Source organism: Cinclus cinclus, chromosome 11 (assembly GCF_963662255.1).
Source record: "Cinclus cinclus chromosome 11, bCinCin1.1, whole genome shotgun sequence".
Lineage (NCBI taxonomy): Eukaryota > Metazoa > Chordata > Aves > Passeriformes > Cinclidae > Cinclus > Cinclus cinclus.
Genome location: NC_085056.1, coordinates 3,349,574 through 3,470,401, shown reverse-complemented (window position 1 = coordinate 3,470,401; position 120,828 = coordinate 3,349,574). Strand labels below are relative to the sequence as shown.

Here is a 120,828-nt window from a genome sequence, read left to right as displayed (position 1 = left end):
CAGCCTCATTGGTTGTCTGGCAACACAGGAACGGAGCTACAGCCTCATTCATAATTATCACCGAGGCTCGGGTGCCTGCAAATCCAAACGGGAGCACCTCGGGCTCTTCTCCGAGCAGGTCTGGCCACCCTTAAATTGTTATTTTCCGGTCCTTGTCGCTTCGCTTTCTTATTTCTATAAACCCGTAACCACGCGCTAACTCAATAAGCTGCTTAATAGTTATTAGAGACAGAGTGGTTAATTACCTGCCATCAACTGGATGCGAAGTTCCTAATTGCTTTAACTGGACTGCTCAGACTGTGATTCCTCTGCCTCTCGCTGCACGCCCGTGCTGCCTCTCGGGGGGGTTGCAAGGATTAGCTGGGAGAGCTTTACAAAACGCCTCGAGTGGGAAATTCTGTCTAAATGACGGCTACTCCGAGCAACCCGGCCCCGTGCCACTGCAAATCACCGAGAAGTTAGAGGGGAACCTTTGCCCAACGCGGGGGAAAAAAAACTTTGTTAAGGCAGAAAGTGTTTGCTCATCTCGGATGGGCAGCGACTGAAACGCTCCCCGCCTCCTTCCAAGGACGAACCCCTGGTTTTGCCCGGAGTCCCTAGGGATTAAAAAGCACTTTTTAAACCCGTGTCAGCGAGGTGCAAACACTGCAGGGAAAGTTTTCCCAAGTCACTTACCAGCGGAGCAGGGGCGGCTGCCGGGAGCGAGGCTGCCCCGCAGGTGATGCTCCCATTCCGCGCACGGAGCAGGGGCCGGCTGCAGCTCCTGGGGGTATGAACCGGGATCGATTACATGGAAAATCCCTGGAGCGCTCTGCAGCTGCCTGTCCTTTTCCTCTTCCTCCTCCTCGTCTTTCCTGGAAGGGGAAAGCAGCCGTGTGTGTTGATGTAACATAAGTTGTGTTTAGGGATCCTCAGCAAAGGTCCTGGGGTGCAGCTCCTCTCCTGGGGCTGACTGCTGGAAGGTGCTGAAGGAGAGCTGGTGGATCCTGCCCTCTCCCTTTGCCTCCCCTCGTTCCCCCGGGACTGTCAATGCTGTCCTGGAAGAGGAGGGGAGAGGGAAGGGGGAAGGGCTTAGCAATAATCTCTCCAGCATCCCTCCGTGTATCCAGCAGGCAGCAACTGGGTAAGAACATGGAGTACAAGTTCCCGGCTAATGAGGTTTAATAATCAGTAAATTCTGGCAAATCTACTTAATAAAACAATTTCAGTCCCAATTAACTCCTTCCATCATAGTCATGCTACAGTCGCTTGGTCTGGAGAAACCGCTTAAATTTCTAAGCAGCTGTTTCCATGACCTGCATCCCTCTTGAAACTGGGATTTGGTCTTTAATATCCCTGGATGGAAAGGGGAATTTGTAGTGTCCATGGATGCTGTGCCTCAGCATTCCTTGGGCTGTTAGGGAAGTGCTTTCCCTCTGTAAAACAAAGGACTTTTGCCTCTCTTTTTCAGATCTGCAGTGCTTTTCCAACAGCCAAGAACTTTTTCCTTTTCTCTTTGCAGATGATGGGAAATCAAACCTTATAATTTTCTCGCTTTGCTCATGCATGGCTGTAGGGGGCTGGGCTTGCTGAAATTGCTGTTGGGTTCTGCAGTTGGGATGGAACAGATTTCACACAAATTCTGCTTGGAGGGTCCAAGAACCCCCGGGTCAGGGTCTACGGATGAGTACCCTCTGTGGGGCTCCCCAGCCAGGGAGAAAAGCCTTGGCTTGTGCCTGTAGCCAGTGTGGCTGCAGGCTCGGAGGTGAACCCTGTTTCCAGAGAGATGTGATGTGAAACTGTGGGATTTCAACGTCAAACCGGGAGCGTGAAGGTCACGGGGAGAAGTGAGATGGGGACCAAGTGCAGTGATGAGTGAGGTGCAGCCCTGAGCTGCTGCTCCTCAGCTCTTTACCAGCGCTGAGCAAGGCTCTGCACAGCCTAGGGCAGGAAGCCTTTGCTAATGGGACTTGTGGGGCACATCTCTCTGGGCCCACGTGGTGCCCACAAGATTAACTTCTTATCAGGCTGCACCTCTGGGGTTTGCACTCATGCCCTAATTATGCCATCTGCAGAGAAAGACCAGAGAGATGCCTGAAGGCTGCAGAGTTCTGGGAGCACAGCTCAGAATCCTTTAAATCCTACCACCTTGTGCAGGACGCAGCTTGCTCTGCCCATCAGTCTTTCTTATGGATTATTTCTGTGAAGAAAAAGTAAACCTATTCTAATTAACTTTGGATGGATTGTTTCACAAAAGGATAAAACCAATTAGCATTTCCTTCCTACCTTGTGGAGCCCTTGCATGGTGTTGTTAAAGGTTATTTTTCTGAAGTCAGCAGACAAGAAGGTGAATAAATCCAAAGCAAGGAGTAAATGCTGCCTGCAATTGAATGATTTAAGTGGTACATTTATTTATCAAGAAATAAATGTACTTTAATTTAAAATTTTCTTTTCTAAGACTGGGTACTCTAATAGTTGCTTTATTGGGACCTGCAGCCATGTCTGTAGCTAGATAAGGACCTCATTGGTGACTAGGATCATACAAATATCTGTCAGAAGCAGAGAATGGATAGAAATATTTCTATCCAAATTTTATTAATGGGAGATGAATGCACACAAAAGAAAAATACCTAATTTGGTGTCTGAGGAAGCCAGGCCCTGAACCCACCTCTGAAGGACCTAAACATGTACCTCACCCCAGAGCTGTCCTTCTGTCCTGGCCAGGCTCTGTTTCTGCCCTCCTGGACCCCTCTGCCATATCTGTGGGAGATCCTCCTCAGAACTGACACCTCTCTGCAGGTGAGAAAGGCAAATTCTGGCTCAGTTCTAACACCTGACGAGTTTGTTTCACTTTTTAAAAAATTTTCATCACTACTGCTATAGTTGTCCTCTTAAATTCTCCGTGCCCTGTTCAATTTGAAATTCATAATCCTTAATTTCTTTCTCTGTTCCTTGTTTCTCTCACAATTTCTGGAATTGCTCTCTCCTTGCTCTTTAGCCATCTGGTTATATCAACTCCTTACACACCCTTTATGCCTTGAATGCAGTTTCCATATGCTTCACTGGTTTGTTGGCATGGGTGACGTTGCTCCCTCCTCCTTTGGTAGTTTTGCCATTCTCCTGTGATTTGGTTCAGTCCTTCCTGTCTCCCCCCTGCTGTACAACCAGGACAAGGTGCTGCTGCTGCTGGGGAAGGAGCAGAAGGAGGTTCTTGCCCTGCTGCTCAGAAGCCTGGTGGTGTGGGGGTGCAGCTCAAACCCTGTCCCTGTGACACACACAGCAGAACCTGCCAGGCTCATCCTTTGCAGTGGATGTTTTCCCTACAGATTTCAGCAATGAAAGCCTTCACAAGATTTTTATTGAGGGATTGATAAGGGTTGATGCTGCAGGAGGTGGGAAAGCTGGTGGTGTTCACTTGCTCACCTGTGATTTCATCTCTCCTGTTTTGTTCTCTGCAGCTATGGCAGCACCCTGTATAAAGAGCAGATACATACAGAAAACAGAGAGAATTTTCTTTTTTCCACAAAGCACATTAAAAAAATGTAGAATTTATGGGCACATGCTGTTGCAGTGGCCAAAAGTGTTAAGTATTTAGAAAAGAACTGAGAAATTTATGCGGTGAAAGTTCCCCAGGCAGATCCAAAGTCTGGCACAGAAAGCCAGCAACCTGCCTGTTCCTGAGCACCAGGGAGATGTTTTAGCACAACGTGGATGCTTTTTCTGTTCTTTTTTCCCCCAAAATTCTTGATAGATGATGTCCATGGGGGTTGCTGGTGTGGGGATGTGTTTGTGCTGAGACACCTGAGGGTGGTCTGGGCTCTCTTAGCTCAGTGTTGCACCTTTGGGTTGACCATGCAATATTTACCTGGCAATATTTCTCGGTCAGAAGAGCCAAAAAGATCTGAATTATCTAGTTATATCCATATGTGCATGTATAGATACCCCAGGCTAGTGATGTCTGTATATAATGGGCAATCTCACTCTGTGCTTCCAGCCTCTCCCTGTCATTCTGCAGGGAGCAGCTTGTAATTCAATAAAAGCACTGTTGTCTGTCCTCCTCCCTCCCCAAACAGGCTTTTTATGATGCTTAAATATAATACCAAGATAATTGCTTTGCCTGGCATCTCTAACACAAGATGCATTTCAGGCTTTTAAAGTCAGGGGGAAAACAAAAGTGTAAATCAAAATAATTATTTAAGGAAATATGAATGCACTGGAAAAGGGGAGGGGGAAAGAAAAGAGGAAAAAAAATTAATTTTCAAATCCTGCACTGTCCTCATTCATTGGCTTAGAAATCAGCCCAGTGCTGCACCTTCAGTGGGTGCAATTTCATCACAAAATTATTTGATGCTGTTTCTTTTACTGATTGGATACACAGGCTGATGTCTGTGAGCTTTGGTTCTCCTTCAGGCCTCAGCCAATGCATAGGCCTGGCCTTTCTCAAGTTCTTTATGTTTGTGCCATCTGAATGCTGATGATAAATAAAACATTTTTTTTGTTATTTTGGGGGAAAAAAAATAATCACGTGTGGTTGAAAAGAGCATTTAAACAGCCAAAAATTCATTTAGATGCTTCCATTGTGTTCACTGGTGGTTAGCACTTCTGGAATTAATTGGATTTAGATAGCCTTGTTACATGGAAATTCAGCCTCTTTTCAGATCCCTGTGTTACTCGCTGGCCATAAAGAATAGCTTGGCCTCCTTTTCTCCATTTAATTATGACATTACACATTGCAAGGTAAACTTTAAGGATTGATGCCAACATTTTATTCAGTCCAGCAATGTTTGCTTCATGTTCCTGTTTATTCCCCCATAATTTGTCTTTATGAAGCAATAGAAATCCCCTCTCTTGCCAAATGCCTCCTTTGTATGAATAATTAAATTGACAGTAAAGCACTCGATCTACCTCTTCATTATTCAAGCCTTACCAAGTTGCAGCATTATTGATTCCAGTAGAATGATGCTGCAATGGCTCAGGAATATGTGGTAAATCAGGCCGTGGGTAGCCAGGATTTGCTGAACATTTTATAAAATATTGCTGGTTCATCCCTGCCCTTGGAAACCCCAGCCATGATCCACAGTCCTGTTGTGCCACAAATTGTCTTGGAAGACTGAGTCACATATCACTGGTGGTGTTTTATTCCTTATTTCCTTCCTTGCCTTTGTAAAACTTTCTTTTTTCTCTGTCACGTCTGATGAAAGCTGAAAGGGGTCCCATCTGAATTACCACTGAAGCAAATGAACCATTTGGGGCCTTTCTTTGCTATGTAAATGTAAAACAATGCCACATAACACACATTTCTGTGTTGTTTCACTCCTCTCCACGCACAAAGACTGAACCTGAACCAACTTTGCCGAAGTTTCCTGAAGTTTTCTGTGCTCTTCTCCTCTGGGCTATCTAGAAAATTATGCCTGTTAATAAACACTATCTGGGGAGAGGAATGCCAAAGGGATACTCATTGCTACATGGACCCCAATGAATTTTGCAAAAGGGATGAATCACTTAGGTCTAGAAGGGATAATAATGCTGTATGACATGGGCAGAAGAGAGGCCGGATGCCATGGTTGGGGGCTGATGCTGTTTCCTCTGCACACAGTGGGAGATGGATCAGGAGGGAATGCCCAGGTGCTGTGGGAGTCAGGATTTAGACAGAGGCAGCCCCAGGTCTGTCGTGAGTGGAACAAACCTCTCCTGTTTCCAGCTCTGGTATCAGCCTCACACCAGCTGGGTGTTTGGGGAAGGTTTTCTGCCATCTCTGAGCATCAGGAGGTCCAAACCAAAGGGCACGTCTGTCTGAGCACATGCACATCAAGAAACAAATTTGGTCAGCATTTTTGACCTCACTGACAGCTTAGCAACGGAGAGGTTTAAAAAGAGAGGCCTGGTGATAATCAGCAGGGGGCTGTTGCTGATAAATGAAGTTTTCCCTCCATTTTCTCTCTGGCTCTGCAGGCACATTTGGACTGTGCGTTTCTGATGTTTCTCTCAGAGCAGAAAACATCTTGACAATATAAACTGTGAGATAAAAACTGGGACCTGCATAAATGCTTTTCTTACCAAGTGCTTTTTATTTCAGTTCCAGAGCATTTCTGAGTCACCCCATTTTCATGACTGGTATCAAGGGAGTCATTTCAGTGGCGCAGCTCAGGATCACTGAAATACCACAAATATCCAATACAGAGAACAGGATTCAGCCATAGAGATAATAACTTCTTCTCTTTCTGGTGACCCTCTAAAGCCTGATACTTGACTGCTTTGAGTGCCAAGATTAGGTTTTTTACCATTTTCTTGTATTTCTACAGCCAGGAACAGCAGGCATGACTAAGACAGAAAATGGTTTAATTCAAAGAGAAGCTGTCTGAAGAGTGTCTGCACAGGGCCAGGTGACAGAGATTGTCCCAGTGCCACCATGAGTTAGAGAAAATCCCACCCATTTCAGGATTTGAAGAGGAAAATGGACAGAAGGAGGTGTTAATTTTCTAGGAAGAAAATCTGAAGATTTTAAGCAGATGTTGCAAGTTCAGTGCACACTGAAGTACCTGTCATAGGCTGGTGCAGTATTAAAAGGGGAAAAGGTAATTTTGTGGTCACAATCCAGTTACCATTGTGAAATTGTCTCTTTGTCATCCCAGCCATATCACTTCATATCTCTGTGCCTCTCTTTGCCAGTCATAAATCAAATAAATAGAATTACTGTGGTCTTGTAAAAACTGTGTGTGCAATACTGAAATATGACAACAGGCTTCCATTCAGGGAGAAGGACAGGAGGCATTAAAAAGTTGATCTTCAACTAATTCTGCTTTTCCGCAGGTGGGTAAATTACTAGAATGACCAATTATTTAAAGTTATGTAGCTCAAGAATAAAACACAGAAGTGCTTTCAGTTTTCAAACAGAAGGAGAAATAGTGTTAAAATTCCATTAGCTACTGACAAGCTGCCAGATTAAAACATGAATTGCTAAGCAGGTGAGGTGGGTTTGAATACTGAATTCTGTTGACATTTTCCCCACTCCTGTTATAAATTATTTCTCAAATCATTTAAAACTAGTGAAGGAAGGTCTGAGAATGTTTTTTTTTTTTTTAGTTTTTACTGGTGAGATTGATTTCTTCCTTTTGTTTTCCTTAATACCATACTGTTCAAATTACCATACAAATCCAGTTCTCCATTTATGATGCATTAAATGTAAAAAAAAAGAGAAAAAATCATTCCAATTATGTTTCTTCCCAAGCCTTGAGACCTTGTGTTAAAAGCAATATGCATAAAACTCATTGTGGTGTATTTAGCACCACACAGTCATTAAAAAGTACCCTTGAGCTCTTCTTAATAACTTGCCTGCTTCCTCCTTGGGATCTGTATTTTAAGCCGTGAAATGTTAGCCTTGTTGAGGCTGAAATATAAAAGTATTATTGGAACTGTTATAAGGAGACCCTCTGCTTGCAGTGCAGTCCCTGCAGATCCTGAGAGGTGCCCTTGCCCCCTGAAGGGAGTTCACTGTTTCCCTTGGAGAGGGAAGGACAGAGCTTTTCCTGCCTGCGTGATCCCTGCATCTGCTTTGGGGATGAATTTATGAGGCTGACACGGAACATCTTTGAAAATCCCATCTCCAGGAGGGAAAACAAGCCCTTCCCTCATCCCCCTAGTCAGACCTTCAGCCCATCTGACAGCCCTGGTGATTTGCAGCTTTGTGTTTCAAGAGTGAATTCGGAGCCCTTGGTTTGTGGTTCCTCCCTCCAAAGTCTTTCCCTGTTTGTTTGGGAGTTCCCATTCCCCAGCCTGGGACAGTCCCTCCCAGCCCACAGGGCTGCCAAAACCCTTCATACTGCAAACCTCAAAGGGTTGCTCGAGTCCCACTGTCAGTAATTCCACTTTTCTCTGTCTCCTTCATCACCCCTTCATCAGAGGAGCTTTTGGACTGATTGAAGGCACTCTAGAGCTGGCTTGGCACAAGGGTTAGGAATTTTAGGAAGGTCTAAGTGCTCCTTGTGAGCTTCTCCGTCCAAAGCTGGCATGACCTCCTGTAAAGTGTTCATTCTGCTCTCTCCATCTGTACTCCCCACCTCTTCTTATCCTACAAAGTCATGAGGACTTATCAGCTGCAACTACTAAAAGGCCAGAGAGGAACAATAATCAGCAAATGTTTCATTCACTATAATCTAAAAATTGCAATCACACTGAGTCAGCAAAGGTGGGACTGGATCTGTGAGTCATGTTTATAACCCAGCTTTTGCTGTAAACACTACAAAGATGCATTAATTAACGATAAAATCAAGGGAAATGCCTGGCAGGATAGATAGAGAGACAGAGACAGAGCTAGAGAGATTAGAGAAAATGGAAGGCACTCATAAACTCGGGCTGAACCTGAGGAAATTACTGTGTGTCCACTATGGGGGATTAATCTAAAGCAAACCAGGCATAAAGTAGGAAGAGGGATGAATGCAATGAAAAGCAGGAGTCTGGAAAGCAGAAATGCTGGTTGGTTTTATAACATGTTAGGCTAGCATACAGCAAAATGTAAAATCACTCCATTTGTTCAGTTTATCCACCAAATAATCAAAAGATGCTTGCAGAGATTTTTGCAAAGAAGATGCAATGGCTCATGGATTAAATGGAAGTGCTGCTAAATTCTCACCTCCCGTGGCTTTGGATTTCATTGTTTGAAAGAGTTTTGCAGAATATGAAATGAATGGGGTTGACAAAATAATTTAAAGACATGAAAGTTTTGTCTCATGAGGGAAAGATAAAAGAACTTGTAAGATTATGAGTGACACCACCCATCCACATCTGTCAAGTGGGTGTTAGCATGAAGTGAGAGGAAATCCTTGTCTGAATGATTCAGCGAAGACCCAAAATTTCATGCTGAAAGCCTGGGCTAGACAACAGAAAATGTCTTAAATAAAATTACATTTCCTTCAAGCTTCTGAAGGAAAAGAGTTTTTCCAGTGAAGTTGCTCTTCTCCCCAAAAGTTTTGTCCTAATTCAGCGCTGGTTTGGATGAGCGTAAGCAGCAGAGGATGGGCTCTGAGAGGATGGTTTTTCCTTTTGGCTCGAGTGAGGACAAGACACACTGCTGCAAACTGTAGAAGCAACACCCCCTACTCTCTATTAAGCAGCACAAACAGCAGTCAGAACATTTTCACATTCACTTCTCCCATTTGGGCTTTAAAACCTCTTACCGGGAGTTTAAATGACAGATCCTCCTGTTTCTGCAGCGCTCTCCTCCTGGTACCTTTCAATAATTCATATTCATCTACACCTCATTCCCAGGCTCCTTTTCATTGCTCCTTTGATAAACAGCGAGACACAAAAGGTGCAGGAGATGCTGAGATATGACCGTGGCTCCAAACGCTCCTGACATTGGAGGGAAATAACTTCATTACCACTTGGTCTCTTATTGCTTGCCTGGGAAATATCCAGGCAGTGCCTTACTTAGGAATGTGTGACAGCAAGCAAAGGAAAAATTGTGTCTGCAATATTTCTTTGTGCATTCAAGCCAGAATTTTCGCAGTTCATTTTAACCATTTTGCACGGAAAAACACAATAAACGTGTCCAGGAACCCCTTTGTTTGAGGCAAGCAGAAATTATCACACTTTGTTTTTACCCTCAAAACTGCACAAATTCCAAGTCCCTGGGAATTTTACGTTAGTGCACACGATTTTTTTTGCAGTCTGTGCTCAGAACAAATTCTGCCTCCAAGATGTCACTGTTTAGAACTTTCCATTTTAGCAGTGATGTGGAAGGACTTCAGTAAATGGCAGCACTTGGCCCAGCTCCATCTCACTGAACAGAGACTAATTTGAATTTTATTCATTCCAGACTATTTATTTCGATAGCAGAGAAAAAGAAACTACTTAGAGGGTGATAGAGATCTCTCCTGTTGCTTGTCCTTCCCTTCTGGGTATTTAGCTGGCCAAAAGGGCTTGTCTTCCAACCCTAATGACCTCCAATAAATAACTAATGCACTCAATTGCCCAGCCCAGGCTTTGTGTGTGGGTGTCAATTTTCCTTCTAGTAATATTTAACCTTCTGAAGGGATTAGAATCACCCAAATTGCCCTAAGCTCCTAAAGCAATGCAGGCAGCAGAAGTTCCACTGAGCTTTCCCTGATGCCATTCTTGGTGGAGTCCTTCAAGACAACCCTGGTTTCAAATCATGTCCTGGATGAGTCTCCATAACCCTCCACACTCTGATTGCTGCTGGGGTTTGCTGGAGTGGTTTTGCACTATTTCTGCAGAAATCGTGCTTTTCAGAGGAACTTTCTCCAGCCTGTTCCCCCCCCCAGGACTCATCTCAGGACCATGGGGATGGAACCAAGCAGTAAAGTGCATCTTTTTCTTTGTTAGGTGACAGCACACGGTGCTATTGCTTGTCCTCTCCTCCTTTACTGCAAAACCTTGTAAAATCAATGCAGATGCTTCCTTCTCTCACCTGTGAATGCCTCAGCAGGTAAAAACAGGGAGAGTGCTTGATGTGATGTGATGTGATCTACACACAGGATTAGCAGACGGTGTCACTTGGGTCCTCAGCCCACTCTGAACAATGAATAAGGAAAATGCACTGTGCTGCTTCACTCAGCACCTCCCTGCTTGGACCCAGAGGCAGAACTGCTGCTGGTCCTGAGGCTGCTGCTCTCCTCCAGTTTTGGGGAAGCAGAAAAGGCAGATAAATCATCTATTTCTGCCTTGTCAACAGAATTGATCAAAAAGTTCAGGCAGAGTTCAGAGACCAGCAAGAGCTGAAGGACCCAAGGGCAAGGAGGGCATAGCTTGGACTGTGAGTTCTTCATTACTGATGACAGAAGAAGGAAAGAACTAAAGCTGATTGGAAAAATACAAAGTGCCATAATGTTTCCCTGGGTTTAAGATGAGATCTTAATTTTAAGAAAAAGCTTTGTGAAGCTTTGGGTCCCAACATATTTTTTGCTGGCTGAAGGACTTTGGAAGGTCTGGTGCATTCCAGATTCACATTCTGGTGGTGCTCCTAATTATCATCCTGTTACAGAAGTGTTATTGTTTTCATGTGAGGTGATATAGCTCATAACTTATATTACAGCTCAGAGGAAGAAGTGTTCCAGGACACTGGGACACAAACACCTCTGTAAGCACATCTACCTTGCTGGGGACTTTCTGAGGTGTTTTTGATTATGATTTCCAGCAAAACTCAATGTTTTCTTACTTTGATATTTCCCAGAGGTCGATGCTGGTTCTCTGGTGTCTGAGACAAGATTGTTTTCCCTTCAATTGGTCATTAGTGGTGCAGCAGAGCTTAAGAATCCAAGGAATAGACTGGAGCACCCTCTTGTTTGGTGCACACACAGGACAGACAGATGGCTGCTGTCTTGGAAAGTTCACCCTGGAGATGGATGCAGCAGACTAAGTCAGACTCTGTGAGTTTGTGCTGCATGGAAATATTTCCACTTTTCAAGGCAAAACTTAGTCTCTGGTTTCACGGAGAGGCTCTGGAGTGAGTCCCCATAATTGTCACTAATTGGCCATTTGCCTGATACAAATAATGAAAGGGCCAAATCCTGTTTTCCTCCATCCAGGAGGAATGAGCATCCTGTCCATTCCATGGATGGTGTCCTGCAAGTGTGAGCAGGAAATGTTGGCATGAGCAAGGCAATCAGAATCTGCCAGCACTAGCTGGAGGACAGGAAGGCCCCCGTGCTTTCGGGGCACCAAGGAGGGATGATCCAGGCTCCAGGGAAGCAGTGCTGAGCTGCAGGTCATGTGCAGAAAAGTCTGCAAGAGGAAGTGTCAGCATCAGTCATATCTTCAACTCTCAATTCACTCCAGGCACTGAAACTCTTTGGCTGATATTAACACATCTTAAGCTAATGAGTCCTTTGAGCTGTAATTCCTTCCAGAAGCTATTTGCAATGGACTTAGCTGGCTGATGGTTATATGTTTGAACTGCATCCTTTCATATTAAATGCCACTGCTAATTCCTTGCTTTTCCGAAGCTTTGTTCTGCCAGACTCACACCGTGTATCTCTCCTGGGATGCCTTCAGAATAAGAGCAGGCTGCTGATTTGCAGTCAGAAGCCACACAACTTTATAAAAGATTCAAAATACCTTGTTTTATAAAGATTTTAATTTCATTACATTTACAGCTCTAATAAGAAGCTGGGTGCAGCACTTACTGTTTGTTCAATAAGTGTTCTGATTTTCTGTGCCAGTCGATAGAACCTGGAGTGAATTTGTTATGAGGGGCAAGCTCTTCTAGGTGGAGGTGCAGTCTGGAGATACAAGCACTCCCATATCCTTTTTTTTTCCATTAAATTCAAGGGTTTTTAGTATCAACTTTTAATAGCTTATCCCAGGCATGCAGCATGTTGATTTCTTGCTGGTCCTTTTGTGGTGTTGGCACAAACAAAGTGACAAAGTGTTTGTGAGCAGCTCTGCCAGCCTCACCCATGTCCTGAGCTCCATGTCCTCTGTCACACCCTGCTTAGGATGAGGGGGATGTGTCACAACATCAGCAAATATTCTTTTCTCCAGATATATTCAGCTATGGTTTAGTTTGTTTAGGCTGACTAAAAGACAAAAATAGACTTTATCCACCCCTTTGGTTTTACTAAGGGTTATCTTCCAGTATGAGTGTTGATTCTTCAAACACCAGTTTCATGACTGGCCCTCTAAAGATGCTGAAATCATAAGGAAGCCCTAAAAAGTTCCAGTTGGTTTGTGATTACCATTTTTTAATTATTTTTTGATCATTTTTGTGCAGAAGCCATAGCTACCTCTGTTATCTGCCTCACAGTTCAATGCATAATTGACAGCAAAGTGATGTTATCATTATTCCTTGTAACATCTGTTTCAGATAAAGAGAAAAAAATCCAAATCAATTTGTGGATAGATTCGCTTAGAAAACACAGGAGACTATTCCCACAGTTCCATTTCCTTAAAGCAGTTCCATGCTGTGCTGTTTATTTTTCCTGTATTTCTGATACCCTGGCATTTAGAATTTAGTTTCTTAAGGGACAGAAGTGCTTTAGTACCTGCGTCAGTAAGGAAAAAGTCCAGTTGAGTGTTTGAAGTTGCAGAGTTTGGAATGTCTGGTCCATGCTGGAGGTAAAATGAAGACACATATGAAAGGATGCCGAGACTTCTATGAGTTTTTGTTTGGGTGTTTCTGCTCTTTAGATGTTCATTTCTTGGTCATATCTACCTGGGCTTATCTTCACATAGTGTTGTTTGATACTCGTTAACAACTGACCTCTGAATTCTGTCTGTTCATTTGTCTCTTTACCTAGACAAAAACATGATTCTTGGCAGTTTCTGACTCTGACACACTGCACAGGAGAGTAAGTTGTGACTTTTTGGAATCATTTCCATTTGTAACTTCATTTCTGCATCTGATTTTATCCCCTGAAGAACAAAGCTATTAGATTCATGGTACTACATCAACAAAAAGAGATTAGAAAAAAGTGAGTAGAAAATCAGGCCAGGGATTTGGAAACGTTTTTATTGCATTGACACATTTTGATTTACTGTTCTTTTCTTAAACCGTTCTCTTGTACAAAATATCATTATTGCAAAACAAATGGAATCATCACATTTATGAATGGAAGAAGACACTGCTGTCAATCTTAATATTCTTCATCTTTTTTCAGTCTTGTCCCACTGTTGCTAATTTTGTTCTTTTTAAGGAAAAGCTGTTTCTAATTTATCTGTTATTAAAGTTGATTCTGGGCAATTTTAACCCATGACAGATACCCCACTCTTTCAGAGGAAAGTTGGGCTCCTGAAATTACCTAATCCAGTGAGTTATGCCACAGGAATCAAGTGGGAATGTTTCCAAAGGGATAAGGAAGCAATCAGCGCTGAGCCACAGCAGTTATCCCCACTTGGGTCACCCATGGTTGGCATCTCCTCTGGCAGGAGACACCCCTCCTCTCTTTGGAAAACTGCAGCAACAAAAAAAAAAAAGGGGTCACAAATGTGAGGTCAACTCAAGTCCCTGCTAAAATCCTCCTATTTAGTGCATTTCCCATTTTTTTCTTTGCAGTCAGCAGAATTATCGTGGCAAGAATAGCTTTACTCATTGGCAAATCTTGGTTTTGCTCAGTTTTTGGAACATTTCTCCTTGGACATTTAATGAAGGAAAACACCTTTCATCCCAAAGACAGTTTAGCCTCCTTCTAACATACAGCCCTGCTGCTGTAAAATATATTATTAATGCTTTAATCAAGCAGCAGTGCTTTGATTAATGTCTTCTCCTGGGTCACGAGCAGCGAGAGAGCATCATTAAAACCAGAGTCTGAGTCATGGAAAGAGACATGGCAGGAGAGGAGCTTCAGAGTCTGTCATCAAGGAGCTCATCTGCTCCCTGGTGTCGTGTTTGGAGTCACCTGGCAGGTGTTGTTTGCCTCCAGGTGATCCCTCCCTCCCTCCCTCTCCCTGGCATCCCTCCTGCCCAGCTCTGTGCCCCTGGCAAAGCTGAAACCCGAGCCCAGGGGCTCCCTTCCCTTCCCTTCCCTTCCCTTCCCTTCCCCTTCCCCTTCCCCTTCCCCTTCCCCTTCCCCTTCCCCTTCCCCTTCCCCTTCCCAGCAGTACTGTGGCCTGAAAGCCAAAAAACAGAGCCCAAGAAAACACTCAAATAAACATCTTGTTAAGAATTGAAGTGGTTTTCCTGCGCTGGCAAAGATAATTTTTATACTGAGTGAGGAATTTAACAAATATTCGTATTTATGTCTTGTCAAAAGCCTTTTCTTTTCATGCAGTGTATATGCAGAGGATGATATATAAAGAATATTTCCTCACTGCCATTTCTGTATGGAACACTTTCATGCATGTTTAAGAAGAAGTTTTCTTTGCCTCTGCTACTTAACACCATATAACTTTGTTTTCTTAATTCTTATTGCTTGAACTGGACATCTTCACTGCGTAAAAAAATATATTTGTGCACACCTACTCTAGGATATAGGTGTGTCAAAAATGGTGAATGAGGAATGATTTTGAGAAATATGAGGGGGAAAAAAATCACTGCTCTGGTTCCTTTAAGAAATCTTTGGGCTCTCACTTGGCAGGAACAGGGAGTTTTCTCTTTAACATTGATTTGCAAACTGCAGAAATAATTTTCTGCATCACATTTCAGTGTTAGAATTTCCTTTAAAGGGATGCCGCATGCTCTGCATTATTGTCTGTTTCAACACAGTTATTTTGAGACAATTCCTGCTTTTTTATTAATTAGAGAAATCAGGGGGCAGCTATTGCACTGCTGCATTATTCAGAGCAGAGAACCCAAAGGGTTGTTCTGGATGTGGGCTCGGAGCTCACAAGCAGCAAACTTCAGGCTCAGTCCTAATTTTTGTCCTTCCTCCAAGGCAGAGTTCCAAGTTCCGTGCAGACTGATGTGTGAACTGGACTGGTTTCCAGGTGTCAACAAAAGCCCAGTGATGGTGGCCACCATTAGTGACTCCTGCAGTAATTATCTTATGGAGCAGGCAGATGCAGAGCTCTGTGTGTGGGTGACATTGGCAGATCGGGCTCATGTGAAGCATTTTGCCTGAGGAAACGTGAGCAGGGAGAGTTGTGTAACACAGCTCCTCACCCCTTTGGCTTTCCACAGATCACCTTCCTATGCAATCCTAAAAAAAAAAAAAAAAGGGAAATTATTTCCGGAATTTCACAGCTTGGGGTACCTTGCTCCTGGTGAGTTCAGATTCCAAGAGCTGCATTTTCCAGCCATTCTGGAGAATAATTTACTCTTGATTGATTCCTCCCTCTGAGCTCTGAATTCTTGCTGCTGATCACACAAATTTTGGGGATTGCAGTAAAGCGACCTGGTGCTGTGGTTGCAGCTGTATCAAGAGGAATAAAACCTCGAAGAGCTAAAAGGTTGAAGTCCCTCACACACCCAGGATTGTGGAAAAGAGAATGGGAGGAAGAAATAAGGAGCAAAACCTTGTATTTAAAGGCCTAACACTGGAGCAAGTCCCCCAAATGTGCCCCTTTTTATTAATTCAGCATCGCTCATGTGGCTGGAAATGAAAGAAATGCTCCATTTGTTCTGAATGCTTTGGCTTTACATTTAAAAGTAAAATTGCCAAGGCTCTACAGGTGTGTTATTTGTTGGGGTTTTTTCTGCCTTTCTGTTTGCAGAGTTGGATAAACGTTATCACTTTAGTTTAATAGCATATCTGGAAGATGTTTGCTCATGTGTTTTCTGTATTCAGTACATCAACTTTTTTTTCATGGGTTTTTCACGGTTTTGAGGATAATTCTGGCTCTGTCTGGAAAACATAAATGCAAACTGGTAAAAACCAAGTGTGAGAGGAGATCTGGATGGTCTCCTATGGGCAGGCATAATAAATATAAATAAATATCTATAGACAATAGGTGATTTTCAGCTCAATCTAGTGGCTCTTAAAACACATTTCATAAAATGCTTCCTGTTAAAAGGCCAGCCCAAAGATTTGAGAACTTTTTTTTTTAGAGAGAGGTGCAGGAAGTGCTTCCTTACCTGAGACCCTGTGAGTTACTTGAGATTTCTTGTTGTCATTCCTTTGCAATAAATTCCTCAGTTCCAGTGGTAATGCTTTGACTAAAGCTGTAATTTCCTAAACACTCACCTGCGCTTGCTGAACATACTTTTTTTTTCTATTTCACTGTTTCTGTTTTCAGTTTGTTAGAAATTTATTTTTTTTTCTTTTTTTGTGAATGTAGAAGTAACCAGGCCAGCAGGGTGGAAGAATTTAAATATTTAGTATCATGAATATTTTATTATCTTCAGGATTATATTTGTGCCTGAAAAGAGAGAAAAGGAATGTGTACTTCTGTCCATCTCTCAGACTGCCTGCAGCCTGGGCCCCAGCAGCCACAGACTTGCTGAGCAAAATAGTCACATTTTTGAGATTCTACTGTTGGGTGGTGTTTGTTTAAGGGGCAGGAGTTTGTAAGACAGTGTGACAAAGTTTGTGTCACATTTGTGAAGGTGTATTTGTATTTTTTTAAAGCGTACACCCAGTAAAACCAATGGGAAACTTTTATTGACTTGAGGCCCACTGAGAAACAGGAGGTGACTTTGTGGTGCTGCTGGGATGGATTTTCTTGGCCAGGGCTCAGCCTCACTCTGTACTTTTGATTTTGCTCAAAATGTTTGGAAAATCATCCCGTCCCAGCACAGCTGGCAGCAGCCACTTCACCAGGTTGAAGGAAGGTTTTTTGGTTTTGCTCCTCCTGCTCCATCCTTGTCAGGGACCTCTCTGCAGAACTCTGTGGTCACCAGAGGTGTGAGCCAGCACCTTGCATGATCCAGCACTGAACCAAACAAAACTTGGGTTGTTTTTTTTTTTTTTTTTTGAGGAATTTTAAAACATTCTCAGTGCTTTTCTATTATATAGCTTACGTAGCTGTCTCTCTTTAAGACTCGGAGCAAATTGTTCACAGGCTTTAAATTTATAACAAATCCAGCAACTTCATTATTTGATAAGAACGTTTTTAAAAGGTCACCTGTATATTATCACTGAAAAGCAAGAATAAAGTTGATTCCTGTGTAGTCCACTAAAAAACCTCTGCTCATCTGAAGGTTTTGCCCAACCCAAGCAGGACTGCAATAAATGAGACACAGATTGTTATTCCAAGCACAGATATTAGTCAAGATGTCGCCCTCTGAAGGGTCCAGAGAAGAAAAAAAATTCCTGGTCCACTTATTGTGATTTATAGAATAAATCCTTACAGAAAGCAGAGATTTCTAATGCTGCTGGCAGTCTCAGGAGCAGCAGAATTGTAGAATCATAGGATAGGTGAGGTTGGGAAAGAACTCCAAGTTCATCAAGCCCAGCTGTCCACCCTGCACCAGCACCGTGTTCAGCCCTGGACCTTGTCCTCAGGTGCCACATCCACACGTGTTTTGAACATTTTCATTTGATAACCCTCTCTAGCAAGAATTTTTTTTTCAAATATTTCAAATATTTTCAAATCTAAACCTTCTCTGGCTCTACCTGAGGCCGTTTCCTCCAGCCCTTGTGAGAACAGTGAGCAAGGCAGAAGTAAATTAATCAAAATAATCTCTTTGACAAGTTCAGCAAGCTGGTACCACTGTCATCTCCTTTTTACAAAATGTGTCATAATGAAACAGTTTCTGCTCTGAATTGAGAGCTCTGAACAGTATTGTAATACATTTCTATGGAAGCTATTACAACCAGCCTGTACAATACCTTTAAAACATATTTTATTTCTCAGTGCTAGCTTTTGTTTGAAACCAGGGGAAGGGCTTCTATTTGGAACCATTATTGTGCACTTAGAAAACACCTGTAAAGGAGAAAGGGAAAAGCAGATTACTTCAGCAATGGAAGCAGGGAACAAGAAATGCACTGCTGAGGACCAAAGCTGCAAGAAATGCACTGCTAAGGACCAAAACTGAAAGAAATTCATTGTTAAGGACTAAACCTGCAAGAAATGCACTGTTAAGATCTAAACCTGCTCATTTCCAGGTGTTTGCAGGTTACCTGTGGTTCCTGCTGCTCCAGCTGTGTGTGGGGCTGATCCCCAGCTGGGTTTCCTGCAATTTCCTCTCAAACACGTAGTGATCTTACAGCAAACTGCAGTTTAGGCACTTAAAAGTACAGGATCTAGGGGTGTGTCCCAGGTTTAGGAGTATTTTATCCATCCATGCTGCTCTGTCCTTAAAAACTCTCAATTCTGAAACACCAGCTGAGAAACTTCAGCTTGTTCTATTACCTTCTCTGGTCCTCAGTGTGAACATTAAATATAAATATAAATATAAATATAAATATAAATATAAATATAAATATAAATATAAATATAAATATAAATAGTATAAATATAAATAGCATAAATATAAATAATATAAATATATACCAGAATCTTTTATAAGCCAAGGGATCTACAGCACCTAATCTGATCTGTGTAAGGGGTTACAAACCTGATTTCAGCAGTCTTGCTTCCTGTGGTCACCCAAAGCATTCACTCCTCTCACTGTGAGCTTGCTCAGTGATGAATTTTCTCACTGTTTTAAAGCTCCCACTGGATTTTGTTATGTTTACCCACATCAAGTAATGGGATTGTAAAATAGAAAAACAACCAAAACGGCAGGTAGATCAGGAGTTCATTGTTTGTTTCAGTGGTATGGTCCAAATTTAAAAAATAAGAATTTCTTTTCCCCCCCTCCTTCTTTAGACATCCTTCTAAAATAAATGACATAATGGAGCAATATTAAAATACCTACAGTTTAACTTCAGGCTAATGTGAGCACCTCAGAGGGACAGAATGAGGGGAATGGGACGAATTTTGAAATGCCAGCAACCTGGCAAGTAACCACATCATAAGCTACACACTGAAAAAAGAAAAGCATGTGCTGGGAAACATGTGCATGTGTTGTGGTTGTTTTCATGAGGATGGAGCACAGCGTGACTGTGGGGGCTTGTAAACAGCAGTGGCACTGGAAATTATTTGTGGGTTGGAGTAAGCAGGAGAAAAGTCTAATTGTAAAACATTTTGGGTTTAGAATGTCCCACAGAGCTCTGGGTACCCGACAGTTTATCACCAATATTTTTATGAAACTGAGGGAGGAGGTAGCTAAAGCTTGACTTTACATTAATTACTTGCTTGAGGAACATGGGAATGGTTGACACAAGCCATCTATCCCCTGTGGTTGGGAGAGGTTCTGCTAGGGAGGAACCCTGCTGCCTTTGAGCAGGCACAGAACCTCTGTGCCTGGAGGGGCTGCACAAATCTTCCAGCTGCATCCAACACAGAGCACTAAAAAATAGGGATGGGAATAATTCCAGAGGCCACACACACACACACACACACACCCTTGCTCCCAAAGCAGGATTAAAACACTTTTATTCCATTTCTAACAGGCACTTGTTAAGTTACTCCCCTCGCTGCCCGCTCCCTCTCTCCTGCCACGGGGGATCACTGAGGACATTCCCACAAACAGATCCAATCCTGTGCTGCCAGTCAAGAACTCTCTTTAGCAGGAAGGTAATGAGAAGTTCTCAGGGTTTTTTTCAGTTTTCAAACTCCCTTCTACCATTCTTTACCCTTGTCCTGTGCCCATGGAGAGCAGCAAGGAGCAGAGCAGTTGGGAAAATCTCACTGGAGCTACAGCTCAATAACTGCTTTTAGTGTCCAGAATGCCTTCTGAGTGATGTTTTCCAGCTCTCCCACCACCTTTATTACTCTCTGCAGCTTTCAAAAGACTATAACATCCTTTACACCCTTGGGCTACCAAAGTAATTCAGGTGGCAAAGATGGGAACCCATGGGGTTGTGCAGACCCTTTGCAGATTGGGACCAAATAACCAGAGCTCTGTCAGGGTTAAAGGAAATTTTGGTGTCAGCTGAGGGAAGGAGCAGTCCCTCCAGGAGTTTGCAGCAGTTCAGGCACTGCAGAATTCTGCTGAGCCTGCAGAGCAGGGGCTGCCTGGCACAATGTGCTCCTGTGGTTGGCACTGGACATAATAATTCTAATAATTCCTGACCACAGAACACTGGCAGGGAAATGCCAGGACTGAAAATGATCTTTATCAAATTAACTGAGAATGTGCACTGTGGCTGTGTCTGGAAGCACTCTCAGGGGTGCTTTTAGCTCCCACTCTCCCAGCCTCAAAGGCATGGCCCTGCACATTGCTGCCAAAATTATGCATGGGAGACAACACCAAGCAACATTCATATGTCAGTGCCAGCTTAATGTGATCCCTGGAGCAAGATTTAGGGTCCTGCTGGCTGGAATTTCAGCACAGGAACTTAACTTCTAAAGATTTCCATTTAACGTGCCCAATTTTTGGAGTGAATGAGTTAAAAACAGGAGATTTCAGAAATCAGGAGCAGAGTTTGTGCAAATAACTGCTGTAGACATCACTCAACATCAAGGGGAATTAACACGTTTTAGCTCTGTCAGATTATTAAAGGAAATTGGGCTAACATGCCACAGAGGAATGTTTAGAATATGCAAATTATCCAAATGTGTGTGCTTCGAGTAAAAATGTCAGAGAATGGAGAACTCTGCTGGAAACAGAGACATTTTTACTTAATCATGGAATAAACCAGCGCAGCCACGATTTTAGGTTTCCTTTCTGCAGAGATGTTGAAAGGCTTTGTGAAAGGTACTAAATCACAAAGCTAAGTCAGGGCTGAATTCATTTTCCAGTTATTTTTACTTCAATGAAATAATGATTAATTTCAATACGAAAATTTGAAGAAAATGTGGCTGCATTTAATGAGAGGAACCAAGGCACTAAAACCTTGACAGCTGATTGCTTATCTAGATATTTTTTTAATGTGTAAATTTATCTGCAACTTTTCATCTACACATTTAGATGCAAGAAGTCCATAATATCTCTCTACATATTTATTATCATCAATTTCTACCAGTATAATCCCACTCATTTGTACAGAATTGCTGTAATAATTGGTTATTTTGTCACAGAGCAGAATGTGTTCACTGATAGCAGGTGCTGATAGAAGTGTCCCTCAATACTAAATTAAAAATATGTGATTCTATCATCATCTGTCTAGACCAGGGACTTTCATCCTCCTGCTCTCTGCTGCATCATGACACTTTCCACAAGTTCATCTCCAATTTAGGTATGAGCAGCAGCACACATGGCAACCAGAAATAGCCTGGCTTCCAGCAAGATGTCACTCACCCCATAAAGTTAATAAAAAGTCCAATACCTGATTTTTTCCTGCCCTGCAGTTTCCATCTCACACGTCAGGAGAATGTGCATCCAAGGCTGTGGGAATGGCCATCTGTTCTGCCTGCACAGTGCTGGTACTTGGGAGTACTGAATTACTCAGATCCTCTCATTTTTAGAGACATCTGGAACTGGTGGTCATCTATTAAAAAAAATATACAACAGCACAGAAAAAAATTTAATTGGGCTGAGTACCTTCTCCATGGGATCATGAGAAATTTCAGGACCAACATTTGTAGAACTGTGGGTTGATTTGGGTTGGAGAGGACTTTAAAGCCCATCCAGCCATGCCAGGGACACCTCCCACTCTCCCAGGCTGCTCCCAGCCCCAGTGTCCAACTTGGCCTCGGACATTCCAGGGATCCAGGGGCAGCCACAGCTGCTCTGGGCACCCTGTGCCTCCTCACCCTCACAGGGAGGATTATTTTCCTGATACCTCGTCTAAATCTACTCAGGAAAATGCAATAAAGTCAGAGGGGATGACATCGTTAGCAGGTTTTACTAGTTTGTTTTCTCAGTGACACCATAAAGCACATGGGGAAGTAGGAGAGGACAGTCAAGAGTGCAGAAAGGTGGGAAAATCAAACTGGATGCACTCAGTTATGTACAGACAAATGGGGCACATGGTCTAAGCCTTTAGAGTGGGAGTACTGTAATTATATTTTAGCATTGTAGCGTCGACTGGTACAGGGCAATCCCAGAGGTGCATGAGACAGTCCCCTGTTCCACGTGGGTTTATCAGTGCAGCAAAGAACATTTCCTGTGTTGTGTGATGGCACAATTCACCTGCCAGCCCTGGGATCAGCTGGAACAGACATGGGCGTTGGAAAACACAGAAATGCCCAGTGCCAGGGAAAAGGGGAAAGTGTTCCCTGGTGAGCAGAGCAGGAGCAGCAGCTGCTGAGGAAAAGGGGAAGGTGTTCCCTGGTGAGCAGAGCAGGAGCAGTGGCTGCTGAGGAAAAGGGGAAGGTGTTCCCTGGTGAGCAGAGCAGGAGCAGTGGCTGCTGAGGAAAAGGGGAAGGTGTTCCCTGGTGAGCAGAGCAGGAGCAGTGGCTGCTGAGGAAAAGGGGAAGGTGTTCCCTGGTGAGCAGAGCAGGAGCAGTGGCTGCTGAGGAAAAGGGGAAGGTGTTCCCTGGTGAGGAGAGCAGGAGCAGTGGCTGCTGAGGAAAAGGGGAAGGTGTTCCCTGGTGAGGAGAGCAGGAGCAGTGGCTGCTGAGGAAAAGGGGAAGGTGTTCCCTGGTGAGGAGAGCAGGAGCAGTGGCTGCTGAGGAAAAGGGGAAGGTGTTCCCTGGTGAGCAGAGCAGGAGCAGTGGCTGCTGAGGAAAAGGGGAAGGTGTTCCCTGGTGAGCAGAGCAGGAGCAGTGGCTGCTGAGGAAAAGGGGAAGGTGTTCCCTGGTGAGCAGAGCAGGAGCAGTGGCTGCTGAGGAAAAGGGGAAGGTGTTCCCTGGTGAAGAGAGCAGGAGCAGTGGCTGCTGAGGATCACTGTGGAGCACCTCGAGAGCCACGGAGCTGATGCTCCAGCTGGAGGCTCAGCAGGGACAGCGCCTTGGACAAGGTGCTTTTGGGGCAAGTGCAGAGCCAGAAGGAGGAGTGGGGAGAGCAGGGCATAATTAATAACTCTGCATTAATTGCAGCCTCAATGAACACAGCGAGGTGCCGCACAGGCAGGGAGGGATCAGCTCAGTCCCTGTCCCACCTGGGGATTGCAGCTTCTCCCTGCAGGGCTGTGCCACCTCACATTTGTGTTCTCCCACGGCACTTTTCCTAAAAAAAGAAAAAACAAAAAACAAACCAACAAAAAAAAAAAAACCCTCCAACCCTTTGTTTCAAAAGTAAAATTCTAACATTCTAACAATAGAAAAAATTTTTTTTCAGCGTTGAAACAATCCAAAGATTTTTGCAATTTAGTGCCTGAAACAATAAAAGTTCTTCTAGAATTCCTTTTCTTTCTGATAAAGCAAGAGCAGGGTCAGAGTGTCAGAGCAGGGAATTTTGATGGAGAAGTTTGGAGAACAATCAATTTAAAATTCAGCCTTGCTGTCAAGTTTCCTCCCAGCAGCTCTTGTTTAGTAACATGGTTTTTCATGTACTTACATTTAAATCAAACACACCGACAGGATTTCATATGGATGGAGCAGCTGCTTAACAACAGTACTGCCAACACCTGCAGCTAAATCACAAATTAAACTTTGCAAATTTTGTTTATAAAAAAATGAAGATGTTGTCCCACTTGTAGCTCCTACTTGGTTCTGAAAGGTATGTTTAGATTACATTTTTAATCTTTTTGTGGCAATGATGAAGTCTTAATATTGAATTTCTTTTTTTATTATTATTTTTTATTTCCTGGGGGCTAAAAGTCTTGGAGCCACCAACTTGCTGGACCTGCAATTTAAAGGAAGAGAAGAAAACATCAAAGAGTGGAGAATAAATTAAAAATAGTGGCTGCTTAGCTTAAATCGTGTATTGCTGCTGTGAAACCTAAAAGCAAACATTCTGTACAGGGAAAAGGCTGCTCACAGCCTGGGCAGGTGCTCTGCATCTGTGGACCTGGCAAGCTCTGCCTTTTTCCTTTATTTAGCAGCAAATGCTTTCAGGTGAAATATTTTCACACAAATCTACCTCTAGTGTAAAGATCTTGAACACCTGGACAGTGAGCTGTGAGACCTCAAAAAGTGGGATTTTACATGTCAGAACTGGTGTTTCTTCACCCACTTTGCTGTGCAGAGCAAACTTTTACTCTGGGGGTTTGTGAACCTCAGAGACACAAATTCACCTTTCAGGGGAAGCATTGCTTGTGGGGGCTGCTAAAACCATCATGTCAGAAATGTGTGCCCAATCTTTTCTCTGATTTACCATCATTTGATTGTTTCAGGACGAAATATTAAGTGTTGTGGAGTAATGCAGGCTGCCTGTATCTACTGCAGGACATTATTCCTAGGAGAGTAAACTGGAAGTGACTCAACACTTGCTTTACTCAATGATGTGTTTCTTCACATATATATTAAATGTTCCTATATATTTTAAATTTTGAAGTGTTTTTTCTGCCTTTATTGTAGCTAAGTAGTTAAATACAAGGCTTAGTGCTCATTTTGTGGGTGTTTTTTTTGTTTTTTTTTGAGGGGGGGAGCTTTGCTGCTGCTCCACAGGTTTGGAACCAGCCCCACATGCTTTGCTGCATCCAGGTTCCTTTGGAGACTGAATCCTCAGTGAGCAACACACAGATGGCAATTTGTGCCAGCATTCCTGGGTTTATTACTCCCCATTTCAGATGGCTATTTAATTTTTTATCACTTTTGGCTGGAAAACTGGCTCTTAATGTAATCAAACGCCTGCTTTCTGTCAGGCCCCAGGCATTTATTTTCATTACTGGGGTTGCCTCAAAAAAAAAAAAAAAAAAAAAAAAACAAACCAAAAAAACCAACCTGGAGGGTGGGTGTTGGAGTGAAGCACTCTGGAGAGCTGTGTGTCCGTCTGGTGTGTGAGTTTGGAATAAATAGAGAAGGCCTGGAGTATCTTCAGGAGGTGTGAGAACAGGATGCTTAATAACAGCCACAGGGAACGATGCCTGGCTGAGGATCATGAGATTTAACTCAATCTGAAAGACCTTAAGGGAGGGAAGAGTCCAGGAGGCAAGAAAATAAAATGGAAATTTTTACCCTCAGCCCCCTCAGTTGCTCTGGTTGTAATTTTTAGCAGTGTTTCTAATTCCATTCACAGTGTGTTTCTCCAGGATCCTCTCCACGGCACATTGTGCACCTCTAAATCCTTTTACAAGAAAGGCTTTGTAAAAATATGGTTTAGGCTCTGCTACTCTGGCTAAACCAGCAGCTGGCTTGTAAGTTCTTATGTGAAAGAGTCAAGGGAATAAAAGTCAGTTTGCATAACAATCTATTCTTGTGAGGAAAATAAGTTGCACCAGCAAAAACAATAAATCTATCCCTTGAGGATCAGTGAAGAAGAGATGTAAACTACCCAGGAATAGAAGGACAGCCACAAAGGCCATTTACCAACCAAAAAACTGAGTTTCAGTGGATTGTTAACCAACTGGATTCCACACGGTGCCTTCTGATATTTCCTATCAATATGAGCTATGTGAGTGAAGAACTGGGGCTTCTGCGTGAAGAAATGGAGTTTCCTGCCTGTTTCTACTGCAGAGCTTTCACTGGATTTAAGTTTTTGGCAGGGAGCAGAGTGCCATCTCCACGACTCCCTTGGTGGGGAGGAAGAGCTGGGTGTGAAGGCACTGCTGGAGCACAGAGCTGCTGGCCTGGCTGTGCCACAGCTCAGGGAGCTGAAACCAGGCTGATCTAAACAGAGCCACCCTCTGGAAAACCAGAAGGGAAAACTCTTCCTTCCACCACTGATCCCACTTTAGCTACCTCAGAAACACGCAGCAAGGGAGGAAACAAACACATCTGTGCTACCTCAAAAACCTTTCTGCAAGACTGGTGCCAGCTTTGCATTTCCTCACTCTCTGGCCACAAAGCTGGAAAACTGGAGCTGAGCTGGGCAAGCCAAGCCCTGTGCTGGCACAGGGATCAGGCCATTCTGGGCCATAGTTCACTGCATTGTGGCTGTTTGCTGACACTTTCTCTGTCATCTAAGGACTGTCTGCTTTCCCTGGCAGAAAAGTCAGAGGGGTGTCTGGGATTTTCTGCCCTGCACTTGAGTATTTCTTCTGTCTCCACAGTAAGAGCCCAATCTGTCATTGGATTCTGTACATTGACTTAGCAGAGAGATTTTAAGGCTGGAATGAGCATATGAGATCTGGATGCTGAAATCCTAAAGCCCTTGGGTCTGTGAGAGTGAAATATTGGGGGGTGGGGGACTGAATAATAATGATATTCTGCATGACCCAGCCAATATATGGGAGCCAAACAGCAAACAATTCCCTTCTATTTCCATCATGCAAATGTTTTATTTTTAATTCAGTATGTAAGAAACACAGGGGTTTTAAAAGGCCATTAGCCAAGGATTTCCTCTTGGTTGACTTTCTTTTCTTACAGCAGAATGACCCTGATTATATTCTGAGGTGTATTATTGACAAAAGTTGATGGTGAAAGATAATACCAGGATCCAGAATGAATGTTTGAAGCTGAACCCAAACACTGGGGGAAACCTTTGGTCAGTTAGGACAAAGGTCTTCCACAGCCCCCAAACTGGTCTGAGCTGTTCTTCACTGCTCTCACCCATGAGTTTTGGGGTTAGAGCTGACTGGGAAGGTCAGGAAATATTATGCATTCTCCAAAGCCATTATATTTATAACAGCATAGCCAGAAGCAACCAGGAAAAGCTGATAGACCTCTTTCAGTTTCTCTCTTGTGATTTAAAAATCAGCAAGTTGACACAAACACACCAATATCTCCAACAACTGGAGCCTCAAAAATCCTATTTCCTCATATGTGTTGCCAGTGAAAGCTCTGTGATCCCCGTTCAGCTCAGTGAGTGCATCAGCCCTCTCTCAACCTGACCCACATCACCACCACCCTTTGGAGGGGGAAATGGCACACATGTCTGTGGGCTGGCTCCACAGGCAGAGCCTCTCCAAGAACATTCATTTATTTAGGTGGGAGTGGGTGGGAGGCTGTGAGTGACTCCTGGGTGTCACCATGGGACAGCTTCCACCGAGCTCTGCTCCACCTCCCAGTCATTCCAGGGATTTTCTTGGGTTTTGGAGGTGGCTGGCAGGAGAACAGAAGATGGAAAGGGCAAGAGCTCAGCAGCAGATGGTGGCTCCTTCGTTGCAACACACCCAGGAGTTCAGCAAAGCCAAGCTGGGTGGTGATGGAGCAGATGTTTATGGCTATTTCTCATTTTAAATCACTGTACAGCAGTGTAGCAGCTCATCCATTAGGGGCTGTGCTGAAGCAGCACAGGATGCTGTGTGTGATGGCTGGTTCACACAGCTCCTCTCAGCTTCTCTGTGGTTCCAGCCCTTCCCAAGCAGGCACTGCCTGCATACCATCACCCCTTGCTGCATCTCCTAATTGTTTATTCCAGCCTTTAGTCACACAACATGGAATGCAAATCGTGGCAGAATGCTTTACTTGGCTTTTCAAAATTAATCAAATGGGTTTTCTTAAAAAAAAAAAAAAAAGAAAGAACAACCTTAAAAAGTCCAACTCTGTCAGGAGTTGATGATCAAGGACAAAGCCCAGAGAGCAGTTTAATTGGAAATTGGATTTAGCTTTGTGGTACCTGGTGCATCCAAGTCTGAAACCCCCTTCAGTCATTAAAACATGCTAATGGCAAAAGCTGAACCCTTAAACTGAACCACAGAATATATATATATATATATATATATATATACACATATATGTATATATATATAAAGCCATTTTTAAATTTATTATCTAAACAGATGAAATGTTGGTCTGGAAGGTCAAGACATCAAGGGTTCATCTCCAGAAACCTTTGCTGTATTTTTGCCCAAGTCCTATGAACTATCTCTGATGTAGTTTTATAAATGGGGATAAAAGGGGCTTTTTCTACTCAAAGAGTCAGTATTTTTTTTAAAGAAAATATTATTTATACCAAATTAAATCTAGGGAAAGTTGTTAAATCACTTAATTAAATATTTTCATCAAGAAATAGGATTTTTTTTTATTTTCTGGTTTCCTTGGAAACCCATTTTTTGCAGTCCCCATTATTCCCTGTGCTCCAGCTGCTGTGGGTTGAGCTCTGAAGATTTCACAGCAATTCTGGAGGGGCAGGGCAGGGTCAGGCTCTTCTCCGGAGCTGGCAGCAACAATGTGAGGATCACTGCAGGGACACTGGGCAGGAGAGAAAGGGCAGGAGTTTGTGATGGGCAGGACAGAAAGGGCAGGAATTTGTGATGGGCAGGAATTTGTGATGGGTAGGACAGAATGGACAGGAATTTGTGATGGGCAGGACAGAATGGACAGGAATGCATGATGGGAAGGAATTTGTGATGGGCAGGAATTCGTGATGGGCAGGAATGTGTGATGGGAAGGTGTAATTCAGGTGTAGCCAAGAAATCACAGAAACACTTTTGTTTCTCATTCCAGGAGTCAAAGACACTCATATTTCCTTAATGCTCTGGTTTGTAAAGCCCTGAGTTTGCACCTCTGACCATCCACTGAGTGGGTGCTTTAAGAATATGTTTTCTTCTAGGATGGTTGTACATAAAAGATCCCATTTTATTTGGATTGGGATTGTTAAGAGTACCAGGAAGAGCCAAAATCATTGCAGTCAAAATCAAAACAACTTTTGTCTCTGCAAACTTTCAAATTCCTTAAAATAAAATAATGTAGCAGCGTTTCCCTTGATTAAATCATGAGAAATACATAATATTTTTAAGATTTCTGGGCAGAAATATGTGTGTTTCTGTTAGCAGATATCAGCCAGCTGCCCTCCACTGCTCGCTGCCACACCTTGGTCTAGGAATTCTCTCTGGCTCCTGCTCAATGGTCCATTTTAATTTGGACACTTATCCAGGAAACTGAGTGCACAAACCTACTGATTCCTGGAGAAATGGTCACCCTGAGAAATTCTTACCTGAAATTAATCAGATTTTGCCTTTAATAAATGAGAATTTTTGAAAGGAATTTTAAAATTATATTTTAAGCATCTATCAGAATAAGAAAATTGGTGGGCTTTTAGAAAGTGATCATGTTTTCATTTCCATATTTCAGGTATCTCCATCTCAAAAATGAGATGTTTCACACAGGAACAAAATGTTTTCAAATTCAGGAATGGAACTTTTCAGCCTCACGGAACTGATGACAAGAAATCTGAATTTCTCTTCCTGGAGGAGTTTCAAAGTGTTGATGGATTGTCCTGATGCACAACGTGAAACACTTCCAAAAATCTTACAGCTCTTCAGGGAACAGGAAAAATCTTCCCACTCAGTTCTTGTGGCAAAGGAGGTATTTTATACTGAACTTTAAAAACATTGACAGATTCCTTCCTGCAGCCAAAGGAAGGCAGTGAGAGTTTATGTGTTTCAAAGAGAATTGAGATGCTGGCAGACAGCATCAATGTCTGTGTGTGTGTCTTTCAAAATGCAGTTGTCACCCAATGCAGTTGTAGCATGAATCATATCCTGAAGAGTTATATAAGGTTTGGGCTATGAGTAAAAGATGGGTTTTATTTTCCCTCAGGGAAAATTTGAATCTAGTGAAAAAAATATATTATTATTTGAGATTTAATTGTAACAATAACAGAAATGCTGGAAGCCCTAGAATTAGGAACCTATTTATCAGAGTTCAGTATATTGTATTTATAAAAGGATAAGTATCAGAGGGTCAGGTTGGAGAACAGCTTTTGTGGCCTGAATTTAGAAACCACTCCATTCTGTTGATAAATAAGAAAGGTCCCCTTGGTTATGTAAAAAGAAGAGGGAAGCATCTCAGTGAATAATCCCGGGGGATTAGAGAGTCCCAGTGCAAGTGCAGTATTAGCCAGCAGCCAATGGCTTCACATCTGGAACTGGGAGCCCAAAGTCAGCCGGGGGGTGGCACTCATCAAAAATAGATCTGCTGGAGAGCTAAGGTGATTACTGGTGCTGATTTGCAGGATTAGACACGGGCAGCAGTCTGTCAGGCTATCTCTTCACTTGAGCACACTAAAACCTCCTGCAGGGCTGGTGCAAACAGGGACTGATGGAGAGGGGGAATTTGGGAGGGGAGAGGGAAGACACCTTCCCTCTGCTCCACTGGCACGGCGCTGGTGGTGCTTGGAGCCAGAGCTGAGCTCGTGATCACACCTGCAGAGATTGGTGTGGCTTAAACACTGGAGATGCAAATGATTAATGTGATCTCCCTGCCTGATGCTGTGAAGTCTTTGCAGCTGGATTTATAACCAGTTTGTGGAAATTGCAAGGGGGCAGGGAGTTATAGGTTGGCTTCTTTGAAGGAAGTCTGGATAAGTGGGATGGACTGAGAGTGGTGGATGAAACTCATCATTTTATTTTAGAATTAACAAGTCAGAGGATTCCCCACAGAAATAACAGTGTGCAAAAATGTGACTGGGAAACCCTTGCTTTCCTTGTTACTAATTCCTCTTTATTCTTATTTTTCAGAATTGTCCTGTTTTGCAAGGAAACGCTTAGCAAATATTGCAGCAGATTTCTGTTCAGGGAGAGGAAAAATATGCACCTTTTGAGGTTAAACAAGCAGTTTGTATAACCAAAGGTATATGTTCCTGACAACCCATTCCCCTTCATTTGCTGAGACAATGACAGAGCAAACAATTTAAAATAATGAGCACATGCAGAAGAACTACAAGGTGTGCTGTCTGCCAAGGGGGGAAAGTCTCATCCATCAAAGAAGTGATTACAGGTAGCTAGCCCAGATCCTGCTAATTCCAACAGGTACCACAATTTCCTCCTAACTCCTGGTTTATGTATTTACTGATGGCGAATGGATATTCTGTTGGATCATCTGAGCACTGTGCTTTCAGCTGGCCATTAAGTTAACTGCTGAGAAATTTGAGCTGGACCTCAGAAATGCAGATTCATGATCATCTGGTAATTCCTTAATCAACTGCTCCTGCTGAATTGCCAGTGAATTTTATTTTACCTGAGGCTGTGTCATCCATAGTTACCATTCAGATTAACCTGTCAAGCCAAGTAAATGTACTTTCCTAATTAGGTTCTTAATGTTTCCATCTGTAGCAGGGACAAAATATTTCAAGATGCTTAACCATTTTTGCTGAGAAACTCTGCCCTGAGAGGGGATTGCTGCTGAAAAAAGCCAAGCCACCTCCAGCAGCCAATCCCCCCGTGCAGACGTGGGTGGATTCCATGGGGATTCGCATCCTGGAGCACAGATAATAAAAGAGAAGCCCATAAACCCAGTTATTGAAGCCCTGACAGGCAGCAGCACTTCCCCAGCCTAATGGCTGCACCCAGCTCGTGATTTGGAGACAATCTCACCCAGTGCTTCCCCTGTAAATAATCACAAGATACAATGGATCTGTGGGAATTAAGTTCTTAGGAGGTGGTGATGTCATGTCCACAGATTCAGGGCACTGTTCACTTGCTTTTGGGAAACATTTGATAGTTACATAATATTCCTCAATCCATGTTCTGGATCAGCTTTGTTCCATCAGGCTTTTCCCATTACTTTAATAACTTCTGGCCACAGCTTCACAAGTTTGGTTTGTTTGTTGTTTTGTTTTTTGGTTTTTGTTTCTTTTTTCAAAACACGCAACAATATTTAAAAATAAATTTTAAAAAAAATTTAAAAAACAAAGAAAAAAGCCAAAGAATCCAGCAATTTTTAATTCATGGTTGTTGCTTGCTCACATGGATATAAATAATAGGGGTTGTTTAACTGAGGGCAGCTTATTTCTTATCTGAGGAAATATTAATACCCTCCCTGTTATCTAATTCAGCATAATGTAAGGGGATTTAGTGGAGATTAAGTGAGAAAGTGGGAGAAGGATTTATATTCTTTAGGGCCATGCTGGTGCTCCCAGGAGTTTTGGCATCACTTCCATTAGAAGAGGTGATTGCTCTCCGAGGAGTTAAAATAATTGGAAGGAGAGTCATGCTCTTACACTGGAATGAAAAGTCCTGAAGAAAAAAAGAAGCAATTGTTCAAGTTTCAGACTCCCTGCCCTGCTGCTGGAGGGAAACATCTTTGTTCTCAGACCTGGAGCCTGAGGAAAGGCCAGCACCCCAGCAGCACTTAATTTTTTACAGCTCTGCTCCTCTGCAGAGATTCAGTCCCTCGGGGTGATCCAGCCTGGCCAGGCAGTGACAGAGCACAGCTCTATTTTCATAAAATGTTATCAGATCTCTCCGGTTCTGTGTGCAGCTCCTCGGGGGGAGCAGGGCTCTGGGAAAGGCTGCAACACCCCCAGGTGATGGATACAGCATTCCCCCAGTGAATGCTTTGATCTTTACCAATATGTTTTGGTTTTATCCAGGAATAAACTTTGTATATAGGTGGGAAGTTATTTCAGTGACTCCATGTGATTGAATTCCCAAATTTACCATTGCAGTTGAGAATTCAAGGAATTCTCTGTACTAGAGTGCCTCTTGCTAGTGACAACATGAAATACTTGAATAACATTTGCTCCTCAACCTTGGAGCCCAAAGCCTCACCTTGTTTCCTGAAGGTCACACATTTCCACAAGCGTTTTGGAGAAGTGAGATGAATCTATTCAGTGCAAACTTAGGTTCTTCCTAAGCAGGGCAAGGCTTATGCAAAGGCAACCACTGTTCTGAGGTCTTATGAGATTTCAGCTGATGCCAATAATGGATTCCAGTAAATTTTGTGGGAGCTTGGTTGTGTTAAACAGCCAACAGTGGTGAAAATTTTCTTCAGCCTCCCTGCTCCTGTGTAAAATGCAAGGTTGCCTTTTCCCCACGGAGGTGACATTGGTAGATGTGCACAATTAGACTGTGATGGGGATGAAAATGGGATCCCTCCAAGGCAGTATGAAGGCACCAGACTATTTATGACATTTGATCTTACAGTTCTGCTGAATGTAATAGCTCATTTTGGTGCTAACTGAGCAAAGGCAGGTCAGAAACTCAATACTTCCAGGCTGTGTAGCGAAACAAACACCACCTTTCCACACAAAGGAGGTTTGAAGGGCAGGAACTACATTAAAATATGGATTTGAACTAAGGAAGGTTACATCTGCAGTCATCCTTCTTCACTCTGTGAGTGTGGAAATCTGTGTCTGTCCTTCCTGGGACTGCAGCAAACTTCTGGCCATGGTCTGACCAGGATCATGGACATCTGCTGTTTGAAGCAGGTTGGAGCAATTCCATCCAGATCATTGGGTTTTACAGCCTGCTCATTTTTATTGCTTGTTATTCCAAGCAGAAGGAGTAATCCTCTGGGAAGGGAAAGAGAAAAAAAATCCTGGAGATAATAATATAGCTGTAACTATGCTGTCCAGTCATTTGCATGCACAAATGGAAACCCCTGTGCTTTGTGAAAGTGAAGGTTCTCTGGCCAGCTTAATCCAGACAGTGATCCCATAATCCATGTTGTATTTACTGCCTTCCCCTCCTTACCAGTTTGGAGTCAGCATGATTTCTTCCAAATGTTAATGAAAACCAGGGAGCACTTATTCAGGGAAGCAAAATGGAAATCAAATCCATATTTCCAGCCATTATTACAGCTCGGGTCTGACTTTGAGTTTATGGCAGAGCATTCTGTTGAGCTCAGCTTCCAGCCTTTGTTCTTTTCTGACCTGGAATATTGGAGGAGTTTGAGATGAACAAGAAGATTTTTGCTTAGGAAATCAAAGAAACAGCTTCCTATGGAATCTCAAATATGAATAAATTGGTTCTGTTTGTCTGTTTTTTTTTTTTTCCCAAGAAACAGGAAAATTACATGCCAGATCTCTGAACTCCTTTTCATCACCCCATGTGCACAAATTTTTTGTTGAGCTTCTCTCACGAGCAATTTTCATACCAGCCATACCTCCCCACTCTGCTCTTATTTATCCATCCCCCAGCCCTTGGACATTCCTAAATGGAGTCTCAGCAGAATCCTTTCCCTGGAACAACCACTGCTGTATCTCCCACAGAACAGCTCCTCTGGGTGTGTGTTTGCACATTTTCAGCACAGCTCAGGGACAGAAAACAAGGGTGATGCTGCTTTCTCCTCCGTTTCTAATGCCTGGAGGTGCTCACAGGAGAGCTCTGGCTGGCCCAGTGAACCCAGTGGGAACTCAGAGCTGTGATAAATGAATATACAGCTCAGATACACACATCAGGGCTCAGACAGCCCATGTCTTGGTGCAGGAAGTGCTGGGACACAGCACTGAGCACACTCCTGGAAAGGAGTCTGTGTCCATGAACCTGCTGGAAGAGCTGGTTCACTTTTTGCCTAATTTCCTCTTGGTTTGTTTTCCCTCTGATGTCATGTTCTGGGGTGATTTGTGGTTAATTTTCAACCTTCTCTGAAATACCGTATGTGAATTTTATTCAGGATTTCCTCGAATCTGAAATGGGACCCCTAAATCAGGCCCCCATGTCAGGAGCTTTCCTCACCATCACCTCACTTCAGTCATTCCTCACTCACTTATGTGTGGGGACGCTGAGTTTAATTGTGTTATTCCTGGCAAAGAAGGAGAAAAAAAGCAGAGGAAAACTAGTTCTAACAATCCTATTTGTGAATTATAGCTGTACACTCTAATCTAATCATGTTTCTCTTTCCCCAGATGTGGAGAATTTTAAGAGTGCCTCATTACCAACCACTAATTAAATCTACTGTGAAAGAAATGTTGGGTGAAATCCTGCCAGCTTGGAGCTGCTGGCAAAGCTCCCACTGACTCCAGTGGCACCCAAGCGTTGCTTTTTGGGTTTTGGTCTAATCAGAAGATGATCATTGTAATTATATATTTTCTGGTAACATCTGGGATCTCCAATTAAATCTCAGGCCTCATGGCACTGGGCAAGTAAAGAGGTTTATTTGGCTTTTAGGTCATTCATCATAGGTAAAATCCTGACAAGTGCCTGCCTATAACCAAACGATTTTTTTTTTTCCAGGGGGCCCAGAGCCCCCTTTGAAGCCAGAGTGTTTCAAGAGTGTGTGTTTGGGTCTAGAAGGATTATCAGTCCCAAACAAGAAGCACTCAGGGGTTGGTGCAGGAGCCAGACATCCCGGGGAAGGCTGGCTGGAGCTCCATGTGAGGGTTATCCACACACAGGGATGGGGCAGCACTGGGGGCTCATGCAGGAGGGATCCATAACAGCACCCACAGCACAGGGAAAGGAGGGAAGGCTCTGGGGTCTGCCCTGGGGGGCTGAGCTGCTCCAGTGGCTGTGACAGCTGCTGAGAGATGTGAAAATCCAGAGGATCGTGGGTCCCTGGTGTTTACAGCTGGCTTGATGGTGACTTTCCTTATTCCTTCCTAAAGCTCATTGAAATTCCTCGCTGGTTTGTTTTTCCCTTCCCCGTGGCAGCCCTTGATCTATGCAGTTCAATTAAAAGGCAGCATGAGGGCAGTGTCTACAAGAATTTGTTTATTTCTACTTTGAGTCCAGCAGAAGTTCTCTAAATGCTTTGCTTCTACAGCAACGTGTTTTCCACTTCTTTTTAATGCCCTCTCCTCTGAGCTGCCAAAACTTTGTTTTAAAACTGCAGTGTGTGTTAACAATTGTGTGCCCAAACCTCTGCCTGTTGCTATAAGCTGAATTTCCCATTCCCTGATGTGCCAGGTGAACAGGGCAGACAGAGAAGCTCAAATTTGGTTTCCTGATTTCCCTCTTTGCTCACAGGGGCATTGCAATAAAAGGAGACTTTTCTGGCTGTGTTTTACCCTTGTCTTCCAGTAGCACTTTTGTGCTAGATGCCTTTCTGTTTAATCTGTAAGGTTAATTGTGTATGAAAAAGGACATTATTAGGTCTCTGTCATGGCATCACAATGTGTTTGCCTCCTTGGGGATGCTGCAAATCAGACACCTCCCACCAGCAGGTATCTGAGAATTCGTAAATAAATACTTTATTTTATGTAAGCTCTTTCTGAAGAGCTTTTCCCATGTTTAGTGCACACCATGATTTTTATTTTTTTTTCTGAAAATGCTTTAAATATCACAAAGTGCTTGTTTACATCAACATCTGGAGGGGTGTGTGTTCCCTTAACCTGTAGTGCCTCGTTTGGATAATTACAAACATATTCAGGAATTCCTTTTACATTTGTACTGACTTTGTATCTCTGAAGAAAGCTTTTAAGGTGAAGGGGCTTGAAGCACTCAGCTGTGGAACATCAGTGCACACAAAGCACCACAGTCCTTTCATTTCAGCTGGGACTGCTCTGTGGGAAAGGGCTGCTCTGGAAATTTATCCTAAGTAGTTTTTAATGATGTTGTGTTAATACAATAGCTGTACTTCAGGTTTCCATTGAATGATGTTTCTTTTGACACAGGGGAGATTTCTGGGAGAAAGTCCTTTGTCCTAAGCTGTTGACACATCCAGCTGAAGTTAACAGGACTCTGTGCAGTGTCTTCTGTTCCCAGGTGGATCCTCAGTGGTAAAAATGGCCATACAACAATATCGGGGTATACATTTAGAGAGAAGCAGCACGCCATAAAAAAATATAAAAATAGCCCTTTGCCTTTCATCTGTGCCATTCTCTGCTGTGGAAGATGCAGTTTCTGTCTGCAGGGACAAATCTCAATCAGGGGTTGTCAGTGGAATGGGAGAGGCAGGGCAAAGCCCTGAGCTGGCATTGATCAGTGCTGTGAAAGGCAGGGAAAGAGAGGCTGCACCAACAAGAATTGCAGGAAAACAATCTGGAGAGCTGAGTTGTGGCTGTGCACCCAGGTGCTGCTCCGGGCCCTGTCTCCACTTTATTGCCAATTAACTTTTCAAAGCAGAGGCTCTCCCTGATCTCAGTTTGTTCATCCAGATATTTCACAACTCATGTCATGGACAAGTGTATTCAGCCAACAAAGACTCTCCATCCTCTTCCTCCTATTAAAAAATCATCATATGCATGAGCATTGGGGTTTCTTAGCTTAAAAAGCTCTTTACTTCAATGGGGACAGCTGAACTCTTTAAAAATGTCAAAAACCCTTCAGTGTCTCAGCAAAGGCATCTCGCAGTGTAATTCTGGAGTGGATCTGCCCCCCACCCCAGTTCCAGTTTGCCGTGCCATGCTGTGCTTTCAGATCCTTCAGCTCTGGATGTTTCTGTTGTGACAATTTCTGTGCCATAAAAACACTCACACTTTCGAGTTAAATCAACAGCTGTGGCAGAATGGGTACCAGAATTGCAGTCAGATCCTCAATTGCCTTTAAAAGAAAGGAAAATGCTGTGTGACATTTGAGGATGACACTAACAGCATCACTAAAATAAATTAAATGGATGTTATCTCTTTTTCTGAGTGGCTTTTAGAGACTTTATAATGCTTTTTGGATTGTTGCTGCTGAGTAGCATTAACAAAGTACCAAACATCTATTTCCATGTAATTCATCTTTTGCAATATTTGGTAGTCCTGGAGTAATGGAAGAGCCATTCATAACTGGAAATGGAAGAAATGGAGCGTCAGAAGAGATAGGATGCTATCAAAGAAGAAAACAAACAAGTCTCTGAAATTAGAAAATGGAGTTTTCAGCTTTCAGTACCTTCTCAAACAGAACTGATAATGCCACGTGGGGTTACAGGAGGTTTACCCACGGTTGTGGAGCTGCAAAGAGCTTGTGTAAATAGATTTAATTTCCAAACAAAATCAGACCTCACTTGAAATGAGCACTTCTCTCTATATTCACCTTCAAATGGCAAATTGCTTAAGAAAGTTTGAACCCTGACTTCTAATACTACACAACTTTGAGATTTACACTTGCAGGAAGCAAGCCTGGCTTTGAGTTTACAGTGAGAGTCTCAGAGCAGCTGGGATTCAGGGAGTCTGAGGGTTTATTCTGAACTTTGTCTGACTACCTTGGGCACTCTGAAAAAAAGAGAAAACTCTGTGTTTTGACTTACGAGGATGATTAAAAGCTCGAGGTGACATAAATCACAGGTAAGTGTTTTGAGGAGGAGCTTGGCTCTCCGGATGTGCTGTTCTCAGTTTGCAGGGGCAGAGTTAAAGAATTTCAGTGACCACCTTTGACTAAAAGGTTCACAAGCCCTTTCCCTTGGCCGTTTGTCAGACCAAGACATCATGAAGGTATGGTTTAAAACCAGGGATGGTTTAAAACCAGGGATGGTTTAAGCCATGTTTGTGCCTGGCTGGATGTGCCTTTCACATGCTCAACAACAACAACAACAACCAGGAGCTCAAGGCCAGGGTGCCAAGACCCTGTCTCAGCTCGTTAATCCAAACTGCAGTGGTTTCTCTCACCCATTTCCTATATTACCTTACAAAACAACAGCTTTCAGCTTTTGATGAGGTCTCAGAAGGCCCTGAATGAAGCCCCAGTGAAGGACCAATTCCCCCCAAAGCAAAGGAGTCCCCCAGAGGAGCCTGTTTGTGGAATCACTGCATTACAATTAGCTCTGCACATTTCCTTCTGTGAGGAATTATAGCACCTTACTTGCAGCATCTGTCAAAATAATTGCACCTCTCAGTGATTTTTATCCCTCCATTCCTTGTTTTAAATACATTCATTAAGTGGCTCAGCTCCTTTCAAAGTGGCCCTGAACTGAAATGAGCAGGACATCTTCCTCGTTATCCTCAGAGCAGATTGCTGGGAGCTCCAGCAAACTGAAACCCTTTTGTCAGCTCACACTCTCAGAGCCCTGTCTGTTCCTTGTTCTGATTATGGAGACAATGCTGTAAAGGGAAAGGATGTTATTTTCGAGCTGTAGCTGAGAGGTGACTGAAATTGCACAGGTATGTCCAGAAATAAGTGTGGTTTTCCTTCTGGAGACAGGAATGGTACAGGCTGAGTCAGGGGGTGTAGGTGTGCTGGCTTGGGTTGGGACAGAGTTCATCTTCATGGACAGTGGTTTGGATTTGTGCTGGAAGCTGTTCGGGGATATTTTGATTAAGCGGAGCAGAGCTTGCTTAGAGCCAAGGCCAATTCTGCTCCTCTGGCAGTGAGGAGGGTGGTGGAGCACAGGGACACAGCCAGGACAGCTGCCCAAGGGATTATTTATTCCCTTGTTGCAGGAGGAGGGTGATGATGGGAGGATGCAGAGCTCCTGCTCCAGATGGGAGCACACATGGCAGGACAGGGGACCTGCAAACATCACTTCTCTGTGGTGTTCATCCTGGGCTGCTCCTCGGGCATCTCTGCTGAACTCACTCCCAGGGAAATGCAGTTGAGCCAAACTGGAATCATCTGCAAAGGAGCAGTAGCTGAGGGGTATTTTAATGCAGTAATTCTAATGGCTTCCCATTTCCTGCTAGGGAAATGTGTAACTAGTTAAGTCTATGACATTCTTTTAACTCAAACAATAAAACGTGCTTGTGTCATCAAAGGTGTTTACTAAACACATTTTCCTGGAGGGACAAGGGGAACATTTTGTAAACAAAATGTTAAAATAATTTTGTTAAAATACGTGTTTATCATCTTTCTGAATTCCAGGTGAAGCTGTTGTCAACACAATGAGGACCTGGGGCATTAATTAATATTTTTTATTCTTCATCATTATTGAAAATTATTAATTAATATAGTAAATAATACTATTTTAAAAAAAGGTTAAAACTAAAGTTTAAAGCTAGTCAGAGGAGTAAGTCCTGTACTTCCAGTAGCAGATGTTGTGTAAATGTTTGCTTGCTTGTCCTGTGTCTCTCCTTTCCAACAAGAAGAGCTCTCAGTGTGCTGCAGGGAGGAGAGCTGGGACTGCCCAGTGCTCTGAGGAAGTAACCTGGTACTTTTTCCTGCCACAACATTTCATGTGAGAGCTGAATGCAAAATTACAGGGAAAAAAAAAAAAAAAAAAAAAAACCTCTAACATAAAATTCTGAAATCCCAGAATAAACAGCCTTAACTGGTCATCTCCAAGCATTGCAAGGCAAGAGTACCAAGGATTGGACTCCTTGTTCACTCCAAGTGGACTCCTCCACTTGTTTGCTGGCCCACATCCCAAATCTCTGTCCCAGCAAAGCCCTGTCTGTCCCTGCACAGTACCAGGGGACCCTGAGAATGAGTTTTGCTCAATCTGCCCACTCAGCCTCTGTGCTGGGCACTGCCTGATTTCTGTCTGCCCTCCCAGCAGAATCTGTTGTGTCTAATTGGAAATTATCCCGAGTATCACAACAGAGCCCAAATCTGACAGTTCAGCTGAGCACTGGAGTAATGAGTTAAATAATGCACCTTGGAAAAGTTAATCCTTAAAAATTCATTAGACATATCTCGTTTTCCAGGTCAAAGCAGAGCTATATTTAACCTTTCAGAGGAATTCAGGAATTTGGGAATGGGGGACAAAGAGAGGACTAAGCAGTTATTCTGTGGGCTGCACAATCTCATCTCGTGGTGCAAAACAAACCTGCTCATTCTGTGGAAGTGCAACAAAAATTGGATTTTTCTCCACTTCTCCCAGATCTTGTCCCAACAGATGACAGCCAGGCACAGAAATAAAATAAAGCCCCATATCAAAGAGATATTAAATCCTGCTGCCAACAATTGGCTTCATTTTTCTAGTTATTGATTGCTGTCATGGTCCTGTCTGGGGAAGGCTGCAGTGGTTTATGACAGCTCACAGAAACAAGGCATCTTCAAATCCTTGCTCTGGGAACATTTCTGTTTTGCCACTTAAATTCTCCCACAGACTCTGTTGTTTTACTCCTTAGACCAAGTGGCCCAGAAAGGCACAAAGTTGTGCCTGTCCCCTCTGGGACAAGGAGGGAGGCTGGTGGAAGCTCAGGGGTACACTGAGAGCTCTGGCTGTGACCCCTCTGTGCCAGGAGCAATGCAGCACAGCAGGGACACTCCCAACACATCACAACCCTCAAAAACAGCTTCATTTTTCCTTTGTCATTTCAACAGCAACCACACAACTTAAACCCCAAGCCCTCTGAATTGTTCTGTACTGTAAATGCCCTATCAGTGCTGTGAGTATAAAAGTCATCCCATCCTTTCCAGTCTGGAATAATTTCTGGCTAACCATTTCCCCCAGAAAGCTAAAAGAATGAATTTTCTCCAAGGAGGTGAAAGAAGTTGGCAGCAAACCACTCAGACCAGTCGCTGGAGCGGTTTTGGGGGTTTGTCTGAAGCAGTCACAGGACAGCAACAAAATTCCTGCATTCCCCTCTCTTTTCTCCCAGCCAACAGGCAGGATCTCTACCAAATGTAGGGGATCTATCACATATTGAAGCCCCATTCACAGTTTCTTTACTTTTGCTCGTTTTTCTCCATCTATTTCACACGTGGGGACTCAGGCCAGCCCAGCATGCAGCTCTGTCTTTGATCTGTGCACCAGAAAATCTGTATCAAGTCAGCTGCACATTTCTAAGCAGATTAAATTTGCCCTTGTGGTTCATCTGAAGCCTGACAGATCTCCTTTGTGTGCTTTGAGGTCCAAGATCCCAAACCAGCAAAACCCTACAGCCCATCTGGAAGTTTAAACATATGAGGTCTCCTTCAATGGGACTTTAAAATTTGAAGTTTTTAAAGCCTCGTGCAGCCAAAATCCTCTACTTTTACACCCTTACCAGTGACCTTCACCTGAAGATTACTGAAGTGTTCTGGGCTTGTAATTTGGGGGTTTTTGAAAGATGGCTTTGGAAAAATGAAAAAAGCCCACAGTCTTCAGGTGGAGAGGTGGAGGCACTTTGGTGTTTGGGGTGTGATGGAGATGTAAGGGCCCAAAATAAGATATTAGTTTAAAAGACAAACCCATAGTTTTTTGAGGAAATTGTAAGAAATTGTGTGGCTAAGTATCCCCTCTTTGGCTCCATGAGGTTACAGGCTCATTTGCTCTTTCTCAGCCCACGTTCAAAGGAAAGTGTGCTCCCAAGGACTTGAGGTGTGGCAAAGTGCCAGGACCTGGGGGGAAAGGTTACCATGGGTTGAAATTACATGGGACTTGTGCTTGCAAAGAAAACAGCCTGCTTTTCCCAAGAGTAACTGGAGAAAGTCCATTTTGGGGATCTGACATCTACCCCGGGTTCCAGGAAGGAGTTTTACCAGAAAGAAAGTTATGAGAGAGGTAAAACCCCTGAACCAACTCCAACTCAGCTCCCTACTCTAAGTAAAAACAGAAATGCAGTGTTCTCACTTCTTCTCAATTGCCAAAAGAAGCTGAAAGGTTGTCACGCCTGTGGAAATTAATATATTGGTACTTTTTAATACTAATGTCTTTTTTTGGGTGGCTATATTTAGCCCAATGTGTCCTGGGAGCTACATTAGAGTGCCATGCACAGTGGAAAATAGCCCTCTGAGGTCAGGAGCCAAGCACAGAAGGAACAAGCCTCCCAAGCATTCTTCTGGATGGTGCACATCCTCCCTCATCAATGGAAATATTCCCATTTTGGTGCAAATCATTTATCTGGTAAATTACAAATGTCGAGGTAAAATGTAATGAAAGGAGTGGGAACAAGAGGAAACTGTGCCCAGTTTTCCTCTCCTCTTGAGCCTTTTTGAAAAGCGAAAGTATTTTTCAAAATATGCTCCTTGGGAATAAACTGCATGTTATTTATGGTTTCTGACAAGATTCTAAACTACTGAGATTCTTGATTTGTGTGTTTAATTTGGGTTTTTTACAAGAAAAACAGAGAGCAGTTGCTTGTGTGAGCCTGAAATTTATTGCAAACATCCCAATTCTTGACCAGGGAAGTTCAGGGAAATACTTTTCTGAAAAATGAATTGCTCCTTTTAATCTTTTCAATCTGCCAAGTTAAAAAAAAATCAAATTAAAAAAAAAAGCAATATTAAACAAAAAGACAAGAAACCACTTTGTGATTCAAATAAGACTGAAAGAATCAAAATTGATTGGGGAAAAATCCTGGCTGGTGTTTTTTTGTGGGATCTTGCAGCTTAGAAAGGCTGAGGGCGAGAATGTCAAGGGGACATCTCTGGTTTAGGTCCTGGGGCTGAGGGGATAAAGGGATCTCCCTGCTCACATAAAGGTAGGAATGAGCAGGGATTTTGTATCATGTTGTTGATCCTGACAAAGCCACTTTGAGGGCCTCTGGAAGTGACTTGAATTGCTAGGGTGGGTCAGCCCCGTGGGTAACACTGACACAGAGCCTTCAACACTGATCCCAGCCTGATGCTCCCAACCCAGCATGTTCAAACCTCCTCCTCCTCCTCCTCCTCCTCATCTCCACTGCCACATTTATCCCCTGCACAGGACTCAGTGGCACCTGAAGCTCAGAGGAATCAGATTTGTGTTTTCTGCCATCGAGACCACGCTTGGTATTCCATCTTCAGCCCATAAAAGTTGCAGCCTGTGCTTCTAAAATATTCTTACAACGGATGGAGCCATGGCTGCAGCACATGGCTGGGAAGGAAGGGAGGCAGCTTGCCATGTTTTTTCCATCCTTGCTCATAAATAGCCTTTGCTTTGATGTTTCAGATGACCTTAGCATCCATCAACAGTTGCAGCCCTCAATAGCTCATTCAGTGAGCTGATGTTTGTAAATAAAATGGAGATTTTAATCCATGGTAGCAAAAGGTCATTTGGAAAGAGGGAATGATTTACCCGTGGGTCTGTCTTCTCCGGCACAGAACTGGGCTGTAAAAGTCACAGACTGTTTTTGTGCAAATCAGGAAAAAAAAAAAAATCCTGATTTAATTAGATAGTGAAATATCAAGGTAGCAATGGCTGGGTGGGGGGGTAATTTCTGTCAATCTGAGTTCTCTTTTTAGTAAAGCATCTTTAGTAAACCACTCCCATGGCCTCTATTCACAAACTTCTAACTCTCTGGGAGCACTGCTCACTCCCAAGCAGCTCTGCCATCTCTGCTCTCACTGACCTCCATGTGGGAGCTCTGACATCCCATTCTTCCTCACTGATTCCCTGCCAGAGGTGGAGGTCACGGCAGGGGCCCTTGGGGGAGAGGTGCTCCCAGCAGCTGCCTTTCCTTGCCCTGAGCCACAAACTCTTTGCTGACAGCTTTCTAGCTTTTGTGATCACTGGAATTCATCATTTTCAGCACCAAAAAAAAAAAAAATAAAAAAAAATTTTAAAAAATCCCCAACATCTGTGCAAGGAAATGTCCTTGGTAGCTCAGCATCCAAGGGCTGTGTGCACATAACCACAGCAAGCAACACAGAACTTTCCTCCAGCTCCAGCTCTGGTGACAGGAAAAGGAAATCTCCCATAAATTACAGTTGTGCTTTTAAAAGTTTATAGGCAAACAGCCATGAATATCTTTTGTTCTTCACAGGGGCCTGTTTGTGCAAGATGGAGGCAACGCAGGGTGCCCCTTCCCAGGTCTCCCATGAATGCCACAGCAGTGGGGCAAGCTGGCATCTCCCTGAAAACAGATACTGTGAGGAAATGGAAGAGGCAAACTTCCCTAAAGCAGATTGCCTAAGAAAGAAGCCGTGAGTTTGCAAGGGGCTGGGTTGTGAGGGGAGCAGTGAGCCTGGCGCTTTGCTGGCAGATTCAGAAAGTTTGGATTGCTCACGAAGCTGGTGAAGAGCGCTGGGATGGTTCCCTGTGAGCTACCACATCTGAGCTCAGTGCCAAAGGTTTTATACCAGTGATGTCTCCTCTAACTCTGAAAAGACACAGTGTCCCCAAACCCAGTGCAGCTGCTGATGCAAGAGGAACCCAGCACTGCCCTGTTGTTTCTTCCTTCTTGCCTCTCAGAAACCATTTCACAGCTGGTTGGGAATGGCGAGGAGCAGCACGGAGCTCTCTCTGTCCCACAGACTCCTGCCAGTGTGGTTCAGGCAGCTGGGAAGCAGGGGACTGGAGGGACAGATCCGCAGCACCTGCCTGCACGGATGTGGCTGCACACCCCTGGAGTTCCCTTTGCTGTCCGAGCACAAAATGCTCCAGCGCTGGCTGCAAAGCCCATTGCAAAAATACCATTATTTTAAGCAGTGGTTATTTCATTAGTGTGTAAAAGAGATTGCGGCCATTGAAAGGAGCAGGATAAAGTCTGCAATATAATTAGATGCTCCTGAAAAAGCAAGAGTGGAATTCAGCCACTGAGCAATCCACATGCACTTCCTGAAGGTAATCAATGCCGGTGTCAAAGGAAGCCCATTGTTCTGAGCCCCCAGGGTCTCCTGCTCCCACAATGTACAAAGGGCTTTCTTGTCAAGACCAACAAATCTACTTCCCCAGCTTGGTCAGAGATAAGAAAACAATGTCTGGACTATCCAGACAATTTGTCTATCTTTAGGCACTTTGCTTTTCTCTCTCTAAGTTTCACTGTTTTCCTCTTTGGGCCATTGCTGATAATGCTTTCCCTGGGGTAAGGCTCTGCCTGTCTTTACACAGTGTACAACTGAAAATCACTGGAGGTCATTTTGCATTTGGAACAAGATATTGAAAGCAGTGTTCACATCCCAAACTGGCTCACACACAATAGGTAAAAAGTTATTCAAAATATAAACCAGCTTCCAAGCCCCTCCTTTGGTGGCCCTAAATTAGAATTAGACTTTTTATTGTCCCTTGCCACCTGTGTACTGTGAGATTTGATTTGTAAACACTGGCCCAGAAACTCGGCATTCATTCATTAATTCTACCAAGAATGTTGTGTTTTGTAACCGGAAAATTGAATTACTTACTACTTAATTTTAGTACTTTCCACCTTTTGTCTAGGAAATTGAATTAGTCTGGTTAGTTTTCTTTGTCTAGTGTATAAAAACTCACACATATACACCACCCTTCTGTGTTAAAACTCATACAGTGTCCTTCCAGCAGGTAAAATTCCATCTGAAGCATCCCTGTCTGAGCTTGTTGAGCTTAATAGGAGGTACAGGGGTGAAACCAGAACGGAGTCAGTGTCTCTCTTCTGTGGGAGCCCTCGGAGGCTCAAAGTGGGGGACGTGAAAATGAAGTATCTGCCTCCATGAAGCTGCCATTAGCTAATGGTTCTCGATTGCAACCGATGCAGTTCTCTAAAGAGAAAAATCTTCCCTCAGAGTCACATCCCCGGCAGCAGCAGGAGCCCGGCGGGGTCCCCGCAGGCAGGGGAGATTAAGGGCATTTCCCCAAGGCTTCCCAGTGGAATCAATGCTTGCTAATCTTCAGAAAATTACGCTAACAAGCTCCAGGCACGAACTGCAGGAGCCCTGCACACCAGCCCTGAAATCACGCACAGCCCATTAATGTATCAGGGCTTTAATGAACTGGAAAATCTCTCCTCAGCAGAGGCCAGAGGATGCTGTAAGGCTCCCACCTCTCCTAAGCTGCTCTGATGGCAGACAGTCCACCCTGACAGCAAAAATGCTGATTTTGGGGCTGATCCAGGCTGGGGAGCAGCCCCAGGTCCTCACAGCTATGTGGGCTTTGAGACCCTTGCAAGTGATGATCAACAGCTCCTGAAAATTCCTGAGCTCAGAAACCCCCGAAGTGCAATTCTAAGAAAGCTGCTGGTATTGGGCTATAGGTGTGTTCAGTGTATTTTCAGGAAATACCCTCTTTTCTTCTCTTTCAAACCATCAGGCAGATCTAGGAGGTGCAGCTGGCCAAAATACAATTGCTAGAGAGGCAAATTACTTCAAAATGAATGAAATCTTGCTACAACTTGCATTAAAAAAAAAGGAAAAAAAATAAAGCTATTTTTTTCATATCAGTCATAAAACCTGGTTATTTCCTGAGCAATGTTGAAATTTTCCTGATGCTTATGAGATATATTGCCTGCTTTCTCCTCTGTTTCCTATTGGGCAGTCTGCAAGGTTGCCTAATCTCTAAAAGAAATAAACATCTGTTTCCTTCATGGCATATGCCTGATTTAAGGCAATTATACTCCTATTATACTCCTACACAAAAGATCCTGGGGAAAATAAGGACAACTGATATATTTTTTTCCTCAAGAGGTATTTTAACTTGTAATCCAAGAGGAATGAACATTGGATCACTCTTTAAAAGAAGTAACCTTGGAAGTTTTGTGTCTATCTGGGTAAGTTTGGTGCATTTCCAGCTGCTCCATGTCACTGATGTGCCCTTGCAGAATCTGCACCCAAGGAGCTACTCCCTCCAAAGATCTCCCAGCTGGCACATCCTGATACATCAGCAAACCTGAGCATCCCAGGAACCATGGAAATAAAAATAAGAAAGTTGTTCTTTTTGCCAAGAGAGAGGAGAACGGTGACCAAAATGCAGAAGGAACAAGCAAGTTTTTGGTAAAAGGACAAAGTGCAGGAGGCAAAGCCTTGGAGTTGATCTCATCACCCTGTGGAGGCAGGGAAGATATTTTCTCTCACTCCTCATATTTTGAAGCAGCTCCCTGGAAATGTTGGCCCTGACAGGAATGGCCCATCAGGGATTTGTGCAAAGGTCAAGAGAGTGACTCCCATGTCACCTCACCAAAAAAGCCACGTGAATCTGCATCTTTATATCTGTTTATTTAGATTTTCAGTAAACAAACAAACAAACAAACAAACAAAACCCCACCAAAACATCTTTATGCTTGTTCTTAGGAGTCAAGCATTTCACTTTTGAATCCCCAGGGGTCATCTCCTCCAAAACAAAAAGCCCTTGGTGTCTCCACTGCCCTGAGATGGAGTTTCAGTTCCACTCTCATCCTCAGAGGTTGGGCTTTGCTTCATCTCAGTCAGCAGACAGCAGACACCTAAAAGGCTCAAGAAAAGCAACTTTGCCATTCAGACAAAAACCCACCAGACATGCTCCTGAAGGATTTCTGTTTTCCAGAGCTCCTTGACTCCCTGACTTCTCTTCCCAGGCTTTAATAAAAAAATCTTTTGACAACTATTTTTCATATTTCTGATTCTGACATGGGGAAAGGGTAACCCTTACTTTAAATTTGGCTCCAAACTGAAGGCCTTTCAGAATCAGCATTAATTTAAAATGCAGCCTTTAAACAACCAGAATGTTTCCTTCCGTAAAATCCTCAATGAAAACAGTGTCTTGAAGCCAATATTTGCCCCCCTGCAGAGTGTGAAACCCACAGATTTCAGCACAGATGCTGCAATCCCTGGGCTATGGGAATGAAGAGCAGTTTCACTTGAAGTGGGAGCAGGATTTCATCCCAAAATACAATGGTCCCAGAGCAGCTTATCCCTGCTGAGGGGATAAGCTGCCATTAAGTGGCAAAATTCAAAGCAGGAGGGATATACCTTGAAAAAATAATAATTAGAAACAGTTTCAGGTTCTTCTCTGCCTGTTGTCAGTTTTGTGACTTCACTGCTTTATAGGTTTTTGCTTTGCTCTGTTGTTTCCTGCAACATACACCCAACCAAGCAGGGGCAGCGGGTCAAAAGTGGGAATCAATCCCAAAATATTCCCTGTGTGCAGAGGGGGAGGCCAAGCACGCACAGATTGATGCAGAGCCCTCAGATGAAGGCTGTTTTTTTCCAAACCCAGAGTTTCACTCATGCTTTGCACACCTTTATTCCCTGTTTGTGGTGGGATGGAGTGGGACTGTGTCACATTTCAGAGCCAGAGGAGCTCCCAGAGGCTGGAAACACAGCCCTGCTCATCCCTGCCTTTGGAAACACTCAGCTGCTGTCAGCACTGCTCTGCTCCCAGCCATCACCACTTCCCCAGCCTTTCCCTGCACCCTTTCTGCCAGACCATGACCCCACCAAGGGTCAGGGCTTGCAGCCTGGGGAAGGATAATTGCAGTTCCAAGGGTTGGCTCTGCTTTGGCGTGGGGACCGTGCTCGTGTTCATTTTTTACAGCAGCTGGAGCAACAAAGCCTGGCTCTGCAGTGAGCCCTCCCTAGAGTTACACTGATCCTCGTGATGCCAGCAGGCAAAACCCCTTCCCAGGCACACATTTTGGGGTGCACCTTGTCAGTGCCACCCATGAAACCTCAAGGCTGGCTGAAACACCAGACCCTGCTGGGATTTGAATCGCTCACGCTGTTTCCTCTTGCCTCATCCATAAAACCTTCTCTCCTTTTTGCTCCTTCCCTTAAATAGGAGTTCCATGCCCTCTGAGGAATAGCTGTGGGTTCCAGGGTTTGCCCTCGAGTCCCTGCCTTGGGCTCCCAGTGCCTGTGGTGTGGCCAGAGGGAGCAGGACAAGGACCGGCAGCGGGGCTGCTCCAGCCCCTCTCTGCTCCATGGACAGGCTCCAGCTGGCTCCAGTGGCAGCTGGATCCATCCCACGGTGGAAGGGGTAAGGATCCAGCCAGTTAGCCTGGCATTTGTTAGACCAGAGCAGCAGCAGTTCTGGAGACATTACTCACAGCCCGAGATATGCAGGGCTAAGGCCAAGATTCCTGTGGAGCTCCTGAGGCTCCTGGGGCCCTTCCTAGGTCTCCGTGGCTCTGCCAGTAACCCCTGAGCTTCTGGGCTCCCACCTCACGTCAGCAAGTGCCTCTTTTCATGGTGGCCCCAAAGGTCTGATCTGGAAGGAGCCCGTTGGCAAAGTCCTCTATCAGAGATACGTGCTCATGTGTCAGAGAAACCAGGAATTACTCCCTGCATCCATTCTGCACTGAGTGTGGGAATACAAACCACTTCAGAATGAGAGGAAGGAGGGATAGAAGGAGGAGGAATGTGTAGAATAAGAGGAAGGAGGGATAGGATGAGGAGCTATGTGTAGAATGAGAGGAAGGAGGGACAGAATGAGGAGGACGGTGTAGAATGAGAGGAAGGTGAAACAGGCTGAATTCCCCTGGGTGACTGGTAGGCACAACTTCAGCCTTTCAATTCAGAATTCCCATTCCAGGCAAGCTTGCAGAACTTTTATTTTCTTTCTCCAAAAATCTGGAAACTGATGAAATATATTGTCACTTGAGTTTGTGGCATACCTGTCAGAAATATATTTATGAAGAACTGGTATCTCCACCTAAAGTATCTATTTTTAAGTGGTCACTTTATGAATAGTGCCAGTTTACAGCAAATATTTCCCTTTTGGGGGGAACAGCCATGAGTTCTTCCTGAGCTGAACATGTTTTTCCATGTTTCCAGGCGCTGCTCTGTTGAATGAATCGCTGCTCCAGTAGATGCATTGTGTCTAATGCGTTTGCTTATGCATTCCTGAGACTTTGCATTGGTCCCAGCAGCAGCCTGGAAGTTTCTGGCTGTGACTCTCACTAACAGGCTGATGGTGCAATTATTCACGTGAAGGGAGTTGCTTTATTCTCAGCTATTATCTCTTCTGATCTCTTAGCAAACAATTACTTACAAAGAAATCAGGATCAGGCCGTGTTACACACAATTATAAATCTGAATTGGTGTGGAGGGGGGAGAGCAGCACGTTTTCTTCCTCGGAGAGAGGAAAACTGTAGGAGCTGGGCTGCTGTGCCAGGTCATGTGTGACCTCTGTGTAAGTTGTGGAATTTCTGACCTAAATTCCAGTGTTTTCTCCTGGATATAATGCTGCCTTCCTATAGCATAGACTGCTGGTTTATTAGTCTTCATTCTCCCTTAATTTAAGATCCCTTCTATTCATTCAAATAATGTTTAAATCTATTTTCCTTGCTACTCCGAGTGAGGTGTTGCTTTGTAGCAATTCAGTTACTGCATACGAGCTGATTGTTGAGATGTCTAAATCTGCCAGTTTAGGTGTGAAAAACTTCCTCTGTGGGAATTCCAGACTGAAGCTTCAAAGAAAATCTCTCTTCGAGGCAGCCCAGCTAAAAATCCTAAGAAATTATCTGGGAAGAATCTACTCCAGCCCAGCTTTACAGCTTGACTTTTCAACCTTGACACAGAGCTGAGTACAGAGATTGAAGGATCCTCTGCTCAAGGAAATGTTTGAAAGAGAGAGGCAGTTTATTTGAAATTTCTAGAAGCAGGACTACCCAGTCATGTAACTGCCCAATCAATAGCTCTGCAGAGGGTGCTAATTGTTACTCACCCTTATGTCCAAATTAAATATTGCTTCGATTTGCAAAGGCTGCCTCGGATCTATGGCTGGCAGCAAGCTCCCAAAGGAAAGAGCCTGAGGAATGGGAAGCTAGATGGAACTAGATAGGATTTCTCCAAAGGGGAAGTGGGATTTCATCCCTTGAGACAAAGACAGGGCTCCCATCTGAGGGACACAGATCCAGGGATGAAGAGACACAACTCACATTTCCGCAGCTCCGCTTCAGGGGGGAGTCTGGAAAAACTTAGCTGTAAATGCCATAACTTTTCAGTCACAGTCTGGAACAGCTGCTTGAGCCTGCACAGAAAAGTAAATCTGCAAACAGCATGTCCAGGGCTTCTCTGGTAGAAGTGTTGAGTTAATTGAGACAGAAAGTTGGTAATAACTGCCAGCTCTGCAGACACGGAGCCCCAGATGAAAGAGGTCCTACCCCATTTGTCTCCATTACCTTGCCATGAGAAGGATTTTCCCTGCACACAGGCTCAGCAAAATAAGGATGCGGGGCTCAGTGCCCCAAAAACCCTCCAGCAGACTCACTGCTCCAATGCTGGGTTTTGACATTTTGGGATATTTCTAACAAGGACCCTTCCCTTGCCTACAGCTGCTCATGGGAGCTGTGGGGAGGGTCACTCAGCCATCAGCTAAATCAGCCTTGTCGCTTTGTCCCTGAAGGACTTGATGGAATAAGAAAGGCTTTGAATCCTCTGCTCCAGCTACTGAATCCCCAGCACATGGACTTTAGTCTGCATCACTCCTTTGAATAAAGTCTGAAGGGAAAAAATACCCAGAGGAGGAGCCTTTCACCCTGGTGGAGGTGATGAAGTTCAGAGCACGGAAAGGTGTGGGTAGACAGTAAAGGAGCTGGTATTTAACCACACAAGAAGCTGTGATTAAATTAATCCACCATTCTCTTTTTTTGTAGCTCTTTGGGGGAATTAGATCAAGAAAGTAAAAAAGGAATGCCACAGTCTGCCAATAATGTAATTAAAGTACCAAGCCTTTTCTGAGCTTTCTCTTGCCAAAGAGCTTGATGGATGTAAGTTGGGAAAAAACCCCAAATCCAGGGCTTTAAAGAGAAGACAGAGAGATATTGTGGAAAACTATTTGATTACCCAGCTATTCGCTTCCTCCCATTAGAACTCTCAGAATGCAGAAAACATGGGTGATGAAATAATGCACCTACTTCAGGAAGACAAGGCAGGAAAAAAGTGATTTCTTAGGGCTGGTTGCACTCAAGAACAGGTTGGTGACTTTAAAAGACAGGTGGAGTTGAAGGGGACCTGCAACTCGTGCCAAATCCACTGCAAATGTTTATCCCATGCTATGGAGACATGCTAAAAACAGCCCATGGGACCAGTGCACTCAGATACTTTTAGGTTGTTCTCCTACTCTTAATAATTAAATATAAGTCACAGAGGCCTAAGGTTGCCAGGATTCAGGCTGGACAAAATATACAACTGCTGGTTCTGTAGAAATAATTTACATTGGAACATGTCCAGCATTGCTGGGCACTGCAAAACTCCGATAAAGGAACCCTGAAGAAGCAAAAAAAAAAAACAGTTTCCAAGTGGTGCAAAACATGAATGTAAACCTGAGCTCAAACTCTGGCAAGCCCTGGAGCTGCTCTGCAGGTATTAAGTAGAGCTATAACATACCAAGCAGAGGGATTTGATAATTAGATTGGGATTAGATGTTGAGAATAAATTCTTCCCTGGGAGGGTGGGCAGGCCCTGGCACAGGGTGCCCAGAGCAGCTGTGGCTGCCCCTGGATCCCTGGAATGTCCAAGGCCAGGCTGGACACTGGGGCTGGGAGCAGCCTGGGACAGTGGGAGGTGTCCCTGCCCATGGACTGGGATGGAATGGGATGAGCTCTAAAGCCTCTTTCAACCCAAACCAGTCAGGGATTCTATGATACTGCTCCTTTTTTTTTTTTTTTTTTTTTGAGGGACAGGCTAGAGGGACATAAACACAAAAGAAACATGCTGGAGATTTAAGTTTATGGGTATGTAAACAAATAGAACTACATAGATATATAAAAATATTTATCATCATATAACATAAACATTCCACTATATAGCATAGTTATATAGTACATAAAGTTTAACAAGAACATTGAACCAAAACTGAAATAAACATTTTCCAGCATATAAAATTCACAAGAGGAGCAGCAAAGGCAGCTGTGCCCTGCCAAGCTGGGGGTGCTCCTGTGAGAGTCAGGGGTTTGATTGTCCTCTGCAGCCACATTCAGCTCTAAGTAATGACAGAACCAGGTCTGAAAGCCAGCCTGGTTTGAGTGCTGCTCTTAATCTCTGCCTGGTGCTAACAGGGTGTTCAGGGATTTTTTGCTGTGTGCTCAGCTAACAACATCCAGATTGTTCTGCTGCTCGAGCAGGGGCTCCAAGTGATGCCTTGGGTTTTGGCTTTTATATTTTTCAGATTCTCAGCTGCTTGGTGTGTAACTCTGAAACTTCATGTTCGGTGTTAGTAAGGTCTCATCACAGGACAAAACAATCCCTTTCTAGCTGGAGAATCAAGGACAGCCATTACCAAAAAAGCAGAAACAATGGCGAGGGAAAGGGGGCAAGGCAGGGAGCTGAGACATCATAGCCTGGGGCTGTGGTTGGACAATTGACCCCAAGATGTAGATGAACCCAAACTTAGAAAAGTGTAAAAACTCCTGACTGGGATCCACCTTGGATTGGATTTGTGTGTAGCCCTGGCTAGGCTCTTGCACTGCCCAAGGTGGATCCTTTCAATAAATCCTTATTTTATTGCTTTTTCTCTGCCTAGTCTCTGTTCCAGGTCAGCCTTTCCAGGCAACACAAGTGCAGAATTCTCAGTGCAGTAATCAAACCATGACTCTGTTACAGAGCTGTCCCCATTTCCCATGCCCCCGTTGTCCCACGTGTGCTCATCCTTCTCTGCTCTGCTCTGTCCTGCCCAGGTGATTTAGAAAGCAGAACATGGCAGGGAATGCCAAGCACTGGGAGAAGCTGCAGGTTCCCCTTTATGTCAGGATTGGGAAAAGCTGTAATAGGAAACATCCGTGGCAAAATGCAAGTTACTGCCACCTGAAAAAATGAGAGTGGCTCGATGGAGGACAACAACTCCCAATAAAAACACACTATTCAGATGGAAAGTTCTGTGCTGAGATAAAAGGTGGAAACTTTCCATGTATCTGTCCAAGCCTGCTGAACAGCTCAGAAGGAATTCAGCTGGATACTGAATGTGCTGCTCAGGCCCTCACACAGAGACACCAGGGGAGGAAACCCCTTCTATTACATTTCTTCCAGCACCTTCCAAAATTTAAGCTATGTCTAACTGCTGAAAGAAGTTCCTTGCTGAGCTGAGGAGTGAAATTGGCCAGTATAGAAGATCCATCCTCTTAATTAGGTCTACATACATCCCCAAAAAAATGAAATTACCTGATCTCTGTTGTGCTTTCTACCACTCTGATGCTTTGCAAAATCTGCCTGCCCGGAGGCAGGTGCGGATATCAGTGGGCAGTTTTGGGGATTTTCTTACATGAAGTTTTTGCTTTACAATGCCAGCTTGGCATCTCTTGATTTCTGATTTTGAAATGGGATCTCATTATATCTAATGTCCAAAGCCAAGAGAGGATTCAAAACAATGCAAGGATGGAAGCCAGAGCCTGAGCTTTGTCTGGACACCAGTGATGAATGAGATCCACCCCACTTAGCAGAGTTTTGGGATAGGAGAGAGCCTGGATGTGCCCTTCAGGCCAGGTGGGTGATGGAGCCACGAGCACTGACTCCCAGACACTCTGCAGAGGGACAAGAAAGGGAACTCTCCCAGTTAAAGCCCAAATACTGCTGTCTATCTTCAGCCAACTCTAGAGAAGGCTTTTATCAGAGGTCAAAGGCAAGTGGGATTTTCTATGGCTTGTTCAACCCTGCACTTTGGATAAGAAAAGACAAGAAAACCTCTTTGCCTTCTCATAGCAAACTCCTTCAGAGCAACGGCGTGATCCAGCAAATGCGACTCAGGCTCCAAAATTATTGGAACTCTTTGAAGGAATTCTGCAGCAACATTACTGATTGCAAATTCTACAGTCCCTGAGGAGCTGCAGGGATGCTCCCTGCCTGGCCAGATCCTTGCTCAGCCCCTGATTCCTGCAGAGAGCTGGGACTGAGGTGGCAGCACAGCTCGAGGTGACACCAGCAGCTATTCTGGAGAGCACTGACATCCCCAGGGCTGACGTGAGCAACTGGAGCTATTCCAGGGCTCTAAAACCATTTGCCTGGGCCTGGAATATCATTTAATGTCCTTGCCAAAGTGCTCCTGGCCTCAGAGGAGCCGTGGCAGGGCGAGGGAGTTCACTGGTAATAGGATGTGGGACACGGAGGTTAAGGTTTCCCATAAAGGAAATCCTACACAAGCACGATGCTGATACACATCTGCCCTTCCCTCTGCCTTGTGCAGGGTTTGCAGGTGTCTCTGACAGGCCCTTGAGCTATGAATTTGCTATTTCTGGATGTAGGCAGGACATTTGTTATAGGAAACAGTCTGTCTCTGAGGCTACGGGTAGGCAGAGCTTCAGCTGGGAGAGGTGAAGTCCCAAAATGAGACTTTTGTGGGTCAGAGCAGGGCATCAGCCACGAGATAACCCCTGTTTCAGAGTCACGTGTGAAATCTGGGATTTGCAATGGCACGTGTCTTTTAGGTGGTTTTCTTGGTGTCCATGCTGACACGTCTGGGTGATCCCTGGCTCTGACTTTGCCATGGTCCAAGCAAGTGCCCCACACTTTCTGGGAACCCCAAGAGCACAGCTCAGCTCTATTAGGGCTGGGGGCCCTGAATGCAGCCCTGCTACCCCCAGGAGTTCAGCCTGGCTGAATGCAGAGCATGGCAAAAGCTGAAGGTTTGCTGTGAAATCCACGTGGATCCACCGTCAAACTTCCCTTGTCTTTAATTTTAGGGTGAATCTGCCTGCCAGGGAGATTTCTCTGAGGTTTCCAGTCTGTGACTCATCTCCTCTCAGCAGCCCCAGTGTCAGAGCTCCACTGCGCATCCTCGTCTCCCAAAACACGCAGCAATTCCCACTGGTCTGGGAAAGGATCCTGCTGCCCCCAGCCCCCCCAAAACCCTCTCCTGCAGGGACACCCAGAGCCCAGAGCAGCCTCTTTGGAGACAAAAGGCTTTGGGACAGGCACACCCCGGAGGGAGCTGGCGCAAGGGCAAGAACCGCAGCTGGGCAGTCCCACCCAGAGGAATTGTTTGGGAATGATTTGGGATTCCAAGGTGTCCCCAGGGCACAAGGCTGTGCCCCAAGAGGAGCCTCTCCCCCACACTGAGAGCCATTCCACCTCCTAATTAATGGCATCGTGCATTTGGAGGCTTCCTGGGAATTCTGTCAGTGGGATGCAGCACTCAGGAGAGTGCTTCCCTAATGACATTCCTCTGCTTCATTTATACCTCATATCCTACAAAGCTGGTTAAGAGTAGAGGTTTTATATTCTTCTTTACAAGCCTTTCCAAATGGTCAGGGGCCACTTAACATTGACCTCTGCCAGGTTTTGGGGCCAGATGTTTAAAGGGAATCACCTGTCTGTGTTTTGAATTGCTTTTGATCTTTTATTTCACTCTATGAATTCCCAGCGGAGCTTGCTGGTAGCAAACATCTGGCACAGTTTTTTTTCCTGCTCAGGGAAGGAATGAATCCGATATTGGAGCCCCAGATTTGGTGTCTTCCTGTAGAACTGGCCATAAAATAAGCCCGTGGGTGAGGGGGTGAATTGTCTGCATCCAGGTCACCCCTCCAGAGATGCTGCAGGTTCTTCTCTTTGTTGATTTTCATATTGGCACACGTAAGGGACTCATTTTCCTACTAGTCCATGCAGGAAGCAATCCCAATTGCTGGATTAGAGATGGAAAAAAGTACCAATCATAATACTGCTGCTTTAGGATGCCCTACACAAAGCAGAGTTTGGAGGGGTGAGCACACAGGGACAAATGATGCCATCCATCACTGCTGGGGAGCCCAGCCCTCCCTGGGGCTCTCCCTGCTTTTCATGCTGCAGGTTCAGCTGAGGGGAGCTGAACCAGGGCTGCGGTTTCTCTACGTTCATATTCACAACAAAACCAATCTGCATTTACTTGGTTTTCTCTGAATTCCTAAGAGTGAGTGGAAGTGGGGCAGAACTTCAGGGCTGAGCCTTCGTGAGGCAGCCAGAGCAGCAGGGCAGGAGCATTAGATTATTTAGATTATTTATTAGATTATTTAGATTATTTATTAGATTATTTAGGGGGGACACAAAGCAGCTGTAACCTTCCCAACTGGATTAGGTAACATCAAAAATCTCTAATAACCCCCAGAAAACCATTGCCCCTTGCTGCTGGCAAGGAAACAGCCCCTGGAAGAGGAATTGCAGCAACCCCGGGCATGAAGATGCTGGGATTATATCCAGCTAAAATGAGTCACCTCGTGCTGCTGCAGTGGTGTGCTCTGAGGAAACTCTCTCTTTGATATAATCTTTCTTTAAAAGTCAGACCTTTCCTCTGGGAAAAGGCAAGTCTTGACTTAGGCTGACCTACCTTGTTTTTTGGCTAGAAAAAGATATTTTTTTTCCTTGGCTGCCCCATGACTTTCACTCAAAACCTCCCTGAGAACATTTTTACAAACCGTTATTTAAATCATCCCCATCAGGCAGCATGAACCCCAGTTCCAAAAATAAATGACTTTATTTTTTGCTGATAAAATAATTAAGCTGATAAAATGCCTGTCCTTTCCTTCAGATACATCTTCCTGGCTGTAACAAATGATGCTGAGGGTTCCACAGGCCCTGGGGAGGTGCTCAAGTCTCGCCCGTGTTCTTGCATCGTCATCTGACAGCAATTTATGGTACTGCAGAATTTGCCTTATTGAAACCATTTGTGGCATGGAAATTCTCAGAGATTCATGCACAGAGGGTGACTCTGCCCAGTGCTGATGAATGGAGCAATCTCACTCAGAATCCTTGAAGGCAGTGGGAATTTGGTGTGAGGAACTGCACCACAAATCTTGAAGCAGAGAAATCTTGAAAAATCTTGAAGCTGAGATTTTAACTGCTGGCCTGCTGAATGCCCAAGATTTCACTTAAACTGGAGCCAAATCCAGACAAAATATTGTAATAATTCAATTATGTCTTATACTAGCATCACTTACTGCCTTGGGCATAGGGTAACCATGCACCCACTCCCTATGGACGTGCCATCACCAGAGGGAATTGCTCCACTTGGAGTAAACACCTTCATCCCTACTGCTGTGTGTGGATAAGGTGGAGTTTAAGAGAAAATGGCTGTTAACTTTCTCCCTCTTGTGACAATTGCTTTTAAATCATCATACATCATCAAATGCCTGGCATTTGAGTTACACAACTCAGACACCTTCTTACCAGTAAATTTTAAATTTCTAATTATTGCCATTGGCTGTTTTTGTAAGGATTTGTGCCTGATGCCTAAAATTTCTTCAAAGCTGCTCAGAATGCTTTACACTAATAGCTGGAGCCATAAACCTGCCAATGTTAAACAAGAAATTCTTCAGAAAGTAAAGGCTGTTCCTCTTCTTTTTTGTCTAAATGGGCCATTCAAAAGTGAACTTGGTAAGGCAGGAACTGCTCTGTAGTGGATGAAAAATGCCTCCATAAGTGAGTGGACTGAGATCTCTCATTTTTTGGGTTTCACTGAGCCCCAAATGGAAGGACAAAATGGATGTGAATGGCAAAAATTATGTCCTGCAGTTGTCCTGTGACAACAAAGCCCAGCCAGGGACTGCCAAGAACATGAATATCCTGAAAAGGGGAGAAAAATATTCTTTCCAGTATTGCCAGGGAAGCTTTTCTTAACATTGCAAAAAAATATCCAATCCCTTGCCTAGCTTCCAACAGAGACTAGATAGAAGCATGTGAGGAATGGAGATGGGTGGCAGGAAGAATTCATGGAAGAGTTGTGTGCAGGATGAGTTACAGTTCCATAAGTGTTATAACTTCAACTTTCATTTTGATGTGAAGACCATGACCAGCTGTTGAATTTTAGTCCTGCAGAATTCTCACTTCTTTAGCGGACTGCAAGGCACAGACCCTGTTTTTTCCCAGATAAATGTCAAAGCTGTGTATCTGCAAAAGAATAAAGGCCAGTAAATGGTGTCTGAAGTAGCTATTAATCTGTGGAATTAGATGCTCCAAGTCCAGATCGCAAGTATATGAAACAACAAAAAATGGAATTAAATTAGGGAGATTTATGGTGAGCAGTTGTTTCACGGTGGTTTGCGTTTCAGCGAGAGCACAGACCAGTGAAATATCAGCACAAAGACATACATTAAATTGGAATACTCCAAGGAAAAATCTTGTTTGTTCTGTGCAAGCAGCCGTGTCATTTGTCACCTTGGAGCACAGGAGTCGTGGCACGGGTGGGAGCTTCTGGAGGTGCCTGAGAGGTGCTGGATCGAGGTACAGTTATTAATATTGAAACAAACTGGGGAGCTGTGTTTGTGGAAGGAAGTGGAGAATCCTGCAGTCAGACAAAGCCCCCTGAGCAATAAAAAATCAAGTCAGAGGCGGAACAGGTCACAGCGTTGTGGCAGTGATCCATTCCTCTCTGGATGTAGTGAAGCTGAGTGTGCCTTTCACTAATTGCAGCACAGCTGCTGATTTCAGATGGTGCTTGGATGAGATGTGGGTGGAGGTGACAGTGACCTGCAGGTGCTGAGCTCTGCCAGCATCCAGAGGTGACACTTCTGTCCTTAGGGGGTCACTTTTGCATGGGCTGGCCTGTGAGTTACCACTGAGTGAAGAGAGAAGCCTGAGGAAAATGACCTGTTTGAAGGAAAACTGGGGTGAATTCTGTTTTAAACGTGTGACTGCAGATCTGGGGAAGAGGAGAGCTGGTGAAATGGGGCAGAGCAGGTGGCAGGGACCTGGAGCTGTGCTCCCTGCAGGGACAGCCTTCTCAGCAGCCAGGGGCAGGGTGAAGCCTCCGTGGCACAAAATGCCGTCCAGCCCAAATGCTCACTCCCTGTCCCGTTCTATGCCTGAAACAGCTGTACCCTGGGGTCACCCCAAACCCTGTCAGCCCCCAAAACCCCGTTTGCACCTACGGGGATGACTGCCATGTTATTGAAGGAGCAATCTGTGGATCAAGCAGGAATAAAATTACACAAACACAGCAATGCAGGGTCAGGGCATCTCCACAGGGATCCCCTCTCAGGCTTCTGCCAGCAGAGCTCCTTTGGGAATCCCAGACCATGCAGAGGCAAGGCACCTGTGCTGTCCCACTGGGATCCCCCACCCTGTACCTCTGCAGCTGAGAGGGAGGTGACCATCTCCAGTTTAACTCTTCATTCCCTTTCCCCCCATAAGAGTAATACCTGGTTTTACTTCCCAGCAAAATTCCCTGGCATGAATTGAGCAGATTTTGTTAACTAAGAACCTTTTTAGAGCAGTAGAGATACAGAGAGAACTGCCCAAAACGCAATTACTACTAGGAAAGTTTTAGGAACCTTAACTCTAAATAAATCAAATATATTCCCTTAAATATTGAGCTTTTAAAGGCACATCTTGCTCTTTTTTCAGGTTCCCATCATCACCTTCTGGCAGGCTTCAAGACAAAATCCTTTGGCTTCCACCTGCATGCAGCTATTGACACGTGGTCATGGATCAAAGTGAATTTCCATAGCTTTCAGGTACAAGGAATAATTGGAAGATTTTTTTTGTGTGTGTGTTTATGTGTCCACAGGGTATAACATTCCTCTGCATACCCATTTTAGAGTGGATATGAAATAAACCCAGTGCCTCCTGTAAGGCTTTTCTCTGCTCAGCAGGGCTTCAGCCAGGGTAAAGGGAAGGCAAGCAGGGCTTAGCATCTGTATCTCGACAAGTTTTGTGGTTCTGTTTCTTCCTTCATTCAGGTGGAGGCTGGACAAGCTGCTGGAGGAGAAATTCAGGGGGAATTATATAATAAACAGCCCCCATATTTGGCTCAGCGAGCCCTGAGCTGCCCCCCTGATGTCTCTAAAGTGAAATACATGCAGATACACGTATTTACACACGTGAATCTAACAGCTGCCTCGTCCTTACAGCTCTCCTTCTGCACCTGCCTCTGCCTCCATCCCAGCAGGATGCTGGGCTGATTTCAGCCTGCCCTCACCAGCCCATCCCCATCCTCCAGGCACTGGATGTCCATGGGGATGTCCAGAACCCCACGTCCACTCCTTCCGTCCCTCCCATTGTCAGGCACAGCCTGACTCATGTCCCCTTCCTTGCTTTCTCTGTGCTCATGTAATTTCCAAACCACCTTCCTTCCCCATTCCACACCCCGGTTTATTTTTTCCTAACAGCCACGTCTTTCCCCTCCTTCAAAATGGTTTTCAGAAAACCAGCGTCACCTTGACTAATGAAAGCCCCTGGATGTTTATCATGCAGTTAAATCACTTCCTTCAAGCGGGCTTCAGATGAAGTTATCACTTCGTCAAAGCCTGATGCAAACCCTCAGTACGAAGCACACAAAGGGAGAGCTCAGGCTCTTGGGAAGTTTGGGTGAACTGTTGGCAAAAATCTGCCGAGCCCACCCCTCCGAGACTTTTACTTCCCCCTGCGGCAGCTGTCATCTGATCCCACGCTTTGGCTCCGAACGGGGCTCTCGGAGGATGCCAGATGTTGGGAACAAAGGTCTAAAAATAATCTTTCCAAGTAATCTTCCCGTCCATCACTCAAGGAGAGTGTTAGCTTTGTGCGAACATGTGAGCCGAGAACTTGATCTAACTTAAAGAAGTTCAACAGCAGCTCCCGGCTTCTGCCTGTGGGCTCCTTTTTTTTTTTTTTCCCTGCTTTTTTTTCTTTTCTTTTTTTTTTTTTTTTTTTTTTTTTTCCCCTTCCCAGAAGCTGCGCAGGGAAAAGCGGCTCTCGGAGCGCTCAGCCCTCTCTCCCTCCCTCTCTCCACGTCTCCCTCCCTCCTTGCCAAGCTTCGGAACCGCCCGAATCCCGAGAGCCGGGCTCCTTATTCCACCTCTCCCTGGGAAAAAATAAAATAAAAAAAAATAAATAAATAAAAAAATGGGTTCCAGGCTGCTTCCAGAGATGCGTTTGTGTAAAAAGATCTTCGCTGCAGCCCTGTGTGTGCTGGCTGTGCTGCCGGAGCCGGGCTGCGCCAGGACCCTCTGGAAACGCGCTCTGCTGAAAATGACGGAGAAATACGATGTGAGTAAGGCTGGGGGAGGTTTGGGGGCGAGCTAGGGATGCTCTCCGCCAAAGGGGAGTTTTCCTTTGGCGTTTTGGGATGAAGGAGGGTTCGGATCGGCGGGCTGGCTCTATGTACCAGGGATTCATGAAGTTTTTTTTTCCCAGGCTGCGCGGAACTTTTGCCACCTAGCTGCTGCAGGGGGAAGCTTGGGAAGCGCGCTCGGAGCAGGGAGAGGGGTTTGGGATGGCACCGGCACCGCTTTCCCTGGAAATTCCCCTGGGAAAGGTGACCGCGCAGAAGGGAGATGCCAACCCTGCGGCTTTGTTAGTGGGAGGAAAATAATGGGATTTATTGCTTGGAGCGGAGACGGTTCCGTGCCCAGCTCCTTTTTGGGGTAACGTTGGGTAAATGTGTGCTGGAGGGATGGATGGTGGCATTGCCCACGGTTCTGTAAAATCCCCGGAGTGCCCTGGCGTGCCCATCATCCTGCAGGGTGGCCATCCCAAAAATCCATCCCCTGCGAGCAGAGCTGCTGCCCGCGCCCTGGCACAGCCTCGGTGGCACCGTCTGTGCCTGCCTGCTCTTGGCACCCTCCAGGGCCCCCAAATCCACTCGGGACTGGAACTGGGACAGCAACGAGTTACTGGGAGTGGAGGGCATGGTGCTGGGTCTCGTCCTGTTGTGGCCGGGCCAGAAGATTTTTAGAGATGGCCATGGAGGAAATGCAAATTGAAAAAAAAAAAAAAAAAAAAAAAGGAAAATAATTTGATTGCTTGAGTTTTAGGACCTGCTGTTAACAAAACAAAACAAAAAAGTGATAAATTTGGATTTTTTTACTTGGTCCATTCAAATTGCTTTAGAAACCATCACTGAGCCAAGGTTTCTGCCCTTTGAATTGCTTGGGTGCAAGCCCCAAAGGGTTTATTTTCTTATGCTCAGGTCTGATTGCATCTTCCAACCGCTGCATGTGTATAAGCAGCACCTTGGTGCCACAGGCAGATTCCTCCATCTGTTTTCTGCAGCTTTTAATTCAAAAAGGATGTTTTTATGCCCATGACTTTCAGAGTGCTGTCTGTGCACGGCAACATCTGGTGTGTGCAATTGCTGACTCAGAATTGTGACACGCATCCCTTGCCCCCGATGAGCAAACTGAAATTCTGTCTTCTTGAAATTTTGCAGAAAACATTGTGCTGATATTGAAAGGCACCTCAGGATTTTGTAAGAAATTTTCTTCATTACAGTTTCTCTTGGGAGAGGATATCCTCTGGTTTGCACTTTAATTGGAAAATGGTGATGTAAAGAGCTAAATTTCCTTCAAAATCACTCACTGGAAAGTGCATGTGTTCTCCTGCCATATTTCAAAGCTCAGATTTAATAGGAACTATGAGGTGAATGACCCAGAGAGATAGGACAGGAGCAGAAGAGGAATTTACATGTTGATCTTGAGATAAGGAGCCCTGCCAAGGCAGCACTGGATCCCCTGAGGATATATCCTCTTCTTTCAACCTGCACTTCTTCAAAGGGCTGTTTTTCCTGGCAGCCCTGAATCCAGGTGCTACTGATCTGGCAAGCTCAGCTAGAATTGCTCATATTGACAGAAACATTGGTCCAGGAAAAAAAGAAAATGCTTTTCTTTCTCCTCCTCAAAGCCTTGTCAGGGGGCAAGTGTCTGATCTCCATCCTCTTCTGCACCAGGATTCAGTTCTGGCAACCCCTCTGGTTTCTCAGAGGGATGTTTTCTTTCCTACCAAATCTGTGATCCCTGTGCTTGGAAAATCAGAGTCTGGGGGCTGAGCAGCTGATTTGTGAGTCACTTGGACAGAGGGATGACAGATGGAGGAACTTATGGCAACCTGCAGCCATGTGGGACATGGCCCACAGACATCCCTGTGGCACCCCAAAGGACATGGGGGAGGGAGCTTTGTGTGGTCTGAGTCCAGAAAATCCGAGGCTGCAGCTGGAGGAATGTATCCAGAAAAATGCTGGATGCAGAATGAGGGGCAGGTGTGAGGATGAGGAGCTGGCTTGGGGCCTGGCCAGGGGGTTCTCCTTCACCCTGGGGAAGGGTGTGGATTGGCAAGGAGGGCTCAAGTGGGAACGGAGAAGGGAGAAAGAGGGATTGCAGTGAGGAGAAAAACCTGGCAGCCACAGTGGGATGCAGGAGCTGGGCTTTAAAAAATCCATATCTTTTACAGAGGGACACTTGTCAAGTTTAGTGATTTGATGTTGTGCTTCCCCCATGCTCCAGGGACTGTTCCCAAAGGGCAGAGGGATGGAGCTACCTGGGAGTGAGCTTCAGTTCATTGTGAAACACCCATCAGTCTGCTGGGAAAAGCTGGACCTGTCTGGATTTCATTCCACTGTCAACTACAGCAAGTGTTTTAGAAAAATCCCAGCCTTCTTTCAAAGTTTTCCAGAAATGAAGAATTCCTCACAGCTGCTGTAATGCTCTTCCAACAATTTATTTACTCTCCAGCAGCCAGCTGTCATAAGTCAGTCCTGGGGTACCCTCTTTGTGCCCCAGGAGATTTCTGGCCCCCATATCCTCAGAGTAACCTGTGAGCAGAGCAGCCTCAGCCTCCCCTTTGGAACCTGCACACACGCAAACCTTTTTCAGCATTTCCTGCTTTCCAGCCTTTTAGTCATTATTGTTCATCTTCTTGGAGCCCACCCCAGTCCTGCAGCATTCTTCCAACTGCAAACAGCAGAACCAAAATGACAAATCCCGAGCCAACAACAGGAGAATATTATTCCCATTTCTTTGGTCTTGTCCTACAGATTGTTTAAGCTGCCTTCAGTCCAATGTTTGCCACTTTGATCATCACTTATGGGTGATTTTGCAGGTTTTTAAAGGAAATATTGAAGGATTCAAAATTCTCCTTGACTGTATTTTTTTTTTTTCCAGAGGAAAGATTTTTTATGGCCAGTGTTTGGGAATACCTGCAAGGCTAGAGCTGGTGGTGGGAGGCAGAAATAAATCTCATGTGTCATCTCGAGGGGCTCCATGAAGAATATGAATTAGCAGAGAGCTTTGCTTTGACACAAGCTTGGGGACCAGTTCCAGACACAAATAACAGAATAGATCTGGGATTTTTGGGAGGCAGACTGCATCACTCAGTTGCTATTGAAATTATGGCTGAGACTGAGTGATTCCACCCAGGTTTTCCCTCATCTTTGTTGACTTCCAGGGTTCCTCATCTGAACTCTGAACTTCCCCCTTACTTTGTTTCTGGCTATCTCTAAGGCAGATATTGTCATTAAATTATTTAATAAGTCTCCCTGAGAAACAGAAATTTACCTCCTGGACTTAAAAAAAAAATGTTTTTAAATAAATTTTGACTGTCATCACAATCTTCAAAAATAATAAATCAGAGCCAAACTGTGAATGCTGGGAGAGCTTTTAAAAAACCTTGTAAGCCAAACTTGGAGATGTCCTTAACCAGGCTATTTTAGAATGACGGAATCCTGTTTTATGCACACATAAACAAGAGGTTTTATTAAACCAAATAAGCAAAATATTCTTATTGTGAAAGAAATTAGTTGTGAGCAATAAGTGACCAGAGAAAATGGGCAGGAAGGTCACGAGGTGCAAAGTTATTTGGCTACAACTGTTGTATTGTTCCCCAATGGAAATTTCATTCATGGAGCCAGCTGTTCATTGCAATTTTGGCTTCTTGGTTTCTGAATCATCTGTGAAGCAACTGCAGTAATTGTTTGGTGGTTTTTTGTTTTTTTTTTTAATGTATCCATTCTTTGCCAGTATTATTTTGGTCACATTTCCTTCTGCAGATGACCTTTCAAATAGAATAGTAAACTGTGACCTTCCAGGATGAACACTCCCTCCAACAAGGAGACCTGTTCAGTGTTTGGAACTGCACAGATTTATTGTTTGCTGCTTTCTTATATCCCAAAATTATATCTGGTCTGAAAATTTCTCGATTTCAAATCCAGCAACACCACCCCCCCCCCCCCCCCCCAAAAAAAATAAAGGTGTTTTCAATATCTTCAATTTTAAAGCGTGTTTCAAATTTGGAGTGTTTGCAGCTTTTGAGGAATGGACTAATATGAGAGCTTGCACCTTCAGCGTGGAAAACATCAAAATTGGATTTTCCCAAACCTTTTTAGTGGTTTAAACACCTAGCAGTTCCTGAAAAAACAATGTCACGGAAGGGTTTTAAAGGAGAAAGCAGAAAAAAAAATGTGTATTGGTATTTGGAACAGGGCAGGAGGCTGTCATTAGTGAAAATATGAGGAATTCTCTGTTTCTCTGACAGTCCTTCTCTGTGCAATGGCCTGTCCTTGACCAGTTTTTGGGAGAATGCATCTGGGAGCGGGTGTTATCAAAGGCACAGATGCTCCAAAGGAGCCACTGGGGGAAGCAATAAGGATGGAGAAGGATGTAGAGAGGGATGCCAATCTCACCTCAAACTTCTCCATGGTCTGGTGGTGAAACTTCCTAGAAACCCCTGGGGGACTCTTGCAGCATGTTTATTCTTGGAATAACAACCCCAGTTTCTCATCACTGATTTTGCAACACACCAGTGATTGGGCCAAGTGTATATTTTCATATGTAATGTGTAAATATGTGTAAAAATGTGTTTTTATGTATTTATGACTCTTACCAGCCTGCTCGTGAGGCCATGGCAGTGCTCACTTAGCACCACTGGCTTGATGCTGGTCTCTCTTAAAAGTGCAAATCTTATGATTTTGTTAGAGTTAATAAACAGTTGATAATATATCTGAGATGTGAGTGCCCTGAGCACTTTCAGCTGCCCTGGGGAGCTGAGCTGCAGCCCAGAGCAGAGTGAGTGGTTGAGCCACAGGTGAGAAAGGAGTGGGCTGGGGTGATTCACCTCTCTGCTGGAGGGATTTGGCTTCTTGCTAAAACAGCCCCAGTGTGAAAAATATCTGAATGGTGCCTCAGAAATGTTCCAGTGCCTGTTAATCCACTTTACGCCCGGCTTGTCGTGTCAGTGAGCAAGGAGCAGCTCAGCTTCTTTCTGCTGCAGTGAAACATGGCCTCACATTTTCTTTGGGGTGAAGCTGGCATCACTCTCACACATCTTGTCCAGAATGCCCCATGGTTTAGGAATAGTCTGTAATTTAACAGCCCAGAGCTCCACCGTGGATAAACTTGAAAGGTTGCCTGTATAATCTGGTCCAGACCAGGTGATGGAGATGGAAGGAGCCCACTGAGGAGAGAGGTGCTACCAGGGACATTTGTTCCATGTCCCAGAACAACACAGTGCCCTCGTTTCCACTGCTTCCCTATCAAAGTGTCCTCATCATGAGGATGCCTGGGCTCTTCTCTCTGTTTCCCAGACAAGTATAAAAAACTCTGAAAGAATTTCTTCTTTTTTTTAGCCTCTTAATTTTCAATGCAACAACCTCAATGACAAGCCCCACACGATAATTTAGAGCGATAATTTAGAGTGACAATTTAGCTCCCAAAGAAGCGCTGAGCGAGCCGGACAGTTCATTTGGGTAAACACCCAAAACCCCACATTTGAGACCTCAGCAGCGTGTTCCACACTCACCTTACGCCGAACCTGACTTCCTTTTCTTCTCTTTGCAAAGGATTATGAATACCCTCTTCATTCTCACAGCTCCCAGCAGCAGAAGAACGACCGGTGCCCTCCGCCGCCGCAGAGCCTGCCGGAGCGCGCCTGCGAGGTGCCCAGCTGCCGCTCGGACTCCGAGTGCGAGCGCCACAAACGCTGCTGCTACAACGGCTGCATCTACGCCTGCCTCGAGTCCGTGCAGCCCCCGCCAGGTAGGGACACCTGCAGCTGCTCCCCCGCACCCGGAGGGGTGAGACGCGCTCTGCTCCGCGCAGAGGGCAGAGCCGGCGGTTTGTGTCCTTGAGATAAAGAACCCGGCCAGGGCTACACACAAATCCAGTCCAAGGTGGATCCCAGTCAGGAGTTTTTACACTTTTCTAAGTTTGGGTTCATCTACATCTTGGGGTCAATTGTCCAACCACAGCCCCAGGCTATGATGTCTCAGCTCCCTGCCTTGCCCCCTTCCCTCGCCATTGTTTCTGCTTTTTTGGTAATGGCTGTCCTTGATTCTCCAGCTAGAAAGGGATTGTTTTGTCCAACTACCCTGTGATGAGACCTTACTAACACCGAACATGAAGTTTCAGAGTTACACACCAAGCAGCTGAGAATCTGAAAAATATAAAAGCCAAAACCCAAGGCATCAGCGACAGTCTCAGAATCCTTTCTCAGGGAAGCAAGCTGTCTTTTACCACTACAAGATTCCATTCTCAGGAGAGGTTGACAGTCTTCTCACAGGTGCAGTTGAATCAAGTTAGAATTCAGTCTGTGAGGCTTTTACAGGCCTTCCAAAGGGACACCTGGGGAAACTGAGAGAGAGAGGATCTTGCAGAGATGGGGGTGGTGGTGGTGGTGGTCTTCACATGCATTGGGTTTGGGGTGGGGGGCTTGAGTGCGAGCTGGGGGAGGAGTTCGGTTCCACACTTACGGTTTCTGGGGGATTGATGAGTGAAAAAGGTGCCCAAGGCATACTGGTGTTGCAAAATTTCCATTTGGTTGAATTGCAGAAGTCACTCAAAGCCAGTTCTTTTCCTGGGATGGCATTTTCCGTGCTTCATCCCTGGACGTGTCCAAGGACAGGTTGGATGAGTCACGTAGCAACCTGTGATAGTGAAACGAGTCCCTTTGGACATGGCAGAGGTTTGGAATGAGATATCTTTGAGGTCCTTTCCAACACAAACCATTATGTGTTCCTGTGTTTCTAAACTCGGGAAAAGAGGCAATCCCAGCCTGAACTAGTGCTGACAGAGGTGAGACAGCCACCCCATCATTCCCTGCCATGGGAATGAGAATGGGAAGCAGCAGCTGCTTCTAGGACACCAGGTTCTTGTGGCTCTGGGTAACATCTCCCTTTCCACTGGGACAAGAGCACGAATAGAAGTCAAAATCAGATCAATCCATCAGGCAGCCCCCTCACAGGCCCTCAGAGGAAATCCATGACTTTTCCATAACTCTGTTCCCTGTGGCTGCCACGTCTTCACACTGTGGTCTCTTGTTTCTGTCTTCTGCAGTCTTGGACTGGCTGGTTCAGCCCAAACCGCGCTGGCTGGGAGGAAACGGGTGGCTTTTGGATGGCCCAGAGGAAGTCTTACAAGGTACAGGACATTTCTCTGTCTTCTCTGCAATATCCATAATCACACAAAGGCCCTGGAGAATAAATCCCTCATACACAGAGCTTGCCTGGGCTGCTGGGGCTGCTGGTATTTGTCTGGAGTTTCCACAGGAATAACTTCATGTGGTGCTGGGGGCTGCTTTCTGGTGCAGTAAATAAATTACTTTTTATGGATATGGATTATCCAGCAGAGTACTAGGAATGCTGCAGGGGACTGGGCTTGCACCCATTCTCCAAATAGAGATATATCTTCCTTTTAGAAAAAGGCTTTGTCATCATACACATAATTTTGTGCCAGCTTCCTGATAGATTGTGGGTGGACTTGGAATGGGAGATCCTTTAATCCAGAGTGGCCTCATCACCCAGATGCCTTGGGCTGGGGCTGTGGCTCTTGGATCTGAAGGTACTTTGGACAGGAGCCCTGGCAAACTGCTGCAGACCTGTGCCAAGCTGATGTGAACCTGGGGCATCTGAGTTTGGAGAGTTTTGATCATGAGATTTAGCTTCTCAGGTTCATTCCATAGGGAAAGGGGTTTAAATTCATTTTTTCCAATACATAAAATTGAAATAAGGAGGGAGTGGGGAGGTGGGAAGAGAAGTGGCATTCCCAGATGTATGGACAGCTGAAGTTTTTTGGGTTTTTCATGGACATGTTAACCCAGCTTTTGATCAGCTTTAGTCAGATCCAGGTACTGCCAATAAATTCTCCTCTTTGGTCTCACACAGATGGTTTTAGACTCACTGAGCCTCAACTCTCATCTATTATGGAAACTCCAAGTTCTTGAAGAGAAAATTCTGCCTCCAGCTCATTGAAGCTGCACAGCTAGAAATAAGATAAAATAGGTTCCTCTTCATCCATCCTTGTCATGCTTTTATTATTTGTTCTTATCTGAACACCTTCATCTCAGCTTGAGGGACTAACTAGGGAAGTAAGAACCATCAGCCACGGCATGAGAATTACAGCAGAAGTCCTTGAAATTAAAGCTGAGAGGGTGGAGTGGCCCTGCAGAGTCTGTACACGTAATGGCCACAGGCACTGCCCGAGTCCTGCTTTACCTTCCTGAGCTGCACTTGCTGCCTCTGCCAGGTCAAGGTGATGAAACCTGTGCTGGGGACAGGGGGTGGCACTGCCTGACCCCGCAGTGAGCCACACCTGAGGTTTGGGTTCAGCAGCAGGGGCGTGGGTGTGGAGCAGAGAACAGAGCAGCACACTGCAGCTTCCTGCTCACCTTCCCCAGCTCCTCAGCCAGCCCAGAGCCCGGCTGGGACACACCTGCCCTTGGAGAGAACAGCCCCGTGCAGGGAGCATCCTGCAGTGGTGGTGCCTTTTTGGGCCTCCTCAATCCAGGGACCAGACAAAATTAAGGGAATAAAAAGCAGTTATATTTATTGAAGGGACTTCGGGTACATTTTAGGCAGATGAAGCCCCACAGGGGCTACACCCAAAATGGACAGCAGGTCATGGATTTTCACACTTTTATAAGTTTGGTCCATTTGTGTATTGGGGGTTAATCTTCCAATTACAGCTTCAGGTAATGAAGTCATGTACCCCAAGTTTGCTCCCCCCAACTCACTTTTGTTTACATTTTTTGGGGCCTGAGGCAGTCAGGTGTCCTTGATCCCCAGGCCTGGAGAGGAATTGTTGTGTCTGACCCAAATGGGAGAAGAACAGCTGACCCTGTATGGAGTTTGGAGTTACACACTCAATACCTGGAGAGGCTGACCTGGAACAGAGGCTGGGCAGTGTTAAAGGAATAAAGCAGGGATTTATTAAAACCCCTTCAAAGGATTCACCTTGGGCAGTGCAGGAGCCCAAGATGGACCCAAGATGTACAACATGTCACGAGTTTTCACACTTTTATAAGTTTTGGTGCATTTCCACATTGGGGTTCATTGCCCAATTCCAGCTCCAGGCTCTGCAGTCCCACCCTCCCAGATTCTCTCCTCAATTCTCTGCTCTTTGCACTTTTTGGGGCTGGAGCTGCAGCGGTGTCCTTGGTTCTGGGGCTGCACAAGGATTGTTTTGTGTGACTGAGCTGTGAGCAGAACTTGGAACACTTGATACCAAGTTCAGAGTCACACACAGCAATGCAGTGCAGAATTTGGAAAATGTAAAAGCTGGAACTGAAGGCCTCAGTGTCACAGTTGAGGTTGGTGACGTGCAGCTTCTCTTGCAGCCGAAGCCTGCAGCACCACGGAGGACGGGGACGAGCCCCTGCACTGCCCCACGGGCTACGAGTGCCACATCATCAACCCTGGCAACACGGCCGAGGGCATCCCCAACAGGGGCCAGTGCATCAAGCAGAGGGGAAACCCAGGTCAGTGCCTGCAGCCTCCCTGCCTCAAACCCCTCAAAGCTGTGCATGCTGATGGTCACAGGGCAGAACCACAAAGGAAGGGACCAGTGATACCTGGAGCGGCTGACCTGGAACAGAGGCTGGGCAGTGTTAAAGGAATAAAGCGGGGATTTATTAAAATAAAAGGATTCACCTTGGGTAGTGCAGGAGCCCGGCTGAGGCTTCACCCAAGATGGACATTGGATCACAGTTTTTCACACTTTTATAAGTTTTGGTGCATTTCCACATTGGGGTTCATTGCCCAATTCCAGCTCCAGGCTCTGCAGTCCCACCCTCCCAGATTCTCTCCTCAATTCTCTGCTCTTTGCACTTCTTGGGGCTGAAGCTGCAGCGGTGTCCTTGGTTCTGGGGCTGCACAAGGATTGTTTTGTCTAGCTAAACTGTGAAGAGAACTTGCTAATACTTTCTATGAAGTTCAGAATCACAAAAAAAATGAACCCAAAAAATATGAAATCTAAAACTTAAGGCACCACCAGGGCACTCCATGCCAGTGTCCTCTGGTGTTGCGTCTGTATGTGCTGTTACTACATAGCACAAGAATTAGAAATATTTATATGTTACTGCATGCTTAAATGAGAAATCTCAGTTTAAAATTCCAGTTTTGTCTTCTGACTTTGCTTTCTGCATGCAAAACTTTGTTGCCTTTATTCTCCTGACGCATTTGCCCAAGAAAGAGTTTCACACATGCCAAAATATTTTCCAGGAAAGCTCATAACATGTTTAGATATTCATTGAATGGTAGGGTATGTACATTGGCACTGGGCTACAAATAACCTCAGTGGAGAGAAATGAGATTTCAGTTTTGCCATTTGGTCACTGTAAAAACCAGGGGAAGCATCAAACCAGGTCTCTGAGCTGCTTCCAAAACAGACTAAGAGTTTTTCCAGGGCTTTTGGATCATCTCTTTTATAGCCTTTTCTTTAATAACATCCATAGTAACCAACGCAATATTGAACTGTGGGGATCCTAGACATGAAGTATTTCTAAGGGCTTAAATAATTATACAAATGGCAAACAGAACGACTTTTCTGGAACTTGAATTATGTGAAATACTAATATATTGTCTGAAATGTTACCCAAATTTTATTTAATTTGGGAAAGCCTCTGATTCCTTGACTTCTAGCTGCTGAAAAGGTTATAAAATTCTAGTGGCAATTCCCACTTCTGTGGCAAGTGAGTTGTGTCCACAGAGCTCAGTAATCTCAGCAGTTTATAAGAGGTTTAAGCAACCCTAATTACTTCAGCTACAGAGGACTTTTATTTTCCTCATTGTGAGGTTATTATTTCCATATCTCTAATTTCTCTGTGCTGTACCCAGAAGGTCAGAGTTTAACACAAAAAATGAAGGCTGACTGGGTATGTTCTCACCATGTACCTTCTTTTCCAGATGGACATAGCCTGAGGCATAAGTATTACAAGGAATATTTTGGTAAGATGCTGGCATGAAGTGTTTGTGTTTGTTGTTGTTGTTGTTGTTATTAAGCTTTATCATTCTTACAGTGCTTACAAGGAATTTGCTCCTTATGAAGTGAAGGTTCGTACATAGAAAAAAGAGATTCTTTATCCTCAACTTTTTATGCCTTTGTCAGAAGATCTTATTTTAAGATCTGCAATGTCCTGACTGTGGGTTCTTGAGAGCCAGAATTTTCAGCTGTGACAGAAGGAGTTAAATGGTGCAGTCTTCTGCCAGGGGAACCACCCCTGCCCAATAATATTTTATTTTAATTTTAAGTATATTTTCGGAGCTTTGCTCTCGGCCCAGGACTCCTTGCAGCTGAACACAGAGCTCTGTTAAAAGCAGGGTCTTGGACTGTGGTGAGAGATAAGGGATGTCTGGAATAGATGGCAGTGTTCCTCAGTGCTCCCTGAGAGCTGTCAGATCCCTCTCCAAAATCCGGGGCTCAAAGAAAGCAGGAGCATCTCCTGCATCTTTCCTCACAGTTTCAAAGCTCCTGGTGTCTCCCTCTTGGATGTGGATCAGACTGGAAGTGACATCCGTGTGTAACTAGACAGCATCTTTGATGTGAGATTTACAAACAGCCAAATCTGGCCACTTTGGCTGATAAAACCATGGGAGGATTTCCTTTCCTCTCTTCCAGTGTGGGCTAACCCAGCTCTCCAAGAGAACTGCTAAATAATGAGACCAAAAAACTGCACTGCTGAGAGGACCTCGAGAAACCACGTGCCACAGCCTAGCCTCAAACCTGACTTTGCTGATATTTGTTTTACAGGGAGCAATTCCAACAATTTGGTCGGCTATGTGAAAAACCAGCAGAAGCATTTAGGCTAATTGAAGGTGTGCCTGGGTAAGTGCCCTGTGAATAAAGGGAAAGCTGGGTGGAAATAGTTGGTGCTGAGAATGCAATTGTTCAGAGAAACGATTGTCTGAGGGTGAAATTTCCTCTAAGCAAAATGCTGGAGTAAGGAGAGCACCTTAAAACCCTGTACAGGTGCATGAAACACTCTCATTCCAACAGACACACCTGATTTCTTTGCAGAAGCCTTTGCCTTGTGGGTATTTAGAGGATGGAATGATTTTTAGGATGGAAAATAGTTGGTGTTCCTTAAGACTTAAAACTTTGTGTTTAGGGGTTTCTTCTAACACAGGTGTAACTGGTCCTGCCAGACAAACTGAAAAGCTGTTTATTCTGGACTGACTGCAGAAAGGGTCAGTCTTGCAAATACTTCAGCGCATGGGGGGTTTTGTGGGGTAATTTTATGTGTGTGAGCATAAAATTTGTGCTGAGCAGTGGGTACCACTCATGTGAGCAAAGGCACATTTATCTGGCCAGAACCAATCCAACAGCAAAAGCTCCACCTGTTTTATCAGTCTTGTGTTAGGCAAGAATCAAAATATCTATGATACCAAAAGTTCTATCCCAAGATGGTTTTCTCAACACTTTCAGCTTCACTTTAAGATTAACTTGGGCTTAGCTGGGAGTTGTGAAAACAAAGCAGCTCAGTGTCTTTCTGTGCCTACGTCAGGCTGGCGGTTAAGATTACTCAGCTACTTAAGGACAAGTTCTGTGCAAACATCCCAGGAAGGACAAATATTTTAATTCCTTTTTTTTTTTTTTTTTTATTTTGTTGTTTGGTTTTCACCCAGCTGGACCTCTCTGTCAAGGAATGCTTTACCCAGCAGCTTTCTGGTCCCAGATCTCCACCAGCACATCTCCAGCATCCCCCCTGATCCCTGCCCATCACTGACCCAAAAAAAATTCCATTATCCAAGGAGCAGGATGAGTCCAGATTTTAACCCCACCAGGAAGGGGAGAAATGTGATCCCCTGAAGGAAACCACACTTCTTATCAGCTGCCCTTCTACAAATGAAATGCAAACACCTCGGAGGGATCCCTGCAAGCCACAGTACCACGATCAGGCTGCTGACACAGAGCCTGCCCTTTATGTGTTTGTTTTGTGACCAATTCAGATTTCAGGCCTCTGTACAAAACCCAGTGACGTCAGAATTCTAGCAAAATATCATATCTAAGTTGCTTTAAAATAGGTGAGACTAAAGAGGTTCTCTGGATCAAATCCAGTGCCTGCCTGTCTTGAGCAACTCCTTTAAAAAAGCCTTTTCATCAACTTAAAAATTGAAGAAACCTGCAAGTTTTAAAAAATAAAAACCAGGCCTGACACCTCCTCTAAATGGCTAAACCTGAAGTCTTAAGAATTTGAGAAGGTTTAAGCTAAGAGAAAAACCATCTTCATAAATGATTTTAGGTTATTTTCCTCTTCTCAGTCTGGTGAGCTGAAGATTGAGAGTTAATAATGGAACAGATTCCTTCCTACAATATCCAGGCAGACACCCAAACACGTGCCAGGTTTTGTATTGTGCTGTTTTTAGCCAGCCCAGTTAATATTCACAAAATCTGTGGTTTTGTACCTGCAGAACCTCAACGAGAGGCCTGAAGTCTGGCTAAGCTGTGAAAAGCGTTAGAAAAGCAAACCCAGGGTAAATTTGTGTGATGAGAAGGATTGTCTGACAGATGGGCCACTGCTCCTCAGGAGTCCTGTACCTTTGTGTTGGCTTCCATTAACCCTTAAGGTCTGCATATTTCTATTTGGGCCTCACAGCTTCTGTTAGCTGTTTAGCATTATACAAGGGAAAATACATTTTCTATTAAGGCTTTCCTTTGCTGTGGCAGTCCTGAAGGGACAGTTGTATTTAATGTGACAAATCAGTCAGAACTGTTTGGCAGAAAAGCCACGTTTTCTCTGTGGTTTAGTCCACATTCCCATCTGCATGCATGAAATTAGCATTTTAATTTGCACAGTAGTAGCACTGCGTATAAATACCCAATTCTCAAATGCAAGTGCCTGCTTCCACTCACAAAATACAGGATTTTTTTTTTCCACTCACTGAATGGTTTAAGCCAAATCCAAGACACCTATAAAACTCTTGATACTTTGCACATGTCATTTGCAGCTGGAGAGATGGAAATTGCCAAACTGCTCTTCTGTTTCCTATTTAAACACAGTCCTGGGTGCTTTACAGAGCAAAAGCACAGCTGAAGGGCTCCACATTTTTCCTAAATATCTTCACTTGTTGAACTCACTATTTTTCAAAGAGCAAGATAGTAAATGCAGCACCATGTTTGGACAGAGCTTTCTACAATTTTATCCTATACAGTGAGATCTTAATTCCTGCTCGGACACAGGAGGAACAGAACCAGAGAATTGTGGAAAGGTTTGGGTTGGGAGGGAGTTTAAAGCTCATCACCTTCCACTAGACCAGGTTATCCAGGCTCCAATCCATATTTAATAGTTCCATTCTGTTTTTAAACCAGAAACTTGCCACTTACCCTACTGCAGCCTAGCCCCTCAGTGCTGCTCAGTAAAGTGGACTGATTTTGTTCAGCATTACTTTCTGCAGAAAAAAACCCAAATTCTGATTAAATGAGCAAAGCCCTCCAGTGATCACTGCTAAGCCCCAAAGAGTAAATGCTAAATTGTTCTATTTTAAACTAAAAAAATTCCTAAAATCTTGTGAGGAGCCAGTTGAAAAACTGGTGTTGAGCCTTCACAAATTTGAAGTATTAAAACTTCAAATCTCAACCTAAATCTCTCAAAGCAGCCCAAAAATATTCTTGAGTGGACACGTTCACTTCAGTGTTTGTTTTCTTTGTAGCTGCAGAAGCACATACCTGACCACCTGGGTGGGACAGTACAGGTATTTTCTGCTTGCAAAAGTAATTCTTAAAAGAAGAAAATTGACACATTAATAATTTGATGATGAATTTCTGTTTACTGGGTGTTTCACAGCCATCACCCTTCTTCGTGGTGCTATAATGTTCAGGGGTTTTTTTTCCAAATTCATTCAAGTTATTAATTGTTAAACTTAGAAACAAAAGCCACAGAAGGGACTTGTCAAAGCGCTGTGCTTCCAAAAAATGAAACGCTGGTCACTGAAATGTGAAACTCAGACACTGAAATGAAAACAGAACAGGTGAGTTGTCCTCAGCTGCTCTTCTCTCCAAAGACAGGTGCTTTACCAGCAGCCTGCTGCAGCACAGTAGGAAATGCCTGGTGCAGGTTGTTTTTAACATTTCTGTGAATTCTTTGCAGTGTGTTTGGTGCTATGATAACCTTCCTGCGTGCCACTGAGTGCTGACAATGCCTCCCACATCCCCCAGGATCTGTGCAGCCCCTCCCTGGTTTGTGCCCCCGGTGCTCACACACATTCAGGTTCTGCTTTGGTGCTCAATAAAAAGTGACCAGTCTATTTTTCAATCCTGCCGAGTTTCTGTTGTGTCTTCTTGATGTACTTTGGATCATGGGAAAAAAAGGACAAATCTGAAGTTTAGTTGCTGGGAGAACATAACACAAGCGTAGGGAGACAAAAGTCATTTTTGCCCACTAGAAGAGAGGTGACAGATCCCAAAACACATCCACCACCCTTTCTCCTTCCAGAGGGGACACTGCTCTGGGTCAGGCCCTCAGTTCTTGGCCCCTGCATTTGCACTGCCCGCAGAGGAGCTGGTGGACAGCCCTGGGAGGCTGGGGTGGTGTCCCAGAAGCGACTCTTTGTTTGCCCAGGCACTGGGTCAGCGCTGGTGCTGCCAGCTCAGGTGATCTGGGCTTCACCACAACTGCTCAGGCAGATTTGCAGGAGGCTCAGAAGGTGGAGAAACCAACCAAGGTGAAGGTCAGAGCTGGGCTGTGCCCACTGCAGGACAGAGCTGGAAGAGGAGAGGAGCTGGGGCTGTTCCCAGACTCCACCATCCCACCTGCTCCATCCACCCAGTCCTGCTGTACCTGCTCGTCAGGTACTGCACTGCCTCCTCCTGCTCTGAAAGCACACCAAGGACAGGAGCTGCCTGCAGCTGAGCCACACCAGGGACAGCAGTGGGTGCTGGCACTCTGGAAAGGTTTGGGGTCTGAGGTGACCCCAGCCAGCAGCAGGTGTCAGGGCAGCTCTCACTGTGCCAGTGAAGCTGGGGTCACTTGGACCTCTCACGGTCCTTGGGATCACTCCCTGTTTGGATGGGGAGGTTTCAGGGGGTGTGCATATCACTCCTGTCTCCTGCTGGGAAGTGTGATGGGATCCAAGAACCTCAGCTTGCAAGAGGCTGATTCGTTTGGTGAACACCCCAAAATCATGGTTGAATTTCAGCTCATATCCACGCCAGTGCAAGCAAATACAGTTCCTGCTGCTGTAGTTTGGTAGAGATCTTTGTGGGAAAAGCACAGCGTGACCTGAGGCAGCGCCTGGAGTGACACTGAAGTGCTGTCAGTGCATCCCAGAAACCAACAGCAGGATAAACAGGAGGACTAGCAAAATAGATCTTCAGGAACTCTGTTCCTACTACCAGAATAATGCAAAATAATTGCTCTGTTTCTGGCATGAGTGGTTCAGAGCTCAGTGGGATTGATCACCTTCAGGAAGTTTTCCATTATTTGCTGAGCAGTGAAGAAGTCTCCGAGGTTTGGACAATCCATAGAAGAGTTTTTGGAAGCTGGAGGTTTCTCTTTGCTCATGACACAGCAGGGATTGGTTCATACAGGGGGTTATTTTCTTCTCCCACCTCACATTGGCTGCACAGGCTGGATTCCCCTCTGGACACGGGGTTGGATGAGCATCGATTATCTCTCTATGGCAAAATTACCATTTACAGCATCGTTTAGGATCCTCTAATGGTAATTTTTTTAAAAAACAACATCTTGTTCTGGTGAGTCTGCAGAGGTATATCCTATTTCTTCCCATTATTTTCTCCCTGCTACTTCTCCATGCGGACAAAACAGCAAGAACAGCAAGAGAAGTTGTGCAAAACAAAAAATATCTTTAGAGAGTTTCCCAGACAGAGATGTGGATGGTGGGGCTTGTTCCACCCAGCCTGAGCCCCCCTCCAGGTGAGTCTCCCAATTTAAGCAATGGAAACTATGCAAAAATAAACCCAAAAGCTTTCCTTAAATTCCCTCTTCCTTCCCCATTACACACCTGGGGACAGACCTAAGGATTTTACTCAACCATTATGGGACAAGATGGAAAAGAACTGTGGCTCTAAAGTCTGTTCTTTGCTTGTACAACCAGGAGCAGTGAAGTTCTGCCCAGGAAAATCCCAACCCAAAAGTGAAGTGTTTGGATTTTTTGGGTAGCTGAAAACTCCATTCTACCCACGCAGCTGAGTTTTCTTTCCCTCAAGGTGGCACAAGAGGAACAAAAGTGCAACAAGCCCCAGCTCTGGCAGGGGAGCAGGTGAAGGAGCTGAGAGTCTCGAACTCACAGGGGGTCTCAGAGAATGGCTCCGTTGCTGTGTGTGTCTTTATAACAGATATTTTCTATTTAAAAGCAAAAAAAAAATGTTTTCCAAATAATCTCCTTAGAACTGGAGCTTTATTACCCAATTAAATAGGAAATACTGTTAGGGCACTGTAATTGGGCTGTGTGTTATGTTTTTAGAGTGTGAAAATGATAGAGTGAAGAAACACAACTTGTATTAGTGTTGTTTTCTTAACATTATAGTCCTGATTCAGTCTATTCACAGCATTTTTTGAGCCATGGGATAGCAAAATACATTAATTTTTCATTAGATTTCCTAAAATGCAGAAATCAACAGCAGCAAGAAAATGAAGCTTGAATCTGTTCAGCAATTTCTCAGAGTGAGTAGCAAACAGCAACGCTTTTTCCTGTATTTATGTCATCAAATATTATTTCCCATAACAGAACTAAGGGAACATAAAGATGAGAAAGAGGGACATAGTCCTGAGCCCAAACCACGCTGTTCTGCCCCAGCTGCCAGGGAGGATAACAAACTGCCCTGCACTGATGGTCACAGCGCATTATTATATTCACTTTTTTCCTTTTCTGTGTCCTATTTGTCTTGGAATTTCTGTCAGTCCCGCTCAGAGCATTGTTCCCCCTCCCTAACCCAGGGTGTGGCCTCTTGGCCATCCTGCACATTCTGGATTTTGCTCTTGGATCGCCATGTGTCTCTACAAGCAGCAGGTTTGTGCCAAGGGGATGATGCTAAATAAGGAAAAGGAGCAGCCTGTTGCTCAATTAGCCACCGTGGCTAATGAGGGCCACGCTGGGGCTGCCCAGGCCATGGGCACGTGTGCACAGCACAGCCCCAGGATGCTCCTCGTGGGCAACAGCTCAATGATGATGGATGAGGATTTGGGGTGAGAAAAACAGAAGCAAAACCAAAGAGAAATTTTCTTCCTACCTGCCTAGAGGGTGGGGGGGGTGGTGCGGGGGGGAAATGTTTTCCACCACTTTTCTGGCAGAAACACGAGGATGTTGGAGTGATTTAAGATTGTGGTGACTACAAACACTCTCAGGTGGGCAGGGGAAGGGATTCCCTGCCAGGCAGTGCCTTGCCAGCAGCTGGCAGAGCCAGCTGGGCACAATCCAGCTCCTTGGAAGAGCTGCACAAGGAGGAGGAACCACTTCAAGAGCATAAATGAGCTCAGAGACACTTCACCTCCTGATTCCCATACAATAAAGTCCAAATCCCTCTGGATCTGCTCCAAGCCTTGGCTAAACACCTTACCTAAACCCTGGGCAGGGCCTGGATGTGAGATTCCCGAAAATCAGATCCCAGCATTATCCCTGGCTGCTTTCCCATGGGAAGGAGCGCTGTTTCGGTGATGCAGGAACTTCCTCCATCTGCCTGACGCATCCAGCTCGGCTCCTTGCGAAAGCATTGCTCAACCGAGGGAGCCGGGAAGCCCCAGCCGTGTTTTACAAGGTCCCGGCTCCTTGCAGGGTGTTTCCCAATCGCTGTTTTCCCCTCGGTCTGGGAAGAAGCCCCTCCCTGTACAGCACCTCTGTGGGTGCCCTCCTGGAGCTTGGGAAGGCAGAGTTTTGGCGAGCGCTGGCCAGGTTTTGGGTACCACAGGCTGACACAGAGGTCTAAGGGCTTGGCCTCATCATGGTCCAGAGGAAAATAAATGTGCAGTTTTCTGGACATCATCCCTGGAGGAAACTCTTCTCCTGCAGAAAACTGCACATCTATTTTCTTCTGGCTGGGAGTCACTTTTATTCCCTCGGTGCAGTTTTTACTGTCAAAGGAGGATCTTAATCTCACAGTTTGCACTTCAGGGACAATTTCAGGGTAAGTGGATCCCGCAGTCACGGTGCGTGGGGGAGGATGTCGATCTCATGGGGCAAGCCAGAAGGTTTTGCCTGACAGGCAGCCATAAATCTTTAAGAGTGATGTAACCACTGAACTTTATCAATCCTGGAATCACAGAACTAGAGAATATCCCGAGCTGGAAGGGACTCGCAGGGATTATTGAAGTCCAGCCTTAGCCGGACCACGAAAGCACAAATGAAACACTGCGGGTCTTACAAATGATCATTACAAATCCCCACCTCACACATCCATGCCCTCTCCCTGACGTAAACACTTATAAAGCCCGGCGTTGTGCTGATGGAGCATTTCCTAAGGAGGACTATCCCAGCCTAGAAGTTCACAAACAGGTTCGGCGGTGCCGTGTAAACCTGTCCTGCCCCTGCTTCACCCAGAGCCCTGGCGAAACACCTTCCCTATCTGCCCGCCGATGCTCCTCCCGCAGCAATCCTCCGGAGGGCGGAGGAAAACCTCAACCAGCTCTTCAGGTCACGCACGTGGAGGTGTGCCTGGTGTCCCAGCACGGTGGCACACACAGCCAGGCCGTGTGCTGGCTTTTATGGGAGCAGCTCGGAGGACGCGCACCTCCCTCCGGCTCCGGCGGCCGAGGGAAGGCGTGACTTGGCGGCAGGTACAGGTGCCTCTCTCTCCCTGCAGGTAGCCCCGAGCTCTCGGGGAGCCGGAGCCAGCCCTGACAGTGGCCACTGGTCCCAGCCCGCTGGTGCCAACCCGCTGGTCCCAGCCCTGCGGCCACCGGGGCGCTCCGCGGCGCGGCGAGGATGGGCGAGGGGAGTTTCACCCAACTCTTCCAGAAAAGGTCGCTCCTCCGCTTCGTGCAGAAATATCAGCCCCTGGGAAGCGGCGAGCCGGAAGAGGAGGTGAGGATCGCCTGTGCCTCTTGACCCGCTGGAACAGCTGGGGTAGCTGGGGTTCGTTCCGTCTGCCTCGCCCCAGGGTAACCCGAGCCCGCGGGCGCTGCGCTCCGTGCGAGCCCCGCGCCCCCGGCAGCAGGACACGGGCTGGGGGTGTTAGCCAGGCTCAGGCGGCCGTGGGGAGCCTTGCTTCCATGCAGTGAGAGCTGAGGCCCGAATCCTGCCCAGGAGCGTTGTTCCCTGCTCTGAGGGGGTTCCAAACTGAGGAGGAGTGTGGGAGAGCCCTGGAGTGCCGTGGGAGCTCTCCGGAGTGCGGGCGCAGCGAGGGACGCGGGAGCAGGGCTGCCCTGTCCCCAGGTACCCCTGCCACCCGTGCTGGCCGGTGGCAGAGGGGCTCTGACCCTCGGACTCTCCTCTGGGCTGGTAGTCGGTGGCCAGGGAGGGTTTTGGCTCAGACATGCAGAGTCCATTTGGAAATACTGCTTTCCTCTCCTGAAAAATGCTGCACTGATCTCCCCTCCCTGCTCTCATTGCCTGTCCTCGGTGCAGATGGAGTGGCCCGTGGTGGTTTGGGTGACATATTTGCTGCTCTTCTTGGCTTTTTGCCACAAAATTTTCCAGTCTGGGATTATTTGATTATTTGCTCGGCAAAGGTTTCTGTGGCTCAAGCCCCATTTTTTTTTTTCCACATGGCAGATTGGTTGGGTGCTCTGCCATGTGAACCCCATTTGTCTAATTCCTTCAGCACGTGGGGTTAGCCCTTACTCCCATCCCAATGAGCTCCATCCACATACTTTTAGAGATTCATGCACTTTTCCTGACTGACTGAAGCCTTTCCCAGATATCATTTCAGCTAATCCCTTTTCTGAGCCTTGTCTGTCCAGTGTGGGGTGGGTCAGTGTTACAGGGAGAAGAAAATGAGATGCTGACCTTTTACCCTGTGCACTGCATGAGGTGATGCTGCTCTGTACTGCTCACCCAGAGCTCAAAATCCCAGGAAAAGATCTTAGAGAAGGTTCCTGGCTTGGTGGGAAGCTGAGATTTCTGATTGCACGTAGGCAGGAGGCTACTGGCAATTAGGCTGGCTTGTTCTTAGGCTGCACCATTTATGTTGTGCCAAAATAAATAGTGACATGTATTTACTTCCAAATCTAAACCCCTCTTGAATTTTAGCTCTGGTCCTTGCAGAGAGTGGTGTGTGTATAACAGGAGAGGGAGGTGAGGAGAGCTTTGGCACAGGGTAGGAAGTAGACAGCAGTGAAAAATGAAAATAAGAGCTTGGTAAATCAATAACTTATTCTCAGAGTATGATTTAGGCTGGTAAATAACTTTTTTTCCCCTCCTTGATACAATTTTGCTTCTTTACTTGTAAATAGTTGCAGGGCACTTCCAGTGTTCTACATATGTTGATCAAATCACTGTGCTGGTCTGTAAAGGTGTGACTTCAGGTGACCTGATGGGACTCCAGGCAGGATAAATGCCCAAAGTGGGCTGGGAACTGGGAAGGAAAGCCCCAGTGCTGTCACTGTGGGGTGATGGCCAGCTCACCTGTGGCCATGGTGCTACCTGGGGATGGCAGGGCACTCACCTGGCACATCAAAGCACACACCCAGCCTGTGTCCAGACTCTGCTGTGTATGGTTTAACTCCTTCTCTGCAGTGCCCCATTCAGAACCAGGGGGATTTATGTGAGGCTGATTTAGTTTATGAGAATTGTGTTTCCTGCAGAAATACAAAGAAAAGTCAAAGATTTTTCTTCTGAGCGTTCCAGCGTGCTTGTGTGTGTGAAGGAGGGAGAAAAGCCTGAGCACTGCTTCTTTACATCCCCCTTTCCCAGGGTCACCCCCAGTGGGCACATTCCAGGGCAGGATGCTCAAGGGGCTGCAGCTGGGTGCTTCAAATCGGCTTTACTGGAAAACCTGTGGCCTTTTGAACCATCAAAGGGACTATTTTGAAGTTTGTATCTGCAAACAGGGGGACCAGATCTTTGTTTCATGTAAAACAATATTGGAATTCTGTTGACAGTTGTGCAACAGGGGAGTGGGAAATTGTGTGGGAGGTGCAGAAATCATGGTGGGAAAGGGTTGGGAGCTTGGATAGGGAAGCCCAGCAAGGCAGCCCCTCACCTGCAGGGCTGAGGGTTGCTCTAGGCTGGATTCTGGATTCTGCCTGCACCCCTGGAACATGGGTCTTTTTTGCCTGCCATGTCCACCCCAAAAAAAAAAAAATAGAAATGTAAAAGGCTTTGGAGAGAATGGTTTGATTTATTTATTTATTTATTGTACTTTTGGCAGGGATAAAGTTAAATGCTTGGAAGGGCTTCATGTAGACTAAATAACCCAGCCCGCTCTGGATTGCAGTCCATTAACTGGTCCAAAGTAACCTAAGACAGGGAGAAGAATATGCAAAGCCTCAGCAGAGGCAGAGGTGGGGGGAAATCCCGAGAACTGATATTTCGGGCTGTTTGGCAGAGTACACAAAAAGGGCTGTGTGCTCTGCAGAAAGCCCCATGCTCTCTTTCTTCCACATGGGCTGCTCAGCAGCACAATTGATGGATTGTTTTGGGATGAGGGATGCTCAGGTGCTTCCAAGGGGGCTCCCAGCCACAGCAGCTGCTCTTTACAGCCTCCGGTATCTCCCGATCTTGCAAAGCAATAGATAAACTGATAATTGCCCTTTTGTTATTTCTTCCTGCCCTGTTGTATGGAGTCTGTGCTCCTGTGCAGAAAGGATAAAGGTTATAAACGTAAATGGATATTGTGGAAAACCCACATCTGCTTTGCAATGTAAATACAAAAGCGAGTATTGCTGGAGGAGAGGTTTGTTTATGAAGAGATTTGCACAGGACACTGCCCGGTGCCCCACATCCATGGGGTGGGATGGGATTGGGGCACAGGGGCTCTGCAGAGGCAGCACATGCAGAGGAGGAAGGAGATGGGGTCCCACTGATGCGTTTCCAACCTGTGCATTTCAGGGGCTGTTCGGGTGGGAAAAGCTGTGCCATGTTCAGGAGGGAAAATCCCTTACAGGTGTAGGATCAGCAGTGCAAGTTCACTCATCCCAATAAAGCTGTTCCTGCCACAGCCCCTGGCTGGCAGGAGCAGGGAGCTGCCAGCATTTCTAGAGAAACCACAGAGGGCTCAGACACATCCAGAGCCTTTGTCATGTATTTCCTCCACACCTTTCTGAAGGTAAATATTGCTGAAAGAGCTGGGCCCTGCTGCCCTTGGGGACTGCAGGCATGTTATCCTCGTGTCCGGGTCTCTTCCTGCCCTCCAGCTGCTTTCATTAAAATTTAAACTCCTGCAGGGCAGAGCTGTACCTTGATACCTGTGTGTGTGTCACCTGCAGCACAGAGGAGCCTGGAGAGGCCACATAAATCAGAATGGCAGTGAATTCAGGGATGTGTCTATCCATGGCAGCCCTGTGGCTTCTTCCCACCGAACCTTTCCAGATCCGTAAGTGGCTCTTGGGATTTCAGTGTCTGGATGTCAGCAAAGTTACAGGGAACTGATGAATTTGTACAAGTAGGACACCCAAATAGGGATATAAATCATGAGTTTTAAACATGGAAGGGGTATTTTTGTCCCTTCTCAAGAGGTCTGTTAAGGAAATGTGGAAATAAGGGTGATGTCCAGTGTTCCCTAAAAAGGGGAGCAGTGCTGCAGCTTCTTCGGGCAAAAGGGGGTCACCAGATTGGGGGAAATGTGGGAGCAGGAAAATCCGCGGAGATCTTGGGCAAATTGCTGGGGGTTTGGAAAGGCAGGTTGTTCTTGAGACAAAATGGTTTCTAAATGAGTCCTGGCCAGACCAAGGGATCCCAGCAGACTCCTGTGCTTTCCCACTGGGAGCAGAGGGGTGCTGGCATCCCTCGTGTTGGCAGCTGATCTGTGGGTCAGGAAATGGCCATAAAGAGGGGCTGCAAGAGATGGATATGGATGCAAGAGATGAATAAGGCCTGTTCAGGAACAGGGCTTAGAGATGCTCCAAAACCCCAGGGCTGAAATCAGCTCCAGGAGAGAACAGCCAAGGACATTTTCTGCATTCATGATTTTCTGCATTGATCTCAGGCTTTAGATTGCAAAGCGCTGGATGTTCCTAGAAAGCTCCTGAATATTCATGGCAGAGCCAAGTCCCCAAAAACCACAGCAGGAGCATGAGCCAGACCTGAGTGCATCCCACAGCAAACATTCCAGGGTGCTGGGAGCCGATGGCAAATTCCTGCCACGCTCTCTGGGGGCTCCTTTCTAAAGGAACACACACTCTTGTGCTTCATGAAGGAAGGCAAAAGGGAATGGAACTCCTGTCCCTTGGGAAGGGTAAGATTTCTCCCTCTCTGTGCTTAGCCTGCAGAAGTGGTCACAGTGCCTTCATCCTGGGCCTGGTAGAGATTTTGGGAGTGCATTTTAAAGAAGGAAATGAAGGAAATTGGAAAGGAGAGGGTTTGGGCTGCATGGATGGGGCAGGAAGGGTTTGTCCTCTTGGGAGGCAGCTGCAGAGGCAGTGGTGGAACAAAACAGCCCCAGACACAGGAGGGGAGATTTTGCTTCTCCTTCAGGCTCACATTTCCAGCTCACATTTTCAGTTCATTGATGACGTTTTTATGAGGGGAAAGGTGTTTTCCTTGCTCTGAGCATCAAGCCTGGGCTGTGAGACACAGCACAAACCTTTCCCAGTCAGCACTGTGAGTTTCTCTTTTTTAGTTCCCCAACTCCTCAGGGTCTCTTTCCCCCTGCCAGAGCGTGCTCCTGGCTTTGATCAGGACTGTGATCAAGGTTAATTAGAGCTGGTATTAAAGAGCTGAGATTTGGGAAGTGGTGGAGTGACTGAAGGTGCCCAGCTGGCAAGGGGAGGGATGGCTGAACAACAGGCTTGAAAGCCTTACAGACTAAACTCAGTCAACCATACCTGTGAAAACAAACCAATTTTCATGAAAATTGAATCCATTACAGTAAAAATCTACTTATTCTTATAAGAAAAAATTCTAAAACTGTAAGAGTTAACTACACCTGTAAAAACTATCTTAAATCATTTAAAAAAAGAATATAAACATACCTAAAGAAAAGTGTTTTAACAAGCACGTATCACTACTAACAAACTAACCAGTCAAACGAAATAACAACTAGCTACCAACCAATTAAACACAATGCTTTTGGAAAACCCTGTAAGTTTAAGCTGTAGATAATAAAAACACGTTTTTTCACAATTTGAAAAATTATGTCTCATCTGTCTCTAATGCCAAGTCGTTGTGAAAGGAAGGGAATAGGATTAAGGGAAGAAGCAAGGAGGTTAGAGCTGGAAAACTTTAATTAACACTGCCCTCACCTAATGACTGCTGATTGCTTCATTGTGTTTTCTCAGCCCCGTGAGGAGTGTGAGCTGAAAATAATCGAGCAGGAGAAGGAGGTGGCAGTCCTGTCCCCGAAGGACGCCTGTAAGTGCCACAAGGAGGACTTGGCAAGAGCTCTAAATGTAAGGATTGGTCTTTGGGAATGGGGGATCTGCCCGTGGGAAGGGCCTGAGCTGCAAAATCAGTCTTTAATTGACTTGCAGACTCCTGGAGTGCCCAGTTCCTCTGCCTTTTCTGGGATGGATCCTCTCCTTGGCCAGGCTCGAGGGTCCCCACCATCAGGGAAAGCTTCAGTGCCTGGCTGTATTTTGGTTTCTGACCTCAGCATTTTTAAAATCCAGGCAGAATAGATTTTAGCCCTTCTCATTTTGTTCCCTTTAAATTTTGCCAGGGTGTATTTATTTTTATTTTCTCTTTAAATACACAGTGCAACCAGAAATTATTTCCTTTCCTTACTATTTTAGATTTCTAATCTGTCATCTATGATATAATTTCTCCCTTTTGGAATTATAATTTTTTTTATAAACTTGTGCTTACTTTATGGGTGTCTGTGGTGGTTGATGGTAATATCTTATAGTTTAACAAAAATACATATTTTAACAGAAAAACAACAGACAGTTTTATTTTTTCATGACTGAGCCATGAAGATCTTGAAGTCTGATTATAGGGGTTTAGTATAAATTTGACATAATTTATGAATAATTTATTGATGTAAATTATTTGACATAATTTGACACAAAATTTTCTATAACAGCCATGTGAAATGGTTGGGTTGGGTTTGGTTTTTTCCCCTCTAGGTTGATTTACAGACTGGACTCTCTGAGTTTTCCGTGCTCCAGCGCCGGTCAAAACACGGCTGGAATGAATTCTCAGTAGAGAACACAGAGCCAATATGGAAGAAATATCTGGACCAGGTAAGGATTTTCTGCACAGATCCTCATTTCTTGGCAAAAACAAAAGCTGGCTGGGTTGCTCTGAGCTTGTGTCTGCATTGCAATATTCAGGGTTTCTACTTCCAGAGACTGAGCCTTGGAACAGGCTGTGCCCTGGGCACAGGAACTGCTCCTACTCCTGGGAAAACCATTGTGAGGTTCCTTTGCAGCTCACTGAAGGTGCAGATAACATCTTCAAACAGAAATGAACCTTTTTATCTCCACACAGCCCACAAATCAAATGCTGTACATCAGGGACCTGATTGCTGGAGCATATTTATTCCCTTTAAGGCAAGTGATAAAACTGTGAAAGGCTGGAGGACAGCCAGTGGTAGCTGGAAGATGCTCTGATTTTGGCCATCCCCCAGAAAAGGGGCAGCTGTGGAGCTGGGGGAGGTTTTGGGCTCTCTGTCAGTGATAAACCAGTGGCAGGTACATTCATAATTGGTGCCACGTGCTGTTGACATCCACAGTTTCACATCTAGTGCCCCAAAAATCCAGGCACAAGGTGATGTTTGTTATCGTCTTTTTCCCCAGCTGAGTTATCCTCGAGTTTTGCCTTTATTAACTATTTCTCATCAGTATTTAATGTCTTTCACCTTCCTTTGAGAGCTTTTAACCAGACAAGAGGGGCCTTTCCTTTGTTTGTTTTTATTTTTCATTTCCAGCCAGGGATTTGACTGATCATCTTGCTTAGTTGAATCACAAGGATATGAGTTGCTTTGAAAAACTTCATTTTTATTTCATGCTTTATCCCTTTATATATATATATATATAAATTGATATTATTCAACCTTTTGGCAATCATCACTAGATCTCTCCAAGGATTCTTTTATTCCTGAGAAAAAGTGAGATGCTGTTTTGTTTCTGCTCAGCCTTAAGAAGCAGGTTCTCCTACAAGAACATCAAAGGGATCCTTCGGAGCATCTCTGATCCTCCTGCAAGATTTTGCTGCCTCTGGTCCTGCACCATTCACACCCTGCACTTGAGCATCAGCCCTCACAGCCCCTTGCTGTGCATTTTTCCAGCTGCTATTTTTGTAAACATCCTCTTTGCCTCAGTTTTCTAAAGAGAAATGGAGGGACTTTCACCTTTGGATCCAGCCAGGAATAAATTTAAACCCTGGCTTTCCTGCTGAGCATCACCACACATCTGTTGCACCAAGCAGGAAGATTTATCTTTATCTATTTAATTCCTTTCCATCAATTCCCACATCAGTTAAACAGAGCTGTAATTTTCTCAGGTAGGAAAAGGGGCCTCAAAATGTCTGTTTAAAAGTGAAACAAGTGAGCACCTGACTCCCACAGCCCTCGGTCCAGAGAAGATTTGAGCAGATTAATTAAAGAAAAAATTAGGAAGAAAGAGGATTTCTGGTTTCAGATTCTAAGAAGACAGTAAAGTTTTTGTTTGTCCTTATTGTGCATCTGAGAAGCTTTTGGAACCAGCTCTGTGCTGTGTGTCTGCAAAGGGGAACACTGCCTGTGCAAAAAGGGGGAAAGTGGGGGGAGTTCATGAATTTTGGTGTGAACTTTGTCCTCCTGGTCCCCAAGGCCACCCATCACCTGTGGGGCAGGAACTGCAGAAAACCTGACCCCAAGGCAAGGAGGGTCCCTGCAACAAAACCACACAGGAAACAAAAATCCCACCCTTCTTGATGGGGTCTGCAGGCAGCTCAGCTTCAGCACTCTCGTTCCATATTGTTCTTGTTCCCTCAGTTCAAAAACCCCCTCATCCTCCTGCTGCTGGCCTCAGCTTTAGTGAGTGTCATCACCAAGGAGTACGAGGATGCTGCAAGCATCACTGTGGTGGGTGTCACCTGTCCTTTGTCCTCATGGTGGGTGACACCTGTCCCTTATCACCCTGGTGTGTGTCCCCTGTCCTTTGTCCCCACGGTGGTGGCCCCTATCCCCATCCCCATCGTGTGTGTCCCCTGTCCTTTGTCCCCACGGTGGTGGCCCCTATCCCCATCCCCATCGTGTGTGTCCCCTGTCCTTTGTCCCCATGGTGGTGGCCCCTATCCCCATCCCCATCCCCATCGTGTGTGTCCCCTGTCCTTTGTCCCCACGGTGGTGGCCCCTATCCCCATCCCCATCGTGTGTGTCCCCTGTCCTTTGTCCCCACGGTGGTGGCCCCTATCCCCATCCCCATCGTGTGTGTCCCCTGTCCTTTGTCCCCATGGTGGTGGCCCCTATCCCCATCCCCATCGTGTGTGTCCCCTGTCCTTTGTCCCCATGGTGGTGGCCCCTATCCCCATCCCCATCGTGTGTGTCCCCTGTCCTTTGTCCCCATGGTGGTGGCCCCTATCCCCATCCCCATCGTGTGTGTCCCCTGTCCTTTGTCCCCATGGTGGTGGCCCCTATCCCCATCCCCATCGTGTGTGTCCCCTGTCCTTTGTCCCCATGGTGGTGGCCCCTATCCCCATCCCCATCGTGTGTGTCCCCTGTCCTTTGTCCCCATGGTGGTGGCCCCTATCCCCATCCCCATCGTGTGTGTCCCCTGTCCTTTGTCCCCATGGTGGTGGCCCCTATCCCCATCCCCATCGTGTGTGTCCCCTGTCCTTTGTCCCCACGGTGGTGTCCCCTGTCCTGTCCCCACCCCATCTCCCTGTGCCACACCTGTAACCCCCCTCTGCTCTCTGTTCCCAGGCTGTGCTCATCGTGGTCACCGTGGCCTTCATCCAGGTGGGTTGTGCAGAGCTCAGCTCCGTGGCCGTGGCTGTCAGGAAGGAAACCTCTCCTGTAACTTGGCCTTCTTCTCCCTTCTCCTTTGAAAGGAATATCGCTCGGAAAAGTCTCTGGAAGAGCTCCACAAGCTGGTGCCCCCCGAGTGCAACTGGTGAGAAGTGGCTGCAGCAGGGAGTGGGGCTGAAAGGGCAGGACCAACGGGAGAAGAAAACTATTCCAGGCTGTTGTGCACATAATGAGAACCTGGTCTCTGGAGGGATGGCCCTGTGAATGGGTGCAGCTCCAGGTCACAGGGAAAGGGGATGAAATAATCAGCATTGATCAGAAATTATTAGAATTTTTGTTCAATTGTTAGGAAAAAAATCGGAACAATTAGAAATAAGGAGTAGGCACTCTGTGGAATTGAATAAATCCTAAGAGACAGGAGGGTCCCAGAAAAATCCTGCTTTACATCCCTGCAGAACCCTGCACGTCCTTGTCTCCCCTGGCAGGAAAAACCTCACCTGTACATATATTTTTTTGCTTTAGGGTAGTTTTTCCCCCCAGGAGATGGGCACGAAGCAGCACCTGAGTGCAGGTGCAGGTGGGATGGGCTCCTGTCCTACCTGGTGCTGCACACACGTGTCAGGCACAGCACAGCCAGTCACAGCCCATGGAGCAGCTGCAGGGTGGATCAGACACCGCTTTCCCCACGGCTTTGATGTTTGCTGCCAGGGCTGGAAATTACAGGAAAAGTTTTTCCTATTTATGTTTTTGCAAATCAGTTTTGTCACGGCCAACAGAAGTTGTGAGGCTTAGGGAAGCCTTGCCCTGCCAAAGAGGTATGGGGTTTTCCTTTGGTCCAAAGTTCACCCTGCAGCTTACAAACCCCACTGTTGTTTCTTTATTTACTTATGGTATGACACCAGAAGCATCCAGTTGCCTGGAAGGCTCCACTTTGAATACAATAGTGGAATGCCAGGGGTAATTTTAGCTTTAAAAAGACTCTTTTTAGGTTCAAGATTCTGCAATTTATTATTTAAAGTGTGTAAGCACAATTTCTTGTGGCTCCTCTACTGTATAAATAATGTTTAAGTCACTTCTGAAATGTAAATCAACCATAACCTTCCCATCTGTTTATGAATTAAAAGCGAGCCCAAACTGAACATAATCCTCTGCTCATTGCTATGAAGATTTTCTGTTCTTATTTACATTGGAAACTCTTTGGGGCAAGGCTTCCTGCTTTCTTGCCAGCCACATTCCCAAGCTTGCAGAAGGAATAAAAAACTCACAGCCTGGGTCCCTTTCTTCTTTTCTTTTTTTTTTCCCATTTGCCTCGTGTAGCCTAAGGGAAGGAAAACTGCAGCACCTTCTAGCACGAGAGCTGGTGCCTGGAGATATCATCTACCTGTCTGTGGGTGACAGGGTTCCTGCAGACCTCAGGCTCATCGAGGTAAATACAGCTGGAAACCAGCCTGGCTGGGAAATTCCTGGTCATAACAGTGCCAGAAATGCATCTTTTTAATTAGGTTACAGATCTGCTGGTAGATGAATCCAGTTTTACTGGAGAAGCTGAGCCTTGCAACAAGACTGACAGTGTCCTGCTGGAAGCTGGGGACATCACCACGCTGAGCAATGTGGTTTTCATGGGGACCCTGGTGCGATACGGGAAGGGAAAAGTGAGTCCTGACATCACTGATCTTTTCCTGGGCACTAATTACAGATACTTATGGTGTGGGCATGGAGTGACAGGAAAAGGTGAATGACAGAGGGCAGGTTAGGCTGGATACTAGGAAGGAATTGTTCCCTGGGAGGGTGGCAGGCCCTGGCACAGGGTGCCCAGAGCAGCTGTGGCTGCCCCTGGATCCCTGGCAGTGTCCAAGGCCAGGCTGGACAGGGCTTGGAGCACCCTGGATAGTGGAAGGTGTCCCTGCCATGGATGGGGTGGAACTGGATGGGCTTAAGGACCCTTCCAACCCAAACCAGTCTGGGATTCTCTAGGTTTTCCTACCTCCATCTCTCGTTTCCCCTTTTTTCAGGGCGTGGTTATTGGCACAGGTGAAAATTCCCAGTTTGGAGAAGTGTTCAAGATGATGCAGGCTGAGGAGGTAACACAGTCCCTGTCTGGGGAAATTTTGGATGTCCTGGATGAAAGTCTGTGAGCAGGAGCAGTCCCAGGAGTCGATGCACTGGGTTCAGTTCTGCTTCTGCCACAAAATGCCCGTGTGAGTGAGGCACACCAAAGTGTCTGATGGAGAAAGACAGGACAGGCTCTGCCTGCTGAAGGGCTGAGGGTGGGAAAAGCACAAGGCAACTGCAGGGACCATGTATTGACCACCAGGACTGTGTGGGTCCCTTGTTCTGGGCTGACCATCATCTTCTCATCCCACACAACAACCAAAGAAAATAACAGTAATGTCTAATTTTTCCAGACTCCCAAGACACCTCTGCAGAAGAGCATGGACAGGCTGGGGAAGCAGCTCACCCTGTTTTCCTTTGGGATAATTGGTGAGTGGGATGCAAGGCTCACCCTTGCACGGCCAATTGTGAGATCCCTCTGTGCTCCAGGGCTGCTCCTCCAAAAACACTCGTGGGCCTGGGCCACCTGGACTTTGGAGGTTCCAGCAGAGACAGCACTGAAAGAGAGATTCGGGTGCCTCATTGCATTTTTAATTGTACAACACCAGCTAAAACAGGTTAGAGATTTTTTAAATTCTTTTTTTCATCAGGTTTGATAATGCTCATTGGCTGGCTGCAAGGGAAGCGTCTCCTCAGCATGTTCACCATTGGAGTCAGGTGAGGACTGCAGAGCCCTTTTCTCTTTGATTTCTACTGAAATGTACCAAGGAATTCCCCATTCAAAACAATGGGCATTTCAAATATGAGAACTTGAGTAAAACCTTTCATAAATACATATTTCTCATGCATTGGCAAAATTAATGTGAGGTTTAAACAGTGGAGGAAAACAAAACCAAGCTTGAGTGTTTATTTAATTTTGTAAACTGTTATCTTGAAAATCTTCACTGGCATCTCTACCCCATCCTGCTGTGAATGCCTTTTCCTCTCTGTGCTATGAATTTAGTGGGAGTGTTCCAAGAGCATATATTACTCTTTGCCATTCCTACTGGGTTTACATCTAAAAAAATGAATGCACATGTCATACAGCATGAAAAAGCATGCAGAGCTTCTTAATCAAACACAATAAAAAATGTGTTCCCAGTAGTGCCCATAAAACCTGTTAACGTGGTGTTGTCATTATTGTAAAATCAATTCTTAGAGAAATAAATGTTCTATGGAAATAAAAAAAAAAAAAAAGAAGAATCCCAGGTGAGGAGACAACAGAGAAGCCAAACTGACTCAGAGCCACCTTCCTGTCTCCCAGGGGGAGGTGGTAGCAAAGAAAAGTGGTTAATCTTGAGTTTTGGAGGGCAGACTGTTGTTTTGTAAAGTCTCCTGGATTACATTTTGCACATTCCTAGAAACAATCAGAATTTCCCAAGGAGTACCTAATATCAAATATACAGACTGTGGCTGGATTTTTCAGGTGTTGCAGGTTTTAATGGTGGGGATATTTGGGGAGCTGGTTCTGTCCCCCACATCACGGGTTAAGAGAGAAGGTGAGGAGCTGCACGTGGCCAGGAGCAGTGCAGTGAACATGTGAGCCCTGATGCCAAAGAATATTTAACTCCCATCCTCAGAAAGTTAAACAAATGAAATGAAACCCAGCCTCTAAATCCCTGATTAGCCAGAAATTACTGCTCTTTGGCAATGTAAAGAAGAGAAATAACTGCTCTGTGAAAATCATCCAGGAGAAGGTCGAAGGGCTGGATAAATATCCTGCTTTTGTATTTCCAGCGTGCCAGCAGCCCCAGTGGTTATCCCCTTCAGACCCTTAGGAAAACTCAGCCCTGGGAATGTCCCTTTGGGTCGGTACTTGTGGTTTGGCTCCCATGTTGAGGCTGTTGTGTCTCTGCTGTCCCCAGCCTGGCCGTGGCTGCCATCCCCGAGGGCCTGCCCATCGTGGTCACCGTCACCCTGGTGCTGGGAGTGCTGCGCATGGCCAAGAAAAAGGTGATTGTGAAGAAGCTGCCCATAGTAGAAACCTTAGGTAAGGCTGCAAAGGGGCCTGCCAGGCTCCAAAATCTGAGCTGGACAGTCATGGGTTGGCCTCAGGAGCCTTGGTCTGATCCAGAAACATAAATTTGGAATAGGCTTGCTGGGACAGAGCAACCCACTTAGAATTAAACACATTTTCTGCCCTGTGTTTCTCACCCTTTTTCCTTATTTTGGTGGTATGAACATAGGTACATGATTGGAATGGTGCAGCCCAGCCCACGGGGGGCAGAGCCCCTCTGCAGGCACACATTGGGTTAAAATCTTTGTTTCTCCTTCCTCTCCATGCTGTGGGATCCTCCTGCAGATCCATCCTGTTCACTTCTTCAGTATCTGGCTAAAAAAAACCTCCCGGCCCCTTCCTGCCAAATGAAGCTTGGCAGCATAAATAAAACCATTTATCCTTGTGCAGGCTGGGTGGCCATGTCCCTGCTATCCAAAGAGTCACAGAGAGAGAGACAGAGGGGACCTTGAGAAGGCATCCAGCACATCCTCACAGCTGCAGGGCACAAGGAACAGGGATGGGATTGTTCTTGCACCTCCCCTGATCTTTAATTTGTCTCTTACTCCCAGGTGGCTGTAGTCCAGGCTTTGCTGGGTCGGGGTAGCAGGGCTATGAAGGAGACACGGTGTCTATTTAGCACCACTCATTAAATGCACAATAAATACCAAGCCTGGTCTGTGCAGTTCCCAAAATCTGCTGCACGACTAGGTCCTGCAGCTAAAACCTGTCCAAACTCTGCTATTGTTTGAACTGCCCGTGTTTGTTCTGCAGTTAAGGAATCTTATCACCCTGATTTTATGTTCTCTGCCCTGACCCAGGACATCTGAAACAGCTTTTCCCTCTGAAGGAATTTGTTCTGGTAGGGTTGCACCCACAGAGGTGGAACTGCAGGTGCAGAGAAGGCACAGCCAAAACTGCCTGTAAAACTTCTGAAAATGAGAAAAAACAATCCTTCTTTAATTATCAGTAACTAAAAATGAGGTATTGGAGGTCACAGCTTTGCTCTCTGCTAATCCTTCAAAAGTGTGATTCATTTAATTGCAGCCCAATCTGCTTTATTTTCTCTCTAGGCTTTTACCTGGAGGTCATTGTGCTCCTGGGGTCTGTGCCTGAGCATTGTGATCACCTCCAGAGCCAGGGAAGATACTCACACACAGAAGGGAGCTGGAGCCTGATTCTTGTTTTGTATTAATTCCCCTCCCTCTTGGGAGTAGAAACTATCTGGAAAGTCGTGCTCTGCTAATTCACCCTTTTGTGGTATTTTGTAAATGGGCTCTGGAAAAATGTGCTTTAGTGGATAAGCTGAGCAAAGGGGCAGTTTCTGCTGTTAGATGTCCACCTTTTGAGTATTTTCTGTGCCTGTCTTTAACCCATCTCCTCTGACAGTGCCTTGGTGAGGCAGGGAAGGGCTGCTATTCCTGATTTAGAGAAGCAGGGCTTAACTGGCAGAGTGGGAATTGGGTCTGTCTTTTTGGAATAGAGCAGCTGTTTTGTTGTGTGCTATTGCAACTCAGAAACATTGACCAAGACAACGTGCCCCTCTTCAGGTGTCCCCTACCACATCTCACACCCTAATGATGCTCACAATGCCCCTGTGTGCACTCAGATCCCTTCCTTCCCCGTTAGGAAGCTCACCCATTTCTTGATATTTTCTCCCTTTCACTGGTGCAGTTTCAACACTATTAGTGAAACTTGTTTTCCCTCTCCTCAACCTCATTGCTGGGCTGCATTATTTATCAGTTCTGACTGAACCCCCCCCACCCCTGCCCCAGGTTGCTGCAATGTCATCTGCTCAGACAAGACCGGGACTCTGACTGCCAACGAGATGACAGTGACCCAGCTGGTGACCTCGGATGGCTGCCAGGCAGAGGTATGGACCAGGGAGAGTTATGGGCCAAGGAGATGTGTGGATCAGAGGTGTGCACCAGGCAGGAATCCAGGCTTCCCTGCTGGAATTCAGCAGCGCTGAATTTGCCTTTGGTTCACTCAGACCCAAATGAGGGAGGCTGGCCAGCCCCAAACCAAGCAGTTCCTTGCACATCCCATAAGGAGAAAGGATTTTTGCAGCCCTGGGGATAAGCAGAGCTGAGGCTGAGGGTACAAAAACTGTTCAGGTACCACAAAGATGTTCATTGGCATAACCTGCAATTACTGTAAATACTGAAACCTGCCACTGACCCTTGCTGGTCCAGCTCCTGGAGAATATTTATTATAAGAGCAGCTTCATTCTCTTCTTGGTTCGTTACTCTCTGTGCAAAATGAGGGAAAATGCAAAATGTCAGGCAGAGGAAAGACAGGGCAGTCAGCAAGAGGGCAGGGCTTGAACAAACCCAGTGATGCCACTGCTGCCAAAGGTCTGCATCTCTCTCTGAGCTGCAGGAGACTTCTGGAACCACAGCAAACAATTTCCCTATAGGACAAATTGTCTACTTTTGTCCTTAAAAAGCAATTTTAATGTGATATTGTCACTGTCTGCAGCCTTTCCTTTAAGCATTGCTTTGAGAGAGAAAGAAGAACCCCTGCACTCCTTCAAAATGAGAATTTTCTTGAGTGTAGCCCCCTGGATATATCTGCAGTCCAGTCCTGCCTGGCAAAGGGGATATTTCCCATCTCTCTGTCCCTCCCGCAGGTCAGTGGTGTGGGCTACAATGGAGAGGGAAATGTTTATCTTCTGCCATCCAAAGAGATCCTTAAAGAATTTTCAAACATCTCCATTGGGAAACTCGTGGAGGTAAGTATAAATTATGAACCAGCTTTTCCTAGTTACATTAAATTTTCAGTTGCACAAATAACTTTGGATAATTAGTGTGAAGAAAAATACAAACAGTATTTTTGTAATTCTAAAATGGACTGTCGTGCTAAAACATTCTCATGGAAAGACTGAGTGTGATGTAATTGCTGAAGCTTAGTGAAAGGTGGTGATCATAAGACATTCATACCCAACAGCTTCAGGAGTCAATGATAGTCTGAATAAAAATACAATTCTAACAGAAGACAGACCAATACATTTTACCATGTTCAGGTTTTTAATGTGCAGAGTTTGTAGACATTAGCCAGCTACACAGTCAGTTTATAAATTTATTGTGAGGTTTTCTGGGTTTTGTGTCAGCTTTGCATAAAATTTTGAACATTCAGCTGTAGGCTAAAGTGAGTGTTTGGGTGGCAAAATGATTTAAGCTGAAATCTCAAATGGAGATTAGGTCCTGTTTTATTCATACTGCACATTAGAAACAAGGAGAAACTGAGCTTCCACTTTCATGATCTATCAAGCTCATTAGATGTATTTCAAGCTTTCTTGATGTTAATTTATCCAAAGCATAATATTTTACCAAAATATTGGTGTATGTTATGGATTAAGCGGCTTTAGAAAACACAAGGATCTCAAGTGGTGCTGCTGTGGAGAAACCTTTTCCCAGAACTTTCGGGATGTGGCTCCTTTCATTCCCCAGTCTTCCATCATCTCATGCAAAGAGATGAAAAAGCTGTGAGTTCAGTAATGACAAAACCAGCCCATGTGAACCTGTCCCTTCCTGCAGGCTGGCTGTGTAGTCAATAATGCCATCATCAGGAAAAACAGCGTGATAGGACAACCCACAGAAGGAGCTCTCATTGCCCTGGCAATGAAGGTAAGATCCTTAGAGTTCACATTTTCCTGCAATTCAAATAAATAAATAAACAAAAGCTGGATTTGTGAGGTCTGGCAGCAGTGAGAATGCTTTAAATTGCCCAGCCTGGCTTTAGTCCTCCTTTGTCTCCTGTGCCCAAGGTCATTGATGTTACCTCCCCCAGCCAGCCTTCAGTCATGGACAAACACTTCCCTTGAGCTCCTGTGCTGACAGCAGTCATTGTTTGGCTTGGTTAATCCTGCAGTTAAGCTGGGTAATGCAATTCTTTTGGGCTCAGATGGGACAGACTTTTTTATATTTCCTGCACAGGCCAATTTAAGAGTCCAGGAGGCAGACAAGAGTTAAAAATGGGCAGGAACAGGCCAGGCCAGATTGCATGGCAGAGGGTCACCCTCATTTTGGGTCATCTGCCGGCTTCTACTTTTTCCTAATCATGATTATGTAAAACAAGATGTTTTTATGAATATTGCATTCGCGCTCCTGGGCAGAGCAGTGAAACACCTCAAGGTGTCACCTCATCAGTGTCACCCAGCCCTGGGGTGGGCTGTGGAGCTCAGGAGGTCCCTGATGAAATGATGCACCTGCAACCATCTGATCTCACCTCCTGCTTTCAAAGCTCGTAACTCTAGCAGTGAAATAATGACCTTCAAGTTTTTTTCTTTTTAAACAATGGCATTTCATTTCCCCAGATGCTGAATTAAACCTTCCTCCTGCTCTGGAATTCAGTAGCCAAGCAATAGCAGAATATGAGGGTGGTTGTCTTTCCTATTTAATGTTTTGCTTTGGTGGGAGCTGGGGACAAAGGTGATCAAAAGCAGCTTCCAGTCTCTCCCACTTCACGTGGAACACCCACACACTCTGCTGGAGCACGAGTGTATTGATTTGGACTGAAAGGTTTTGTTGTGAATTACTTTTTGAGTCTAATTCATCAGAAAATAATTCAAAACCACATCCACGACTGACCATTCTATTATTTGCTGTTTGTTTTCTTCTTTCAAGTAGAGTTGCTGGGAAATAACCCAGAAATCTGCTCAGCCTGTTGCTTTGTCAAAGGTTTGGGGAATGGGCTTGGTCCTCCTTTGACACAAAGCCTCACAAAAAGGCAGGGCAGTTCCTTAATTCTTAAAAAAAATATCAGGAATAAAACTGCAAACTCCAATTTAATTTATCCCATATCAGACACACCAAAAGAAAAAGAAAATGCTTTAAAATATGAATTTTGCTCTCCTTGTGCTTTCTCCTGAGTTCTGTGGTATCTGACAGCCTGGAAGACAATTTAATCCTTGTGGTATGGAAAATATATCCAGATTTTGGCAATGCCCAGCCTTACAGTGCTCTTTTTGTTTTACCTTGCTTCAGATGGAATTAGCTGACATAAAGGACATTTATGTAAGAAAGAAGGAAATTCCATTCAGCTCCGAGCAGAAGTGGATGGCAGTGAAATGCACACTGAAAAATCAGGTAAAGCAAACAGAGGCAGGGGCTGGTTTCGTGTTTCTAATTGTGCACCTCAACAAAGGGCATGAAACGGTATCTCTTCAGCAAATAAAGATTTCAGGAGTTAACTATGTCAGGAGAAAACAGAACAAACCTCAAAATTCCCAGCTTGGGTGGAATTTTAGCTTGTAAAACTGTGTTTGAATGGGAGGAGGGAATACTTCTCATACAGTAGCTCAAGCAGGAAAACAAAGGTTGGCCCTTTATCCCTTACTGGGTTAAGGAGCTCATTTTCGCTGATATTATGGTCTGGTTTAAAAACTCACCAATCTTTTCATTACCATGCTGTTTGTGAGAGCTGCACATGAAAAATGGCCAGAGTAAAAATATCCCATCCTATCCATAATACATGCTCCTGGGCATGTCTTGAAACAGGAAAAAAAAGGAAACAGGATGTTTTCTACCTACAGTTAAAGACTTACTTATTTAAAATGTGCTCCTTTTTTTGGATCAAGTGTATTCTCTCCTTGCTTTAAAGGATCAGGAAGATATTTACTTCATGAAAGGAGCATTTGAAGAAGTTATCCAGCACTGCACTCTGTACAACAGTGGTGGCATCTCGTTGTCACTCACGCCCCAGCAGAAAGCCCTCTACCAGCAGGAAGAGAAGAGAATGGGCTCCTCGGGACTTCGAGGTCAGTCCTTACTGTCCATGTCCCTTAAACTTACAGGGTATCTGGCCTAAAACCTTCCTGCTCTATTATGGTTCGGATGGGCAGAGGCTCAGTGCTCACAGAATCCCAGACTGGTTTGGGTTGAAGGGGTTTTAAAGCTCATCTCATTCCATCCCAGGATAGTGGTAGGGACATCTTCCACTGTCCCAGGCTGCCCCAAGCCCTGTCCAGCCTGGCCTTGGACACTTCCAGGGATCCAGGGGCAGCCACAGCTTCTCTGGGCACCCTGTGCCAGAGCCTGCCCACCCTCCCAGGGAACAATTTATTCCTAATCTCCAGTCTAAATCTCCACTGTTTCAGTTTAAAGCCCTCAGTTCTTAGCATCACTTCCATGATCTCTTCCCAGCACTTGTCAGAGTCCCAAGGGCTACGTCTTAGGTCTGTTAGCTGATCTTTTTCCTTTTTTTCTGGGTTTAAATTAGTGAGGTTGAAAGGAACTGAAAATAAGCACTGGGAATGTGATTGTTTCTCTTCCATGGAGTGCTGTGATTGTCTGGGATAAGCTCAGCGTGATGCACTGGAGAGCTTTGTGCTGGGCCTGACCTAAGCACTGCTCTGCCAAGTTTTGTTTTTAGAGAAGACAGCAAGGAGAAGCCACTGTGAAAGGAGTTCCAAAGATGGATTTGAGCACTGAGATTTCTGTTTGAAGCTCAGTTCCATCCTTTGTTAGGCCCAAATCTCTCCATCTCCTGATCCCAACTGCCTGTCAGGAGCTTTACACACGTGTCACCTCCTTCATCATCAGAAACATCCCCTCAGAACATCTCAGACTTTGACACAGCAACACAGCCACCATTCCCAGGCTGTAAGGATGTGAGAATGAGCCTTGGCAGCTGGATCTGGAGGATGCTGTACAGATGTACAGAATTTACAGGACGTACAGATTCTCCCACCCTGTGTTCTGTGGTTAGGAACTCCTGTGCAGAGCTTGATTTACAATATCCAAATCATCTGCCCTGGTGGCAATGGCAAATTGCTGCTCTGAAGGGAAGTGATTAACTCAGGCAGCTGCTGCAGCTTTTGATTCCATCATCAAAGCAACACTGACATGAGCCCCTGGCAAAATATCCTTCAGTGATTTCAGAATGGTTGAATGATAACGGGTGTGCACCAAGAACAGAGACAAAATGTTCAGAGCCTGGATGTTTACATGATGGGAGTTTCACTGGCTTAACTGAATTTACATTTCACATTTTTAAGTTTTAAAAAAAGTGTAAGATTTTGCAGGAATGCTATTGTTTAACTTGGTTGTTTAATAGTGTCTGGTTTAACATAACACTGTCCAGATTTAATCCATCTGCATTTAGGGAAGACATGGTAGACAGCTTAAAATTAGAAAGAAAGAAATCCTGAGAGAAACACGTCAAACAGAAATGTTCTCATTCAGAGAAACTGTTATTTAGTGGACTGAATGTTTGTGTCTATACAAGACCTGATTGTCATGACTAAAGATCTGCTTTTATTGACTTTTTCTGCTGGAAAACAGGCAATTTAATATCTTCTCTAAGTATCCATTTTAAAGCACAGAAATACATCATTAACAATTTACTCATCCTCTTTTTCTCCCCTCTGTCACTAGTACTTGCTTTGGCTTCAGGTCCAGAACTTGGCAAACTAACATTTCTAGGTCTGGTTGGAATAATTGATCCCCCCAGGGCTGGAGTGAGAGAAGCTGTTCAAGTCCTGTTTGAGTCTGGTGTGTCAGTGAAGATGGTCACTGGAGATGCCCTGGAAACTGCTGTGGCTATAGGTACCAACCTTTGCTGCTTTCCTGGGGGTCTGTGCTATGTCTGTCCCATCAGGCAAGTGTTTCATCCCTTAATAATCAACTTCAGCATCGTTTTTGTGTCTGCAGTAGAGGCTTTAAAGGTCACTGAGTTTTTGCTTTTCCATTGAAACAAACATTAAATGGAGTATAGAGCAGCTATGAAGTCTGGGTCAAATTCCAGTAAATTAATTCCACTATTTTAGCACCGGAAATGGCAAAATCTCAGTGTAAGGCTCTTAAAAGACACAGATAGCATTGCTAGGATTATAGAATCCACTAATATTTAGGGTGTGAGTATCTCTTTTCTTTGCAGGACACAATATTGGTCTGTGCAATGGGAAGCTGAAAGCCATGTCTGGAGAAGAGCTGGACCAACTGGCAGAGGCAGAGCTCTCCTCCACTGTCCAAAATGTAATGGCTTTGATTACATAAAAAAAGCTTATTTCCAATAGCTTCCATCTCATACAAAATTATATTTTGTCTTTTGTTGTTTTTGTTGTTTTTCAGGTTTCCATTTTCTTCAGAACAAGTCCAAAGCACAAACTAAAAATAATAAAGGTACTAAGAGCCTCTGAAATTCATGGCATACCTCACAAAAACAGGGGGGAGGGAGCCTCAGTTGTCTGGATGATCTGGTCTTCCCCAGCAGCATCAGCTCAAACTAAAGGACTTTAAAACCCTAGAGCTAGAGCACTGGCATTGTTTCTCTAAAGGTATTAGCTGTGGAATTGGACTTGATGATCCTTGTGGGTCCTTTCCAACTCATTATATTCCATGATTTTATTCTTTTCCTTGCAAGTCTGGGCCTGGGCATACAAAGAAAAGCTAATGAGGTATTAACATCTGTAACATCAGGAGAATGATTTCTGAGGGTTATACTCCCCTCTTCTAACTTCTGCTGGAGTTGTGAGATTCCCTATATTCCTGAAAAAACAGTCTCCTAATTCTTGGTCTGAGTTTTGTCCTCAATGCAGTGTCGAGTCTGTTTTACCCTCAAACAGAGCAGATCTTTCCATACAAAAAAAAAAAAAGAAAGAAAAAAGGGCAAAGCAAACAGTACAGACATTTTAAAATTGCCAAGGTGGCTTGTTTATGTTCTGGCTTGAGATCTTGTGAGCTGTCCCCTCCCACAGGCCTTGCAGAGGGCAGGTGCTGTGGTGTCCATGACAGGGGATGGTGTCAACGACGCCGTGGCCCTGAAATCCGCGGATATCGGGATCGCGATGGGACAGGCGGGGACAGACGTCAGCAAAGAGGCTGCCAACATGATCCTCGTGGACGATGACTTCTCAAAAGTCATGTAGGTCTAGAGACTTTCTTACTCTTCAGCTCTCTTCTGGCTGTGCAGTGCAAGGCTGTTGTGTGAGGAATGGAAGTGGAGGTGGCTCTGACTCGTCTTACTTGCATACGTGGCAATGACTTTCCTTCCAAGTGGTGCTGACCAAGCCACCTTTCACCTGAAAGCCCTGGGTTCTCATTGCTGCAGCTAACTGGGCATCTGAGAGCACCTAGAAGTCTGGGTAGATCAGAGCTTTTGTTGGTAAAATTTGGACTCGATGATCCTGGAGGTGTTTTCCAACCTTTATGATTCTACCTCGTGCTCTGCCTCATCCAGGAAGCTCAGAGGAAAAACGTAATTTGCAATGCTCTGTTGGTTGATAACAAGAGAGTGGGCAGGGTACAGTGAGTCTATAAATAGGTCCCAGACCTGCTTTATGAACCAAAACCTGGCCACGTGATCCAGGTTTGCAGATCTACTTGTTGATAAAGGAATTGTACTTGAGAAGCTGCATTGACAAGCTCCTCCTGAGCTGGGCTCTGAATTTCCACTGAAATAAGGGCTACCAAAGACAATTTGTGTTTTGAGTGTCACAGGAAGCTCAGTGTAAAGCAGTGTGAGTGATCTTGACTTAATAAACTCTCCTGTGCCTTCCAGGAATGCAATAGAAGAGGGAAAGGGAATATTTTACAACATAAAAAATTTTGTCCGGTTCCAGTTGAGCACGTAAGTTCCTCTTCACTTCAGCTCCTGTGAAAGCACCTTGGGGGTGAGGCCCTGCAGAATAATGTTCTTCTGTGCTTTGCAGGAGTATTTCAGCTTTGAGCCTAATTACCCTGTCAACAGTGCTCAACCTACCAAATCCACTCAATGCTATGCAGATCTTATGGATCAATATCATCATGGATGGGCCACCAGCACAGAGGTATGGAAGAGTCCAGTGAGCAAAATAATCTTGGGTTTAATATGTCTGAATTTGGCCTAGGAACACTAACTGCTGTGATTCCTCAGCAATCATCATCAGTGGTTCAATGAACTGCACTTATTATATTATATATTATGATGTTCCCTCCTGGTCTTTCAAAAAGCACTTCACACTTACTTGAGGTTTTCTGTATTCTCCTGTTTTACAGTGGAATCTCTTACCTATTCCATTTTTTGGCTAGGAATGGCCTGTTATCCTGAAAGCATCACCTACTGGTGGAATGGCCAGGGAATAGTGGGGATGTGCCCCCAAATCACGAGATTTAGAAACCTCATCCAACTGCTAATAACAACTACAGATAAATAGGTACATCTTCTACATCATGCACACTCTCACAGTCAGCTCTGGTCTGATGATCTAATGTTATTTTAGCAGCTCAATGTGCAGAAAAGGCATTTGGTATCAGTGTCATTTCCTGGACAAATCTTGAATATTCATGCTGTATTCCAAAGAATTGCATCCTCCAGCTCCATCCTGGTTTTTTTGGGATGTCCATTCTGGGACACCCTGCATTAATTAACACATCCCTCTGCTTCTCTTGGACGCAGCTTGGGGGTTGAACCTGTTGACAGGGACACCATCAGGCAGCCCCCCCGGTGCATCACAGACACCATCCTCAGCAAATCCCTGATCCTGAAAATCTTCATGTCAGCACTCATCATCATCAGCGGAACCCTCTTTGTGTTCTGGAAGGAGGTGAGGGAAATCTGCACTCAGATCTTGTTTCCATCAGGGTGGGTGGAACACAAAGTCAGGGCAGTTTCTGAAGGGCATGAGAAGGACTTTCTGGAATCCATCCCCGGGGGAAGGATCAGTGTGGGCAGAGGGCTGAGAAAGCAGGGTCAGCTCCCAGCTCTGCTCCTGCCTCCCTCTGCTACCTCTAATCTACTTCCAATCTAGAACAGAAACCTATTTCTTGATGTGCCATCAGTACTTGAAGGGAATTTTCACCTCTAACTTCCCATTTTCCCAGAAGAAAATGCCAAGGATTACAATGGATTGCTGTTGGTACTTTAAGTTTCAGTAATTTAATTTAGAATGTTCTTTATTCAAAGTCCACATTAGTTTAAGAATTTAAAATACACTTGATAAGATCAGAAACTTTGAAATTAGCAGAGAGAACTGAATGCTACCCATAATAGCTAGAACTAGATTTACTCCTTTGTTTTACTACCCTTCAATTTGACTGGGCTCATTAAAGGGAACATTTAATTCTTCTATTGAATTGACTTATTTTTGTAAGGTTAAACTAACCCCTGATTTTTTTTTTGTGCTTCCAGAATCCAAAAGGAGGCATAACTCCCCGAACCACAACGATGACTTTTACGTGTTTTGTGTTTTTTGACCTCTTCAATGCCCTGACATGTCGCTCTCAGGTAAGATGGCTCTGTCAGCAGTAATTCCTTGTCTCAAATGACAAACATAAACATTAGAATACCAGCATTTTGCATAGTAAGGGCTTCTTTAGTGTTATTTAAAGCGGTATGATTTTTATCAATTTTTATATAGATAAAATTATCATCACCGTTCAAATGCAACTACACTTTCAATTACATAGCTCTGTTTATGTGGCTTAAAAAGTAATGGAGATGTCACACTGTTTCTTTACATTTCATTTAGCTCCAACAGAAATTGGGAAGAGCAACCTTTAATTTTTTTTTTTTTTTTTTTTCCCATTTCTAGACAAAGTTGATACTTGAAATCGGCTTTTTCCGAAACCGCATGTTCTTGTATTCCGTGCTTGGGTCGTTTTTGGGACAGCTGGCTGTTATCTACATTCCTCCCCTACAAAAGATCTTCCAGACAGAGAATTTAGGAGTGTTAGGTAAGTTGCAAAATAAATAGTGGTTTGTTTTGTTTTGTTTTGTTTCTTAGAGTGGCTTTAGAAAGCAGATGCCGTTCCCAGTTTGCTCTGTGAGCTCCCAGCACGTCACTGGTAGGGAAAATCAACCACAGCTCCTATCTCTGTGTATTTGCACAGAGCTGTACCCAAACAGCAGTATTATCCCATCTTAGATTCTGAGTTTTGATTTACTGCACATAAAGGAAAGTAAAGGGAGACCAAGATTTTCCAGCTCTGTATGATGATATTTCTCGGATTATGCAGACACTCCCTGTGGAGAGCTGGGTTAAACTTCAGCTTCCCAGCTGAAATGCAGCATAGATTTTAATTTCAATCAGCAAATTGCACCCTACCACACCGTGTTACATCTACAGCAGGCTGTTGTCATAAGCAGGGGACAGGGATCCCAAGCGATTCCTGTTCCCACCCTTCAAGGGGACTGTCCCAGCTGTGGGTGGCCCTTGGCTGCTGCAGTGGTGTCCCCAGTTCTCAGCTGCCAAGGGCACAGCGAGGCCACGTAGCCAGGGCTCACCAGCCCAATCCCCAGCTGCAGAAAGGCCCTGGGCTGGGATTCCTGCCCAGCTGAGCTCAGCTCCACTCTCTCCTCTCCCAGACCTGCTGTTCCTCACCGGCCTGGCTTCCTCAGTGTTCCTGGTGTCCGAGCTTGTCAAGCTCTGGGAAAAGCACTGCTGCCACCCAAAGCACACAAAGAGATGTCATAACTGACTGAGACCGCTCTAAAACACACTTGAAACAGAGCTGTGATGCTGGAGAATCCCAAACCATCCTTCCTGAAGGTACTCAAGTGCATCTGTACCAACAGTCCTTATACCAGAGACTCTTCTACCCACTCCATGTGAGCTGGCTGCAGAAACCTCCAGCGTGGCTCCTGCCTTAAACCAAGAGCAGGTATATTTTTGTAACACCAATCTGTATTCCAGAAGGCTGTGCTAGTCCCAGACAAAAGAAGAGTTTCACACCTGTACAGAAAAACCTATTGTGCATAAACTGAAATTTTATTTATTTAAATCAAAATCATTTTTATTAATAAAATCTACATTTTAAAATGTTGCTGACAAGTATCTGAGTGAGACTCGTGATTTGGACATATCCCTTAATGTTTAATTAGAAGAGTGGAAAAGAGCTACCTTGAAACATTTATTTTCCTTCACTCTGTAGTGTTTGTGGATTCCCAGATATCCAGGCTTGACTCAACAAGACCTTCAAGGAAACTGCGGGGAGATCTCAGGGAGCTGAAGTGCCAACCCTCAGCTGTCATTTTTTGTAGCTGTGTGAATGACAGGAGGAAAAGGCAAGGCTGATCAGACCTAATGCTCAGCAGTGGATGGCTCTAATGGGAAAGGGACTCGCTTCCACAAGAGCCTGAGAATAAAGATGAGTCAGGAACAGAGCAGGGATGCTGAGCTTTGCAGTTGGGTCAAAACTGCACAAAAGGGACTGAGCTGTTCAGATCACAGCTAAGCCCACTGCTCACAAAAGCTTTCTGGACATTTTTAGGTGTGTGAGCACGAAGCCCAGATTGCTGAATAATTAGGTTCAGGTTAAAAGAAAAACTGAGTCTTGCCCAAGCCCATCTTTTGCATTTAAAGAACAATTTGGAATAATCCCATCTGCTGGTTGGATCAGTGGCATCCTAGTAAATAATGCTTCACTGAAACATTTGCTAAAGTGCCAGTGTCAGTTTTCTTCTTGCCACAGCTTAACAACTTCAAAGTGAAGAGGAAGAGTCTCAGACACAAACTTGCCAAAAAACTATGATTTCAGAGGTCACAATGCTATGCTGATAGTCACAAGATGAAGTTTAAGGATTTTATTCTGGATTCATAGTCTAGAAATAAACAGCTATACTGATACTCATTAAAAATCAAAGAAAACCTGGCCACTGAAATATTTTTGGTGGAGAGTAGCTTTGTACAATTCAGTATTTTTTTTTTATATATATATATATACCCTTGCAGATGGTTTCAGTTCTCAAAAACAAGCTTCTGCCTTGCAATGGAAGGAAAATAAAGTCTAGCTGTTTATTTTAGGTTTAACTGTTGAAATTCAACTGTCTCATCCTGTATGCCATCCACACGGGAGTGTTTAATAGGCTTAGTCACTGCTAAGTGAAAAAGACCTCTGAGACTCATGGTGGGAGTTTGAGAACGTTCAAGCAAAAGCTGCTATCACCACACTTACAGACAGCATCATGTACTTACTACTCCTTATACTGTAAAATTTAATACTATTAAAATATATATAGAGAAGGAAACTATACAAAAGTATCAGTGCAATTGTTCTGATGCTTAGTTTTTTTCTGTGTTACAAACCTGGGAGATTATCTGGTTTCTCAAGCAAATACAACATAAAAGGACATTCTTCCAGGCCTTTCACAGCATTCTCTGTACTGGAACAAACAGCACATATATGCCCCAAACATTAGTCCAGGTACTGTAAAAAACACACAGTTGAGTTCTAGGATACTTGGCTGGAGTGATTTCTTCATGCTCTCCTTTCAAGTTGTTAAATATAAATTTTAAAAATTAGATCTACATTAAGGCACAAGTGCAGATTGTTCAGAATATTCAAATCTGGCTCCCTATGAAAAATCTGCATATATACAGGGGAACAATCTCATACAGGAAAACACTAAGGGAATGAATTTTAAGGAAGGACAAAGGGGATTGGACACAGTCCTTTTCCTCAGGAGGAGAAAGATTGACAATCAGAGACACTGATATCCTAACACTTGTTGCTGACTTAGGAATTACAGCCCCTGGTAGAAATCAGGATTATTTCTGACAAGTTAATTACACATAGAATTAGCAAGGTCAAACTAATAATTTCTGAGAGATGGGAACTAATTCAAGTAGAAAAAGTCCTGAGTCTAAGAGACCTGACAAAACTGGTGCTGACTGGTGAACAGTCACAAAACAGAGCATAAATCCCAACAACTACATTTCACATTGTGGGGATTCTTTTCCATAATAATCATTCATTATGTGGAAATAAAGTGTACAGCAATCTTTAAACATTTTACAGACATAACCCTGATTTTTGTTTCTTTCATGAGGTTATCTGCAGATCTTATTCCCAATTAAATGTGGGTGCTTCTTACTCAGCCTTTTTTGCAGCCTGATCTTCTACTCCAGTCTCATGATGCCACTAAAGAATGTACCTTCTCTAGAGAATTCTGCTCGAGGTATGGCTCATTTTCAGGATAAATATGGCTCCAATGATTCTGCTCTACGTTTAAAAAACAACAGCCAAGTTTCTGCAGAAACAGATTAAGTGAGATGCACTAGGGTACTGTAGTACTGTAATACTTGTTGCTGTGTAACTATTCTGGAAATCCTACAGCTCACATGGAATCACCTGCTGAAAATTACTTAGAAAGCTTGAAATTTAATGCTTTAACTGAAGCAATGCCAATTAACAGCATCCTTCATATGGAATCATGTGGACTATTCTATGCTCACCAGTGTAAGACATCATTACAGTTTGTAAGCTTTGCTAATTTCATTGCATGCAAATAAATATGTGCAGTTGAGGTATAAGAGCTTTAATCAGTGCCTTGAACAGGCTTTGTAAATATATAACTATGGACATATCAATTCTCCAGGACAGAAAGCCATACTGTCAATAACTTCTGCTGCTTTTAATTAAGTGTGCAGACGTGACCTATGGGGAATGAAAGCAGATTCATATTCAGCTCCAGCTCAGCCATGCCTAATGATTATGTCCCCAGTTAATTTTTCTGTCCTCCCCAGACAAAACCCTTCAGGCAGAACAGTGCTTTAGACCTAAGTATTACACAAGTACGAGGCTTAAGCTTTGCCCCAATTAGGTACATTCAAGGGGGAAAAGAAAAAGGAAAAAGAATATCTCGTCCAAGGGACATCATCACCACTTGAAGCAAATAGAAGTAAAGGTTTTTCTGTGTTGCTGTGGCTCCTTTAGTTCTCATCATCATCATCTTCATCCTCTTCCATGGGTTCCCGCAGCCCTTCGCTCTGACGGCTTTTTCCAGCCATTTCTAACAAGGCCTGAGCCTGAGGATCCACATCCAGGATACTCTTCTTACCTTTTTTCTTCAAAATAAAATAAAATACAGTCAGTTTAAAATGTCAGTATCAGGCTACAGGGAAGGGACACACTCAAAAGTCTGTAAGTGATGTGGTCTGCAAGCTTGGCACAATGGAGAAGATGTACTTCCAATTTCAAAATTCATACACACATCAAATGGTTTTTACTGCTGCAGCTAAATAAAACAGCCATAAATTCTTCCTAAGATGACAGTGAGCTATTTCAAGTTTATTCAGGTTACAAGCCATCCAGAACATCCTGGTTAACCCTACCTCAGTCTGAAGTGCTGATGAGAGTGGAATGGAGTTTTTAAAGAGATCCAGTTACAATTCAGCATTTTCTGTAAACAGTTTGCTCTATTTCTACTTAGAGCTATGTGTCCAGTGAAGTCAGGGCATATGAATTCCATATGACAATAAGTAAAATATATAAAGAAACAAATGTTAAAACCCCACCAAACTGTGCAGACCAGACAGTTTAATATCAGAATAAATTGCAGGGATAGAGGAGGCTGGAGAGAGGGCTCCTACCCATTCCCAAAAATAAACCATGTGCAGAAAGACTGGAATAAACCTATTCACATAAATTTATGGTAAAACAACAGTAAATTTAAAGTTACTGTTAAAGAAAGCTTTTGGGTCTCTTCCTGAACTACAGATTAGAATTTACTCAAGGATTTCCAGTGCATTTAGAAACTCTGGGTTTTACTGAGCCCCTCCAAGAAGGTTCCTCCCAGAGATCATTCCTCAGTATCGAAAAGGCCTTTTGAAATTCACAGTATTGCTATTCTGACTCTATCACCTCATGGCTCCTGATAATTCTTTCTTGTTGGCACCCTCAATAATTCCACCAACAGTTCTGATATTTAGTGCTACAAAACACACAGCACCACAGGGCCAGGGAAAGAAAATGTTATTCACTACAATGGAGACACAGTGTTGAAACAGAAAACTGCAACCATGAGCTTTGCATTCACATCTCCTGTTCCAACCAGGACACAATTTCACAGGTTCAGTTCACAGTTTCACCTACCCCTGCACTCTCAGGGGCATCTCCCACTGCCCACACTTCCATGGCATCCAGTGTAAAATCCTCTTTGGCTGACAGCTGGGGGCTGTTGTAGGTGGTGCACCGAGGTTTGGCTTTGCTGTGGCCCTTCCCATAGTCACTGTCTATCCAGAGCCCAAAGTAGCCATGCTGTCCACCCATACCCTGTGGAGAAAACCAGCACATTAAACACATCTTGCACAGGGAAAGCAGAGTGGGAAAGTTAGGAAACCTGAGAAGAAGCTGCTGTGGTCAGTATTTATGCCACACTTCTGTGACTAGGTGAAAAAAAAGGATTCTGAGTGAAGCTGGGCCGCTGTACCCACATCTATTACTCCTGAATACCACTAAAAATTCACCTGAGTGATACTGCCCTACCTCTGTGCTTCACAGAATACAAATATCTGTGACTTGTGCCACAAATTAAGCTCCTGGCTTTTCTTTATTGATTATTAACAGTTCCATTCCAAACGGAGTGGCAGTGCTCAGGTTTGCTGCCTCTTTTCCATTTAGGAAAGTATCTACAGAAACCAATAATGTAATTTGATGTTCACTTTCCTCTAGAGCAAGTTAATTCCAGCCTGCTGCAATTCCCAAAGTTGTGGGCACATAATGCTCCAAAACTGTGAAACATTTCCAAGACAGGTGGTGTGTTGTATCTCTGTAGAAATTCCCCTGCATCTGGAGAGCTCATTTGTGAACTTGAGTAGGAGGAGCTCCTGCCACTGTCATCACACAGCAGCAGCAGCTATTTGCAATGTCTGCACTCTCATTCTGCTGGGCTTTCTCCTCCATAATTCCAAAAGCAGTTGGTGTGGCAGGGAGAGCAGCCAGTGGAAGAATCCTCACTTACACAGATCACTGTTCTGTGCTGCTTCAGGCACGCAAACTTCCTCAGAGAATAGAAATAAATCTGCTCTCAGAAAGAAAATAAACACAGAACACTTCCGAGTGCCAGCCACAAATCTGATTTCCAAATCATCATTTCTGAATACTTACAAGTCCATTTGGCATAGTCTGTTGGCCATGGTTTAAATACATGTAGTGGTCATTGTACCCTGTGTATGTGTACACAGCAAGAGTGGGGAAAACAGAAAACAGAAAGCATCTGTTGTCACCTGCAAAAAGAGAAGCACCTCAGGTCAGACAAGAGGTCAAGCTTGCCTACAAATAAATTAGAAAAAATAATTTCAGCTGAATAATTCAAAGACAGCAGCTGCCATCTCAGAAAGCCAGCAGATCTCCCATCAAGATTTAGATCTATTTTTTATTCTCAGTGAAAAGCCCAGACTGTATTATATCACCTAAAACCAGCTAAGTGACAGATCTGGACAAACTGGTGTGAATGCAGACATCCCTAGTTCTGACTACATTGATACACAAATCACTTCAGAGTCGATGATTCAGAGCAATTTTCAGCACGCCCAGTTGAAGATTCAGAGGCACCTGTGGTGTGCTTACCCTGTATGCTTTACAGTTTACCAGGAAAAAATACAGGGGAAGGAAGGTGTAATCAGTGTAAAATAATATTATACTAACTCTCTGAAGCAGTAATTCTCAAATACTAATTTAGGATACGAATTGAGTTTCTAATGTAGCCAGAATGAGGAATCACAGCAACACCCACAACCTATGCTTTTTTCTTCACAAATCCATCACAAACATTCTTCCCAAAGAGTTTTTCCAAAACCCTCTCTTGCCCCCAAAGTTTTATGGGAATGAGAAGTTTAGATTGTCCAAAGAATCCTCTGGCTGCTGGATTTTAGAAGAGGAACAAAGTGCACAAATGCTAAGAGGAGGCTCAGGTGTTCCTGATGGAGGACTGCCATCCTGTGGACAAATTATTTAGACACTAATTCATCATCTGTGCTCTACTTCATTCACCTTCATTTAGTTTTCAACCAAAGCATCTACAGGGCTTGATAGATTTTCCTGAGAACTGTGGTCAATAAGTCCTGCAATTTTAAAAGCCTTATCAAATAACAAACTATAAATATTAATCAGCAACATGCCTGACTGTCATGCTAAGAATAACTTTTCATGTCTTTGAAAATTAGTGTTATTTTTTCCACAGAGAAATTCACTTGGAGGTGTAAGAAACACTTTGTATCATTAAAGGGACAGTATCCATTAAGGGAACAGCATTCTTGTGCCTGTACAAAAAAAAAAAAAGAGGGAATTTACCAGAGATACTAAAGAAAGAAAAGTGAGTTTTACCTTGAAACTGTGGCTTCACCTCCCAGGAGTGAGATGCAAACCCACCAAAGAGGAAACCATCCAAGTCCCTTATGATCACTATGCAAGGACCTTTGCTCACTATATGAGCACACAACTGGGAGAAGCTTTCACCGTGGAGCCTGGAGGAAAATAAAAGCTGCCATTTGTGCTGCACCTCTGCAGGCAGGTGGGAGTTGATGTAGATGATGGCTGGGATGTCAAAGAGACTGACAACTCCTCGTCCTTTGATGCCTTTGCAGTGGGGAACCAGGTTGAGGATGTCGTTGGTTTGGTCTGGGAGGGAATGCAGGACGTGGAGGCCTTGCCTGATGACAACATTGAGGAAAACTGAGATCTGGGGAACTCGATACACCCAATCCTCAATGACACTTTGGTCGAAGGTTGTCTCCAGCAGCTGAGGCCCCACAGGTTTTGTCCCATCTAAAGAATAAGAGACACAGGAACAGGAGTAAGTCTCCCCATCTGGAAAATAATCAGGTGATTTTTTAAGTGTAAACAAAATACCCCATTGTTGTAATGAACTTGAAAGGAGCCAGGACAGTAAAGTGTCAACTACATTAAGCAAATGCAATCACAGAACTGAGAAAACTATCTGTGGCATTCTTTGGCTGATCTGTCATGATTTAGAAACGGACTCTAAGCTACAATTCGTGAAATGTTCTCTACAAGACAGCAAAGTGCAAAGATAGACCTATGCTTTATAAAAGGACATAGTAAAAAATACATGATAAATTTCACTTAAATAAATATTATTTAGATGCCCATTCCTATCATTTGTAAGTCAGGTATTTGTAAAACAGACATGTTCCAAGACAAACTGGGACTTCAGTTTAAATAAATAAAATAGATTTTGGAATAAATAAAATTCCAATGTCATTTTGTAAGCACCAGGTTTGAAATTTTGGTCTCACCCTTTAAATTCAAAGATGTGACCTAAAGAGAGAAATTCTCACGAGATCAGTGACTGCACAAGCTCTGGAATATGCTGAATCAGGGCTGCTTACCTGGGAGCTTCAACTCCGAGAGCAGCTCAGAAGCCAAAGCTTTGACTCCACTTGAAGAATCCCTCGTATTCTCCAAACTCCAACCTTTCAGCTCCTTCCTGTAGTTCAGTACATGGACTACAGATGTGATCAGATCCTCTGTGAACTTAAAAGATTAAAACATCACCATTTTGGTATTTCTTAAGTGAAATTTCCAAGAGCTTCAAAGGACTGTCTGAAGATAAAGTCAAGCAGTAGTGATGCTGTAATCCCAAAGGCAGAAACATCTCTTGCCATGACAAGTCAGGAAGTACAGAAATGCTATTTCAGTGCCATAGGCTTTGAAAAGGATCCTTTTTCAAGACATTTCGTACATGTTACTTCACAAAGCACCTCCATAACATAGGGAATGAAAGAGGGAGGGGAAGGTCAAGTTTTGAAGTGCAGGAGCTGCTAGTGAATTACTCTTCCATTATATTTTAAAAGCTACATAGTTGATCCTGCCATTAAAGCTCTAAAAAGCATTTTACTCAGTTCCCAGATGCACCAGCCACACCACAGCCCTTGCTGGCTCTTAACTACAGCTCTGCTCTCTTACTGTCCCCCCAACACACATGTAACTGCTCCTTTACCTCTTGGATTTGTCTGCCCTTCAGAGGCCCTCCTGTCTTGGCGATCATTCTCATTATTATGCTAATCTTCTCATCTGCATTCCCTTTTAAGAGGTTTGACATAAAAATTACAAACTGCTCTTTAGCAATCTGTTCACTTAGCCCGGATGATTTGCCAGGCAGGTCAATGCTCTTCATTCCATTGTACAACCGAGCAGTCATTGGCTCTGGTAGGGGTTCCCGGGTGTGTGCCTGCAGTGAGAGAAACAGCAAAGAGCACATTTTACAAATGAAGAGTAACTGATGTACTCCAGTTAATCTGTGCTGACATACAGTCTGTAGTATCACCAAAAAACTTTTGTCAAAGAACTGCTTTGCCAAGAGAAAAACTAAAAATCTCTATTTTTATAGTGATTTCTTTAGTGATTTAGGTTGATACTGTTTTTCTAGAAGCGCCAAGAACTTCAGAAAAATCAACACTGTAAAGTCTTAACAGGATATTAGCAAAGGGGTGATAACTCTGGGGGAAAGGGTTTACAGCTCTGCCAGTAAAACATTCAAAATTGTGTTTTAATTCTGCTTTTGATAGTGCAGCACACTTAAAAACAAAGGGGAGTGTTTTCCATATCTCAGTTTTGTCCTCAAGGCAGTGTTTAACCCTACATGCACATGTAGAAACAATCATGGAGAATTTCCCCCTGCAAAGCAACTAACAGAAGCACAGATCACCTGATTTTTTAACAGCATCCCTGGTGCTAAGAGAGTCAAAATCAGAATTATTCATCTGAATTGCACACTTGGTCCTTTGAATCGAAACCTAGCTGGAATATATCATTATTCATCACAGCTCTGTGGGAAATATCTGACTCTGAATTCAACTTTCAGAGTGTTCAAGATGGCAATTACACAGTTTAACAACAAATCATCTCAAATACATGCACAGAGGTGGACGTGATTACCCAGTGTCCTCACTGTGCAGAAATGTGCTGAAGACCTGCCTTGACTCTTCCACACAGGGTGTAGCTCAGTGGGGACTGTGCTGAAATCAGAGGAGCCCCACCTGCCTAAGAGCCCAACTCCAGCTCTACTCAGGGGAGCTGCTATTACTGATTGCTGGCTCAATACCACTCGTGGGAAGCCACCTGGGCTGCTCCTATTTGCTGCTAATGTTGTTAATGGCTGTTGCTGGGCATGAGAGATCCGATATCCTGAGCTCTGTGCTGCTTGCACTGACGTCAGTGCTACAACTCCCATTGATCCCAGCAGCAGAAATAGCAACCACAGCGAGGGAGGGATGCTCACAGGGCTACAGCTGTCTTTGAGAGGCTTTCTAAAAATCCTGCATGAGCCTGAAGTGGGAGAGGCAGCAGGGAATGCAACTAAAACATTATACTCAAGGGTTTTTTACTTCACACTGCTGAATTACCTACCTACTCCCTACCTAATCCCACCACTTCACTGTGCTCTTTCATTTTGCTTCTAGCCATTCCAAAGAGCGGACCTGGGGCGTGAAGAAAGGAGGTGTGTAAAAAAAGGAATCCTTAATAACCATTTAACTCACACCTCTGACACTTAGAACCCTTGTTTTAAAAAGGTTTCACGAAATTATCAAGAGGTTCCTGATGTACCTGCTTCCCAAGCTATGCAGTGCAGCCTGTCCTGGCCCACATGTGTAACCTAAGCAGAGCACGGGAGGTGATGCTTGGGGCCTCACCAGTAGTACCAGATTGTTGTTGGATTAAATCTGCCACATCTCAGTCCAGGCATGAGCATTGTCACTGACAAGGCAGAAATGCCATTGCCATTCTCCCTGTACCTACAGGAAGTCTTCCAAAAGATTTTCATTTAAGCTGGCCAACAAAATGGCAGGAAGGCAAAAGGCAAATGTTCATCAAAGATCACACTGATCTAGGGCAAAGCTAGAAAGAGAACTTCTGCCAGGTCCCAAACAATTAACAGGCACCAAGGATGGATGAATTAGTGCTGAAAAACCAGGCAGCAGGAATATCATTCCAAACTTGGTGTTCCAAAAATTGGTGACAGCTCATGAACAGTGAGACTGCAGGAAGGCTGAAGCTGGTCTGTATGCACAGGCATTGCTGAACACCTTAAAATAACCTGGTGCTTTCAATGAGTTTTAATTTGACTCCATTATCTGTGTAATATATATAAAACTGCACTTTACCACTACATTCATTTGGCCACTTAGTTCCTGACTAGCTGAAGTTATTAAGCATCCCAATGACTCACTTTTCTCTTTTCTTGATTAGAAAATGAATGCAAAGTTAATCAGAAGCATAATGCATGTTAATTAGCTAAAACAGGGAGCCACAGCTTAATCAAGTCAAATTGAATTCTCTCATTTTAGTGCAAGTGATTAGAGACAGTGATATGTCGAGGGAGACAAGCATAACCAAATAAAAACTGACTTTGTGACAGCTTCTCAAGACAATCCGTAAATGATACCACACTACAAACTCCAGGGGTAAAAATATTCCTCCCATTTTTCAGGTCTCTGTGAAAATATTTCCATACATCCCACCTTACTTCAGAATCAGGAAAGCTGCAAGTGGACCCAAAAGTGCGATTTAAGAGATAAATGCAAACCTGAAAGTCACTACTCTGGTTAAGCTGCAAGAAAAAGTTAAATATCTGTCCTGTCCCAAAATATAAAAAAATTAAATCAAGACAGGCAATTGAAAAATACCACATCTTTATAGCTTACTTCTGGAATTCTGTTCAATGCACTACATCCCAGATGTATAATGAATAACAGAGTGTCTTGCCTGTAGTGCTGCCAGAGTCACAGTTTTCTTTGAAGCTTTGGCATTTTTTGCTCCAGCCGAGCCACTCGATCCCGATAAGGTCTCGAATAGTCCATCAATGTCAGACTGCTCCTCAGGAAGAAATCTGGAAAGGTGATTCTGGTAGGCATTGCTTTCAGCATTCCCCATCTTTTCACCCTGAAGCAAAGAAAAAAAAAATCAAAAGAAATATTAAACACAGAAAGGTATCACAAGGGCCACGAAAGATACATCAAACAGACTAACAACTGGTGCAAAATTTACAAAAAGAGCAAATTAGCAACCTTACAGGAAATTACTGAAAATACTGTTTAGTTTCTGTATTCACCAAGGCTTAATGAATGTAGAGAACATCTGTGAACAGTAACTGTGCTTTAAAAGCTGACAGAGTGACTGCTCGTGGCTAAAACCACCCTGGCCACCAATGCAAACCTCAGTCAAGTCTCTATCAAATGGAAAAACCAATATGATCTAATGGTTAAATTAGTTTAAACAAAGTGACCGTGAGTTTGACAGCTGGAATACATCCCTGACATGAAGGGAAAAATATGATAATGGATTTGTTATGACAGATTATGCTGCATCTTTCTGGTGCATTAACGACTGAAACTAAGTTTGCCAATATGATGTGGCACTAAAACACCATCACTTCAAAGTCTCTGAAAATCACATGAGAGAGTGGGTTTTTTTTAATGGACACACTATAAAAATAATTTGAAATAAAGGAACAAAAACATTTAGGAACACAACTCATGACCCATTAAAAACACAGATTCCCAAGAAACAAATAAATCAATCATTAGGAGTTGGTACCCACAGAATTGAAGTTGGTGATGGGGGTTTGGTTAGGGGTTACCTTGCTTGTTTCCCACTTCTATTGGTACGACTATTTCTCTCAATGTCCCAGGAGTCACCTGCATTACAGAGACTTCATTTTTAGTGTTGTCTGGGCCATGTGCTCTGCCTTTCTCCCTGCAGCAGCACAGCACAGACCTAACAACACCTGAAACCCCAAATTCCACCATGACCACAGCAACAGCCACCAGTGCCAACAGCCTTCCTTCCCATCTGTCTGGGGGAGACACAAGTCAGGGGTGACAACATGAAAAAGATCAGATACTGAATAAAAAGATCCTTTTGTAGTGTTGTTTTTTTTTTTCCTGCAAATTCCATGTCTTTCCTGACACCTCTCTTTAGTAGGCGAGCCCATAGCTTAGCCCTTCAGCCACACTAAAGGACACACTGTCGAGCCCAAAGCCGTATTTCTGTCCTTAACTTTGTTTACCGTAAATAAGAGGCCGGGTTATGGCTGCTTCACCTTCAGGCCTAAAGCCTCGTTTTCCTGAGGAAGATGCCGATTATGGGGTGAAACAGCGAGGGGTGAAAGGAAACCACTGTAACCTAGAAGGCAGACCGCGGAGACGCTGCTAATTTAAGCAGCGAACCGCTGGAGAAAGGGGGTCCGGGGCAGGTTTATTACTCCCGGTGTGCCCAGCCCAGCCCATCCCAGCCCAGCCCATCCCAGCCCAGCCCTCCGCAGCCGCCGGCAGCAGCTCCCGCCCCATCCTGCAGCCGAGGCGGGGGCTGAGGCTGGGCCGAGCCCCCCGCCCGCCCCTCGCTTACCGGCAGGGCCGGCCCGGCCCCGATGGCCCCCGTGCTGTGACACCGGCCCGGCCCCGATGGTTCCCGTGCTGTGACACCGGCCAGGCCCCGATGGCCCCCGTGCTGTGACACCGGCCCGGCCCCGATGGTTCCCGTGCTGTGACACCGGCCCGGGCCCGGCCGGCGCCATCCGGCACCTCCGCCCGCCCGGCCGGGGCGGAGCGCGGGGCCGGCCCTCGGCCACGGCGAGGAACGGGCGGAGCGAGGCAGGCAGGGAAGGACTGCATGGATGGATGGATGGATGGATGGATGGATGGATGGATGAATGAATGGATGAAGTGGAGGAAGGCGGGGAAGGGATGGAAGGAAGCCGGGAAGGCCAAGGAGCAGCCGTGTTGTCGCCGCCGCTGCCCGCAGTGGAAGGCGGTGAGGAGGCAGCCGGAGAGCGTGGACACCGCGCCTCCAAGAGGGGCTCCTCAGCCTTTGAGGGGACCCTTCTCTCTAAGAGAAAGCTTGTTCCCGAGGAAAGTCTCCTTTTTGAGCGGACCCTTCCCTCCTTTTTGAGGGAACCCTCCGCCCTGAGGAAAGCCTCCGTTTTGAGGGGACCCTTTTCCCTAGAGTGACTCTCCTTTAGG

At 44.8% G+C, this 120,828-nt stretch overlaps 3 protein-coding genes across 3 annotated transcripts; 2 read left to right on the top strand and 1 right to left on the bottom strand.

The window, feature by feature from the left end:
• Positions 1-61,862: 61,862 nt before the first annotated feature.
• Positions 61,863-73,926, top strand: WFDC1 (WAP four-disulfide core domain 1). Its single transcript, XM_062500198.1, has 6 exons — positions 61,863-62,126; positions 67,687-67,882; positions 69,179-69,262; positions 71,457-71,597; positions 73,024-73,065; positions 73,868-73,926. Exons 1-6 carry the CDS (start codon positions 61,983-61,985, stop codon positions 73,924-73,926), a joined length of 666 nt encoding a protein of 221 aa, XP_062356182.1. The 5' UTR covers positions 61,863-61,982.
• An 8,067-nt stretch (positions 73,927-81,993) lies between these two features.
• On the top strand, positions 81,994-107,545 carry ATP2C2 (ATPase secretory pathway Ca2+ transporting 2). The gene is made up of 27 exons (XM_062499723.1): positions 81,994-82,092; positions 87,447-87,557; positions 88,233-88,349; positions 90,083-90,172; positions 91,013-91,048; positions 91,141-91,202; positions 92,375-92,483; positions 92,560-92,709; positions 93,070-93,138; positions 93,463-93,538; positions 93,760-93,826; positions 95,014-95,138; positions 96,920-97,017; positions 97,777-97,878; positions 98,684-98,773; positions 100,133-100,234; positions 100,749-100,905; positions 102,524-102,694; positions 103,026-103,123; positions 103,220-103,270; positions 103,846-104,012; positions 104,649-104,717; positions 104,800-104,916; positions 105,525-105,672; positions 106,257-106,352; positions 106,660-106,801; positions 107,433-107,545. Exons 1-27 carry the CDS (start codon positions 81,994-81,996, stop codon positions 107,543-107,545), a joined length of 2,832 nt encoding a protein of 943 aa, XP_062355707.1.
• Positions 107,546-110,778: 3,233 nt separating this feature from the next.
• MEAK7 (MTOR associated protein, eak-7 homolog) lies at positions 110,779-118,987 on the bottom strand. The gene is made up of 7 exons (XM_062500119.1): positions 118,574-118,987; positions 115,809-116,039; positions 115,198-115,342; positions 114,173-114,613; positions 112,955-113,073; positions 111,941-112,120; positions 110,779-110,913 (listed from the first exon to the last, which is right to left on the bottom strand). Exons 1-7 carry the CDS (start codon positions 118,739-118,741, stop codon positions 110,779-110,781), a joined length of 1,419 nt encoding a protein of 472 aa, XP_062356103.1. The 5' UTR covers positions 118,742-118,987.
• Positions 118,988-120,828: the final 1,841 nt, after the last annotated feature.

Coding starts and splice junctions, on each gene's coding strand:
- WFDC1 (XM_062500198.1), top strand. CDS start 61,983: ATGGGTTCCAGGCTGCTTCCAGAGATGCGTTTGTGTAAAAAGATCTTC. Junction 69,263..71,456: donor CCCAGAGGAAGTCTTACAAG/GTACAGGACATT, acceptor CTTCTCTTGCAG/CCGAAGCCTGCAGCACCACG. Junction 71,598..73,023: donor CAAGCAGAGGGGAAACCCAG/GTCAGTGCCTGC, acceptor CTTCTTTTCCAG/ATGGACATAGCCTGAGGCAT.
- ATP2C2 (XM_062499723.1), top strand. CDS start 81,994: ATGGGCGAGGGGAGTTTCACCCAACTCTTCCAGAAAAGGTCGCTCCTC. Junction 92,710..93,069: donor TGCGATACGGGAAGGGAAAA/GTGAGTCCTGAC, acceptor CCCTTTTTTCAG/GGCGTGGTTATTGGCACAGG. Junction 100,906..102,523: donor GGGCTCCTCGGGACTTCGAG/GTCAGTCCTTAC, acceptor CTCTGTCACTAG/TACTTGCTTTGGCTTCAGGT.
- MEAK7 (XM_062500119.1), bottom strand. CDS start 118,741: ATGGGGAATGCTGAAAGCAATGCCTACCAGAATCACCTTTCCAGATTT. Junction 114,614..115,197: donor CTCGGAGTTGAAGCTCCCAG/GTAAGCAGCCCT, acceptor CTTATTCTTTAG/ATGGGACAAAACCTGTGGGG. Junction 113,074..114,172: donor GGTGAAGCCACAGTTTCAAG/GTAAAACTCACT, acceptor CTCTTTTTGCAG/GTGACAACAGATGCTTTCTG.